The sequence below is a fragment of the Rhinatrema bivittatum genome, chromosome 1 (genome assembly GCF_901001135.1).
Source record: "Rhinatrema bivittatum chromosome 1, aRhiBiv1.1, whole genome shotgun sequence".
NCBI classification, from domain to species: domain Eukaryota; kingdom Metazoa; phylum Chordata; class Amphibia; order Gymnophiona; family Rhinatrematidae; genus Rhinatrema; species Rhinatrema bivittatum.
In genome coordinates this window covers 379,014,542-379,158,720 of record NC_042615.1, presented here as the reverse complement: position 1 = coordinate 379,158,720, position 144,179 = coordinate 379,014,542, and positions in this window count along the sequence as shown.

Sequence of the window (144,179 nt, the reverse complement as noted above, 5' to 3'; positions counted from 1 at the left end):
CTCCCCTCCCCATGTCCCAGCCAGTGAATGGTGTGTGGGTGAGGGGGGGGGGAGGATGGTGAAGGGTGAGACAGCTCCTTCCCTGCATTACTAGTGAGAGGCTGGCTTCACAGACAGGGGGGAGCTTCCTGACCCTCACTCCTCCCCTCCCCATGTCCCAGCCAGTGAATGGTGTGTGGGTGAGGGGGGGGGGAGGATGGTGAAGAGTGAGACAGCTCCTTCCCTGCATTACTAGTGAGAGGCTGGCTTCACAGACAGGAGGGAGCTGCCTGACCCTCACTCCTCCCCTCCCCATGTCCCAGCCAGTGAATGGTGTGTGGGTGAGGGAGGGGGGAGCATGGTGAAGGGTGAGGCAGCTCCTTCCCTGCATTACTAGTGAGAGGCTGGCTTCACAGACAGGAGGGAGCTGCCTGACCCTCACTCCTCCCCTCCCCATGTCCCAGCCAGTGAATGGTGTGTGGGTGAGGGGGGGGAGGATGGTGAAGGGTGAGACAGCTCCTTCCCTGCATTACTAGTGAGAGGCTGGCTTCACAGACAGGGGGGAGCTTCCTGACAAAAATAACAAAAATAATAAACAAACAATTTCTAGTCACATGAGTGATGATCATCACGTTACTTTTTTTGTGAAGCTTCCAACTGTTTCCATTTCACATCCCCCCAACCATTACCTCAGTGGGAACCTTGGTAACATCAATAGATAAGAGCACAGCCAGCCAATAGGAATACATATTCATTCCTAAGTGACCTTTACTGACCTGGGAAGTGTCAACACTTTGTTTCATTTTCTGTTGGTGTTTGTGAGTTTCCAGTTCCATTTCCCATCCCCCCAACCATCACCTCAGTGGGAACCTTGGTAACATCAATAGATAAGAGGGCAGCCAGCCAATAGGAACACATATTCATTCCTAACTGACCGTTACTGACCTGGAAAGTGTCAATTTGTATCATTTTCTGTTAGTGCGCACTAACGGGAGTTAGTGCACTAACTCCCGTTAGTGCGCACTAACACGATTTAACGATTTTTAACGATAAATCATTATAATTTCTATTGTATTGTGTTCTATAACGATTTAAGACGATATTAACATTATCGGACGATAATTTTAATCGTTGAAAAACGATTCACATCCCTAATAACCATTATGTCCTGGTTTGGGACATTCCCACGTGGACCCCTACTGGCAGTGTTTTACGATCAAAGAAAATACCATGGAGTACCATACACTGAAGTTTAATACACCTCTGTGGTATTTTAGCCTCCAGAATAAAATGCCACAGCTTAGTAAATGACCCCTTTAGCTAGGCAGCTTTTTAGTCAGATAAAAAATTAGCCAGCTAATTGGCAGCTGCTGACCATGTCAGAATTTTAAAATCCTGCCATTTGTCCAGCTAAGTCTTAGCGAGACAAATGGCAATAAATACGGACCCCATTCAGCTGTTTTCATTCAGTCACAGAAATACACGCCTAGTGCAGTTTCAAATATGACTTTAGTGGATAGACCAATAAATATATAGAGTATGACAGTGCAAAGAAATGGACTTTCTCCATCCTGAAATCAGATATGACTACTCTGCAAACAAGTCAGCTTCCAGGTCCTCAACAAACACCTGAAGCTCAAATACAAGCAATCATTACCAGGCAAAACACCGAAAATGAAGCATCAAAATAGTCCTCAGATCATAATGAGAGCAGCTTACAAAAAATAAACATCAAGGTGGAAGCTAGATAATTTCTGGTTACATAGTCTTTTATAAAGATTTCACAAAGGACCACACTGCAAAATGTGCAAGGGAGCTGGAATTTGTGATCCAATCTCATACACAACAATTTCTTTTTCAATGGTAGTTTCTTTCTAGAGTTTATGGAAATTGCATTGGTCACATGATTGGCATCAGACCAACTTAAAAAAAGTAATTTTCAGTCTATGGCAGCATAAAACTCTGATATATCTCAAATACACAGATTATATATATTGTTCATTTTATGCTAATCATAAAAAGAAACTGAGAAATCAGTGTCCATAGCCTATATTCATACAGTACCAACTGAATGATTTTATAAGGGGTTGTAAAATGTGTTATGATGGGCCAATCTGGAGCTAAGGCTTCTCAGATTTACCACAGGAATAGTAACATTTTTTTATAGGCAAAAAGGCTTCAAAAATTATTTTTGAGCAGGTTAATGTATGCATTGCAGACCCAGAAGGGAAAACAATATGTGCAGCAAAAGAAAGCACAAACAAAAAACCTAGCTCTGTCTGAGCTTTGACAATTTACATCATTGCCTACGGCAAAGCTTACTAATGGCAGTTTAAGCCTTTTCTGAAGAATTCCATACTTTTGCTTTTTATGTTGCTCTATTCCAACAAAGAATGCAGGGCAGCTTTCAACATTATATCAGCTAAAGCATATACATCATATGAACCAAATATTTTTTTTGGTGGGGCTTGACTTCTTTATTAAAACAATGTAAACATGAAGTTATAATGTTTACCAGCAGAATTGTGACATGTTGTAATGGCCTGCTAAATCAGCATAAGGGCAGCACAATGTGCTGTCAGGCAAGCAAACACAAAAGAGGAATAAAGTCCTCTCAAGCAAGGAATAGCTTCATAGTATCAACATCAATAACTGTCAAAATCAAACAAGTTTATCCACATCTGAATATTTCCACAACTTCTTTTGAACTGAAAACACAAAACTATCTCTCACCCTACGCAAGTCGTAAGCCAAGACCTCATACTGGGACCTACAAACCTCAAAAGTAGGTCGTAGATTTTAAATCCATTATCTATCCCTCACATAAAAGGTGATGGGATCCATGGTACAGATCTTCCAGATTAGTTGGAACATTGTATCTGCCCTCTAGGTCTTGGCTGCACTGGTGCCAAAGAGCATGGCGTAGTGCTCCAGGACCCTTTCAATCACTATCCTGTTCTCCTGCACAATGAAATTCAAGGCTCGCTGACGAACGTGCCCTGCTGCCTGCCTGCCAGAATGGTGTGCCACTTCTACTTCAAGAGAGGTGTCCTCTCTTCCCTCACTCTCACTCTCCTATCCCCTCCCTTCCTCCCCCTTCCTGCCCTCCAAACTCCCTTCCTCTCTGCCCTCTCATTCTATCCCTAGCCTGCCATCTTCCTCTCTCCATCCTTGCCTGCCAATCTCCTTCCCCTCCTGCCTCCTCCTATCCCTTCCCTCTTGCCTGTCTCTACTCCTGTCCCTGTCACTACTCTGCTACTTCTTCTAGCACTCCTGCCCTCGTCCTCCCACCTCCTCTCCTCACGCCTCTCCTCTCCTCTCTCCCCATGCTTATCACACTCCATCCTCTCCAGGAGTAAAGAGGCAGATAAAAATGATGGTGGCTTCCAAGAGCAGACGCTTAGATGGAATATTGCATTGCTGCAGATCTCCCAGTCACAATGTGAAAGGCAAGCTAGGTTCCCAGGTCTCCTCCAATATACATATAAATAACAACAATTTTGGCTACTGATAGTAGATGTATTGGGATTACTCTATGATTGTAAATACAATTAAGAACTGAGTAACACCCCTAAATTGTTAAAGGTAACAATTTTACAACGTATTTTTAAGTTTTAATGCTAAATATTTTACAAATTGCATTGGCCACATCGCCTTACACTGCTTCACATCGCTATTCTACACCAAAAAAAAAATGTTTTTATCTAAAATACATAAGAATATTTCCCCCTTACTTCTTGCAACATCATATCCATTGATACCACAACAGCCACACCTCACACTATAAAACATTCATGAGTACTCCACAACTTATTGCAAATAAATCTTCTACCTAAGGGGGATATTTTCCAAGCCGTGATAGGCCCTTATCGCGACAGTAAGATTTAAATTAGGGGGAGGGGAGGAATCGGGGCTGAGTTAGGGAGGGGATTATGGTAATCGGCGGCGGCACTGCTGCCAGCGATAATGTTTCAAACATTATCACAGGCAGTAGCATGGGGAATAGCACAATCTTTTATGGTGGCGCTATGCCCGCAATAGCCTGCAGCCGGCCGCACCACGGCATGAGAAATCATATTGTCGTGGTGCGGCCGGCTGCAGGCTATCGCCCGACTGCCTCCTGCTTCGCCGCCCCACCCCCCTGTAGCGCAGGATTCATCATTCCTGGCCTAAATTTGTTAATTTATACATACTGGGGTAGATTTTTAAAGTTATGTGCGGGCGTAGATTTGTTCGCGCAACCCGGCGCGAACAAATCTACTGCCTGATTTTATAACATGCGCGCACTGCCACACGCATGTTATAAAATCCAGGGTCGGCGCGCTCAGGGGGGTGCACAATTGTGCAACCTGTGTGTACCAAGGAGCCGAGCAGCTTGCCTCCGTTCCCTCCGAGGCCGCTCAGAAATCAGAGCGGCCTCGGAGGGAACTTTTTCCAGCCCCCCCCCCCCCCACCTTCCCTTCCCCTACCTAACCCACTCCCCAGCCCTAACTAACCCCCCCCCTTTGTTCAGAAAGTTACGCCTGCCAGATGCAGGAATAACTTGCGCGTGCCGACTGGCTGCCGGTGCGCCATTCCCCGACCTGGGGGCTGGTTCGGATGCCTTGGCCTGCCCCGGAACACCCCGGGCTGGCACCATGCCCACAGCCCCGCCCCTGACCCCCCCCCCCCAGCACGCCTCCCAAGCAAAGCCCTGGGACTTACACGTGTCCTGTGGCATTGTGCGTGCCGGCGCGCCTATGCAACATAGGCGCGCTAGTGCGCAAGCCCCCTGCACGTGTAAATCCGGCTGGATTTATGCACACAGGGCTTTTAAAATCTGCCCAACTGTTTCCAAATTCCAAGTACAAATAGCTTGTTTCACACATACAGTCGAGTATCAGTTTTCACTCCCTACAAAGACCTCTGTTTCACTCGCTACTGGCTAGCGGCTTCCTCAGGGGAATGTATTAAACTGAGCAAATCAATCTGTTCTGTCTTCAATGTCCATTTCCAAAGGTTTCCCTGTGCTGGATACAGTTTAAAAATTATGTGCAGCATTGTTCTTCTCAGAATGACAAGTAGACCTTACACTCATTCACCACTGGACTTCCTGTCATGCAGATATTTTATCACACCTAAAGGCCCTCCAACAGAACACGTGTATTCCAGGAACCAAAATGTAAACAATGTATCAAAAATTATGGTATACCTGGTATCTCTTTTATATAACTTATTCAAGCTGTCACACTACAGAAAGGTATATAATTTTGTAGGACCACTACTCATAGGGTCAAGGTATTCTACCAGACTCTCTTTATGGTCTCAGGTCCATTTTACTTTATATATAGGGGCAGATTTTAAAAAGTTGCGCGAGCGCGTACTTTTGTTCGCGCAGCAGGCGTAGCCGCGCGTATCTTATAAAATCTGGGGTCGGCGCGCGCAAGGCTGTGCAAAATCGGCAGCCTGCGCGCACCGAGCCGCGCAGCCTGCCTCCGTTCCCTCCGAGGCCGCTCCGATTTCGAAGCAGCCTCAGAGGGAACTTTCCTTCGCCCTTCCCGCACCTTCCCCTCCCTTCCCCTACCTAACCCACCCCCCTGGCCCTATCTAAACCCCCCCTTAACTTTGCGCGCGTCGGCCGGGTGCCCCGCTCCGTGGTCCGGTCCCGGGGGCTGTTCCGGAGGCTACGGCCACGCCCCCGGAACGCCCCCAGGCCGAAACCACGCCCACATCTCCACCCCCGAAACGCCGTGCCCCGCCCCCTAAATGGTGCGTCATCTCGACACGCCCCCCCGACATGCCCCCAACAGGAAGCCCCGGGACTTACGCGCGTCCCGGGGCTTTACGCTCGCTGGCGGCCTATGCAAAATAGGCGCGCCGGTGTGCAAGGGCCCTGCGCGCGTAAATCCAGAAGGATTTACGCACGCGGGCCTTTGAAAATCCGCCCCATATTTTTTTGTGATTTTTTTCATTTTATCATAGATATTTTCTTTCCAGCAAACTGATGAAAGCTCCAAAGTTCAAATAGTATAAATACTGCGAATCAAAGTCAGATAGCGACAATGTCACTTTTTCAATCTAGATTCAAAACAATTCAGCAGTGATACTCATCTGCAAAGCCCAACACGATCGCATTTCAGACCCCCACCATCGGGGTCCTGCTTCAGGGGAAAAGTCCTTCGCGCTTATTCCGTGACACTCCCAGGGCATTCATCAGACAAACATTCATAATCGCCAGCAGCTGTTTTAATCCAATAATGTAGACGCGGTCCCGATTTGGACTCGCCTTTCTTTCAAACACAGCAACCAACTGGCTCACATGGCTTCCCTGGATGTGGAATGGAAAAACACTCTAAGTTTCTTGGACTCACAGATAGCAGCTATAGCAAAACAGACGTCATTGTTTGACTCAGGAGATCTGAATGAGACTGGTGACATTGTCGCTATCTGACTTTGATTCACAGTATTTATACTATTTGAACTTTGGAACTTTCATCAGTTTGCTGGAAAGAAAATATCTATGATAAAATGAAAAAAATCACAAAAAAATATATATAAAGTAAAATGGACCTGAGACCATAAAGGAAGTCTGGTAGAATACTTTGACCCTATGAGTAGTGGTCCTACAAAATTATATACCTTTCTGTAGTGTGACAGCTTGAATAAGTTATATAAAAGAGATACCAGGTATACCATCATTTTTGATGCAGATATTTTAAACATTTTGCAATTTGTAGCACAGGTTTATCCTCTTCTTCTATATCATATAACAGCAACAGCTGTCAAAAACCTAAGTGATTACTCATTTATATCATCACATCATGTAGTTTGTGCTCGCTCACTATAAAAACAAATGCTCACAGATAGACCACCATTTAAATTAAAGGCAGTAACCTTTGCTGCCTTTAATTCTCCAGAGTTCCGCATACAGTATCCATTTTGAGGTTCAAGCATCTTGTGATTTGAACATTAGACATTCCATTACCAACTAAATGTGAGGAATGATTCATATAAGAAGCTTGCATTAACATTTAACAGACTGAATATGAAGTAAAGAAAGGACTTCTGGTTTATATTTAAAAAAAAAACAATACTAAGGATACACAGTTACTTGCATAACGATTTTATTAATGTGCTCTGCAAACATATTGGGCTGGATTATTGATTCAAGATATTCATTTCATTACTATACAGACTTATTTTCTAACTGGTTTTGAGGAAAAGGATATTTTTTAGGCTTTTTCAATGATTGTATGCATGCTTTTGATAAATGTGTTGTTTTTTTGTATGATAAGAATAATAACAGATATTTTTTCTTCTAATTTATAAAAAAAATGTGCTATCATTGTGTTCAATTTTTTGTTTAGTTTAGGTTTATATATATATATATATAGATAGATAGATAGATAGATAGATATAAAGAGAGAGAGGGCGAGAGAAAAAGAATGAACATCAAAGCAAATGACAGTTACATCTAATTTCTATTCAGGTTTAGTAAAGTACTTGTAGACTACACAGCTAACCTTTGCAAAGTTAAAGGTTTCAGGAGGAAATGTGAACTAGAAGGCAGACAGAGAGAGAGAAATAATGAAATGTTTCCTCTGCAGAATATATAGTTACCTGACTTTACTCTTTATCTGTTATCATAGGTTGTATTTTCAAGGCCTTTCTTCTGCATGATAATGGGAAAAAGAGCAAAAGCTGTACAAATCACAACTTATCACATATATGTCAGAAAAAAAAGAGGCTAAACAATATTACCACAAACTATAATAAAGTTCAGACAACAAAAATATAATAATACATTAAAAAAAAACATAAAAAATAATTCAAAAATAAGCCATAGCATCAGACTTCAAGAGCATGAGATGTAATAACCCATCTCTTGCCTCGCAATGGGCTGCAGACGGTGTCAGAACTGCAGCAAGGATTCTATCATCTACTAATCGGCTACACCTATATTTATTCAATTAGAAAAAAATGTTTACTTATCCGAATATGGATAACTTTTCGGCAATATGGGAAAAATCCTTCACAACCAAGCATCACTCAAAAGTGTCCACGCTATGTGCTCTCTTTCGGGTCGATACAGTAAAGTCTGCCACTCGCCGGTGCGCGCGATGCAGTATTTAAATTAGGCCCAGTGGTAGATCCGAGCAAAAGGAGGCGCTCGGGACACTAGCGCGTCCCTAGCGCCTCCTTTTTGACAGGAGCAGCAGCTGTCAGCGGGTTTGACAGCCGACGCTCAATTTTGCCGGCGTCGGTTCTCGAGCCCGCTGACAGCCACGGGCTTGGAAACCGGACGCCGGCAAAATTGAGCGTCCAGTTTTCGGCCTGACAGCCGCAGGCCAAATTCAAATTTTATTTTATTTTTTACCTTTTTTTACTCTTCGGGACCTCCGACTTAATATCGCCATGATATTAAGTCAGAGGGTGCACAGAAAAGCAGTTTTTACTGCTTTTCAGTGCACTTTCCCGGTGCCGGAAGAAATTAGCGCCGACCTTTGGATCGGCACTAATTTCTGAAAGTAAAATGTGTGGCTTGGCTGCACATTTTAATTTCTGTATCCCGCGTGCATACCTTATAGGGCCATCAACATGCATTTGCATGTTGAGGGCGCTATTAGGTGCCACGGGTTGGACGCGCGTTTTCCTCCCCTTACTGAATAAGGGGTAAGGGAAAACGTGCATCCAAGACCAGGCTAACAGTGCACTCCGAGGGAGCGCACTGTACTGTATCGGCCTGTTTGTTATTTATGCAAATGAAAACCTGACACAGGCCAGTGTTTCAACAAGTACTGTTGCCTGGTTCAGTGACTCTCAACTTTCTACAAATTCTCAGGCCGATACAGAACAGTGTGCTCAGCTGAGCACACCGTTTAGCCCCCCTTTGGCCCCTTATACAGTAAGGGGTAATAGTGAGTGGAAAACGCACGGCCAACCCCCCCGAAACTAATAGCGCTCATCACATGCAAATGCATGTTGATGAGCCTATTAGTTACTCACCCAAAATACAGAAAGTAAAATATGCGGTCAAGCCGCACATTTTATTCTCAGAAATTAACGCCTGCCCAAAGTAGGCATAAATTTCACCAAAGGCACCAAGCAAGTGTATAGAAAAGCAGAAAAAACTGCTTTTCTGTAAACCCTCTCACTTAGTATCATAGCGAAAAACCTTCTTTAAAAAAAAAAAAAATCTGCCCATGGCCCGCAGGTTGGAAAACAGACGCTCAATTTTGCTGGCGTCCGTTTTACGAACCCGTGGCTGTCAGCGGGTTTGACAACCGACACTGGTAAAATTAAGTGTTGGTTGTCAGACCCGCTGACAACCGCCACTTTCACCAATAAGGAGGCCCTAGGGATGCGCTAGTGTCCCTAGCGCCTCCTTATTAGCACGGGCCCTAATTTAAATACTGAATCATGTGCCCAGGAGAGGGGCCTGGGCACACATCGGGAGAGCGGGTGCTTGCCTCGGAGTACCAGATCTCCCGCAGAGGTTATTGAATCGGCCTGAAAGTAAAAAAAAATTGTATGTATTTATAGAAAGATAAGAACATATAAGCAAAACATGCCTATCGAAAAAATAATCAAGCACATACCAATGTTAGCATCTCTGCCAGCTTCATAGCTCGCCAACCCCGACAGGAAATGGCTTTTAAAGGTCCTGTCATTATGTTATATCCCCTTTCCCGTAATATAACCGACAGCTGGTAAAATCACTGTAAATCCTAACAAGATCCCCAATCTATTTCTTTATTCAATCCAAAAGGTCAAAGTGGCTTGTGAGGCAGGGAGTTTCTACCTTGGGAAGTGTAGTCACTCTGGTTGAGCAGCATTTACAGGCAGAGACCACACTCAGTGCTGATGAAGGTGCCATCTATTAGGGTAATTGCGCCGGAGTTAATTAACTCCAGCATGACTCCAGCAGACAGCATCAGTTGAAGAAGAAAATGAGAAGAGGACGTTGTCGGAGCTGTTTCAAGGCCTGGGCCCCTGGCATTGGGCTAGGGTCCAGGACAAGGCCCTGGCCTCCAAGCCAGACCATGGTGTAGGACCCTGGTTTAGACTCTGGCCTAGGCCAAGCCATTCGACCTGAGCTTAGGCCTTGCCACTAGATCACCACCAGATCAAGTAAGTGGGAGTTGAGGGTGATCCTGACCCCAGAATTTTCCAGGAAGGTAGGAGGCTTTTGGGTTTTGTTTTTTAAATGTTTGATTAATTTCTTCTCAAGAATGACACAAATCAAACATTCCATGAACCAAAATTTATGGGGTAAAAAACTCCTGCACACCCCTAATTATGATCAACACAGAAAAGTGAAAACCTCTAGGAAATAGATGTGAGCTGTCTTTGTTTCATAGGCATGTATGAACCCTGATTAATATAGACAGAACCAGTTTTTCTCTTCTAGCAAAACAATGAATTGGGTGTAAACTGCTTATTGCATGAATTTCCCTAGAAATGAGATGTTTGAGACTGGTCGGTAGTTGTCAAACGTATCGGGGAGATACTTTGTGGATGCTTCTTAAAATACGCATGCCATGTGCCAGCCCAAGAGGTGCGCATATCTCCCTGATTTGGCATGCGTAGGGCTTTTAAAATATGCCTCACACTTTTCAATTGTAAAAAGCATGCACATCAATTTTCCCCCCCAAAAAAAACATCTGCCATACAAAGTCCCAGGTGTAACTTTGTGCAGGCAGTTTTCATAGGATAATTTTCAGGATAATTTCATGCCCATAAATTAGCTTTGAAAATTAGTGTATCTGGCAAACACCTGCCTTCATAGGCAGCAACATCAAAATTATGAACTCTTTTCCAGATGCTATAAACAGCACTAATTTTGGGCTGTGGTGTATCACTTACTGGAAAAGAGCATTATCAAGTGATACGCGCACAAAAGAAAAAGTCCAAGAAAGGGGTGGGGAATGGGCGTGGCCTGGGCAGGGCAAGGGAATTCCGGCAATATAAATGGAAACCAGCACCTAAATATTTACGCACACAAGCACATGCTGGGGTCCTCTACTGCATAATTTTACCTTTGCTCTAGATGGCTTGTAAGTTATAAAACAAAAATAAAATAGGCTAGTCAGCGGGGTTTTAAGGATTGGGGCAGCTAGGGTAAAAGAGAGGTTAGTTAGCTAGGGGGCTTAGAAAGTCTTATCTTGTAACTGGGCATATTGGGAATGAACTAGTTTAACTAGTAACTGTGTCTACCCATGTGGTAGAAGTGGCAAATGCATGCATCCATATAAAATGGCACGCTTATTACTCATGTCCAGCCGATTTTATAAGAAGCACACATATACGCCCGCATGTTATAAAATGGCCATGTCCATGGGCACGAGCTGGCATATGTCGTTCATGTATGATTGCGTGGAGGTTTTAAAGTTACTGTCCCTGTGCGTAAATGCAAACCCTATAAACTCCATACTCCACCCCACAGGAGTGCCTCTCCCTATTACACTTAAAATTACATGCATACAGGATTTATGAGCATAATTTTGTGTGCATATTGGCCAGGAAATTTTGAAAAAGACCTTTCCTGTGGGTAAATCACTGTTTTACCCATAAAAGCCCCTTTAAAAATTGCACTCCCTAACCTCACAGCAGGCAATTTCCTGTATCAACTCCTGATAAGCATTCTCAGAAAATTTCAGCCAAGAAACAGCCTTTTAATAGCTATTATTTGAGCAGATCTTCCCCTGCAGACCTTGCTCCTAATAAGAGAGCATGAAAAATGGCAGTAAAGGCCTCACTGATTTGCTTAGTCTAAGGTAAGTGAGCCAGTAGCATCTCTCACCCCCTCTAATTGATCTTTTCTTTCTAATTTTTTTGTAATTTAGAAGCTAATAACATTTCAGTCTTATTTCTTTTATTATAATAAACTTGCCTAGTGTGCCTTAGGCAACCTTCAATTTTCTGATCAATGAAGAGCTTTTTTTTTAAGTAGCTAGGAAGTAGACTTTTTTTTTAAAGGTAACTGAATTAAATGCTCATTCCAGTAGCTAGGACTGACACCTTTATGGTTTGCAGTACTACTCACACTTATGATAATTCAGCACTCTTGTGCATCTGCCACCATGTACCCATTACATACACTCACATTCTTCTCTGCATATGATAAAAGATAAGCTGACAGTATCTGCTTTTCTTTACGGGTTACAAACAAATTTGTACTGTAAAATTAGAAAAGCAGGCTATGAAGTTTTCAAGTGCATCTCAAACTTCCTGCATTTCTCATAAACAACAATGGAACTCAGCAGGACACCGTTCATTCTTCACGGTGCCATCTTTATTTATTGGGAGAAGGGGACTTTGAGGGCAATTTTTGAAGATATTTACCCAAGTAAATTGGCTGCTGAAAATGCCACTACTGTTTCATAGCTTGGGCACATTTAACTTCATTTAAGAGAGACATTTCTGGGACTGTTGTGGATCAGAGAATAATATGCGGACACTGTATTTTAAAGCACATGTACATTGTTTTTCTTGATAAATTTTACTTGCACAAGAAACTGATGCAAAAGTCTGTGGGTATTTCTCAACCATGCAAGTTTCTAAAGGAAAATATTGAATACATTTTCAAAGGGATTGCACACAGAAAAATAACATAATCATGTATAAAATTGCATACATGCTATTTTATAAACCTCAAATGTACCCACTTATGCTTGGTTTTATATGTACAATTATCAGTGTAAACAAAGGGCATTCTATGGTACGGTCAAATGCACGTGCAGAAGTTGATATTTTATTCAAGATTTACTCATTTATTTATTTATTTATTTATTTCGGATTTTTATATACCGGCATTCGAGATAGCAATCACATCATGCTGGTTCACATAGAACAGGGGTGCAAAGTAAAACATTAACTATAACAATGGTGCGGAAAAAGGCTGTTACATTTAACGGGGAGACTAGAACTTGGCGAAGAAGGAAGAGAAAGGGCAGATTATTAATTCAAAATAGGCTAACGATAGTGGATGGAGTTGAGGGATGACGTTGAGGTGTTAAATCAATTGGAGTCCAGGAATGCTTGTAAGAATATCCAGGTCTTTAGTCTTTTTTTGAAGGTTGATAAGCATGGTTCCAGTCTGAGATTAGGGGGGATGGAGTTCCATAATGTTGGACTGGCTGTAGAGAACGCCCGATCCCTTAGCGTGCTGTGTCTGGTAGATTTGGACCGCGGTACCTGTAGTGTTCCCTTGTAAGCGTCTCTTGTTGGTCTTGTCGATTTATGTAGTTGGAGAGGGATCTGTAGGTCAATGGGAGCCAGTAGATGGATGTTTTTGTATGTGGTAAGAATGGCCTTGTATATTATTCTAAAGTGGATAGGTAACCAGTGGAGGCTCTTTAGTATGGGGGTTATATGATCCCTTCTCCTGGTATTTGTCAGAATTCAAGCAGCTGCATTTTGCACCATCTGAAGCGGTTTGGTGTAAGAAGCAGGAAGGTCAAGTAGGATGGTGTTACAATAGTCTAATTTTGAGAATATGATTGCTTGCAGAATGGTTCTGAAGTCTTGGGCGTGGAAAAGAGGTCTAGTTCTTTTCAGCACTTGTAGTTGGTAGAAACAGTCTTTGGTGGTTTTGTTGATGGTGGCTTTGAAATTCAGGCAATTATCAATTAGGACTCCTAGGTCTCTCACTTGTGTGATTGTTGGCGTGGCTTGCTGAGTAGAGGCGATGGTGCTGTTCTCTGGGGCGATGAGCAGTAGTTCTGTTTTGCAAGAATTTAGTACCAGGTTTAGGCTGGTGAGAAGGAGTTTAATTTTTTGGAGGCATGTATCCCAGAAAGCCAGGGTTTTAGCGAAGGAATCCTTGATGGGGATCAGGACCTGGATATCATCCGCATAGAGGAAATGTTTGAGGTTGAGGTCGGTGAGAAGTTGGCATAATGGTAGAAGGTATAAGTTAAATAAAGTAGGCGACAGGGAAGACCCCTGTGGGACTCCAACTGATGAGAGGTGTTGTGAGGATTCTTTGTTCTGTATCTTGACCTTGTATCCTCTATTGCTGAGAAAGGATATGAACCAAGAGAGTGCTGTGCCTGATATCCCTATGGAGGCTAACTGGTTAATGAGAAGGGAATGATTAACGGTGTCAAAGGCTGACGAAAGGTCCAGTAGGATCAGAAGGAAGGCTTGTCCTTTATCAAGGCCCAGGATGAGGTAATCTGTCATGGAAATGAGGAGGGACTCCGTGCTTCGTGTTTTGCGGAATCTGTATTGTGATGGGAATAGGAGATTATTTTCTTCAATATAGTTTGAGAATCGGGTGTTCACCAGTTTCTCCATGATCTTGGCTATGAAGGGGAGGTTAGCGATCGGTCGGTAGTTGTTTGGGTCATTGGGATCCAGATTTGGTTTCTTGAGTAGTGGTTTGAGAGGGGCCAGTTTGAGGTCATCTGGGTAAGATCCTTGTGTTATTGAGCAATTTATGATGTCTGACAGGGATTTGGAGATGGAGTCAGGAATTGATAGAAGCAGTTTCGTGGGGATGTGATCCGATGGGTGAGAGGATGGTTTCATTTTCCGAAGAATGCCTTGGATCTCGATGGAGGAAGTGAGCCAGTTCTTCTAGGCGAGTATTGTTGAAGGAGGTCTGAGGTGGTGTTGATGGAGAGATGGTGTTAGGAGGGAGCTGAGTTAGTAGTTTGCTGATTTTGTTGCTAAAAAATAGTGCTAGTTCTTCCGCTTTAGATTCGGCTTGGTTGTGAGCAATTTCTGGAGGGTTTATTTGAGTAAGGTTGGAAACGTAGCTAAAGAGGGCTTTAGCGTCAAATACTAGGTCGTGGATCTTGGATGCGTAATAGTTCCTCTTGGATCTTAGAGTGTTGGATTTGTATTGATGAAGAGTTGATTTGTAGATAGATAGAGTGATGGTGCATGGGTTTTTACGCCATTTAGCCTTATTTTGTCTTAGCAGTAGTTTAAGTTTTCTTAGCTCTAGGGTAAACCATGGTTGTCTTTTGGAAGAATTTGGGTGAGGTTTTTTTGTTGTTAGAGGGCATAGCTTGTTGGCAATAGATTCCATGATGTTGTTCCAAGATTGAAGAGCTGAGTTCGGTGTGGTGAAGTCTACTTGGGGGAGATGTGTAGATAAGTGATTGCTAAGATCTTCTGTGGAGCATGTTTTCCTGTAAGTGAAGCAGGGAGAGGGTATGCGAGATGTACTGATATCTTTTATTGAGAATGAAGTTGTTATGAGGGAGTGATCTGACCAAGGGACCTTCGTGCAACTGGTGTGTTGAAAAGTTTTGATTGCAGTGTTGACGAAGATGAGGTCTAACGTGTGGCCGGCTTTGTGTGTGGGTTTGTTAACTAGTTGAGTGAAACCTAAAGCGGAGAATGCTGTGAGTAAGGCTTCGCAGTTGGGTGATAGTATGGAGTTGTCGACGTGCAAGTTGAAATCTCCTAAGACTATAGCTGGGGCGTCCAGCTTGATGAGGGAGGTGGTTAGTTCGACCAGAGGAGAAGGGTCTGTTTCCAGGACACCTGGAGGAGCGTAGACAAGTAAAATTTGGAGTTTGTCTGATGAGAAGAAGCCGATTTCGAGTTTAGAGTCAGAATTGTAGGAGTGCTGAGTAAATCTGAGGTCTTTTTTTGTAGCTAGGAGGATTCCTCCTCCTTTTTTTTTTTTCCCTTGGCGTGGGATGGAGAAGAAGTCGTATGTCACTGTGGGTAGTTGGTTAATTATTGCAGTGTCTGAAGGTTTGAGCCAGGTCTCAGTTATTGCGCATATATCCGGTTTTACATCGATGAGATAGTCGTTTAGTATTACTGATTTCTTGGTTAGGGATTGAGCATTGAATAAGGTTAATGAGAATAGTGTGAAGCCTAGCAGTTGGGTATTAGGAGAGATCATGATTGGGCAGAGTGATTTAAGGTTATGGAGATGGGACTGTCGAGTTGAGTTTCCTTTGGGAGGTAGACAATGAGGGAGGATTGGGATTGGGAAAGATGGAGACATTTTGAAGAGGGCTGTGGCAGGCTGTGGCAAGCGAGTGATGTCGGCTGGAGAGAGTAGGTAGTTGCTATCCTTAAGGGGGGCAGGGTTATTTAAGATGTAGATTGCTGTCCGGTCTAGTCAAATGCTTGGGAGAGTTCGTAGATGAGGAAGACGCATTGCAGAGGGATACAATCTGTTCAGTCCACGATACTCAGGGGCTGCACGAAGGGGCGCACAAAGGGGCAGGCCCCTTTGTCGCGCTCCTTCGGCGCGCGACGCTCGGCGTGCGATGCCTAGACGAATGGGGCTTAAAGGTCTGCCGGGCTGACCCTGATTGGGTCGAAGGGCTTCCCGTGGGCGGGCCTTGTCGCTGTGGGCTGCCTTTCTTTTTTGCAGGTTTTTTTCTTTTTTAGGAGGAATCGAGCGCGGCTGGCGCTGGGGCCTCCCCGGAGTGGAAGGCGGGCACTGACCTGACCTTCCCCCGGCGGGGCTTGGGCGCCAGTCGCACAGGTCTTCAGTCGTGGGCCGGGGACGGCGAAGAAAGGGAGATAGCGCCTCGGAGCGCGAAGATTTGAAGGTCCGCTGGGCTGACCCTGATTGGGTCGAAGGGCTTCCCGTGGGCGGGCCTTGTCGCTGTGGGCTGCCTTTCTTTTTTGCAGGTTTTTTTCTTTTTTAGGAGGAATCGAGCGCGGCTGGCGCTGGGGCCTCCCCGGAGTGGAAGGCGGGCACTGACCTCATAAATTATAGAACTTATTCATACAATTTTACACTGGCTGATTGACTAGCTCAAGTAAAATTTGACTTGTCTGTTGTCTGCAATTTTGAGGGTGGGAGGTTTAGGTGTACTGGTAGAGATTCTGGGAGAAGTGCTAGAGGGTCTAGTTGAAATGGAAATGGAACTGGATGAACTGGCAGAGGTATTGATGGACTGGTGATTTCAAGTAAATGCACAATTAAGTATTTGCAAAACTGTATACATGCACACTTTAAAGCAGGGGTCGGGAACCTTTTTGGCTGAGAGAGCCATGAACGCCACATATTTTAAAATGTAATTCCGTGAGAGTCTTACAAGACCTACCAAATTAATTTACTACAACCCCCTACTCTCCTGATGCCCCCCAAGACCTGCCAAATTAATTTACTACAACCCCCTACCCTCCTGACCCCCCCCCCCCCCCAAGAACTGCCAAAAGTCCCTGGTGGTCCAGCGGGGGTCCAGGGCTCGCAGACAAATCTTTAATAAAAAAGTAAAAATCTAACAAAACCCCCCATGCTGCTTCCTATGGCCTCCTAGGGCGTGCACGCCCCACGCTGCCTACACTTATCAATACATCGTGGTGGGAACCTCAGGGAAATCCCCACCACATGGCATCAGTACCTCCGGGTATTTAAGCCTCCGCTCCGCTCCTATTCAACGAGTTAGCAAGGACTTCGGTTTTGCTATTCTGACCGCTTCTAAGCTGCTTGTTTGGATTCCTTGCTCCAGCAGAAGCTCTGGGCACCCGCTCCTCAGGGGCTTCTCATTTCTATCTACCCTTCGGGGTTTCTCTACCTAACCAAGACAACCGCTCCTCGGGGGTCTTATCTACTTTCGTTACAGAATCCCTTAGTGCTCCTCGGTACTCGCTCCTCGAGGGCCTTTCCAGATCAGGGTATCCTCCACCTCGGACCTTGGGTCCTTTTCTTCATCTGCTACCAAGGAGGATTCCTGCACTGCTCCTCTGTGAGTACCTCTATGTTCCAGCTCTCCATTTCCACCCTTCAGGTTCAGCTTATCCCATTCTGCGGAACACTACCAACCTTGCTACATCTGGGTGAGATCTTCTACATCTGAGACTGTCTGAGCATATTGGAATTTCGCTGGACTACAGTGCTACCCATGCCTGTGCAAGTATCATCTATCTACAGCAGAACAATAAAGCTTTCTCCCTCAGTGTCTGCTTTCTGAGTCTAGCCTATCATGTGGTTCCCCACGGGGCCCCTCCCCGTGGGAGGAGTCATCACCACTGCGACCAAGAGCCCACACTATGCCACAAACCCAACAGCACCATGTATAAATGACATTTTAACAAGCCACAGGAAATAGTGTGGTATGCTCTCCATACCCATTATTTTCTGTAGGCTTGGTAAGGCCTTTAACTTTAATACTTACCTTGAACCAGATGTTGAAATTTTAATAGGCTCATGCCAACTGAAATCCCCCATGCAAAAAACCTAAAATGAAAGGGCTAGTAGCATAGACAATATTATTACCTAGTTGCACCTGACACTCTCAATACCCAGCAGGCAAAAACTCATAATAAAAACTTTTTAAAATATATCCGAAGCAAGAAACCTGTGAGGGAGTTGGTTGGACCGTTAGATGATGGAGGGGTTAAAGGGGCTCTTAGGGAAGATAAGGCCATTGCAGAAAGACTAAATAAATTCTTTGCTTCCATGTTTATTAATGAGGATGTTTGGGAGCTACCAGTTCCAGAAATGGTTCTCAAGGGTGATGAGTCAGACAAACTGAATCAAATTACTGTGAACCTGGAAGATGTAGTAGGCCAGATTGCCAAACTAAAGAGTGGCAAATCACCTGGTACAGAAGGTATGCACCCTAGGGTACTGAAGGAACTAAAAAATGAAATTTCTGATCTATTAGTTAAAATTTGTAACCTATCATTAAAATCATTCATTGTACCTGAAGACTGGAGAGTGGCCAATCTAACCCCAATATTTAAAAAGGTCTACATGGGCAATCCGGGAAACTATAGGCCCATGAGCCTGACTTCAATGCTGGGAAACATAGTGGAAACTATTCTAAAGATCAAAATCATAGAGCATATAGAAAGACATAGTTAATGGAACACAGTCAGCATGGATTTACCCAAGAGAAATCTTGCCTAACAAATCTGCTTCATTTTTTTGAAGGGGATAATAAACATGTGGATAAAGGTGAACTGGTAGATGTAGTGTATTTGGATTTTCAGAAGGCATTTGACAAAGTCCCTCATGAGAGGCTTCTACGTAAACTAAAACGTCATGGGACAGGAGGCGATGTCCTTTCATGGATTACAAACTGATTAAAAGACAGGAAACAGAGAGTAGGATTAAATGGTCAATTTTCTCAGTTGAAAAAGGTAAACAATGGAGTGCCTCAAGGATCTGTACTTGGACCGGAGCTTTTCAATATATTTATAAATGATCTGGAAAGGAATACAACAAGTGAAGTTATCAAATTTGCAGATGATACAAAATTATTCAGAGTACTTTAATCACAAGAGGATTGTGATACATTACAGGAGGACCTTGCAAGACTGGAAGATTGGGCATCCAAATGGCAGATGAAATTTAATGTTGACAAATGCTAGGTGTTGCATATAGGGTAAAATAACCCTTACGGTAGTTACACGATGTTAGGTTCCTTATTAGGAGCTACCACCCAGGAAAAAGATCTAGGCATCATAGTGGATAATACTTTGAAATCTTCGGTTCAGTGTGCTGCAGCAGTCAAGAAAGCAAACAGAATGTTAGGAATAATTAGGAAGGGAATGGTGAATAAAATGGAAAATGTCATAATGCCTCTGTATCGCTCCATGGTGAGACTGCACCTTGAATATTGTGTACAATTCTGGTCGCCGCATCTCAAAAAAAATATAGTTGCGATGGAGAAGATACAGAGAAGGGCAACCAAAATGATAAAGGGAATAGAACATCTCCCCTATGAGGAAAGGCCGAAGAGGTTCAGGCTGCCAGCTTGGAGAAGAGATGGCTGAGGGGGATATGATAGAGGTCTTTAAGATCATGAGAGGTCTTGAATGATTAGATGTGAATCGGTTATTTACACATTTTGATAATAGAAGGACTAGGGGGCATTCCATGAAGTTAGCAAGTAGCACATTTAAAACTAATCGTAGAAAATTATTTTTCACTCAAAGCACAATTAAGCTCTGGAATTTGTTGCCAGAGGATGTGGTTAGTGCAGTTAGTGTAGCTAGGTTCAAAAAAGGTTTGGATAAGTTCTTGGAGGAGAAGTCCATTAACTGCTATTAATCAAGTTTACTTAGGGTATAGCCACTGCTATTAATTGCATCAGGAGCATGGGATCTTCTTGGTGTTTGGGTATTTGCCAGGTTCTTGTGGCCTGGTTTGGCCTCTATTGGAAACAGGATGCTGGACTTGATGGACCCTTTGTCTGACCCAGCATGGCAATTTCTTATGTTCTTATGATTTAAATGTAAGATGCTGGGGAGGTAGAGCAAGGTGGCAGATGCATGCTGAATGTACCTGAGTGTTTCCTGTATCCCCCCCCCCCTTGCTGTCTGATTATATTTTGTTATGGTGAAATGAAAATAGAAGGCACACATTTTTCCAGCTGATGAGCCTTCCAATACTCTATGGTGGAGGCCATAGAGTATTTTATTATCTGATCACAGGATGCTTCAGTGCTCAATTGACAGCTTTTGAAGGCTTCAACTGGGAAAGGAGAACCATCTGCCCTTCCTCTGTTTGAAGCATCCATTAGCCCTGAGATGATGACTCCCCAGATAAACCCAGCAAAAGGATGCATTGAAATAGACAGTTGGGTGTCGGAGAGAGAATTCTTCTCATTCTGAATGATATGCCAACCAAAGGCCAGTGGCAAAGCTAGTTCCAGCATGGAGCTTGCTTGAAACCTCTTCAGAGACTTGGAAATGCTGCCTGGGCAAGCAATGCAGGCAATTGTAGCAGCAGCTGATGAGCCAAATCTCAAGGTAATAAAGAAAGGGCAGCATTTGGATGGGGGTCTCCAAATCAACTTTTCTGACTGTATTCTTTACACAGATGATTCTGGCCAAGACTTAAGTGGTTAGTTTAGTTAATTTATGAGATGTCATTGCTTAACTTGAGAAGACTTCAGAGAGAGAGAATTTGTCTTATCATACTCAAAGCTCAATGGAAAATGTGGCACTACTGGAAATTAATATAACTTCTGTGATACTTGAACCTGGATTATATTTTATGAGGCCATATCTCACATTCCTATTTAGATGGAAACTGTCATTATGCATAAGGTTCATGTTGCAGGTTTTTCTGAATCGTGAAGGGGGGGGGGGATTATTTTCAAGGCCCTCATAATGCTTTTTACTTTTCCCATAGTTAAATCTCTTGCATACAGCACTGATAATCTCATCATAGACGATAGCAAAGTCACTACTCAATAAGATACAAGGAAAGTTGTTTAGGGGTTTCCAACATTTCCCTTTTACTGATAAGGTACAATGGTGATTTAAAGTCTTTGTTTTGCATCCAGCCCAGGCGGAATGTGGGGAGCAACACCTCCGCAGTTGTACATGATGACAGGGCAAGGCTGGAGCAATGCTTGGGCAGTCTGGTGAGGCTGAAGCAAGACTTGGACAGTCTTGCATAGTTGGAACAAGGTTTGAACAACTTGGCAAAGCTATAGCAAGGCCTGGACAGTCTGGTGCAGTGGAAGCAAAGCTCGGACATGTTAATAATCTAGAACCAAGGTTTGGACTGGAAAGGAGAGCAGGTAAGGATAGGAAATCAGGAATAGCATTCAGGCAAGACTGGAACTCAGGAGCAGTATACAGGCAGGACTGGAGCTTAGTAGCAGCGTGCAGATAAGACTGGAACTCAAGAACAGAGTGCAGGTAAGACTGGAACTCAGGAACAGCATGTAGAAAAGATTGGAACTCAGGAACTGATTACATGTAAGACTGGAACTCAGGCTGGAACAGGAATTGACTGAGACAGTGCAATACAAGGACAATACAGAACATGAAATATAAAGCCTGAAGGCAGCAATACAGGAAGGCCTCAAGGGGCAGGACAGAGAGAGGCCCAAAAAGGCCACAGAGGTAGGCAAGGCCTGGATAGGCCAGAGATCAAGAGTAGGCCAAGATAGGCCGCAACTCAAGGAAGAGAGCCAGAAGTCCCAAAGACCGCAAGGCAAGGCTAGGAGCTGAAGGCCAGATGGCCACAAGGCAAGACAAGGCTGGGACAGAAGGCCAAATGGCCAACAGGCAAAGCAAGGCTGAGGTTAGAAGGCTGGAAGCTATGAGACAAAGAATGGATAGGCCTGAGAAGGCCACAAGGCAAGAGTAGCTAAGACAAGGATCTAATAGAGACTCGATGCATAAGCATCGAAACAAGGAACAGACAGGGTTAAGTAGGGCTGGAGTATGGGTGTAGTTCAGGCATGAAGGAGGGACCTAGCCAGCCTAGAGAGTATGCTCGTGGAGGTCCCAAGGTGGAGCAGAAACTACAAGACAGATTGAGACATGATACCAGGGATGAGAGTAGTTCTCATCGGAGGCCTTTGCTGATAAGGAGGTGTCTTTACAGCTGTGTACTACATTTTTAAGATAATAACGTATATATAGTAAGTCTTTTAATTCTTACAGTCTTTTTAAGTTCAGATATTATTTATTTATTTATTTAACATTTTTATATACCGAGGTTCTGGTAACAATGTTACTAATCACGTCGGTTTACATATAACATTGAAATGACTTAACACGTGTGTCTTACAGAGAACAAGGAAATGAAGAACTGGGAAATAATTAAATTACATAACATATTATGAAATACATCATTTTAAATTATTCCATTAGTTCTTTTAGTTACTTGATCTCATCCCTCTCATTGGAATCTGGGTAGACCTTTTGTGCTTTCCTCCCACTATACTTTGAAGTATCAAAGATGTACTTTATAGTGGTTATGGATGAGCATTAGTTTCAAACAAATTGAAAAAAAATGCAATGAATAAGGGCAATTTTCTTCATTGGGGGGAGGGCCCGAAATGTTGTTTAAATCTTGTGACTGCACTCATCAGCATATATTACCTCTACTATCAATCACTACAGTTAACAAGTAACAGATGAAAATATTAAATATGTGTATCTTTTTTTTTTTTTGTTTATGGTTAGGTTCGGGTCCCCCCCCCACCCCCCCCTCCCACAGGTAATTTCATTTTTTCCACAGTTCAGGATTTTATTTTTTTTTCGTGGTTCCCAAATCGCGTGTTAGTGCACACTAACACAAAATGCAAATTTTTCAAAATTTTGGAAAATTTTCCTTTGTTTCAGAGCCCTCCCGAACCATGATGAATTAGACAATTTCATTGAAATTGTCTAATTTGTTTAAAATGAATGCACATCTCTAGAAAACATAACTGATTTAATAAGCCCTTCACAGATTCATTCTACTGGTTGTACATGCATAACACATGCATGGCTTGATCTTTACAGTCTGATAGAAGCATATGCTAATCTACTAGTAAGATCAACTATTTTTCTTCTACCAAGGAAGGCATCCCCCACTCCAGCTGTCTTTGAAATTATGTCCAAAACCATTTCCCTTATGGTCATTGCTGACTCTTGGTCTTCTTCTACACATCCATTGCTTTCATAGCTGCTGCAGCACTCTTTAGTTTTATAATGCCACTCCAGGTACCACTTGAGCTTTTCAGTTTAACTGTGGCATGCTACTGGTAGAATCAAATGCATTCCTCCTACTGAGACAGGCATCCTCTACTCCAACTATCTGAACTTCTGTCCAAATCCTCTTTCCTTATACTACTTGCTGACTCTTGCACTTGTCCTTGCCATCTCTTGCTTTCCATATGTGCTGCACCACTCTTTGGGCTTCTAATGCCATTCTTCCTCCATCTCAGCCCTTGAGGTATACAATGGGAGATTTTCAGCTACTCTTCTTGCTTCATTGCTCTATTCTTTCCACTTCAGTTTTTAATAATCACCAGCATGACTGCTGCCAGTACTACTCCAAGACAGTCTTGGTTCCTTAGAGTATTTCCTCCACTGCTTCAGCTGTGTATGAATTTGCTTCCAAATCCCATTCCCTGGTGGTATTTGCTGACTCTTTCTCTTGTTCTAGCTATCCGATGCTTTACACAGGCCTTACTCACCAGATATCTTTAATGATTTCATGCTCTCTTGGATTTTTTCTTCAAACTGTTTCCTTACAGCTCTTCTGATTATTGGTCTCATACAATATTTAGCCTTCAATGGATTATACCACATCAAAAGGCAAGGGTTGCAGAAGTGCAGGACACAGAAACACCAGGACCATAATTCTCCATGAATACTGCTTCTAATTTAATGGAGCTAGCATTTGCAAAAACTAATTCAGAATTGTGTCCTGGATTCCCTGAATCACAGGATATTAAATAGGTAGTTGCTAAAGAGCATTTGTGTCTCTAGTCAATAGCATTTTAGCCTCCAGCAAAGACCAGCTCCAAGCCCAAACATCTAGCTTTTTCAGAAATGACATAAGGATTTTCCCTGCCTAGGGCTTTCTACCAATTTGGTTGATGCCCTTTGCCACCCATTTAGAGACTTGGGATTTTCTTGCCTATCTGGGTGGCTGTTTTTTACCTTTCATTATGCTTTGGCATCTTCATGCCATTCTGTGTTGCTTTCACACTCTTTCACTGCCTTGGGGGAGGGTTTCTGCCTCTTTTGGTGATTTGTTCCCACTTCATGATGCCTTGAGCTATTCATGTCACACTTGGTGCCACTTTGCATCTCTTATACAGCCTTGGGGGGTTCATGCCTTGGGTTGATTTCCTTTGCCATATTTCTGCAGGCTTGGTGTTATCTGGCCAGTGTTGCTGCCGTTTTGCTCTTCTGATGGTGCCTTGAAAAACTCCTACCACCGCTAATATTGGTTTGCCTTATTGTAGGCCTTTGAGCTCTTCATTCCACTTTTGAAGTCACACTGACATAGCCTTTATGATGTCTACCCACAAGTTTCTTTAGAAATGATTAGAACAACCCAATTTGGAAGTTCAAAATATGCTGCATTGCTTCCCCCTTTGACTATAATAGTAAACAAATTAACAGTTTAAGAAATTTAAGAATTAACAATTTAAGAAAAGGGATTTAAGGAAGCTGGAAGAGTGGTCAAAGATATGGCAGCTGAGATTCAATGCCAAGAAGTGCAGAGTCATGCATATGGGGAGTGGAAATCCGAATGAACTGTATTCGATGTGGGGAGAAAGGCTGATGTGCACGGAGCAGGAGAGAGACCTTGGGGTGATAGTGTCTAATGATCTGAAGTCGGCGAAACAATGTGACAAGGCGATAGCTAAAGCCAGAAGAATGCTGAGCTGCATAGAGAGAGGAATATCAAGTAAGAAAAGGGAAGTGATTATCTCCTTGTACAGGTCCTTGGTGAGGCCTCACCTGGAGTACTGTGTTCAGTTCTGGAGACCGTATCTCCAAAAAGAGACAGAGACAAGATGGAGGTGGTCCAGAGAAGGGCGACCAAAAAGGTGGAATGTCTTCATCGAATGACTTATGAGGAAAGATTGAAGAATCTAAATATGTACACCCTGGAGGAAAGGATGAGCAGAAAAAAATCAGCAGAATCAGGGGTCACGATTTGAAGCTCCAGGGAGGAAGACTCAGAACCAATGTCAGGAAGTATTTATTCACGGAGAGGGTGATGGATGCCTGGAATGACCTTCTGGAGGAAGTGGTGAAGACCAGAACTGTGAAGGACTTCAAAGGGGTGTGGGATAAACACTGTGGATCCATAAAGTCTAGAGGACGTGAATGAATGTGGAAAAAAGGATTTGCATTCACAAAAACGTGGGGAGTAGCTTGCTTGTTACGGCGGTTACTACCCCAAACCAAATAAGCCTGATACTTCACTTTCAATGCATATCCAGCATAGCTCTCTGCTTCAATGGCAGGGGAGAAAGATTGATACTTCACGCAAATCCAGTAAAGCTCTCTGCTTCAACAGCAGGGGAGAAAGTATGATACTTCACTTTCAATGTATATTCAGCATAGCTCTCTGCTTCAATGGCAGGGGGGAATGAAGAAAAGTGGATCTATATACAGACAACAACCAACAAGGACTGAATTACATAGCCTGGGTAAACAAATAAGCATGGGTGTAGCTTGCTTATTGTGGCAGTTACTACCCCTAACTAATTAAGGGGGTCAGTTTTCAAAATGTGGTAAGGTGTTTTTGCATGCGATAGGCCTTTAACGCATGTGAAAACGTGTTTACCACATGCGATTGCACCATATCGTATGGTGTGATGCAAATTCAAAAAAATGGGCTGGGTTAGGCTCTCTGTGAAGAGTATTGCAGATTTTTAACTACACCTGTTTCAAATGTGTTAGTGGCTGTGACAAGGGTTTATCACCATTTGTGATGTGTCTTGTAAGGCTTATTGAGAGAGAGAGAGAGAGAGAGAGAGAGAGACTGGCCATAATAGCATGGCCCATAGATAACATCAAGGGTCTCTCAACCTAGCTTGATGTTACCCAGGTAGAGAGTCCATCAAGCTAGGTTGAGAGAACATTGCCCAAATCTCATCTTTGAGTGAGTTTCCTCACTCCGAAGGCCAGCAAATCTTCAAAAGAGACCACTGTTCTGTTCGTACGTCTCATGTAGAATGTGAAAGCGGCCCCTAACCCCCTACACTCTTACCTAATCCCCACCTCGAGTTACTAGGTGGGCCTATCCTAGGGATACAAATACCTATCTATGGGACATGGTATCGCAATGTGCACTAACTTAGCTCTTCGCACAGGTAATTATCGCAAAATGCAATAAATACTATATTAGCATAAAACACACCCCTTTTGCTATCGCATGCGGTACTTACAGCATTTTGATAAATCCAGGCCTAAGCTAGATATTTCACTTAGATGCAGCTCCAACACTGCTCTCTGCATTAATGGTGGGGGTGGAAGGGAAATAGAGCCAAAAGGTTACTAAGAGCCAAGAGTAACATAAGTATGAGAAAAAAAGTGTGAAGCTTGCTGGGCAGACTGGATGGGCCGTTTGGTCTTCTTCTGCCGTCATTTCTATGTTTCTATGTAACAAATAAAACAATCAATTTGGGTTTTTTTAAACTAATGAAATGAATGGAAATGCAATATAATGCAAATGAATAAACCAAAACAAAATATTTTCCTCTGCACATTGCTAGAATACTTCCTACTTTCCCCTCCCCTATTTTTCACAAACAGGTGGATCTGTTCAGACTCAGAACTCATAGCTCTCATTTGATTTTGTTTTTAATAACTCTGGTCCTGGATGAGGAAGATGAGAAATTGACTTTAGCTTTATTAATTGTTAAAATTTTATTCTAGATTTAAATAGGGACTGAGTCCTCTGCCTGCTTTTAAGCATCAATGGTCCATGTTCTTAATAGCAAAATACAAGCATTTCCAAATATAGCAAAAATCATGCAGAAAAATGACTCTGTAAAGACAAATTGGGATCTTTGTTGGCTTAATTTCTCTTGTAAATGTGTTTTGAAGCATCATTCCATAAGGTATATATTTTATGACCCCCCTCATGTCTGACTGACAGTCTCAGCACCAAGGTGACATTTTTATTTTTTATAATTTATTCTTTTTTGTCTTTTTAACAAAAAAACCATGTTATTTGCCATACAGGATAAGATTATTAAGAAGGAAAATTAAAAGGGGCCACTTTTACATCCAGAGTGAGACGTACGAACAAAACAGTACACTCCTGTGAAGATTTTATGTCCTTCAGAGTGAGGAAACTCACAGAAAAGATGAGATTTGTACAATGTTCTCTCAACCTAGCTTGATATTGTCCAGGTAGAGCGTCCATCAAGCTAGGTTAAGAGAACATTGTGCAAATCTCATCTTTGTGTGAGTTTCCTCACGCCGAAGGACATCAAATCTTCACAAGAGAGCACTGTTCTGTTCGTACGTCTCACTCTGCATGTAAAAGTGGCCCCTAACCCTTACACTACTACCTAAACCTCACCTTGAGTTACTAGGTGGGCCTCCTACAGTAGCATAAATAGCTAACTACAAGAAGGGTCTTGTAGATAGGTGTTCTCTATCTCCATCTAAGGAAGGTTTTGAGCATGATATATTTGTTTACTTCTCCTGGTTCAGCCATTGATTCAATGTTCCCATTCATACCTATGGGGACCAGAACAGGAACTGGTACTAGTCTCTCCTCCTCTATAGGTGGGGAACTAACCCTGTCCACTCCAAATTCAGTGGAGGATTCCAAACAAGCTGGGGATGGGGTAGAGTTTGGAATTACCCAAAAATCTAATCCTCTGGTTGCTAACATTTCAGGGAACAACTCCACCGGTGCCAAGGCTGAAAGTGGCAAACAAATTGCTCCCAGCAATGCATTCCCACAGACATTTGGTAAAGCAGTAGGAGGAGGTGGAGGGGAAGAGGCTAAGCAACTCACCTGCTGAGCCAATAAAAGTTGTTTCTCCTTTGCTAGCAGAATAGATCAAATGATCATTCGTTCTTAGGCCCTCTCATACTTAATTGGACAGCTGTAGAAGCCAGAATCTTCCCTTTTCTTTTCTTCCCCATGTCATTGGCCAAATTTCTTCCTAAGGGGCATGCCCGTTAGGCATATGGCTTTGGTGCACGAGCAGTGGTGCACCGCAGGGTGCCCACTGATGTAGTTTGTTGGAAGGACCCCGAGCCTTGGCTATCCTCTTCCCACCTTATAGAATGCAGGTACCAGCAAAAATTCAGAGAGGGAAGCTTGCTCACACCTCAGGATACCTGATGATGTTGTTTGCAGAAAGGACCCCGGGTCTTGGCTGTCCACTCCCCATCTGATAGAATGCAGGTACCGGCAACAGTTCACAGAGGGAGGCTCCACAAAGGTGATTTTTGAGCCTGCTGCAACATCCTTATTGGTCGCAATTTCATGTTAGATTTATAACGCTAGAGCTCATGCATCCTTCTAATTTTCTATTGGTTACCCTAAAATAAGATTCTATTTTCCTTGTATTTTTCTGTTTTCCTTGATCCCCCTTCCCCCTCCACACATACTCACAATGTAGTAGACTGAATTACCTGGAGTAATATTTATTATTTCTTAATGGCCATAGCTATGTTGCAATATTGCTATGATTTAAAAGTTTGAGGTTTTTGAATCTATACTATTATACACAAGATTTATTTACTGGTTTTTATTTGGTATAAATTTAAATAAATACTTCTTAATAAATAAATACATAAATGTAAAATGCTGAAGCTAACTATAATATTATTTTTGAAAAACAGAAACTCTTAGTCTAGTGCAATCTATGTTTATAGAGTCTTAACCTTCCAGACTTCCTGGCTCCAACTAAATCAAATAGATAATCTATAAACTCAATTTCTTTTATGTAATATCAGTAAATCTGTGACAGTAGTAAGTTCTTGACATGCTATTTATTGCTGTTTCTTAAGAAGAAAAATAACTTCAGAATCAATTCCAGTTCAAATCACTGACTGCTGATTGTAAATGTTGGTTTGTAAACCACCTTATTTTTTTTCTCAACAGAATCAAACTAATAGAAAAAGGTAAGATATGGGGAAAAAACAAGATATTGATAGAGGAATTCTTATTAACTTAATTCCAGAGGGCTCAATTTACTCATTCATTTTTAATTTGATAGGGATGAGCATTTGTTTTCAATGAATGTGCAATCCGCAACAAATAAGTTCCTGTTTGTTTGATTTGTGGGTTTGCGAAATGCATGGCAATCCCCCACGAATAAAACATACCATATTAGTTTCATTCTTTTGGTTGGCAGTGCTTTCTGCTTTCTTAGCAGCTATTTGAAATAGGAGAAGACCATGTGGGAGTATCCATAGCAGCAACCAGCCCTTTCATGTGAGTCATAATTGACCTCACTGCCCTGTCATAGAGTAGGTCAGACAGATTGGCAAGGAGACCAGAATGTCAACATATCAGAGCAAAGCATTTTTCTAATTCAGCCAATCGCTGCTCTCAGTGCTCTGTGATGATGTTCCTGCTGTACTATTTCTACTTTAAGCACACGGCGTGCCATGCACTTTCTTCTTGGCTTTTGTCTGGGGAGGCACCTTTACTCAGAACTAGTTTCTAAGTGTCTCAAATCTGTATTCAATTGCTATTGCTTGCTACTTTGATAGAATTTTCCATTGAAAAATATATTTGTTCATTTTTACTGCTGTGTCAGCCAGGCTTTTTTTTACTGCACTTTTTTTTTATTGAACTCAGACTGTCTCTCTGTCTCTCCCACTGAGACAAACTGCAGCAGTGGCATTTTTCTGCTGATCTTACCCTCCTGGGGTAGGTTGCAGCAGGGTATGGGTGGTGTGGTTGGGAGATAGTGTGAGAGTTGCAGTGGCTGTCTGGGAGTTGATATTTTCAAACAACAAGCAGCATCACTAGGAATTGTGTTTGCTCAGGCTTCCAGTCTTTTCTCTGGAGTTTCATTTTATTGTGCACTCAGAGCAGTCTCAGTTGTAGTGTACAGCAAGGTACTGCACTATGTGTGTGTGTGTGTGTGTGTGTGTGTAGTTTTCCACTCTCACATATATTGGTACAGCAGTGTTCTTTTAATCCAAATCCCCAGTAGGCCTCTGGAGTTTAAACTTTTTTTGTGCACATACAGCAGTCTCAGTTGTAGTGTACAGCAAGGTACTGTACTGTGTGTGTGTGTGTGTAGTTTTCCACACTCACATATATTGGTACTTGCTATGTTCCTCCTTCATTGTGCTGTAGGATGTTGATGCCACTTGTGTTGCCACTTTTCCTGTCGTGCTGCCTTTGAGGATTCATGCAACTGTTATTGGTGCTCTCTTTTGAAGCTGTGGTGTGTTTTTTAAACTCTCGCTGCTGCTTTGCAACTCTGTTAAAGCACTCTTGCCACTCCTGGTACCCCTTTGCCCCTTTATAGTGCCTTAGGCTATTCATGCACTTTGGTGCCACTTTGCCACAGTCTAAGTACCTTGGAGCTATTTTCTCATTCTGATGATTGCTCCCCTGAAGTTTCATCACAATTAATAAGAAAACCCCAATTCTGCAGCCAAAAATAGGCTGCAAATACTTCCCCCATTGACTTTAATGGCAAATGAAAATGAATGAAACTAATGAACAAATTGTTTTTTCCCCTAATTAAACTAATGAAACAAATTGTGGCCCCCATGAAATGAAAATATGAAATGAAACAAATTTTTTCCATCTGCACATCCCTAGAATTTGATTTGCTCAATTTCAAATGAGAAAAAAAAGGTCATGCTGAATAGTTATTTAGAAAGGTAGAACATTTTAATAACATTTCTATTCCAGGTTTCACCATGTGCTGTGCAGGATGATGAATAGCAGTGAATGTACATGAGTAAAAAAAAATCCTGTCTCTTGGTGCTGTTATTATTTCTTGTTTCTGTTATGTCTTGAAGGTGTGTGGGCCCTTGGGCCGTGGTGAGTCTCACCATCGGTAGACGTGGTCACAGGAGATGTCAGACACAGCTGTGGAACAGATTCTTTATTATGGAGGTAGAAAGGCACAGCCCGTGGAGCAGGGAGTGCAGGATAAAGTGAGTAGATCAGAGCAGAGGAGTATACCCAGGGGGAATACCTCAGATGTGGAGATCAGGTTGTGGCCCACAAAGCGGGGTACGCCGATGAAGTCTCTCTGTAGTGGTGATGCAGTAGTGGCCTGCAGTGGAGGGGTACACTGGAGCTGTTCCTCACTTAGAAGTTGGTAGTAGAAGTAGTCCGTGGAGTCGAGGTACTCACAGGGTGGTAGTTCCAGCAGAAGTCCTGGGGAACAGGAACAGACAGCAGTCCAAGGCAGAAGGCCCTCCGAGGAGCGGATAGCCAGAGACGAGGAAGGGCCCCCGAGGAGTGGATACCCAGAGTATCTCACGCCAAAGAGCAGTGACAGGAACAGGAAGTCTGAAGGATGAAGCGGATTCAGCAATGAGGGAACTCCTTGCTAACTCGTCAGTAGGCAGGGCCAGTCAGCTTAAGTACAGCAGGGTGAACACGTCATCCGGAGGGGATGCCCCCGAGGTTCCTGCCATGACATGTTTAAGACTGACCTGTGCGCATACGCCTATGTGATCCTGAAGGCAAGATGGCAGTCGCCAGTGTCCACGCTGTCCCAGGAACACCAGGAAACATAGAAACATAGAAATGACGGCAGAAGAAGACCAAACGGCCCATCCAGACTGCCCAGCAAGCTATGCACTTTTTTTTTTCCCTCTTACTTGTTACGCTTGGCTCTTAATACCTTTTAGTTCTATTTCCCTTCCACCCCACCATTAATGTAGAGAGCAGTGTTGGAACTGCATCTAATTGAATATGTAGCTTAGTTAGGGGTAGTAACCGCCTCAATAAGTAAGCTACACCCATGCTTTTGTTTACTCGACTATGTAATTCAGTCCTTGTTAGTTGTTGTCTATATTTAGATCCTCTTTTCTACATTGCCCCTGAAGTTGAAGCAGAGAGCTATGCTGGCTATGCTTTGAAAGTGAAGTAACAGACTTTCTCCCCTGCCGTTGAAGCAGAGAGCTATGCTGGCTATGCATTGAAAGTGAAGTAACAGACTTTCTCCCCTGCCATTGAAGCAGAGAGCTATGCTGGCTATGCATTGAAAGTGAAGTAACAGACTTTCTCCCCTGCCATTGAAGCAGAGAGCTATGCTGGATATGTGTTGAAGTGAAGATTCAGACTTTCTCCCCTGCCGTTGAAGCAGAGAGCTATGCTAGATATGCATTGAAAGTAAAGTATCCGGCTTATTTGGTTTAGGGGTAGTAACCACCGTAACAAGCAAGCTACACCCCGCTTTTTTGTGAATGCAAATCCTTTTTTTTTTTCCACATTTCCTCTTACCATTGAAGCTTAGAGCAATGTTGGAGTCGCATTAACCGTGTGTATGTATATTGAATAAGGGTATTATCTCCAGGTAGTAGCCGTCATTCCTGCGAGCCACCCCCTCTTCATTCATGTCCTCTAGACTTGATGGATCCACAGTGTTTATCCCACGCCCTTTTGAAGTCCTTCACAGTTCTGGTCTTCACCACTTCCTCCGGAAGGGCATTCCAGGCATCCACCACCCTCTCCGTGAAGAAATACTTTCTGACATTGGTTTTGAGTCTTCCTCCCTGGAGCTTCAGCTCCAGGGAGGAAGGTCGACTGTAGCTGGCGGATGCCACCATTCTCCCCATAGGTGTTAATGCAGCAAAAAAAGAGGTGAGCATCAATGTTTGCAGCTGTCTTTGACCGACGGACGTAAAAGTACCCCTGTTTTTAGGGCCCCTCCCTGGGGGTTTTGGTTTCCTAGGATGAGAAATGTGGAACTGTTTAATCAGTTCCTTGTTGAGGATGTTGGTTGTGGGCTCCCAAATATTCTCCTCAGGACCAAATCCTTCCCATGAGATGAGGTACTTCCAATGCCTTCCACGCTTCCTTACATCTAAGATGTCTTCAATCTGATAGGTGATATCCTCTTCAGCTGTCAGAGGTTGAGGTTAAGATGGTTTCTTTGAAAACTCAGACAAGATGAGTGGCTTCAAGAGAGATAAATGGAAGGTGTTGTGAATTTTAGTGAAGGTAATTGAAGGCTGTAGGTATCTGGACCCAGGCGGCGAAGTACAGTGAAGGGCCCAATGTATCTGGGAGCAAAGCGAGCTGAAGGCACTTTTAGCTGGATGAAGCGGGTACTGAGTCACACTTTATCTCTGGGGTGTAACTGAGGGGCAGCTCAGTGATGGTCATCGTAGAATTTTTTTGCCTTTTGGCCAGCTTGCTGGAGAAGTTGTTTGGTGTGCTCCCAGAGTTGGTGTAGTTCTTGCGCCGAGATATGTGCAGTGGGAGATGACACAGACAGAGGCACTGGAAGAGGAGGCAGAGGTTGGCGGCCATAGATGATTTGGAAAGCTGAGGATCCAGTAGAAGCAGACTGGTGAGAGTTTAAAGAAAACTCTGCCCATGGGAGTAGATCGGACCAATCACTCTGCCTGGAGTTTACATATGCTCGGACAAACTGTTTTAACGTACAATTCATCCTCTCCATCTGTCCATTGGCCTGCTGATGGAAGGCTTATGTGAGGTCCAGGGATATGTCAAATTTTTTGCATAATGATCTCCAGAATTTCACTGTTAATTGCACCCCTCGATCAGAGAGGATGTGTTTTGAGAGACCATAGAGACAAAAACATGGTAGATAATAGTTTCACCAATTCTGGAGCCAAAGGTAGACCAGGTAGTGCCATAAAATGAGCCATCTTTGAAAAACGGTCTACTGTAACCCAGATGGTGTTGTTGCCCCTGGATAGAGGTAAATTGACAATTAAATCCGTGGCTATATGTATCCATGGCTCACTAGATGCCAGAAGTGGTTGAAGAAGTCTGAAGGGCAACCTACCGGTGGCTTTTGATGAGTGCAGGTAGGGCACAAGTCTACATACGTCCTTCTTCATGGTTGGCGACCAATAGAACCTTTGTAGAGAAGAAAGTGTTCTAGCTTGTCCGGGATGGCCTGCGAGCAGAGAGTCATATGCCCATCTGAGAATCTTCCTTCTGAGTGGTTGAGGGACCACTATCTTCCCAGCTGGAACCGTGTGGGTTGCGGAGAGGAGCACCTTGTAGGGTCGATGATGTGTCATGGAGTATCAGGAATGTCTTCCATGGTGAATGAATGGGAGAGTGCATCGGCTCGGGTATTTTTATCAGCTGGCTGGTATCGCAAAAAGAAATTGAACAAGTAAAAAATAAAGACCAATGGGCCTGGCTGTGATTCAGGCATTGAGCATGATGTAAGTACTCAAGGTTTTTGTGGTCTGTGTAAAGTGTGATTTGGTGTTGTGTTCCCTCGAGCCATGGATGCCATTCCTCAAAGGCTAATTTAATCACCTGCAATTCCTTGTCCCCAATTCCATAATTTCTGTCAGCAGGAGAATCGGGAAAGAAACGAGCATGGGTGCAAGGTGTAATTGGCTGAGTGTTGGCTGAGAACTGCATCAACAATGACATCAGAGGCATCCTCCTCAGCGATGATGGGTCATCGAGGATCCAGGCGCAATAAGCATGTTTCTTGAAGGAATGCCTCCTTGAGTTCTTGAAAGGCAGTCACAGCTTCAGGAGACCACTGAGAGGGATTGGCTCCCTTTCGAGTCATAGCTGGAGCAGTCAGGGTTCAATAATGATGGGTGAATGACCTGTAGTAGTTAGTGAACCCCAAGAATCTTCTCAGTGCTTTAAGACCAGTGGGTTGTGGCCAATCCCGAAAACTCTTGGTTTTATGAGGGTCCATCTGAAATCCCTGGCTAGAGATCACATAGCCCAGAAAGGGCACAGACTATTATGGTTTTGATGTGTTTGAGTGGATTCTTGGGTACTGTGGAAGATGACCACACCCACGGGGATGAGCCCCGTGGGGAACCACAGTACTGGGCTAGACTCAGGACGCACAAACACAGAGTTTTGTCTTTTATTGTATAGCTGATGTATACCACCAGAAGTGGCAGTAGTGAGATGATCCAGAGGTAGTAGTCTAGGGACCCTCGGCAGAGGCAACCCGTCTTACCAAGATGGTATAGGGAGATCCAGCTGTGGGTTTCCCAGCATGGCAGAGCTGTAGATGAGACAGACTAAGAATTAGATAACTCACTAGATGGTAGCTGTAAGGTTGACGATTCTACCAGGCAGAAGTCGATGGTTACAGGCACCGAGGCAGGGAGAACAGGCCCTCGAGGAGCGAGTACCTGATCCCAGTAAGGTACCTGAAAGAAAGCAAAGGGCCCCCAAGGAGCGGGTACCCAGGTTAGAGAATACTAGAGATGTGAATTGTAACCGGAATTGGTTCGGATTCCGGTTCAGATTCACATGTGGGGTTTTTCCCATCGGGCCCGATCACGTTTTGTTTATCGGCTGCCCACCCCGACTCTTTAAAAGTAACCCCTTAGCTTCCCCCACCCTCTCGACCCCTCCAAAACCTTTTTACAGGTACCTGGTGGTCCAGTGGAGGTCCCGGGAGCGATCTCCCGCTCCGGGCCATCCTCCGGCTACCGGGCCGTCCTTTGCCCTTACCTTGTGACAGGGTATCCATGCCATTGGCCGGATCCTGTCACATAGTAGGAGCACTGGATGGCCAGCACCATCTTGTGCTCCTACCATGTGACAGGGGCTGACCAATGGCACCGGTAGCCCCTGTGACATAGTAAGGGTAAGGCTATTGGCGCCATTTTGGTTCCTGGCACCCAACGGCACGCGTGCAGGAGATCGCTCCCGGACCCCCGCTGGACCCCCAGGGACTTTTGGCCAGCTTGGGGGGGCCTCCTAACCCCCACAAGACTTGCCAAAAGTCCAGTGGGGGTCCGGTAGTGACCTCCTGCACTCGGGCCATATTGCCAGTATTCAAAATGGTGCCGGCACTAGCCTTTGCCCTCAAATGTCACATAGTGAGGGCAAAGGTAGTGCTTAGACTGGACGAGTCCAATCCTTGCTAACTCAATGAGCTAGCAAACAAGTGAAGGCTAAATACCCGGATGGCATGACATCACTTGAGGGGGATGCCCCTGAGGTTTCCACCATGACGTGGATAAAGATGTGGGTGGCGTGCGTGCGTGCACACTTGGAGGCCCTTAGGAGAAACATGGTGTGAAGCTTTGCCATAGCCGTTCCGGGGACGCCGGAGAATGCGGCTTGCAGATGTGTCAGTAGCCATCTTCCCAAGGCTAGTGGGGAGAGCAGAGAAAAAGGTGAGGCATAAGGGTCAAAGCCGACGGACACAACACAGACTCCTGGTGAAAGGAGCATTTTTCCAGTTTGGCATATAACTGGTTATCCCTCAGTCTTTGTAAGACGTTGGTGACGTCTGAATGATGACTCTGAAGGTCTTGCAAGAAAACCAAAATGTCTTCCAGGTATATCATTACGCAGCTGTAAAGCATGGCCCTGAAGATTTCGTTCATCATATTTTGAAATACGGCCAGGGTGTTGCAGAAGCCAAACGGTATTACTAAATATTCAAAATGGCCGTCACGAGTATTAAATTCTGTTTTCTATTCTTTACCCCGGTGTATCCTGACCAAGTTATATGCACCCCTGAGGTCCAATTCAGTGAATATTTTGGCCCCTTGGAGCCTATCAAAAAGTTCAGAGATTAATGGCAATGGATGGCAATCCTTCAGGGTAATCTCATTTAAAGCATGGTAATCTATACATGGCCAAAGGGAACTGTCCTTCTTTCCCACAAAAAAGAACCCGGCTCCGGCCGGAGACTTTGAAGGCCGGATGAAGCCTTTTGCCAAATTCTTTTGAATATATTCGGTCATGGCCTTGGTTTCCATCAGAGAAAGTGGGTACACCCTTCCTCTGGGAGGTTCAGTGTTGGGTAGCAAGTTTATGGCACATTCAAATGAGCTGTGAGGCAGTAGAGTGTCTGCAGTTTTCTTGGAGAATACGTCCTGAAAAGAGGAGCACTGCAGGGGAAGGCCTGGAAGAGATGTGGTGGTGGTCAAACAAGGCATAGGAGTCACGAACTCTAAACACTTCTTATGGCAAAACTTGCCCCATTGGGACAGTTGTAAAGTGCTCCAGTCGAATTGAGATGTGTGCATTTGTAACCATGGCATACCAAGTACCACAGGATGTATAGCCTTATCTAAAACCAAGAAGGAAATATAATCTGTATACAGTGACTCGGTGCGAAGTTGGATAGGTGTGGTAGAGTAGGTAATTTCACCTGGTAATGGCTCACCGTGAATTGATGACAAAAGCAAAGGTGTAAGTGTCCGGACAGTGGGGATTCGTAGGTGCTCCACGAGTTGTCTGAGTATAAAGTTCCCACCAGCCTCGGAGTCCACCAGAGCTAGAGTGTGGAATTCCAAGGCATCCGAGTTAATTGAAACAGGGAGTGTTAGCAGAGGAGCTGGTATGGTCAGTCCTAGGAGGCATCCTCCAGCAGATCCTAGGCCTGGGAGTTTCCCGGACAGAGTGGACAGGAGGGTACCACATGGCCTGGCTGCCCACAGTTCATGCAAAGACCCGATCTTTGCCGATATCTTTCTTTAGCAGCTAGATGGCTTTGACCCATTTGCGTAGGTTCTTCTTCTTCGATACTGGGTGCAGGAGCAGTCTGGATGGTTGTGGTTAGCCGGGTGCGAGAAACCCCTGACGACATCCTCTTGGATCCCCTAGCCTCGTGTGACCGCTCACGTAGATGTCGGTCAGTTATGACCGGCTAGGTCGATAAGGTAATCCAAGGGTTCGGGAAGTTCACGTGCTGCTAGTTCATCTTTAATACATGAACTTAATCCTTCTAGGAATATGGCATGTAGGCAGCCCATGTCCCAGTGTAATTCTGAGGATAAAGTTCTGAATTCAATGACATATTCAGCCAGTGATCTGGAACCTTGTTGTAGATGCAGATGTGTGGATCCAGCGATGATCTTTGACCGGGGTTGTCAAATACAGTGCGAAATAGGGCGAGGAAGCCTGTTAAGTCATTGAGAATTGGGTCCATTCGCTCCCAAAGGGCTGACGCCCAGGCTAAAGCTTTCCCATCCAGTAGGTCTAGGATGTACGTAGTTTTGGACACTATGTCTGGAAAATATGCAGGTTGCAAAGAAAAGTGCATGCTGCACTGGTTCAAAAAGCCCCTACATATCAAGGGGTCACCTGTGAAGCGAAGGGGTGCTGGCAAGGGCACTGGAGGCCGGCATGGCAACATCTGGGAAGCATAACTTGGCTTGACAGGTGTCGAGGCAGAGTCCAGCTGAGAGTTTACCTGATTGATGGCATTAGCCAGAGTCTCTAATAACTTTTGTTGCTTTGAGATTCACTGGGCCAGGCCAGGGATGGCCTTAATCATTGAGACCTGTGCCAGGTCCATGGAGTTAGTAACCTGTTATGACTTGAAGGTGTGTGGGCCCTTGAGCCGTGGTGAGAGGTGCTACCACCCACAGGGAGGAGCCCCGTGAGTCTCACCGTCAGTAGGCATAGTCTCAGGAGTCGTCAGACACAGCTATGGAACAGTCGTTATTATAGAGTTAGAAAGGCACAGCCCACAAAGTGGGGAGTGCAGGAGAAAGTGAGTAGATCAGAGCAGATAGGTATACCTAGGGGAATACCTCAGATGTAGAGATCCGGTAGTGGCCCACAAAGCAGAGTATGCCGATGAAATCTCTCTGTAGTGGTGATGTGGTAGTGGCTGGAAGTGCAGGATACACTGGGGGATCCCTCATTTCAGGATGGTATGGTAGTGACCTGAGGTACGGGGCAACAACGAGGTTCCTGTAGTGATGATGTGGTAGTGGCCTGCAGCACAGGGTACACCGGAGCAGTTCCTCACTTAGAGGTTGGTAGTAGAAGTAGTCCATGGAATCGAGGTACTCACAGAGAAGTAGTTCCAGCAGAGGTCCTGGGGAACAGGAACAGACAGTAGTCCAAGGCAGAAGGCCCTCCGAGAAGTAGATAGCCGGAGATGAGGAAGGGCCCCTGAGGATCGGGTACCCAGAGCATCTCATGCCAAAGAGCAGCGACAGGAACAGGAAGTCCGAAGGATGAAGCGGATTCAGCAACGAGGGAACTCCTTGCTAACTCGTCAGTAGGCAGGGCCAGTCAGCTTAAGTACAGCAGGGTGAACATCCGCAGGGGATGCCCCCGAGGTTCCCGCCATGACGTGTTTAAGACTGACCTGTGCGCGCGCACGTGTGCCTATGTGATCCCAAAGGCAAGATGGTGGTAGGCAGTGTCCACACTGTCCCAGGAACAACAGGAAGGTTGGCTGTAGCTGGCAGAGGCCGCCATTCTCCCCATAGGTGATAATGCAGCAAAAAAAGAGATGAGCATCAGTGGTCACAGGCGTCTGCGACTGAAAGGGCATAACAGTTTCCTTCTTTATTTGATGGTTTTGTATCTGTTAACTCTTGAATAAAGATATATAACTGGTTGTGATGGAGTTGCTGAAGTACCTGGCGAACATCCTGGTGGTGAAAAGTGAGATCCTTGGAAAAGATGAGTATGTCATCGAGGTACACCACAACATAATCATAAAAGAGATCCCTGAAGATTTTGTTCATTATCTTTTAGAACACTGCTGGAGTGTTACACAACCCAAAGGTTATTTCTAAGTGCTCGTAATGCCCATATCACATGTTGACTGCCATCATTCATTCATCATCAGCTCGAATTAGGATTCAATTTTAGGTCCCTCTGAGGTCTAGCATGGAAAACATCTTTGCCCTTGGAGGCAGTTGTATAGCTCTTAAATCAAAGGACGTGAGTAGCAGTTCTTTTTGGTGATCAAATTTAAACCCTGACAATCGATGCAGGGGCGGAGGGACTCGTCCTTCTCTGAAAGGAAGAAAAAGTCAGCACTGGCTGAAGAAGTGGAGCAGCGGATAAATCCCCTCTCAAGGTTCTCTCTGATATACTTGGACATTGCCTTCATCTCTGGGAGTGACAATGGGTATACCCTGCCTCAGGGTGGTTTGGAAAATAGTAGCAGCTTGATTTCTGAATCATATGCTCTGTGAGGGGGTAGACCTTCATTCTTTTTCTTAGAGAAGACATCAGAGAATTCAATGTATTGCGGAGGAATGCCTGATGAGGTGAGAGCCACAGAATGGCAGTGAGAAACCTCCATTTTCTTCAAGCATGAGTTGTGACAATTGGGCCCCCACTTGAAGAGCTTCATGGAGGCCCAGTCCAACTGACTGGGCCTCCATGAAGCTCCATGAAGCTCCATAGCTCCATAGCTCCAGTGCTATGAGGTGGATAGCTATGTCGGTAACATGGAATGTGATGTGCTCGACATGGAGATTGCCGATACTTAAGGTTACAAGAGCTGTGGTGATGTAGTGGGCTGAAGGCTTCACCCTGACAAGGGACAATCTGAAACTCCTGCCAAACAAGACTTCATGTACCAGAATTCCCTGCTTCATGACGGGTTTACTTACAGTCTGCAATACAGCTGTAGTTAGGACATTGAGAAACTCTCTGTCAGCACGTTTTCATTTTTGGCTTCGCTGTTCTTATTCTCTGATAAGCTTTCACTGCCTGTCAAGTCTGCTAGATTAGAACAATGAATGTATTATGTGCAGGACAGTATTACTACAGACTCATGAATTCCTTTCCAGAACTGCAAGTCCCGGCAGCCTCTCCTGCAGAACATGGGAGAAGTTTCACGAAAGTTCCAGGGTGTCTAGGGAGGGGGGTCAGTAGCCCCTCAGTCGGGATATGCTTGCTCAGCAATGCGTAGAACGCATGTGGAAAAGATAAGAAATGTGGAATGTATAAAAGCCAGCTCCTGAAGGGGAGGGGCACGCAGATTTCTGAGCCATTGTTCTCAGCTGTGTCTTGCATGCAATAAAGGTCTTTCTTTTCGGACCAGTTGTCTGGGGCCTCTTTTCTGACGGTAACATTTGGCACCCCAGATGGGACAGGGGCCCTGGGGTCGCCACATTTGGCCCCCCAATCGGTCCGGGAGATTTTGTGGTGGAGTGATCCCCCAGACTTGCCTGGTGAGTGGCCACCGCTGAGTTCAGTGATCAGGTTTCTGAGGGGGTCATTCCACAGAGATCCTCTGAGACCTTTGGGATCGGTGGTCCGGGAAGACGACTTTCTTGACGACCCGGGACTTGGAACCCTGCAGGCGAGTATTGGGAATCTAGTCCGATCCCGTAATGGATTGAAGGGGGCCCTGATCAAGCCCTGCCAAGTGGCCGGGTAGGAATCAGAAGATTCTAGGTTCTGAAACCGCACAGCGGCTTGGGAGGTATTGGTTTCTTGTTGTGTGAAGGAGAGTGTCTGTCTGTAATCAGACACAGAATCTCTGCCGGGTTCAGAGAGCCGCCTGAAATAGGGGGGCAACTGGGCAGATGTGTCCGCAAGGAGCGGGAATCAGACAAAGAATCACTGCATTTTCAGCTGAAGGTACCTTTAGAAAAATTATGGCAGTTAAACAGAATTTCTGCTGTGGTAGATCGGTTAGAGAAATTTCTTTTTGTGGTCAAATGCATTATTTCTTTTGATCTACTCTGGTGATGCCCATTGCAGACTATTTTTACTTAAGGAAAACTTATTAAAAGGGATTGTGAATTATTTATCTGTATATATGTTAATAAATGTGTACTGATACAAGGAAAATTAAACAACAGTGCCAGTTAGCCTATGGTTTAAAAGCCTGCGAGGCTGAACGTGTAGCTTGCAATCTGTTTTTTTTTATTTATGTCCGGTTTCTGCTGTAGTATAATGCATTACAATTGTTATGCACAAAGAGCATTGGGAGTTGAAGAGTTAACTAGTTTGGCAGGGTAATTGATTTATGGGTCTGAAGAATGAAGAGTCTGCTTCTCAGTGGGACAATTTAACCCCTAAAACATTTCTCTGGTAAGTTTGTTTGGGTTTTCAAATTATTAATTAAGGATTGTGATGTATGTAGCTGCTATCTGTGAATTGCAAGCACATGTACCAGGGATTTTTTAAATTGTTTTTAATTGTTTTAAACCCTAATAGGAAGAGATTTTTGGTTTACAGATGCCGCACAAGATCCTTCATTACTTATTCCAGAGAGTTAAGATATTTTAGTTTGTTATTAAAGTAGAGATGTGTTTCCTGCATTCATTGTATTAAAAGGTAAACTTCGAATGTGTCAATTATATTGCGTTTTGCATTTCCTTGATTACTCACAAGATGATCTGCAAATATGTTCTGCTTAGTTCTATTACCCTCCCTATTAAACCCTCCACCTTTCTAGACCCCCTGGTTGTCCCTCTCCTTCTTCAATCCCAGTGTCCTCCCTATGCTTATCCTTCCCTTGCTCCCTTGCCTATACATCCACAGGTTAGTCAATTATTTATTGTTTTTTTCATCAGCCTATTTCAAGGCACCTGTACAATAGGAATATTCTCTAATACCATGTTAATTATTGTTCTTACTTGTTTCCTATATATTATCTGTTTAAAAGTTCTGCATTATATGTAATGCTATTCAAGCAAGTTTAATTGTTCTCTATATAAGAAGATCGGTATATATATATAAAAAAAAAACAATAATAATGATAATAATGCACTCAGGCAGTTACATTGGAATGCATGATAAAGTATGAACTCTCTTTTGCTGACGCAGTGAATTTGGAAGCTGTATCTGGGAAAATGAGAGGAGAAATGATTAAGAATGGGTCCTTTGTTAAAACTTTTCTTGTTGCTTCTCTGGCTAGCAGTAGTTAAATATGCAGGGCCTAGCAAGGAACTGGCAAGATAAGACAGCCAAGCATGCAGTTCTGACTGTGGGAATTACAGGATGCCGTTTGTAAAAACATAGAGAAAACAAAGACTTAATATTAAAAATTTTGATTCAGTGGCAGGCGCAAGATAAGGATTATTGGAAGTTGTGGGCAAGAGGAGGGGCCCACTATGCAAGATCAGGAACAAGATCAAATATGATTCGGCCCAAATGACAAAGTAGTGGTCCCCTCACACATATATATATACTGCAATTATGTTCTTTTACCACTGGTGGGGGCTGGTTACAGCAGTCAGGGCTCAAAGCGCCCCTGGATCCTTTCCTGCGACTTTATTGAAATTCTACATACAAGTATGTAGGAAGCAATGTTCTGCAGCTTCTCAGCATCGTCAGAACTGATTTGCCTCCAGGCGCAGGTCACCTATTCAATTTCCAGATGGACTGTGATCTTTTCATTGTATTTTGAGGTGTATGGGAACAGGGATCAGGAAGAGAAGAAAAGGGCCCGTCTCCCTGCAAACAGGAACTTAATAGTAGTATCGGACGGGACCTGCTGTTTAAACTACAGACCACACTGAGATTTCAACCAACAGGGGAAGTTAAAGCCTCCTTCGGACCATCCAGTGATACTCATCTGCCCCCTCAGGGAGGAATGGAGATTACATGCCCCTCTGATATTTCCTCAACCAGTCAATACCCAGAGGACACTCCCCATCATCGACAGAGACGGGATTTGTCCTGGAGGATTAGCCGTGAATGCCCCCGGTCTGGATCGATCTAAAGCACGGCGTCCAAATAGTTAACCAACCCCAATACCCCATGCCATATGCCGCCAGATGCAGTAATCAGATCTGAATCAGAAACACTCCTGAAACAGGGAGTCCTGGAAGCAATCTGAGTGGAACACGCCTCTGTTGCCAGAAAAGAAACCAGATTCCACAGAATACAGACCAGTTCAGGACCTGCGGAAGGTCAATAGCCAGATCATGGACCTGGTGGCCCTGGTCCCAACTCGTATTCCATCATGGCCCAAATTCCAGCAAGAACTGTGCAGGACTTGAGGAAAATGAACAATCAAGTGGCAGATTAGTGGCATTCGTGCCAAATCCGTACTCAATCCTGGCTCAAGTTTCTTCCAGCTCCAAGTGGTACAGTGTCATCGATCACAAGGATGCTTTCTTCTCCGTTCCAATAGCAGAGGAATGTCAGAAAATTTTTGCCTTCACATGGGAAAATGCCCAAACTGGAGAAAAGCAGCAGTATACTTGGATTCGCCTACCCCAAAGATTTAAAAACTCACCCACTTTGTTTGGAGAACAATTGGCCAAGGACCTGAAGATGTACCAGGTCATACATGGGCCCATTGTGCAATATGTGGATGATCTCTTGATATTTAGGGAAGCATACCATGAATGTGCGGTATCAACCCTACACTTGTTGAAGACTTTGTACTCGAAGGGGTATCGTGCGAGCAAAAAGAAAGCGCAGATTTGTGGAGTGGAAGTAGAATATTTGGGCTTCCGTATCAGAGAAGGCACTCGTCGTCTTGGAATCTCTTGTGCAAGTTCTATAAGAGATCAACCTGTACCCACTTGTAAGAAAGAACTTCGTGCTTTCCTCGGAGTTGCAGGAGACTGGATTGCTAACTATGCTCTTATTGCTCAACCACTATATGATAAACTAAGAGGCAAGGAAGCAGAATCCCAGCCCTTCAAGTGGGAAAAACAAGAACTAATGAATTTACATCAACTGAAAGAAGCCTTGATCTCACCCCCTGCTCTAGGGTTACCTGATATAGCAAAACCATTTCATCTGTTTATAGATGAGAAGAAAGGCATAGCCATTGGGGTATTGACTCAAACTTTTGGATCGTGGGAATGACCTGTTGCATATTTGTCAAAAGGAATGGACAATGTTGCTAAAGGATGGCCTGGTTGCCTTCGAAGCATTGCTGCCGCATGCTTATTGATACCTGAAGCTGTTAAATTAACATTTGGTCAGACTTTACAGATAACAACTCCCCATACTGTACGGGGACTGCTCGAGACTCATGGACCAAAATGGATGACTAATTCACGTCTCGTCAAGTATCAAGGCTTACTGTGTGAAACACCTGAAATTCAAATATTAGACAGCAAAAACTTGAACCCGGCCACTCTTATGCCGGCACCTGAACCAGTTGCCCATGACTGTGAAGAAGTCATGACTACAATACATTCCAGTAGGCCAGACCTGAGGGATCAACCCTGGCAAGGAGCTTGGACTTTATTCACTGATGGGAGCAGCCAAATCATTCATGGGATACGTTCTGCTGGATATGCTGTAGTATCCGAAGATGAAATCAATGAGGCTCAACCTCTTCCCCCAGGAACCACGTCTGCACAAAAAGCTGAACTAATTGCCCTTACTCGAGCTCTGCAGTTGGCAGAAGGAAAAACTGTAAATATCTATACAGACTCTAAATATGCCTTCCTTACAATTCAAGTGCATGGAGCATTATATAAGGAACGAGGTTTCTTGACTGCAGAGGGAAAACAATTGAACAATGCATCAGAAGTACGTGAATTACTAGACGCAGTTTGGCTACCTCGCAAAGTGGCTGTAATGCATTGCAAAGCACACACCAGGAAATCAAATCCTATTGCTCAAGGAAATCAGAGAGCAGATGAAGCAGTAAAAAAGGGAACCCTTCCAAGCAGCATTAATTGCATCGAATCATCAGGCTTCAGGCAGTCCTGGAGCTCATCACCAACGATACTGCTTTCACTCTTAAACTCTGGGCAAAACAAAATACCAAGATTATGACTGCAGTGTACCAGAATAGACTGGTTTTAGATTACCCTCTGGCCCAGGAAGGAGGGTTTGCGGAACATTTAGCCTCTCCAATTGTTGTTTACAGGTAGATGACCAAAGCAAGGTTATCCAAGACATCACTGATCGCATGGTCAAGATGGCTCCTGTCCTTGTCCAGTAGTAGAATAGTGCTTGGGACTGGGCCAACAGATTCCGTGGTTGGTTTTCCATGATCGGTAGATTTAAGAGCTTGTTTGTTATCCTAGCCAGTTTAATTCTGTTTTGTCTTTTAGGACCCTGCATTATTCCTTTCTTCCTCAACCGCCTTCGTCGGATGATGGAGGACATTGCTGAACGCAAAAAAGCCACGCAGCTCCTGTCACTGTACATGTATTCCTCTGAGCCTATAGAACCTGTTTAACCATCCTCATGTTTTATCCTGGGCCATCTTCCCATACATGACAAGTCGGGCTACAAAGGGGGAGTGGAACCAATAGGGCCCATCCGTCTCAAACCCGTGAAGAAACCATCGGACTGTTTGGGAAATTAGGGCCCTCTGAGAACTCAAATTGCTAATTTTTCTTGTTTCTGTTTCTTTCAGCTCCACAGCTGCTTTGTGATGGTGTGATACTTATCAATCTCTATGAAAAGTATCAAAGGGGGGAATGTAGTGGGCTGAAGGCTTCACCCTGACAGAGGACAATCTGAAACTCCTGCCAAACAGGACTTCATGTACCAGAATTCCCTGCTTCATGACGGGTTTACTTACAGTCTGCAATACAGCTGTAGTTAGGACATTGAGAAACTCTCTGTCAGCACGTTTTCATTTTTGGCTTCGCTGTTCTTATTCTCTGATAAACTTTCACTGCCTGTCAAGTCTGCTAGATTAGAACAATGAATGTATTATGCAGGACAGTATTACTACAGACTCGTGAATTCCTTTCCAGAACTGCAAGTCCCGGCAGCCTCTCCTGCAGAACATGGGAGAAGTTTCACGAAAGTTCCAGGGTGTCTAGGGAGGGGGGTCAGTAGCCCCTCAGCCGGGATATGCTTGCTCAGCAATGCGTAGAACGCATGTGTAAAAGATAAGAAATGTGGAATGTATAAAAGCCAGCTCCTGAAGGGGAGGGGCACGCAGATTTCTGAGCCATTGTTCTCAGCTGTGTCTTGTATGCAATAAAGGTCTTTCTTTTCGGACCAGTTGTCTGGGGCATCTTTTCTGATGGTAACAGTGAGGGTAATCCTCTCAGTTAATGGGTCACCATGGATGGAGAAAATGATTAGTGGGACCTCCTGGGAGAAGGTTGGTATGTGAAGATGATCCACCAAATTCATCCATAAGAAGTTCCCTCCAGCTCCAGAATCCACCAGAGCCACGTGGTAAAGTTTTAATCACCTGTGGAGATTGTGGCAGGAAGGGTCAGTAGGAAAGCCAGAGTTGTGAAGCCTAAGGTCAGCCCTCACTAGACCCCTGGCTCATGAGTTTCCTGGACTGATTGGACACTAGACTATAGGATGCCCAGAGTTGCCACAGTAGAGGCATAATCCAGACTGGCAATACCTATGGCGCTTATCTGGAGTAAGGTGGCCTTGCTCCAGTTGCATAGGTTCTTCAGTGCAGGCTGCTGAATGAGAGCATGACGTGGGTGGAGATGGTGGCCACTGGGAAATGGGGGCCATGGGAAGACCCCTTCGAGACAGTCAGAGCTCTCTGGTATGTTCCTGGAGATAGCAGTTGATGCTGCCTGCCAAGTTGATGAGAGCCTTCAAGGACTCCAGGAGTTTGTGAACCACCAGCTTGTCTTTTATTTGGGATGGCAGCCCCTCTAAGAAAAGGGTGCATAAATAGTCCTTTCCCCAATTGAGTTCAGTGGTCAGGGTCTGGAACCCTATTGTGTAGTCCAAGAGGGGCTGGGTCACTTGACAGAGGTGGAGAACATCCATTTCTGATGTTGCCAGATGACCAGGTTTGTTAAAGATGGTTTTAAAAGCTGAGATGAATTGTTGGAGGTCACAGAGGATCAGGTCAGACTGTTCCCAAAGTGGTGAAGCCCATGCTAGGGCCTTGCAATCGAGGAGGGAATGATAAATATCATCTTGACCGAGTCTTTGGGAAACAATGCTGATTGGAGTTAGAAGTGCATAGAGCAGTGATTGTTACAGTTCTAACACTTCCTCGGGTCCCCAACGTATTGAGGAGGAGCAGGGAAGGGAATCGTGGGATGTCTCATTGCTGCAGGAGCAGGAGGAACATCCATAGGTAGTGATGGGGTAACCCGAGGTTGCATTGGAATCCAGGCAAATGTTGAGAAGTTCTATGGAGGCTGCCAAAATCTTGAGACAGCACTGTTGTTCCTGGATTTTGTGGGCCAAACCCGGAATGTCCTGAAGAGCAGCTGCCTTCACCAGGTCCTTGGCCTCGGCAGTCTATTGGAGATGTGGACCTTTGGGCCAAGGTGGAGTTGTTGCAACCTGCAGGGAGGAGCCCTATGTGTCCCCACCATTAGCAGGAGAAGGGTGCTGAAGCAGAGGCCCAACTGGAGCTTCACCAATACCAGCCCACATTCCTCTTACCATTGAGCCCTTGGGTGCTGGGGCTGGCTGGTCTTAGGTATGGGCCCCTGTGAAAGAGAAGATTCATAGTGATGAAAACATTGCAGGCCAGCAGAGGGAAGGAAGCAGAGTCAGGTCAAGCAGGAAACAGGGCAAGTGGCAGGCAACAGGGATGGGAACAGGCTATGGTGAGAGCCAGATGGAATTCAATCAGTGATGTGGTCCAGGTGTGGTCAAGGCAGGCAGAGTTTAATCAGCATCTATGTCTAGTCCAAGGGTCAAGCCAGAAGTCCAGTCAAAGAAGCAAGGAACAAAGAGGAGAACGAAGGACCGCAGGAGCAAAGGACAGTGATGACAGATGAAAACAAGAACTCAAGAAAAACGAAAAGCCACGGAACCAAGGAGGAGACACAGAAATGCAGGAACACACAGCAGGAACATGAATCAGGAGCAGAAGTAAGAACCAGGAACACCATGGCAAAGCACACTCAGAAAGAGTCTACCTATTGCCGAGGTGTACGAATGTAGAATGAGCTGGCCTTTATATTCAAGGAGTCTGATGCAATCAGAGGGTGCTGTGGGTATTTTCCCACCATGGGTCCTTTAAATCACTGGCATTCAGGCATGTGTGCACCTTCAGGCAGGTCTGGAGTGTGACGGTATGTCCCTGCGCATCCTGTCTTCATGGCACAGCAGCCTATTTCGGACTGCGTCGTGGGTTCTGCCTTGATGATGGGGATATCTGGCAGCCAGTTGGGGTTGGAGGTAAGAGTGACAGTCCATGGGGCAGACCCGTGGACTGATCACAACAGATACCCATACAAAACACCTTTTCTGCACTTGAAAATAAGGATACTCCAGAAATAGAAACTGAAGTGGCAGAAATCTCTAAATACTTTCAAACATAACAAGAAGCCCCTTCAACTGAGAGGCAATGTAGCACTGTCCCACAGAAACTTCAAAATACTACCAAACAGCATAACAGAAATCTCCTTCTTCTAGAAGACTATCATTAGAGGCACCAACTTGAGGACTCATTTTGTGGGACACAATATAGTTAAATGCCTGCCAGGATTCTCTGCTGGCAGAAATGCAAATCAGATTGTCAATTACATTAAACATGAAAGCAACAACTATAACATTGTTGGTATTATCAATTTGGGGACCAATTACATCACTAGAAACTGCATCAAAGCAGTACAGAGAGACTTCCAGAATCTGGGGAAGCCACTTGGGCACATTAAAAAGACAATTGCCTTTTCAGAAGTGTTACCTGTTCATGGAAAAGGAAGGGAAATGCTCAGCTACATAGACAACTTCAATACATGGCTCAAGATCTGGTGTAATGACAAAGGATTTAGATATATTGGGGGGCTAGAACCATGTTTGTAATATTAAAGACTATACAGTAAAGATGGCCTATACTTGTCTTTGACAGGGAAGAGGATCCTAAGTGAGAAATTTAGAACCAATGTCATCAGGCATTTAAATTATTGGATGGGGATGGCAGAAGAAAGTCAATGAAATGGAAATGTCACCCTCAACACATCCAACACATACAGGAAGCAGGTAGAGAAAAGAGAGAACGTAGTCCATTCTTAAGCAGAAAGGAAGAAACCGTACCCAGGAAAATCAGCAAGCTGAGGAAAAAATCTGGAAAGCTATGTAGTTCCAGATTTGCAAGCCCTAATGATGGAGGCAGACTTGGATGTTGTTGGTATCAGAGACATGGTTCAATGAGTCTTACAAATAGGACACAGCCATTCTACGCTTCCCTCCTTGAGGAAGGAGAGAAGATAGAAAAGGGGGAGGAATAGCTCTTTATGTCAAGAACAAAATCCTGGTAACAGAAATGCATCAGATGTGAGGAAAGCAGAAAGCACTGCAGGCCATCTTCAAAAAAAAAAATGATGTCACTTCTATTTACTATGGTGTGGTTTACAGACCCTTGAATCATACAGAAGAACTGGTCAGAAATCTGACTGAAGACATACAAAATGTGGGAATGAAGGATGAAGTTTTGCTCATTGGAGATTTTACTCTCTCAGATATTGCAGAATCTATAAGAAATAGAGAGATTGTGAATGCCCTTCAAAGTGTTCTGCATAGACAAATGGTGATAAAGCCCATGAGAAGAGAAGCAGTACTGGACTAGGTGTTTACAAATGGAGATAGTATCTCTAATGTCTGGGTAGGTGCCCACCTGAGTGCCAGTGATCAACAAACGGTATGCTTTGATATAGCAGCCAAGATGGAAAGAAGTCACATGAAGATCAAAGTCCTTGATTTCAAAAATACAGACTTGATATGGGGATTTTCTTTGAGGAGGAGCTAGAAGACTGCATGAAAAATGGGTAAAAATGGGTGAAGTGGAACAACAGTCGTCCAAATTAAAAGAAGCAAAAATAAATGCAACACATATTTATGTAAGTAGTCAATAAAAATAGGAAGAAAAGGAAACATATGATTCTGCAAAGAGATGGCTGAAAAAAATAAAAGCATTAAAAATACAAAAGAACTCAAAATGAGTAACACAGGTGAGAATATCTGGTAAAGCTGAAAGAGATTAAGAAAGAAATCAGGATGACAAAAGATCAAGTGGAAGAAAGAATTACGAGAGAAGTAAAGAGATGTGGCAAAACATTTTTCAGATTTATCAGAGAATGGAGGAAGACCATAGCTGGTAATTGTAAGACTGAAAGGAGAACAAGGGTCATGGTGTGGAGAAAGATGAAGAAAAAGTAGAAATATTAAACAAATATTTCAGTTTGGTGTTCACTAAAAAAGACCGTTGGTGATGGACAAGAGAATGGAAGGGAATGGAGTAGAAACAACTCCACTTACAGAAGAGAATGATTGTGTGGAACTAGAAAAACTGAAAGTGTAAAAGTCCATGGAGCCTGATGAGATACATCTCAGAATACTAAGGAAGCTCAGATAGGTTCTGGTGGGTCCACTGAAAGACTTGTTCAATAAAATCCTTAGAAATGGGAATGGTGCCATAAGACTGAAGGAGAACGGTAGTGGCCCCACTTCACAAAAGTGGGAATAGAGAGGGGGCTATAAACTACAGGCCAGTAAGCTTTACGTTGGTGGTGGGAAAATTAAAGGAAACATTTCTGAAGGAAAGGGTAGTCATCTATCTACAATCCAATGGGTTGCAGGATTTGAGGCAACATGCTTTTACCAGAGGAGGCCATCTCAAATGAATCTGATTGATTTTTTTGATTTGGCAACTAGAGAATTAGAGGAAGGAAAAATGCATAATGTAATTTACCTGGATTTCAGCAAAGCTTTCAATACTGTTCCACATAAAAGACACATGAACAAAATGAGAAGCCTAGGACTGGGTCCCAAGGTGGTAGAAAGGATTATAACTGGTTGACTGACAGATGACAGCAAGTAGTGTTAAACGGAACCTATTTAGAGGAAAGAAGAGTGATTAATGAAGTGTCTCACTATAAGTTCTGGAGCTGTTTCTATTCAATATCCTTGTGAATGACTTAGCAGAAGGAAAAGTTTATCTTTTTGTGGATGTCACCAAAATCTGCAACAGAGCAGATATGCCTGAAGGGGTAGAAAGAATGAAAAGTGGATCTAAGAAAGCTTGAATCATGGTCAAAGGTTTGGCAGATGAGATTTGATGCCAAGAAGTGCAGTCATGCATCTGGGGAGCAGAAATCCAGAGGAGCTCTATGTGTTGGAGGGCAAGAGACTTAAGACCATGGATCGAGAAAGAGATTTCAAGGTGATGGTGCCTGATGATCTGAAAGCAGCAAAGCAATGTGAAAACATGGTGGCTAAGGCCAGAAGGATGCTGGGCTACATCAAGAGAGAGGCATAGCCAACAGGAAAAAAGGAGGTTGTAATAGCCCATGTACAGGTGTTTGGTGGGGCCTCATCTGGAGTACTATATTCAGTTCTGGAGACTGAATTTCAAAATGAAAAAAGACAGGATCAAACAAGTCCAGACAAAAGCAATCAAAATGGTGTGGGGTCTGCATCAAAAGTTGATATGATATGAGACTGAAGGACCTAAATATGTATACCCTGGAAGAGAGGGGGGATATAATACAAACTTTTAAATACTTGGAAGGTATGAATGATGCACAGGAAACTATCCTTTTCCAATGGAAAAAGATCTGTAGAACTAGGAGTCACAATATGAAGCTTCAAGAAGGTAGACTCAGGAACAGTATCAGGAAATATTTCTTCCCAGAAAGGGTGGTAGATAAGTTAGTGAAGACAAGAACTGTAATGGAATTTAAAAGAGCTTGGAATAAACACAGAGGATTCTTAATTTTTAAAGGATCGAAATAAAGATAAGAGGTAATCTGCATTGGAGGTAACCTGCATAGAGTAGCACTACCTTTAATAGAATAAAAAATAATTACATTTATTTAAAAAACAAACAAACAAAAAAAAAAGCTTGCTGGGTAGACTGGATGGACCACTTGGGTCTTTTTCTGTCATCATTTATTATATTACTATGTTAGTAATGTCAAATATTAGTTTTGAATTTTATGTTTGATTGATTGTTCCCCACTTTGAACATTGGATATATGCAGGATCTATTTTTTTAAATAAATAAATAAATGAATAGGTAGATCTTAAAGTATAAATGCATAAGGCAGGGTTGGCCAACTTCAATCCTTGAGAGCCACAAACAGGCCAGGTTTTCAGGATGTCTACAATGAATATGCATGATATAAATTTACATACATTACCTCCATTGTATGCAAATCTCTCTCATGTATATTTATTTTCGATATCCTGAATACCTGTTTGTGGCTCACAAGGACCAGAGTTGGCCACCCTAGCGTAAGGAATATGATCAATAAAACAGAATCAGAACTGGAGAATGAAAAATACAGGGTACTAGAAGCAAGGTGGAGAGATGACTTGTTAAAAAGATTTGAGCTTGACCAAATTATTGTGGAAAAGAGTTTTGAAGGAAGTGAGTGTGAAAGAACCTTACTAATATGATATGGCCTACAGAGAACAAACCTACACAGTGGCAGAATATACTGGTGGATTTGGCACAGGGGAGAAAACTTAAAGGATGCTGGAGGCAGAAGAGTCTTGGAGGAGTACCACTAACAATGAAAGAAAATAAGTAAAAAGGAGGTGAGTTATTTAGAGCTTGAGGAGGTACAAAGCAAAAGCTGAAGGGTGAGCAGAGGCAAAAGGCAAGTCATCAAAAAAAAAACAAAACAGAAGGGAAACAGCACATTAAAATTAAGAGATTAGAAAAACAAACTATACCAATGACAACATTTGTCAGTATTTAATATTTATAGCCATATCTTGTTTATTTGTACTTAGCAGATTCATTATGGACCATTTTAACTTGTTGCCCTGATCATTTTTTTCTATGTAATCTTGTTGCAACATTGAAAAATGTTATGTTTATTACGCTATGTACATTTTTTTTTATTGTTTTTAAAGAGCATATTTATGTTGCTGTTGTCATGTACAATCAAAAGTTCATTGCAGTCCCCCTTTTAGTTATTTGCTTGTCAATGTATATATAAGGGGAATGGTCAGTTTTAAAATACCCAATTGAAATGGATAACAATGCCTACAAACTTGGAAGCAAATATCTTCAAGAAAAAAAAATAGTATAGATCATGGTCTGTAATTTTTTTTTACCATGTTGTGTTGTAGGCTATTCAAAAAATGACTTATGTTCCTTATGATATGTGCTTTACTAAAACTGGAACAGCATGCAGCAAGTGCATATAGAGTCGTGTAGCTATATGCACATGGGAGTATAAGCATAAGTCTCAAATCTGCAAGCAATACTTCTGTGTCATAAAGCTGATCAAATTCTTTATGATATTCAGCCCACAGCATTTTTTTCATTCTTCAAGAAAAGCTATTCAAGCTTGTGCTTCTCTATGCCCTGGAGAATTTCTTCTGTATAGAAAATTTTCCTCACTTTCAACTGTTGCAGAATTGAAGCTGTAGTTTCACTATGTAGCATGTTAGAAAAGTTTGCCAATTTATTTCTTTCCTAATTGCAAAGGCTTATTTATTTATTATCCTACTTTCCAAAGGAAGAAAAATAGGCTTGTGAGATCACTATGGATGTGAGTATGTGTGTGTGTGTGTGTGTGGGGGGGGGGGTCGGGTCAATATATGAGAATGTGTCCCGGTGATATTCCCAATAACTTTGCAATATCCTACACCAAATTATGAGGACCCTCAACGTTTTGATAATAATTTAATTCAAAAGTCTAAACAAATAACCCACCAAATACAGACATCCAATTCGTTAGGTACCTGATTGACCTTAAGCCCAGATCCTGTGACTTTTTCATCTTGGAATACATTTGAAAGTATTGGATTGACTGAGATTGAAAATTGTATGGGGTGTTTAAAAAATTCTCATTGTTTTCTGGACCCCTGCCCCTTTTCCTTGATTTATTTATACTGAGAAGAATTTGTAAAGGTTGTACAATCATTAACCTTTCTTTAGAAGAAGGAAATGTTCCCCTTATGCTAAAGAGAGCAGTTATTCAACCAGTTCTTAAAAAATGGAAAACTTTCTAAGGATGGGCCTTTATGCTACCTCCCAATCTGCACTTTGACTATAGTGGTTAAACTGTTAGAAAAAGTAGTGTACACTCAATTTTCAGAATTTATTAAAGAGAACAATATATTACATCCTTAACTGTGTGGTTTTCATGAAAATCATAGTACCAAGACCCTCTTGCTTGCGGTGTTCAATTTCTTGTTACAAGAATGCGGTCATGTCACTCAGTAATGTTAGATCGGTTGAAATCCTTGGGAAATGGAGGAACAGTATTTCAATGGTATAAGACTTATTTGGAAATGAGAGAATAACAAGTTTTCTCTATTGATTCTTCTTCTGATTGGTTTATTATCATATCAGGGATTTATTTATTTTATATACCATCATTTAATCTGAGCTATCACATTGGTTTACATTCAGGTACTGTAGGTATTTCTCTATCCCCAGAAAGCTTACAATTTAAGTTTTGTATCTGAAGCAATGGAGGGTAAAGTGACTTGCCCAAGGTCACAAGGAGCAACCACAGGACTTGACCCCCTGGTCTCCTGGTTCATAGCCCACTGCTCTAACCACTAGGCTATTCCTCCTCCCACACAGGATTTTGTATTAACGTCAGCTGTATTTAATATACTTCCTTGTTAGATAGTTTTTCAATTGTGTTCAATTCTGGAAACCGTATCGCAAAAGGGACAGAGACAAGGATGGAAGTGTGTTCAGAGAAGGGCGACAATAATGGTGGGGGTCTCTATCAAATGTCTTATGAGGAGAGGTTGAAGGACCTAAATATGTATAAATGGAGGAGAGGAGGTACAGGGGAGATATGATACAGACTTCAGATTTCTGAAAGGGGTTTTTTTGGGTTTTTTTTATTATTTATTTATTGAATTTTTCAAAAATATACAGAACACAATGTTCATGATTTAGACAACAGGTTTCAGAATATGATTCTATATAGCAAAAATCAATAACAAAAACATACTGGGGTAGATTTTCAGACGAGCGCGAACAGCCTACTTTTGTTTGCGCTCCAGGCGCAAACAAAAGTACGCTGGATTTTAGTAGATACGCGCGTAGTCGCGCGTATCGGCTAAAATCCTGGATCGGCGCGCGCAAGGCTATCGATTTCGTATAGCCTGCGCGCGCCGAGCCGCGCAGCCTACCCCCGTTCCCTCCTAGGCCGCTCCGAAATCGGAGCGGCCTAGAAGGGAACTTTCCTTTGCCCTCCCCTCACCTTCCCCTACCTAACCCACCCGCCCGGCCCTGTCTAAACCCCCATCCTACCTTTGTCGGGGGATTTACGCCTCCCAGAGGGAGGCGTAAATCCCCACGCGCCAGCGGGCCTCCTGCGCGCCGGGCCGCGACCTGGGGGCGGGTACGGAGGGCGCGGCCACGCCCCCGGGCCGTAGCCACGCCCCCGTACCCGCCCCCAAAACGCTGCCGACACGCCCCCGCAACGCCGCACGCTCCGGCCCCGCCCCCGACACGCCTCCCGACACGCCCACTCCGAAAACCCCGGGACTTACGCGAGTCCCGGGGCTCTGCGCGCGCTGGGAGGCCTATGTAAAATAGGCTTCCCGGCGCGCAGGGCCCTGCTCGCGTAAATCCGCCCGGTTTTGGGCGGATTTAGGCGAGCAGGGCTCTGAAAATCCGCCCCACAATTTCCCCCATTTGTCATATTTATAGGAAATTGATGGATCCAAGATATAAATCAAGCAGTGATACTAGGAAATACAAACACATGTAATATACAATTGCTTCAAAATTAACCGGTGCTTTACTTTTATGCCTTCCTATCCCTTTGGAAGTTATTCAGAGCGGGAGTCGAGGTATACTCGCAGTTGTTCTGGCTCTCTGAATATATACTGTGAGTTGTGATAAGTGATCAAACAATAGCACAGATATCTAAGCATATACTCCTCTTGCAAGGACTTCTTCCCTCATGGCAATACATTTTAACCTGAGTGTGCTTGGTTATATCCGGGAATATCTTTAATCGATATCCGTAGAATTTTAAATGCTGGTTGCGAAAAAAAGTTCTCAGAATTAAATCTCTGTCTTTCTTCCACAATTAACTCATGTGATTTTTCTAATATAGATGTTAAATCAAACGAAAGATTTTCCTTCTCATTTTGTTCTGAATTTTTCCCTTTATCAATCTGAGGCAGATAATATATTCTGACAATCGTTAGAATAGCTTGCTCAGGAATTTTGAGCAGATTCTGTAAATAACTCTTGAATAGTTCACGATGAGATAACAACCTGAGCTTAGGACCTTGCATTGGCAATCGGGTCGACACCTTGGTGTGTTAGTTTGCCTACTCCGTGTTCCAGCATTTCCTTGTTCCAGTGTCTTCCTGTTCCAGTATCTCCTTGTTCCAGTGTCTCCTGTTCCAGCGTCTCCTTGTTCCAGCCTCTCTGTGTGTTCCTTCCTATGTCCTTACTCAGGTAGTACCTTTCGGACTGATCTCTGGTACTGACCTCTGCCTGCCAGACTACTCTCTTCATCTGCTGCCTGGAACTGACCTTTGCTTGCCTTGACTATGCTCGGACTGACCCTGGTATTGACCACTGCTTTGGCTGACCACTTCTGGACTGATATACTGGCTTTGACCCTTGCGCTTCACTCGGATACTCTCTTCTGGCCTTCCGTGACTTCCAGACCATCCTGCTTGGAATCCATCCGTGGCATTCAACCGACCAGACCCACAGGCGCTGCCTGTCTCGCCCGGAAGGGCTTCCTGAGCTGTTACCTCCCTGAGGTCTCCAGAGCTTCCAGTTCGGGTCTGGTCTATCCTCTCTGCATCAGCGGCGCACCCTTGCTCATGGTGGGCACAACCCTCTGCCACCTCTCCAGGAGATCACCTGAGGCCCAGCTAAGTCCAGGTGGTCCGGGTACCCAAGGGCTCAACCTGCGGAAACCCTTTGTATGCAGTCCAACAATGGAAATGCAAAACCATTACCATTCCTCAAAACAATAAATCAAGAAATATAAATCAATCAGAATTGTAAAACTATATTCCTAAATATATATATATTTCAAAACAGCAAACAAATAGAATAAGGTCAAATAATTAAAAACTCCTGCTCAAATGTTTTAAAAGTTCCTAAACATCAATACAATTTTTCAAAACAACAGGCACATCAAATAACACATGTTTAATTAAATCATTAAAAAAATTGCTCACTTTCCTTACCTTTGAACTTTTGACTTCCAGTCATCGAAAGAGTGTTGTGGATTCATGGGAGGGGAAGGGAGGGGCACAAACTTTGTCTTCTCTCATATGCACACAAACGCTCTCTCTCTCTCTCTCTCAAACTCATATATACTCTCCTTCTCTCACTTTCACACATGCTCCCACAAACACATGCTCTTTTTCTCTGAGACACATATGCTTACAGACACGCATAAACATGTTTCTTCTCTCTCAGGCACACATGCTTACATACACACATGGACAATCATACACGTTTCCTTTCTCTCAGGCACACATGCTTACACACACACAATAACAGTTCATTTCTGGCAGGCAGGCAAGACATGATCCCTGACAGCCATGGGACCACCTCCAGCTGGGCCACTGTGCAGGATAGGATCCCCTGGGAGCCTTTTCTTGGCCAGACGTGACAGGATCTATGAAACACTCCCTGCTGCACCCTCCTGCCAGTTTTCACCTGGGGCAGACTGCCTCCTCCCCTTAGTACATAATCTATATTAGTCTATATTGTCTGTTACTGAATAGTACTGGCACCACCTATGTAAATTATGATCCATATTCTCTTTAATATTGGTGCACTATTGTAAACCGTTATGATGGTAAATAACTTAATGACGGTATATAAAAACTATTAAACTATTAAATAAATAAATAAATAAATAAATAAATAAATAAATACTTACATGGGTAATGTGCATTTACATGTGTAAAACCCAATTTTAAGCCTGGAAATGCTTTTTAAAATCAGGTCCTAAATCTATACTTGTGGCAATAGAGGGCAAAGTGACTTAGCCAAGTTCACAAGTAGCAGCTGTAGGATTTGAATTCTGATTTTCCTGGTTTATAGTTTGCTGATCTAACCATTAGATTGCTCCTCTATTCAGAAAAAAAGGAAAGCATTTTTTTATTCACATGGTACTCAATCTAAGGAGAAGCAAGCCATGGGGACTGTCCTACAGTGCAGCAGAGCAGAGCCTTTGGAAGTCAGGTACTATGGGATGCTCTAGCAAGTAAAATAATCCCAAAAATAGACACGTTAGGGGATTCTGCAAGTGAAAAGCATGGTGATATTGAAAGTGTGTGGTTGGGGACTATAAAAGGAGGAACACATTTATTTATGTATTTATTTATACATTTTATATACCGTCGTTCCAAATGAAGATCACAACGGTTTACAATAGTAACATAATTATTAAAGGTTAACACAGCAAGATTGATATAAATCTTCATCTAGTTAGATTTCCTCATATATAATAACTAACAGACTAGGACAGCAGAATGTAATAGTTATGTTCTATTTCAAATTCAATCTTAACTAAATATACTTTGTGTCAGATTAGCTGTACTGAAAAAAATGAATTTAAAGTAAAAAACTATTACTTGGAACATCACTCAAGTGTGTGGAAAGCGAAGTATCCCTAAGTTCAGCTGTCTAAATCAAAGGGCCTAGAGGTTTATCTTCCCCCCTCTTCTGGCTTAAAAGTGGACCTGCACCCTCCCTAGCATAGCCCTACTGCAGCAAGGACCCAGAATGGGGAGTTATATTTGGGACAATCTTTCTACAATATTAAAATAAAATGAACTATGTGATCTATCATCATCCATGTAAAGAACACAGGTTCTGTGACAATCTGCTGAAGCTCCAGTGAAGCAATTGAAGCTAATTGTGGATTGCAAGTGCACCTCAGATATTATGAAATGTTGCAGATTGTTGTCAAGATTTGACTGACTGCATTATCTCTGTGACTAATGGATCATCTTTCTTCAGTGGTGTTGGTATGAGGTCATTTCTGTCTAAAAATGATTATTTATGTGTGTGCATACATAAATGCATGCCTACATGAGTAAACACTTGTCTGCATGGATATTTGCTTCTGTGTGTGTATGTGTGTGTGTGTGTGTACATGTGAAAAAGATACTGTCCGAGTGATATATATGAGTGTGAGCAATCATGATGGTGTATGACAGTGTTAGACTGTAAAATGCGAAGTACAATGAAAGACATTTGCAGTAGGACAAGAATAAATTAAGCAGGGAATATCGGAGGAGAAAAAAGAGTGAATGAGGTAGGAAGAATAAGAAATGAGACAGATAAGAATAAGACAACAGAAAGAAAAAGTCTAAACTAAAGCAGACACAGAAATATAACTTTAGCTAGACATCATTTTTTCATGTTTACCAGGTAAGTCAGATTAAGACAAATGCTTTGATATCAACCAGTTCCCTGAAGTACAAAGAGATAAAGTGACTTGCCCAAGGCTACACGAGATTCAGTGGTAGAAAGGAGTCTTTAATTCACATCCTAAGACTTATAATTTATATTCTAGCACTCTAACCACTGGCCCACACTTCCTACCAGCATGTAGCTAGGACTGCAATAAGCTCCATGAAGTAAGTCTTAAAATTTTTAACTCAGTTTTCAGATCCACTGAGCTAAATTGAGTTTGGAAATTAATTTACTGTATGCTAATTTAAGATTATTCTTATAATCATGACCATGCTCTAAATGCGGTAATGAACTGAGGTGGAAATGTAGCATAACGTAGCTTTCCAAAGCAAAGTCATTAGGATTCAATTTGATTTCCCCATAGAAATACTGTCCATCATTTCGACCCCCAAAGAAATCTTTGTCAAAGTTTTAGAACATGATTCCATATGCTCCTTATATACAAACATTTGTGCCTGTCAAAAATCCCAGTAATACACCTTCTCATTTTCAACCAAAAATATAAATATACATCATTTCATTTAAGTTGCCATAATCAACTTTCAATAATGACATTTTTCCTTTTCATTACAGCACATACCACTTGCCCATGTGCTTTCAGTCCATTCTTGTCCCCCTTAGTAAATAATGAACCCAATCAGAAATCTATTACAGAAGGAAATAGGGATGTGCAGAGGGACCGCATATGTTACATTCGGTATTCGTATTCGTGGGGGGGGGCAGATACGTTGCATTCGGCAAGGGGGGGCCCCGATCCGTTCATGGTCTCCATTCTTATTCGTTACCCAGCTAAAATTTAATTAACTACAACCCCCCACCCACCTGACCCCCCCAAGACTTGCCAAAAGTCCCTGGTGGTCCAGCGGGGGTCCTGGAGCCATCTCCTGCACGTGGGCCATCGTTTGCCAGTATTCAAAATGGTGCTGATAGCCTTTGCCCTTACTATGTCACGGGGGCTACCAGTGCCATTGGTCGGCCCCTGTGACATAGTAAGGGCAAAGGCTATTGGCGCCATTTTGAATACTGACAGCTGACGGCCCGAGTGCAGGAGATCGCTCCCGGACCCCCACTGGACCACCAGGGAGTTTTGGTAAGTCTTGGGGGGGAGGGTCAGGATGGTTGGGGTTTTGTTTAAATTTGCTCCTTTAGATGGCCGAATAATTCGGTGAGGATTCATTGTATTTGTGGGAATCGCGATACGTTTTGCTTCCCCATGAATACAACAAATATGGCCCTATACATTGCGGATTGCCAATGTTGCAAACATGTATTCAGTGAGTGACAATCCAACTGCAATTAATTAATATCATATTGGTATATTAGGAAAAATTTTGACAATTTTCTATAACCTTAATTAAGATTTGTTTGGAAATAAAACATTGGACATAAAATATAATTATGACTCTCTGTTGGTGTATGATGATCATCGTCCCTTTTCAAGATAATACTAGACACCAAGGAGAAGTCAGGTCTCAGAGATTCTCTGTTTCATTATGTTAATCATCTGAAAAATAATTGTTTCTCAACAACAGTAATCTATTCTACAAGTACAGTGTAGCTGCCAGAGCAGAGAGCAATGACTATGGTGTGCTTGATTATATTGTCCTTTCTACGTGTGCTCATATATTGGACTCATGGTACCAAACAGAAAGGAATTGAATTAGCACACAATTTTGAAAATTGTGAGCAATAGCACAAAAGATGTGCAAATGGAAAGAAGCCAGGTCTGAAGCCTTGGCAGTGGGTACTACTGCTCACAATTTTCAGACCTTTGCTATTTCAACTTTTTTCTGCATCTCATATGTGTGCATGCATTTTCCTGGTGTAATTTACAAATGGTGGAATTTTCATATGTACCAAGGTTACTCTCTTTACAGGTCCAAGGAAATAGTTCCTCTGTGTGTCAGAGACTAACTTGGCTGAGAATGTACAAGGAGTACTTTTAATTTAAATTGGATAGTCTAAAAACTAATTCTGAAATTTTTATAGTAAGAGTGTGAGGATGGTGGTAGGATCAGCGGCAGTATATGAATCTTGCTAGATTTCTTTTTTATTTTGATCCATACCCTAGGACAGCATTCTAACTACTTTGCAACTGTGAAAAGAAAATCATGCTTCTTTCCCAGCCCATTTCCATCCCATTCTCAGGGACAATCATTTCCACCTACAAAATGTTCACCAGTTGATAAGAGTTGAAGCCTGAATGCTGTTCAGCCATTTTTGATCCAAGCATAAGGTAAGTAAATCTGAGAATTGCTCTCCCCTTTAGATAGATATTATTTTAAGATGCTTGAATTATAAATGTATATGAAAGGTACATGAATGGACATTAGCTAGGGTTGAAGGTTTGGCAAACAGTGCTACAGCTCACAAGTTTCAAACTTGTACTAATTCAACCCCCTTTTTGATTTCTTTCTATAACTCATGTTTTAACCTTAATCCAATCACTTAGCCTACGTACAATCTTAGACTACACATTTTTAGGAATGATGTCATCCAAATTGTCTTCTGTAAAGATGCGTATACTACTACTACTACTACTACTACTACTAATTATTATTATTATTATTATTATGGCAGATATTAACTAGGTTTATAGTATTTATGCAACATCCAAATCCTCCCCAGACTAAAATTAAGATTAAATCAAAATCAGAATGGAACTGGAAATGCAAACCTATTTCATCCTGGATTTCCTGTGTCCTCCTTCCCAACAACACATCCGGTGGCAATGACCACAGGCAGCCGCCATCATATAGCAGCTGAAGGAATGCCCTTTGAATAGTTAAAGGAGTTGTGCTTTCAGTACTTTGTGTAGCGCCTTGCCTCGCCTTGCTTCCTTTCACAATCCACACTTGGGCTTATTTAATTGCCTTTAGCAATAGTTAAAGCATTCATGTTCATGGAACTGAAGCAGCAAATAATGATTATTTTTGTTTGAAATACAATAAGCTTGATGGCTTTCAGTACAGCTTGCTACTTTATTTATAAAGAACAGTTAGTCACTGCACAGATCAAAACATTGCCTCTCATGAGTATTAAGAAGATTGTGCAAGTGTTTCAGATCTGTGTCTTCTTTATTAGACACCATATAGATTCCTCAACTTTGCTAGTTTATAGTAAATTTTCTTTTCGTTTTACAGTGAATGTTTTCCTTACTATATGACTGATCTTTTGCCAGCTTGGGTTGCTAGCTGCTGGTTCACCGTTTATGTCTGTGTTCAAACAATTGCACTACAATCTGGAAACTTTATTGCAGCAAGTCTGAGAAAGTATTTGATACATCTCAAATGAAAAATAAAAATGTCTCTCATTGCAGAGTTATAGTTCTATACTGAGATGTAACTGTGAAACTGTAACATCTGAAGCAGAGTTTTCATATCTGTTTCAGGAGCTTTTAAGCTTACTTTAATTTCTAGCCAGAATTGCTGGGACAGAGGCCACAAGAAAATCCCTGATTTGGAAAAGAATAGTTTGTGACATCGGCCTTGGATCTACATGCCATTGTTGTCCTCTCAGACGTATGTGTACAGTATCGGCAATACACCGGGGTAAGCTCATAAGTTACCTGCATTACCACATTATAAATGAGGAACACGAAGCAAGAGCATTAAAAGTGTTTGCAGGGCTGTCTTACATGGCCAGATGTGTCAATTGAGCTGATAGGAGGTTACAGGCCTAGAGGACAGAGGCACTTTGGGCTGGAGTGATGGCCACATTGAGTGTGGGACTATTTGAGAGGGAGGGTGGGTGGGGGTAAATTCAAGCCTAGAGCTTTTAGAAAGATTTGCTAAGGCACTAACATATTTCAGGACAGGGGAACTGTAAGGTAGGGGACATTGCTGGGATGAGCCCAATTTTATTCTGATGGATGAAAAGTAATGTACTAGATATGCTTTAACAATACAACTTACTCATACTTGTTCATTTTCTCTGGTTCAGTAGGTTCACAGAGTCCACCCCTTAAAAAAACAAATATGAACATTGCTTTTATAGTTTTATTTTGAACATTTTTGTCAGTCAATATAAGCTTGACAATGGAAATGACCAAGGTGAAAATAGAAAAATAGTAAATTATAAATATAAGAACAATAAGAGGGTAATTTCAGAACACTTACATAGGATTTGTGCAGGAACACAAAAGTTTTTTTAATATATATATCAAGTATGTTTATTCCATCAAAATTCAAAACAATATCTGTCCCTTCAACTATGCATATGAAAATTATACAAAAACTATGTGAAGTACAGAATCCATTATAACAATACAGCAACTCGCAGTCTTTCTGCTTTGTTGGAAAAATAAACAGATATATATTCTGGTTCTTCTTCAGTGGCAGAAGGAATTTCCATATACATCTATATTATTATAAAGTGAAAAAGTTCGGTAAAGTTCCACAAACTTGATTACCAGAATAACCATCAAAAATTTTGTATCCTCCAGTTTCAATTTCCAATTTCAAACTGCTTTTAAAATGACAATGAACCTTCAAAATAATCTTCTATCCCCAACTTTAGAATGATAAAGAGCCTTCAAGTTGATCTTTTATCCCCGACATGAAGGTCTTGATGTTTCGCTGCACAGCGGCTTCATCATGGGGAGAGTAATAACGGTTTAGAAGCTACCAAAAAACATATACATATATATTATCAATTTAACAATCCTTTTTTCTTAACTATACAAATTTTTATTATTAATTTTTGCCTCTACGGCCAACTTCATTTCAAATTCTCTCTTCGCTTGTCTTATAAATGTTTTACACTTAACTTGACAATGCTTATGCTTATTTCTTCAGTTGGATCCTTCTTTCAGTTTTTGAAGGATGTTCTTTTGACTAAAATAGCCTCTTTCACCTAACCTTTTAACCATGCTGATAATCATTTTGCCTTCCTTCCACCTTTCTTAATGCGTGGAATACATCTGGACTGAGCATCTAGGATTGTATTTTTAAATAATGTCCATGCCTGTTGAACACTTTTAAACTTTGCAGCTGCACCTTTCAGAGTTTTTCTAACTATTTTCCTCATTTTATCAAAGTTTAGAGCTGTAGATTTACTTATTGTCCCCCTTCCAGTTATTAGTTTAAATATGATCATGTTATGATCACTATTGCCAAGTGGCCCCACCACCATTACCTCTCTCACCAAATCCTGCATTTCACTAAAATAGCTCCCTCTCTCGTTGGTTCCTGAACCAATTGCTCCATGAAGCAGTCATTTATTACATCCAGGAACTTTATGTCTCTAGCAGATCCTGATGTTACATTTACCCAGTTGATCTTCCCTATCCTCCCTATCATTGTGATATAATTGGTACCCTGATATAGCACTGTCCCATTGGTTATCCTCCTTCCACCAGGTCTCTGTGATGCCAATAATGCCAATCTCATCATTTGCTGCTATACACTCTAACTCTCCCATCTTATTTCTTAGACTTCAAGCATTGGCATACAGACATTTCAAATTATGTTTTTTATTTGTATTAACAACCTGCTTTTCAGTTGTTAGGGATAATTTGGAAATCTTTAGCTCTGGTGATTTTGTTCATATAGGCACATGGACTAGGGATGTGAATCGTGTCCTCGATCGTCTTAACGATCGATTTCGGCTGGGAGGGGGAGGGAATCGTATTGTTGCCGTTTGACGGGGTAAAATAACGTGAAAAATCGTGAAAAATAAAAAAAACGTAAAATCGCAAAACCGGCACATTAAAACCCCCTAAAACCCACCCCCGACCCTTTAAATTAAATCCCCCACCCTCCCGAACCCCCCCCCAAATGACTTAAATAACCTGCGGGTCCAGCGGCGGTCCGGAACGGCAGCGGTCCGGAATGGGCTCCTGCTACTGAATCTTGTAAAAATGGCGGCGGCCATAGACGAACACGATTGGACGGCAGGAGGTCCTTCCGGACCCCCGCTGGACTTTTGGCAAGTCTTGTGGGGGTCAGGAGGCCCCCCCCAAGCTGGCCAAAAGTTCCTGGAGGTCCAGCGGGGGTCAGGGAGCGATTTCCCGCCGCGAATCGTTTTCGTACGGAAAATGGCGCCGGCAGGAGATCGACTGCAGGAAGTCGTTCAGCGAGGCGCCGGAACCCTCGCTGAACGACCTCCTGCAGTCGATCTCCTGCCGGCGCCATTTTCCGTATGAAAACGATTCGCGGCGGGAAATCGCTCCCTGACCCCCGCTGGACCTCCAGGAACTTTTGGCCAGCTTGGGGGGGGGCCTCCTGACCCCCACAAGACTTGCCAAAAGTCCAGCGGGGGTCCGGAAGGACCTCCTGCTGTCCAATCGTGTTCGTCTATGGCCGCCGCCATTTTTCGGCGCCATTTTGGAAAATGGCGCCGGCTGAAGACAACAAGATTCAGTAGCAGGAGCCCGTTCCGGACCGCTGCCGTTCCGGACCGCCGCTGGACCCGCAGGTTATTTAAGTCATTGGGGGGGGGGGGTTCGGGAGGGTGGGGGATTTAATTTAAAGGGTCGGGGGTGGGTTTTAGGGGGTTTTAGTGTGCCGGCTCACGATTCTAACGATTTATAATGATAAATCGTTAGAATCTCTATTGTATTGTGTTCCATAACGGTTTAAGACGATATTAAAATTATCGGACGATAATTTTAATCGTCCTAAAACGATTCACATCCCTAACATGGACCTCATTTGCTTTTATTGGAATATCTCCTGTTTGAATAGTATCCTTCAAGGATACATTCCTCTGAACCATGCACTGCTGAGTGACTGTCAGCTTTTCACCTTGTTCTAGTTTAAAAGCTGCTCTATCTCCTTTTTAAAAGTTAGTGCCAGCAGCTTGGTTCCACCCTGGTTAAGGTGGAACCCATCCTTTTCAAAAAGTCTCCCCCTTCCCCAAAAGTTTCCTCAGTTCCTTACAAAACTGAATCCCTCTTCCATGCATCATCGTCTCATTCACGCATTGAAACTCTGGAGCTCTGCCTGCATCTGGGGACCTGCACGTGGAACAGGAAGCATTTCAGAGAATGCCACCCTAGAGGTTCTGGATTTCAGCTTTCTACCTAAAATCCTAAATTTGGCTTCCAGAACCTCTCTCTTACATTTTCCTATGTTGTTGGTGCCCACATGTACCATAACAGCCGGCTCCTCTCCAGCACTGTCTATAATCCTATCTAGGTGATGGCAGGCAGGCAAGTTACCAGGTGGTCCTCACATCCACCAGCCACCCTGCTATCTATCTACATGTCTAATAATTGAATCACCAACTATGATGGCTGGCCTAACCCTTCATTACTTCTGGAGCAGTAGCCATGGGATACTTGTTCTCAGTGCGAGAACATCACCTGGAGAGCAGGTTCCTGCTACAGGATCAATTCCTGCTGTACCAGGTTGATGTTCTCATACTGGGAGATCTTTCTGACGCAAGGCAGCACTGGGGTTGCCAGATTGGATTTGGGACTTGGCTACTATGTCCCTGAAGCTCTTATCAATGTAACTCTCTGCCTCAGCTCTTCCAAGACTGCCACTCTAGCCTTCAGAGATCAGACTCGTTTCCTGAGAGCCAGGAGCTCTTTGCATCGAGTGCAGACATACAATCTCTCACTGGCGGGTAAAAAATCATACATGTGACACTCAGTGCAAAGGACTGGAAAGCCCCCTCTTGCTGCTGCATTGCTGCCTTCATATTTATTTTATTGTGTTCCTAGTTAAGTTTAGGATACTAAGGGAGTTAGAATGAGAGTACTTTAAATTTACAGGTGAATCTACTAATTAATCAGCTAATATCCTACAAGGGGATGATTAAACATTCAATAAGGGCTGGTACAATAGTATGATTTAGTTAAGAGCCTGATTGATCTTTAATGAGAAAGTGTCTCTTGCCTAAAAGTCAAGGATTGAATGGGTGGGAAAGACAGACACTAGAATTAACTATCTCTGGCTTGCTTATTACCTCAGAAACACACAAACTCTGAAGAATATATCCCACTATTTCACCTTTCTCCAAACTTTTGTAAGTCCAAACATTTCCCAAAGCTATACTTACCAATCCTCTTTAATCACCATTAAATTGATCTATACTCAAATAATTGAAGGGTTTGAGATTCTGCTGGGAGCAGTATGAGGATGAGCCTTCTGGTCCTCTTCTACTGCAAAGGTTGTGGGGCCTCTGAAAGCTGGGGCTGTGGAATTCAATCCCTGGAGCATTTGCAGTGACCTCTGGATTCTTCTCCCAGGAGATGCTGGGAGCAGTATGTAGACAAGCCTTCTGGTCCTCTTCTACTGCAAAGGGTGCAGGGCCACTGGAAGCTGGGGCTGTAAAATTCAATCCCTGGATCACTTGCAGTGACATCTGGACTCTTCTCCCTGGGGATGCTGGGAGCAGTATGCAGATGAGCCTTCCAGACATGGTAGGGGAGTAAAATTTCTAGATGAACTCAATGACAGCTTCATGGAATGGATGGTCCAAGAACCAAAGAGAAGGGGAGCTATTTTAGACCTAATTCATAGTGGAAAGCAGAAATTGATATGAGAGGTAATGGTAGTGAAGCCACTCGGCAACAGTGATCAGAGGGTGCTGAACCAAATGCAAATTATGACACCTCAAGCAAAGAAGGTAAACAGGCAGAGGAGCAGATAATGTCGACATGTGAAAGAGTCATATGGACAAAACAAAAGTTAGGGAAACACTCAAAGTTCCACCAGTCAATCTTCTCTCCCAACCATCTCATCCCCTCCAATCCCCTCCAATCTCCTTCTATCCCCCTTCTCCACCTGCAGCCTATCCACATCACAGCTTTGCACTCCACTCCCACCTGTCCACACCACTTCTTTCTCAAACTCTTCTTTTCTCTCACATTGTCCTACTCTCTTCTCCCTCCTTTCAACTTCCTCCTATTCAACCTTCTTTCTTTTCTCCCTCTGCACACTTTTTTTATTCCTGTCTTTCATACATGGACATACTTTATCTTTTATATTTGGGTGCAAAAAATTGACTGCCTCTCCACCTGCTTCTCTCCATGCACCCTCTTTATTCTGTTCTTCTCCCATTTCCCATACACCCAGTTTTTACTGTTCCTCTCCCAGTTTCTCTTTGTACCTTCTCAGCCATCTTCCTACCTCTGCAAGTTTGATTCACTCATTCCCTTCACTGCTCTGATCCCTTACCCTTCCTCAGTACATTAGGCGTCTGTTCATTAGTAGGCTTAGCCACAGCTGGTTCTTCCATTAGGTGAACTAGGCAGTTGCCTACAAATTTTTTATTTGTAAAAACCCAGGAAGCCTCCTGATGCTGCTTATCCACATTTAAGGCATAGCATCTAAAGAGAAAAGGGAATGGATGTTGGGTACAAGTGGAAACAGAAGAACATAGGTGGGCAGTAGGTGGGTGGAGAGGAGAGGGGGGATTCTGGGCATGTAAGGTTGCAGAGGGAGGATTTTGGAAACTGCAAATAAGGGACAAACACCTTGATGCATTAAGCCACAATGTTTTTTTGCAAGAGGGGTCTGGGTGTCACCGAAATAGTGAAAAAAGCATTGCGGCTCTAAGGCCCTTGTTTTGTCTCGTGACCAAATACCGTGGGACAAAACAACATGGCTTAAGGTCCTTTAGGTGCTACAGCAGCTCTAACCGCAAGGGACTGCCATCACTTTAATGAGCTGGCCACCGATACTGGCAAAAATAGGTTGAGCAGGGGTCAGGGCTGATCCTTGGCTCAACCTGGGGCTACCATTGGAGGTGATCCTGACACCTCAAAGAAAAAAAAAAGAATACATTTGATGTATGGAGATGGCTCCCTCCCAGACCTGTCCTCTCAAAATAACTAGGGCTCCTCCCACCTCCAAAATATTTTAAAAAAATCATTGAGGTTCAGGGTAACTCCTCACTCAATAGTAAAGAAAACTCATGGTGTCCCCCTAGGTGGCCTAGGCTCAATCCCAGGATCTTGCTCCTATCATGTGATGGGGCAAGGTCATGTTAGCACAGTTTTGAAAAATGTTGTAGACCAGGCTGGGTGCAAGGGGGTGCCCTGGGACCCATGAAGGGTGCTTATTCCTCTTTTAATGATTTGGAGGTTATTGGAAGGGGCTAGAGAGTAGGGAGTGTGAGAGGAGAGTTCATTGAGCCTTAATGATGTTACATAGTGCCTTAGTGGAGGAATTAGCACTATTCACCCAATGAGTTTTCCATATTATTGGGATGGTGGAGACAACCTGTACCCAAATGACTTTTTTTTTAATCTTTAGGAGGTGGGAACCCTATTTAAGAGGGCCATCACCATACATCAAATTTATTCTTTCTTTTTTAATTTGAGGTGTTGGGGCCATCATCAGTGGTGATCCCAGGATCAGCCCTGACCCCACTCAGCAGTTAGTTTTTGCTGTGGCACTTTTTTCAACCTTTGCATTGCCCTTTAAATGTAATATGGAAGCCTTAGAACCCACATTAGGGTCCCAAGGCTCCCATGTTATATTTACCGATTCCCCGGGAGGTGTTATTTTATCAAAGTTGACTACTTTCTAGGTTGACCGTTATTAAATATTAACATAAAATTGCCGATTAATGAACTTGTGCATGTATTTGCATTATTTATGCATGTAAATCACATGTAAAACAGTTTATTATAATAGGGGAGGTAACCTGGGAAGGGCCATGCAAATTAGTATGTATAACATGTAATTTTGCCATGATAGTGCTCTAGCACACAATATGCAACATTTATTGCATGATATTATATTGTTTAATGAGCATTAGAGAAATATAATGGCTTAATGCATCACCCAGAAAAATTGTGTTGATGCTTATGTTCTGAACAGGGAGTGAAGGAAAGATATTGGACAGAGGGATAGAGAAAAGGGATGTTGAGCACTAGAGATGTGATTCGGCCGAACATTTCAGTTTGGCCTTTGTTATTGTCCCGCTGCGGGAAATTTCGTTTTCCCGCGGTTTGGGACGATTTTATTTTGTCTGACCTCAAACCTAACCCTTACAACAGGGGGTTGTAAAAAAAACCAAAAAACAAACCCACCCCAACCATTCAAATTTAATTAATTGCAACTCCCCACCCTCCTGACCCCCCAAGAATTGCCCACCCCCCAAGTCTTACTGAAAGTTCCTGGTGGTCCAGCGGGGTCCCGGGAGCAATCTCCCCCTCTTGTGCCATAGGCTGCCACTAATCAAAATGGCGCCGATGGCCTTTGCCCTTACCGTGTGACAGGGGCTATTGGTGCCATTGGCTGGCCTCTGTCACATGGTAGGAACAATGTGGCAGCCACGATCTTAAAAAATGGCATGGTCCATCCATGTTACAGGGGCTGACCAATGGCACCGATAGCCCCTGTCACATGGTAAGGGCAAGGGGCCATCAGCACCATTTTGATTGGTGGCAGCCAATGGCCCGAGAAGGGGAGATCGCTCCTGAGAACATGCTGGACTACCAGGGACTTTTGGTAAGTCTTTGGGGGAGGGGGGAGGGAATGGGCAAGTCTTGGGGGGGGGGGGGCAGGAGTGTGGGGGGTTACAATTAATTAAATTTGAAAGGTTGGGTGGGTTTAGGGTTTTTTTTATTAATGTTCCCTTTATCCCCCCCAAAATATGATAAGAAAGCACACAAAATTTGTGGGTTTTCTTATCGTTTCGTCACCCCTCCCGAAACGCAATGAAATAGGAAACATCATCTCTATTTCCTATTTCATTGGAAATGAATGCACATCCCTATTGAGCACTGTAGATAGGAGGCAAAAGTAAATGAAAGCAGTACTTGGAGAGAGGAGAGTGAGGCGGATACTAAGCAGGTCAAAAGAAGAAATGATCTGCCAGATCTGTTGCTGATAGTCAAATGTGTAAGGGGAGGGTGGAAGATTGGAAGGGCAGGGCTACTCAAACATTTAGCCAATTTAATCCCATCTTAACACTTGAAAATTCACGTGACCTCAGAGTATGACCAAAACAAATAAGCAGGTATATGGTCCTCCTCCAAACAATTTCTTCTCATTGTTCCTAGCACTTCATTTGATCCTGTCTCCACCTCTACCCTTCCAGCAAGCCTCCTCTCTCAGCCTTCAAATCTTTCCCACCCTATGCCCTCCAGCCATATTAACATTCCCCAATTGATCCTCTCTTACTCCATGCACTTATAACCTCCAACTCATCTTGTCATCTCCCTCTCACATCATCCTCCCATCAACTATCACCTCCCAGTCTCACTTCCTCCCCTCCAAACTTTTTCTCACATTCCCCCAGATGATTCCTTCTCACCCCAAATGTTATGATTCCTGCCCGTGGAGTTTCCTCCGGGAGCAGGCCGCTCACCTTCTTGTGGTCCAGCCTGCTGCTCTCCATGCGGCTGGGAGGCCGCCGATATCACCAGCATCTTGCCGCTTTGCGCGGCCCGAAGGCACGCTGCCAACCACCCATGCGGCCACGAGGCCACCATTACCGCCGCACCCGTGGTCTGGAGACCGCCGCTGGAGCTTGCCTCTTGTCTCTCGCGGCAGGGAGCCGCAAGTCTTCCTGCTGCCATCTACAGCGGCAGTGAGCCACTAGTGCCTGTCCAAGGCCTGTCCTGTGGCCTGGAGCCACCCAGGATCATCTTCATGCTACAGGGAAGCCGCCTCCTCCTGTCGAGGCCTACAGAGAGGTCTGCTTCGTCGTGCAGCTGGGCGCTGCTGTCCAAGGTCCTGCATTCTCCCTGGGCCTTCCTAAGCGCTGGCGTGCACCTCTTCTAAGATATTTAAAAGGCCAGTGGCGGGAAATGCCACGGCCCCTCCGGAAGTCTCTTCAGTTCTACTTCCTGTCTCTGCCCTATAAAAGGGTTTCTCCAACAGTCCTGCTTGGCCTTGCATTCTGTTCTTTTTGTTCTGGGAACACTAGGAGAGCAGTCCCATCTTGAGGGGATAGTGTGCCCTTGGGCCTCGGCATGACCCCAGAAGACTCCAGAGCAGCACCGAGGTAGACGAGGCGTGTCCAAGCATGGGTGAAGACAAAGTCTAACCCTCTGCCGGACACGCCTCGTCTACCTCGGTGCTGTTCTGGAGTCTTCTGAGGTCGTGCCGAGGTCCAAGGCCACACTATCCCCTCAAGATGGGACCTCTCTCCTGGTGTTCCCAGAACAAACAGAACAGAATGCAAGGCCTTCTAATGCCTCCCTAACAGAACACCAAACCTCCTCTTTCATCCCTCAGCTGATTTTCTATTCATTCCCTTCTTCCTACTCCCTCACCCTCCACAGCTAGTCCTGCTCCACTTTATCGATCCCTTAAACCCGTTCCTATATCTTCCCTCTCCCTTCAAGCAGACCTTCCTCCAAAATTCCCAATGGCCATATTCAGCAGAATATTTTCTTTGGGTTCTGGGCCAAGGATGGATGACAACTGTTGGGAAGAAAGGGGCAATATTTTTCTCTTGCTTTGGTGAGAAGAAAGGAGCAGTGACATTATCTACTGACCCATGTACACTCTGCCCTTTCCACCTGTCATGTGTGGTCCCAAGCTCAACAGTGATCTGCAAGCAGTAGCATCATTACTAATGAAAGTCAGCATGGATCCTGTGGGCTAGTGCAAGCTCATGAGCTTTGTGCAGCAGCCCTGATCCCTCCTCCTGCAGTGCTGCTTTTTACCACAGAAACTCATGCAAGGGCAGTTCCACTGCAGGACCTGTGACTACGTGCTTTCTCACACGCCCCACTACTAATGCTGCTGCTCTTGCTGGTGCCTGAAAAGTGCTCCCATTTGAGGCACTTGTGACCCCAGCTGAAGGTTTTGTGTCACCATTTGGGGTCCTGACCCACAGTTTGGAAAGCCCTGTTCTAGGGTGCCTAATACACTTTCCCTGACCCTGGGTTCAGTTCAAATCTTAATTTGTGATTCCCCCTCCTCCAAAGGCTTGTATAACTTCCTTGTGTTATCTTCCCTGAGCCCAGACACATCTTTTTTTTCTAAATCTTCCCCTGTCTCCCAACCTCTGCTGTTCCTGTATGGCCTGAGCTCTGACAGCTCAACAATCAGCATCTCCCCAGATTCAGGTCCACAGATGCATGTGATGCTTCCCACCTTCATCTTAGAAACCCCAGATAAAACTGAGGTCTCCTGCAGGATATTACAGGGGAATGATTATGTTATTACCGGTATTATTTTTGTGAAGAAGGGGAATGGTATTCACCACCAGCCACTCTCAATTTTGGTGCTGCTAAGGGGGAACAATTGTAAAAAGAAAGCTTTTTATTTTATGATATCACACATCACCACTGCTTCCTCTTCCTTCCCCATCCATCCAGTAAAATATCTTATTAATCCTGGTGACTGCAGGGTTAGAAGAACAGAGTAGATCCTAGCTTGCTCCTACACTTGACCCAACCTAGCTACCATACACATTTTCACCAAACTTAAAATGGACAATTTTCCAACCAGTGTGTTTGTATTTTAATATATCCAAGGTCTCTGTCTCCCCATACATTTTCTTGTAAACTTATTTTTTGGTCATCTTCTTATTTCTTTTTCATTTCTGCTATTTTTCCTTCATGTGGATATCTTCTTACCAGCCATCTGTATTTTCACTGCTCATTATCTTTTCTCACCTCATCCTTGTCTCAAACCTGCCTGCTACTCCACTCTCCTTTATGCCTCTTCCTTTCACCATGATTCTTTGTCTTCTTACAACCCTTCTCTTGTTTTATCTCCCTCATCAATTCCCCTCCATTTCTTGATAAAGATGAAGAGGACTAGAAAATGATCTGTATAGGACAGAAATGGGGAATATCCCCGCATTCCAGCAAGGGTCTGCAGCCACCCTAGGCAGCGATGATGTAACAGCATCTCTCTCTCTCTCAATCTCTTCTCCAAATTGAACCCCTGCAGATTGCACACTACAAACCTCCAAAGCTCCGTACACATGCCACAACCTTTCCCAACTCCATACCTCTTCACCCTCATTCACAGCTTTCAAAAATTCTGCCCATGGCCCCCGTCCACTTCCAGTGTCCTAGGCAGCCTCCTATTCTGCCTAATGCTCCCACTAGCCCTGTTTCCAAGGGCAGCAGAACATCCTTTTGGTTCAAGGGCCATTCAAGTTTCATCCTCAAGATGTGCCTGTATTCTCATTCTCTTATTCATGTCTCATCAGAACAGAGCAAGGCAGGCAGAAAGCCATGCAGTACTTCCAGCAGTGGTAACTACAGCTCTAGGACAACAGCCCATAATTTGGGCAGGCCAGACTATCACACACATGCACACTCACTCAATTCTCCACTTCTTCCATACACACACTCATCTCAGTAACTGCAAACCTTTCAGTGTCAAACACTTTGAGAGTAACACAAATCCCTCAGGGCTCAAACAGCAGCAGCCTTATCTATGATATAGCAGCAATGAAAATATTATATCATACCCTAGAACACTAATTCACCACCTATTAGGGTTAGCAGAACATAGACCAATAGAAAAACTACATGCCAGCAGAAATACTGCACCTCAGTTATGCATGCAGAACACAGATTGACCCTTACCTAATACAGAATAAGGGACTACATATTAGAAAGAAAAACATACAGACAAAATAAAATGTAAAGCCCAAAAAAACAGACTTTGAACTGTGAAATACTGAAGAAAGAACAAAATATAAAATATGTAATGCACACGCCCAAATATAACATATGCCAGTCACTAGAAATGCAAAATACATTTTTTTACCTTTATTTGAGCTTATTTTTCTAATTGGTAGGTCCCAGGCTTTTTGTTTTTTGCCACATTCCATTTCTCAGTCTTTTCCCAATTCCTTTTACAAGGTCTCTTATTTTGTTTCTGTTTTTTTCTTTTTCCACCTGTCTTCTTCCCTTCCTTCCTCCATCCATAGCCACATATTGGCAATCATACACACACAGACTCTCAACCAGCCACACACATAAACATACACCCACGCACACACACAGGCTCTTCCCTCCCCCCACATATACAGGCAGATATCCACACACAGGCAGTCACACATACAACCCCACCCACAGGAACTCACCCAGCAACACACACACACACTCAAAGAGCCTCTTACTCACCCACCCCCATACTCACACAGATTTTTAACCCCCACAAATATACAGCCTCTCTAACACACACACCCACAGTCTCTCACCCACACGTAAACAGGATCTCACCCACCCAAGTAGTCATCCAAACCCCCACATATGAATCACCCTCTTCCCCTCAACACACACATGGCCTGGGTCTCACCCCCATACCCAGGTAATTTTACACATACCACACACACACACACATACACACAGGCAGTCACCAGCCCACCACCCAGGCTCTCACCCAGCCACACACACACATAAAGGCAGTCACCACCCATCACCCAGGCTCTCACCCAGCCACACACACACACACACAGACACACACAGGGCCTGGACCTTGTCTTCAGCTGCCAGTGGGAGGTAACTATCACGATCTCTTCCTCTCTTTGCCCAATAGCGAATAGGCTCCATAGCAGCCTGATGAGTTGAGGGATAGTTAGCAGCAGGAGTTGTATTTATCTGAATGTCATCGCCTGCTGAGGTCATAGCTGTGAGTCTGGCCCTATGGCAGCAGAAGATGATGTTTGGATAAATGCAATTCCTGCTGCCTGGGATAGGGTCTAGGGAGGTGTGATTCCACAGATCGGATCGAGCAGGAATTTGGTTTATCCCTGCCCAATCCATTCCCAACGCGGGGGCAAAAATGTTATGCGTGGCCATGCATGCATGCAACTTAGAGGGAAAAATGACGAGTTCTTACCAAGCAGTGCATTAATGTTAAACTATATTGTGAAGTCTTGTTCTCAATTGTGTCATTACAGAAAGAATCTACTGTGAAAATGACCTGGACTGTAATTTTGGATTGATAATAAGCTTTATCCCTTTTCTGCTCAATTGTGAACTTTCTGTTCTATTACCTGCAATGCACAAGTCAGGAGCTGTGTGCTGTTTATCATAATTTCTAAATAAAACCTCTATCAAGTCAATAATACTGTGTCCGTGTGCTGCAGTCTTCAGTCTGATAAACTGAAACAAATTATAGTGAACCTGGATGATGTAATAGAGCAGATTGATAGAGTGGCAATTCACCTGCACCAGATTATTTACTCCCAGAGTTCTGAAAGAACTCAAAAATTAAATTGCACTTCTATTATCAGTAATTTGTAACCTAACATTAAAATTGTCTCTTGTACCTGAAGATTAAGTATGGCCAATGTGACACTGATCTTTAAAAAAGACTCCAGTAGTGATCCAGGAAACCATGGACTGGTGAGCCTGGCATCAGTGCTAGGAAAATTCATAGAAACAATTTTAAAGAATACAATCACAGAATTTATAGAAAGACATGGTTTAATGGGACACAGCCAGTATGGATTTTCACAAGAGAAGTCTGCTACAATTTTCTGACAGGATAAAAATTGTGGATAATGGTGAGCTGGTGGATATAGTGCATCTGGATTTTCAGAAGGCATTTGACAAAATCCCCCATCAGAGAATCCTGAAAAATTAAAAAGTCACAGGAAAGGAGGCATTGCCTATAATGGATTGCAAACTGGTTAAAACATAGGAAACAAAGTAGTAGTAAATGATCAGTTTTCTCAGTGGAGCAGGGTAAACCCTGCAGTGCCTCAGGGATCTGTACTGGGACTGGCGCTTTTTAATATATATTTGAAATGATCTAGAAAAGGGAATAATGAATAAGATGATTAAATTTGTAGACTACACAAAATTATTACAAGTTGATAAATCACAAGCAAATTGTGAGAAATTGCAGGAGGACCATGGTTGAATGGGTGACTAGGCATCCAAATAGCCAATGAACTTTAATGTGCACACGTGCAAAGTGATGCACATAGGGAAAAGTAATCCATATTGTAGTTATACAATGTTAGAATCCATAACATTGGCAGCTTGCACTCCCGTGTCCCCCCCCTCCCTTATCCGATGACCATAAAATAACCACACATATACCATTATTGGTGAAAACAGGCCGCAGCTTTTATTAATAATTAATATAAACCAAACATTTCGGTACCCGAGTATTAGTGCGTCTATCAAATATATCTGAACCGGGCTTTGTACCGGCGTCCGCCATTTTAGCCAGTCCGCCATACGATCTTCCCGGCCCCCCGCCATGTCCAAGCCAAGGGGCCACCCCCCGGGCAGCCCACACCCACCTCTACGCACTTCCTTTCCTCTCGGACCCGGTTTGTCCACCGTGCCCCCAGGCCCCTCCTGGCCCCTAACTCGGGTACCCCCGCCACCCCACTTGCTGCGACAAATTTACAAACTGTAACGTTTCTTGCTAACATTGTTTCCTGACTATCTGGCACTATTGTGCCCCTTCCTACGCCTCCCCTCCCCCTTTCGTTGTGACTCCTGTTGGGTGGGTGGGTGGAAACGCGAGCGCTGGCCAGCCGAAAAGGCCTGGCCCAGCGCTCGCTCGGTATTTGAGGCCCGAGGTCTCGCGAGACCTCGGGCCGAGATTCCCGCACTGCTGTGCACTGGCGTGATGACGTCACCGCGCGCCTGCGCGGCGACGTCATCACGCCCCGATGCCTGCCCCGGCCCTCCCGACGCGTCCGGCCCGCCGTGGCACTCCTCCCACCGCCACCTGGACACCGAGCCCCAGGACGCGCACGGTAAGCTGCTCCCGGGGCGGGGAACAGGGGGGGGGGAAGGTGGGAGGGGTCGACCGGCCGGCAAGCGCCATGTTAAGGGGTCCCTCCCCGCAGGCGCTTGTCGGTCCGTCATAACATTGGCAGCTGGCACTCCCGTGTCCCCCCCCTCCCTTATCCGATGACCATAAAATAACCACACATATACCATTATTGGTGAAAACAGGCCGCAGCTTTTATTAATAATTAATATAAACCAAACATTTCGGTACCCGAGTATTAGTGCGTCTATCAAATATATCTGAACCGGGCTTTGTACCGGCGTCCGCCATTTTAGCCAGTCCGCCATACGATCTTCCCGGCCCTCCGCCATGTCCAAGCCAAGGGGCCACCCCCCGGGCAGCCCACGCCCACCTCTACGCACTTCCTTTCCTCTCGGACCCGGTTTGTCCACCGTGTCCCCCAGGCCCCTCCTGGCCCCTAACTCGGGTACCCCCGCCACCAGGCCGGGACAGTGGTACACTTGTCCCGGACCCCCCAACACCCCTACTGCGGCCCCACTAGGTCAGCGCACGCTCCAGCGCCTCCTGCATTGCATTATTAAATATATCGTACCCCACGTCCGATAGGTGAATCAGGTCCTTTCTATACAGGCCCGAGCACGGCTCGTCTGCCCACTCGTGCCTTATGGTAACTATCGCCGTTGTTTTAGCCCATATCTTGATCTGCCTGTTCACCTTCTTCCTCCCTCTGACCCATAATCTGTCACCCTGCCATTTGAGCCTGGGTATGATTTCGGACCATATTATGATTGTATCCTGTGTCAGCTCCCGTATCTCCTGCAGATCCCTTTTTATGCTGTCTATGAGCTGTTTAGCCGTCGTCCCCCCCAGGTCATTCCCCCCTAGGTGTATGACTATGGCGTCTGGCTTCTGGCGGGTACGCAGGCCGCTCCGCACCTCCGGGATCAGTTGTTCCCATCTCATCCCACGGATTCCCATCCATGTCAGGAGGATTCCCCTTGGTGCCATCCCCAGGTGCGCTCCATACGTTCGCTCCCGGGCCCTCTTGGCCGCCCAATGCACGAAGGAGTGTCCCATGACCCACACTATCTTCCTCCATAGGCCGCGACCTGCGGGCAAGAGGAATTGTATGATTAGTGACCCAAGTGTACAGCCCCCGGCCTAACGTATCTGTTGGCCGCCGCCGACCGCCACCTCCCGATTTTTTGTATGACCTCCATGGGTAAACCCGCCTGGGCTGCGCTTGTCGCCGCCCCGATTCGGAACGAGCGGGTACCGTATTCGCCCGGGTTTAGCCCGATGGAGGCCAATCCCTTACGTAGTACTGCCGCAAATTGAAATTTAGTGAGTGGTACCCCGTCCCCGTGAATTAATAAATGGCGACCCCCCTCCGGTCTGATCCGCAGAAAATTTAACACGTTCTTCACAGGGCATGTTACCTGTGACGTCACCTGTGACAGCCTTACCTCTGCCCCCTTTGCCCTCTGATCGGTTTTTGATTTGTGTACCCTTAGCCTGATTACCTGTCCCTCGACTACTACATTGTGCAGTAATATGCCGTCGTGTCCTGTGTCCTGTTTGGACGCAGCCACCAATTCGCTAACCCGTAAGGCCGCGAAGAATGCCGTACAAAAGGCGGCCCTGAACAATATCACCTCGACCCGTCGGCACATACCTGCGCGGCTGCGTGCCATAAGCGCACTAAAATCTCGTGTGTTATTGGCCGCCGCCTATCTCCCTCCCATACAACTGTCCTGGCCCATCCTGCCAGCATCTTTTTGACCATGAAGTCATCGAGGGGGTCCCCCCAGCCTTGTGCCTTCGTGAAGAAGGCGAAACCCGCCAGCTGGTTGACCGTCGCCCCCCTGGATAAACCCTCCTCCTTCGCCCAAGCCACGAATCGCTGCAGGTGCCGGCCCTCTACCCTGCCCCCTTGCCAACCCTGCCCCTTCAAGAATGCCTGTACTCTGGCAAACCCTTTACAGTAGGCCTTCCATGTGGCTGGAGCAACGGATGCCTTCAGCAGTCCCCATTCGGTTACATTCCAATCAGCCATAACCGGCTCGGTATGGGGGCTCCTTCGGCGTCTGCCTCTGGCACCTGTCGATGAAAGAGATCCCACTTAGCTCGGGATAGCGCATCGGCCACCTGATTGTGAACCCCAGGCACGTGCTTGGCCCGGATTGTCGTGTTCATTCGCAGACCTTGTAGTACCACCTCCCTCAGTAGTTCTGCCACCTTGGAGCAGTGTGCCGCTTGCCTGTTAATAACTGTCACGACTGCCAGATTGTCCGACCAAAATATTATCTTTTTGTTACCCAATCTCTGAGCCCAGACCGTGATAGCCACGAGAATCGGGAAGAGCTCCAGGAATGTGATGTTCCTCACCAATCCGCTCTGTATCCATTCGGGCGGCCATGATGCGGCGCACCATGCACCCTGGCAGTAAGCCCCAAAACCCCATCCTCCCGATGCGTCAGTGTATATGTCTAGATCGTGATTCGACACTGCCTCGTCCTGCCATATGGATACCCCATTAAAGTTATCCAGGAATTCCAACCACACCGCCATATCCTTCCTTATTGGTCGCGTGATCCTGATGTGGTGCCGCGGGTTTTTAACTCCCTTTGTTACGTCGGCCAAACGCCTCAGGAATGCCCTCCCCATCGGAATCACGCGGCAAGCGAAATTTAAACTCCCGATTATGGATTGAATGGCCCCCAACGTAAGTTTACTGGATGCCCCTGCCCCCCGTAGCATGGTCCGTAACTTGTGCAACTTGTCTGGCGGGAGCCGCGACGTCATGGCCTGTGTGTCCAGCTCGATCCCCAAGAATGATAATGTGGTCACTGGTCCCTCCGTTTTTTCCCCGGCTAACGGGACCCCGAAATCGTGGGCCATACTTTGGAATGCAGACAAGGTTTTAGCACAAGTGTCTGCGTGAGCTGGCCCCACAAATAAGAAATCGTCAAGGTAGTGCGCCACATTGACATTCCCCACCTTCTGCTGTAACACCCAATGCAAAAACGTACTAAACATTTCAAAGTATGCACAAGAAACTGAGCACCCCATCGGCATGCACTTGTCGAAATAATATGACCCCTGGAAGTGAAAACCTAGGATGGGAAAATTATCGGGGTGTACCGGGAGCAGTCTGAATGCCGACTTAATGTCCGCTTTTGCCATCAACGCGCCCGCACCGCAGCGCCGTACCAACGCCACGGCCTGGTCGAAGGAGGCGTATTGCACTGTGCACGCCTCCTCTGGCAAACCATCGTTTACGGAACGCCCCGGCGGGTACGACAGGTTCTGTATAAGCCTGAACTCGCCCTGTTCCTTTTTTGGTACTACCGCCAAGGGTGACAACATCATGTTAGTAAATGGCGGGTCCGCAAAGGGACCCGCCATCCTCCCTAACTCGATTTCCTTCTCTACCTTTCTTTGTACTATGTCTGCTTGCCTAACTGCTGAAGCTGAATTCGTGTAACCCGTGCCCGTGATCCTACCCTGAAATGGAATCCTGAAACCATATGCAAAACCCTCCCACAACTGCTGAGCCTCCCTTCGCTTCGGGTATTTCTCCAGCCATTCCCCCATGGCGGATAGCCGCACCGGGGACGGCGCCTTACCCTCTGCACTACTGCTTCCCTTTACCATTACTCCCGGCTGAAAACCCCTGCCCCTTCCTTGGGCATCTCGCTGCCGAGTGTGGTGCCGCACATACTGCGCATACGTGTTTAAACCGACAATCCTGGAAGGTGCACCCCGCCTTGTTAAAGTGCCAGCACACCTTACTGTTACCACTGTTGCCCCGATGGGAACTACCCGCACCGGCCTGTCCGCCGGATGGCCTCGACGGTTTGCGTGCCGCCCCTGACTCCATCACCTTGCTAGTCATCTGACGTAGCCACAACCCCACGTCTTGGGCTGCCCATGACAAGTTCTTGTTGTCCTCCATCCTGTCCCTGAACTTCTCATCGTAGTTCAGCCAACACCACCCTTGATACTCCTTATATGCTTCCAAAATTGAGTCCGCATAACTCAACATCGGGGCGTACTGTGAAGGGTCCTCCCTCCCGATTACACTAACCATCCTCAAGAATGCCCTTGTCCAATTAGTTATATTCCTAGCTACCTTCACCTCATCCCCTTTCTGCTCCTCCTTCTTCTTTCCCTTCCTTTTCTCCGCTGCACCCTTTCTTCCCTCTAGTATTGTGAATATATCGATGTATTCACGTTTGCGGATTTTGCTCCGCAATGCCCTCGGCACGCTCTCCCGCAACTCGTCCATGTTTGGCAGAGCTGTTGCGGTCGCATTGGCGGCCCCCAGGTCTCGAGCAGGGGAGGCCGCCGAGCCCCCCGACGCCTCACTCTCCTCCGACTCCTCCCCTGAGGATCGCCCCGAGGAGCCACTTTCGTGTCTCTTTCTCTTTGCACTCTTGCCTTTTGTGCCGCCAGCCGATGCCGTCCTTCCATCACTGGTTCCGGTCCCCTCGTCACCCGCCTCTTGTGCTGCCTCGGCTGTGCCTGGTGTCCTCCCTGTCTGTTCGATGGCATTAGGGGCCTCGCCCCGAGGTGTCCCTTGCACCGTGGTAATGTTTGCGGTATTCCCCGCCGCTGAGTCTCTCGCCGTCTCTCCCCTCGCTCCGCCGGCCGATGTCTGCTCGCCTGCGCTGGTTACTGGTGCAGTGTACCATGGCGGCGGGACCTGCCACCATGGTGGGTACATCTGCGCTTGCCATGCGTTGTAGCTGTAAGGGCCGCCGTCCTGTGCCCGCTGTGCCGGTGCTGCCACCCCCGCTCCGCCTGGCCCCATTGGAGGCCACGAGGGCCAACCCCATGGGGGCGCACTGTATCGGCCGGCCCCGTGCTGCGTCTCGATCGCGCCTGCAGCCTCTCCCGGCGCGGTGTTGCCTTCGGCTGCCGGTGCCGGTCCCTTTGCAGCTTTTCCGGTCCGTCTGTTGTTTTCTTTATCCGCTTGAGTTTGTTCCCACTCTCGAGCCTTGACTGTGGCCGTCCGAAGGCATTTTCCTCGACGTCCGCCCGCCTCGACCGCGGGATCGGGTCCTGTCTCGGGCCCCTTCCTTGGTTCGACCGCCTTCTGCTGACGACTCCGCCCCCTTGCCTGTCTTGGGGCAGGGACTGCGTTCTTTCCTCTTCCTGCCATCGCTGCTTCGCCGCAACTCCAACTCTTGCTTGCGAAAGTCCCTCTTGCGAAAGTGTCCCTCGCAACAGTCCCACTCGCCAATTTCGCTTGCAAAAGTCTCGCTTGCAGAATTCCCACTTGGAAAAGTCTCACTTGCAAATTCACGCTTGCAACAGTCTCTCTTGTAAAAGTCTCACTTGCAACAGTCTCACTTGCAACGGTCTCACTTGGAAAAGTCTCACTTGCAAAAGCTCGCGTGCAACAGTCTCATTTGCAATAGCCTCACTTGAGTATCCCCTGCAAAATCTCCTCGGCTGCCACGTTTTTTCCCGGCCTTAAAGTTCCGGTCCGCTTGGAAAAGGAGCACTCCCACGCTTTAAATGCTCCTCCACTTAAAGGGGGTCCCTCCCCGGGCACTCTCCGCTCTACAGTCTCACGCACCCCGGTTCGGCGAATTAACAAGGTTACTCACAGTTCAGCTGCTGTGTCCAGGACGCTTGTGTCCTCGGCGTCCTCCTGGCCTGTTCCTAAGCCTGGTCCGCACTTTGATTTGCTGCTCCTCGGCCAGCGCTGGGATGTGCCTGTGCTGAGGACGCACCGAGCTGCCTACGGACCTCCCACGGGCCTGCCAACCGCTGGGAGCCGGGATCAGCGCTGTGGGAAGGCTAGCCGCGCTTCCCTGTCGCTTCCCCTTTTTTTTTTTTTTTTTTTAAGTTTATTCAGGGTCCTCTGTACTGCTTGGCTCGCCCACTATAAATGTTCCCTGGGCCCCGCGATCCTCCGGTCCTCCCTCCACGTGGTCTCCAATGGACGCGGTTGCCCTCCGAAAACCCAAGCGCCAGGCCCCTCGATCGCTTTCACTGATTTACCGCGTGGCCGCCGGGTGCTGGGGCGGCAATGGAAGCTCGCCGCACTCCCTCTTCGAAATTCAACGCAGTCGGCGCCGGCCCGACTTCCGTCGCTGCTGCCCGGTTGTTTGCGCTGCCGCTCTCCCGCAGGCCTCCCTGTTCGTGCCGCTTGCTCGCCGCCGAACTGCCGCGTCCAAACGCGAGCGCTGGCCAGCCGAAAAGGCCTGGCCCAGCGCTCGCTCGGTATTTGAGGCCCGAGGTCTCGCGAGACCTCGGGCCGAGATTCCCGCACTGCTGTGCACTGGCGTGATGACGTCACCGCGCGCCTGCGCGGCGACGTCATCACGCCCCGATGCCTGCCCCGGCCCTCCCGACGCGTCCGGCCCGCCGTGGCACTCCTCCCACCGCCGCCTGGACACCGAGCCCCGGGACGCGCACGGTAAGCCGCTCCCGGGGCGGGGAACAGGGGGGGGGGGGAAGGTGGGAGGGGTCGACCGGCCGGCAAGCGCCATGTTAAGGGGTCCCTCCCCGCAGGCGCTTGTCGGTCCGTCATACTAGAAGATACCACCCAGGAAAGAGATCTGAACATCATTGTTGACAATACTTTGATATCCTCAACTCAGTATGCAGCAGTGGTCAAAAAAAGCAAACAGAATGATTGAAATTATAAATAAAGGAATGGAGAATAAAATGGTGATATTAGAATACCTTTGCATCACTCTATGGTGAGACCGCATGTAGAGTACTGTGGGCAATTCCGGTTGCCCCATCTCAAAAAATATGTAGTTGAAGTAGAAAGGGTACAGAGAAGGGAAACCAAAATAAGCGCATATCTGGGTTAGTTGTCCATGCATATTTTCCTCGCTTAGTAAGTACGGGGATCTTCATAATAGATTGTGTAGGCTGATCCATTATAACTGGTGATAAGAATACTGTAATTCAAACTCGGAGCTGCACGAAGGGACTCACAAAGGGGCAGGCCCCTTTGTCGCGCTCCTTCAGCTTGAAGTGCCATAGGTTCCCTGCGCTGCCTTAGGTTCCCACCGTCGCAAATATGGAGATGATGTAATGAGTAAGGAACAGGTTATTCCCTGGGACAGGGAGGGCACTATCATGACAGAGAGATAAGTGGACACAAGACAGGGCAAGACTAGAACAAGGTGCAGGGTAAGGACACACAGGAGAGCTAGGCCACTGAATGGCCTGGACAAGATGCAGGCACGAAGAGACTCAGAAGAAACAGGAGGCCACTGGAGCCCAAAAGGAACAGAAGGGTTACTAGGAGACCCACAAGGAAACAGAAGGGTCACTGAAAGGCCCACAGGAAACAGAATTGGAACATAGCAAGGTAAAACAAAGGAAGCAACTAGAGTTCTTGGTCTGGACAAGATTGGACATGGAATATACATTGACAGGAAAGGCCCCCAACAAGAAAGGAGAAGACAAGGAACACAGACAAGAGGCCAGACAAGGCAGCCAGGCAGGCAAAAAGCCAAGACAGGGCAAAAGCAATACACAGAACAAGGCAAGGATCCAGGAACAATTAACAAGGTCAAGGTATACAAGCAAGGGTTCAAGATCAAGGAACAAGGGCATAAACATACAGGGACAAGACAGGACAATCCAAGAAGGCCCAATCAGGCCACTCTAGGAAAAATCAATATATAGAATGATATATCAAACAATATAAAGACAATAGTAATTTTTATTTTTCACAAAACTTAAAAATATACAGAGGGCTTGCTCTACCATGGACGACTATAAAAAACATGCAGCTTTTTGGAAAGGGGTGATCCTCAACGTACGCCAAGTGTACAAAAGGGCCTGTTTTATTATTTGGGAGCTTTTACTGACTAAAAAATGCACATGCATTGTCATCTTTAGTTTGTGTATTGCCTTTTTCTAATCGAGTGAGTGATGTTATTGGTGTGATTAAGAAACATTGATATTTGGTGCAGGAATTCACTGGGCTTGAGTGGTCTATGATGTTTTCTTTTAAGAGATATCAGAGTTTATGTGATATTTTAGTTCATTCTGACATGCATCCTCCTCTTGAACACGATGTGTTATCTGTTGAATATGTCCTATGTAATAGTGTGGTTTGCAAATTGTCATTGTCTCTTCATTCTTTTATACATTCTGTTTCAGAAAAGACCTTTTTTTTTGAGGACACTAATGACATGGGATACTACTGCGGTTTTGTACATTATCCTTTGTCCTTGTAATTTATTAAATCTAGGCAAAATGACTAAGAAGGTCAAAACAAGCATAATGGAGCACTGCAGCAGCATTCATAATTGTGTTGCTAGTGTTCCACATGTGGAACATTGGCAACAATATCAACATTCTGTCGATGATCTTCATTTTCTTCTACTTCAACATATGACCAATAGTCTTGGTGCAGATATTAATAAGATGCTATTAAGGGCTGAAGAGCATTGGATCTTTAACTGACTAGTTCTCTGTTTGTATATATATCCCAACTGGGCAATATGAATCATCTGACACACTAACCCCCTCATTTATCAAAATGCACTAAGGCATTTTTGCTTGTGAAAATGCCTTTAATGCATGTGATAGCACCATATTGTACAGTGCAATGCAAATTTGAAGAAGATGAGGTGTGGGCTGGGTTTACTGTTTTGTGAATCCTTATCACATGGCTTTAACACTGATTTTAGCTACAACATTTTCAGTATTTCCTACATGCAACCACTGAGAGAGAGAGAGAGAGAGAGCGTCCATCAAGCTAGGTTGAGAGAACATTGCACAAATTTCATCTTTAGGTGAGTTTCCTCACTCCGAGGGTCATCAAATGTTCACAAGAGAACACTGTTCTGTTTGTAAGTCTCACATTGAATGTCAAAGTGGCCCCTAACCCCTACACTGATACCTAAACCTCACCTCAAGTTACTAGGTGGGCCTCCCATAGAGATAAATACGTATCTAGGGTCAGGGCATTATGGCTTCTCTCTCTCTCTCTCCCTCTCTCTCTCTCTCTCTCTCCCCCCCTCTCCCCCTCTCCCTCTCTCTCTCTCCCTCCCACATGGTCCCCCCCCCAGTGGTTGTATGTAGGAAATACCACATTCTGGCACTTATCAAAAAGGTGATTGCAATTTGTGGTAACTTAGCTCTTCACATAAGTATTTAGTGCAAATTGCAATAAACTCCCTATTACCATAAAACATGCTCATTTTCCCATCACATGAAATATTTACGCATTTTGATAAATCCACGCCTAAAATGGTGATCCTGTAGTGGTGATCTTTTCCACGCTGGGGTTTGTGCTTTGGTAGGTTTCAATCTTTTTTGTGGATTATTTTTGCAGTGTATATATATTTCTTTTTGGTTATTCTTTTTGGCTATTTATAGGATTCTTTATATACCTGATATATTTCGGACATACTGTGGAGTCATTGTGTTAGCTTCACTTGAATATGTATAGATGAGAAGAACAAGTTTGTATAGAACAAGGAGTTTTGTTTTTTCTTTATTGATTTTGTTTTTAATTTAATGTTTTTAATTTATGGTTTTAAATATTAATGGAAATGATATATTATTTATGTGAATCATGTTTTTTAGAGAAATTGAGATGACATGAGATGTGATATGAATGAGAGCAATGAGGAATTGTTTCTTCTCTTAAAGTTATAAAGTGTGTCTCCTTTCAAGTTTAGATATGTTCCATGATCAAGATTTGAAATATAGAATTGTATCCACTATTTCTACATTGGGCTATGTTTTGTGGACTTTCCCCTGAAGAAGGTTTGTGAGGCGAAACATATTGGAAGGCACTCCCTTTATGAATTATACTTTTTATGTGTTGTGTATGTGTGAGTGTGTATGGTGGTGATGGTGAATGCAAGTGAATTATTCTAGACTATAGTGAGTGGATACACTATTAATATTAATACATTTTTTGTATATTTTGATATTTGTGATAAATAAAAATTTAGTTGTCATTATATTGTTTGATATATCATTCTATGTATTTGTTTGCCTTTGTTGTGAAAGTACATACAAGGAACATGGCAAGTGAAGGGAGAAGGGAACTAAGGTCACACAAGGAACAAGCAAGGTAAGAAGGCCACAATGTAATAAGAATAAACACAAGGATGGCCAAAGCAAGGAGCTGAGGTGACTCCATGAAAATGCCCTAAGGGATCTGAGAGGGAGGTTCTTATATGGCATGCCTTGCTGAGCCAGGACAGCTGCTGGAAGGCGTGACAGACTAGCAGCCATGTTTGATATAGTATGTTACATTTACATGTGTAACTCCTTTTAAAAGTACCTCCTTTTATGTCTAGGTCTCTTATTTTTCAAGTGTTGAACCAAAACACTACCAGATTTATTTTCCTTAGCATAAAATCTTAACTTCTGGAAAAACATAAAGGCTCCAGCTTAATATAGCATTATATTTGAATTTTAATTTCTGAAGCTGTAGTAATAAATCATAATTTTTATTGTGGATATATTGGGATTCTTTAGTTCTAATTCTTGGTATTGAGACTGTAAAAGGATAACTTTGAAAGACTGCATGTACTCCAATATATGTGCATGTATATGGCCATTGCAGATCTATCCCAGTATTTTCTAACCTGTGCATATCTTCACAATAAAGACATTTTATATCACTTACAACAAATCTACACATTTAAATGTCCCTAGCCCACACCAGTGTGCCCCTAGACCACCCTTTCTTTACATGAGTATATATACATGTGTATATTTGAGGTTTATTAAATAGCAAATACGTGAGTACATGCTATTTATACATATATATATATATATATATATATATATATATATATATATATGCTAATTTTTACCATACAGGTGATAATTTTAAAAAGGATTTACACTCATAAAACTGGGTTTTGCACATGTAAATGCATTTTACCCATGTAAGTGGTCTTTTGAAAATTGCTAACATATATGCCATTGAACTGTCCATAGGATATTTATGTGCAAGTGCACTTTGCGAGTGCAATTTAATTTCAAACATTTTTATTGAATTTGAAACAACAAAATAACAAACTGCAAAAAATATAAACAATTAAACATGAAAGGAGTCACAAACATCCGTTAAAGAAAAAGAAATACATCAGCCACATACAAATAAGTATCAAGCATGTCTTTGAGAAATCATAAGATAAAATAAGTGTTAATGGATTTACATAGCCAGCTAGTGATTCTGCAATATCATACTGCAGCTGTCTTTTCGTATTTATAATATAGACATACTGTATTCCATAAAAAAAAATGCATTCAAAGCAGTTGCAGACTTTCAATTAGACAGTACCACTCTAAGTACTATAGTCATTAAGAAATCAAGAGCCCTGTTTTATGAGGAGGTAAGGATATTGCTAGAGCAATGGATCATACAATTATCAATGAATATGTAGGAGGCACTGTAAAATCTAACATGCCCTGCATCTTACACCAACCTTATAGACAATGTGCATTAGTTGGAGAATGATAAACAACATATGAGAAAGTGTTACTTGTGAGGAGTTACAGGACCAGCAATTGTGAATTTTCATCAATCCAGTTTTTTGTAATTGCCAAGGCATCCAGTATGCATGGTATGGCAGGAAATAAAGTGATCGAGTCACATGAGAGGCCAGGAAAATTTGAATTGAAGATCTACTGGTATCCCATAGAATAGTGGAATCGGGTATTAGGTCATCTTCCCAGAGTTATTCTAAACCTAAACAGTGGAGGAATTTAGTGTGTTTTGTCAGCTTACAAAGATTGATGACAACATGCAAATGAGAAATCATAGATTGTAACAAAGGGATAACCTGAGCCTGTTGTGAAAAGCAGCTTAAATCAGGAAATTAATTAAAAAGACAATGGCACAATTGGAGCCATCAATAATTATGAGAACTAGGAAGGGCAACCCCAGAGACTAGAGACTGAAAGAACAATAATTTGTTACCTTCTATAAGTTGGCCTGACTCCGACCATTTGCTGTACCTGCCAATTTGTTGTTTGGCTTTCAGGGATGTAGAAATTGATAGTTTCAGAGGCATAGATAGAGATACCAAACATCTCCCAAGTTCAAGGAAGGCCCTATAGATGTATTTGTATATGGGCAGAGATTTTAAGAGGGTAAAGGTATAGTTAGGAGCTGGGTAAGAGGAAGAGGTAGAGATTGTTCTCATTCTAACTGAAGCCAAACCAGAGTATAGGGCAGTTCCAAATCATTGTAAATGGCTTTCTAAACTTGCTACATTTACAGGTATACATCCCTTTAAAATTACTCTTACAATGTTTATTTCTCTCTTTATCCTCTTCTCAGTATATTTAATAGTTACAGTTTTTAAAATGACCTTGAAGGCAGCTGCCTCTTAGCAGCACTGCAGCGAACAGAATTGGCTCTTCCACATTCTCTATGCAGTACAGTTGCCAACTGTCCAGATTTTCTCAGGAAACAAAGAATTTAAAGACAGTTTCCAGAAGCCAGACTGAGGACAAAAATGTCTGGAAATTGTCTGTATTTTAACTCATGAGTCCAGCATTAAAGGTCCACGTCCTCTGACCTAGCCTTGAGGCGCTAAACTGGAAGTTTTAGGGCCATACTGATGCTTGTTATCAAGGCACTTTACCTGTATGCATCCACCCACAGGATATGGAGAATTGATCCCCCCACCACTTTAGTTGGCTGCCATAGCACATCTACCTCTAGCTGCTAATGAAGGTCCTCTGGGGGTGCTTCTCTGCTGGTGGTTGCACTTTTGGTACACTCAGTGCCTGTTAGTAGGGGTGTGTATTTGTTTGCAACATATTGGCAATCCAAAATGAATAGGGCCATATTCGTTGTATTCGTGGGGAAGCAAACGTATCTCGATTCCCATGAATACAATGAATCTTCACCAAATTATTCGGCCATCTAAAGGAGCAAATTTAAACAAAACCCCCACCCTCCTGACCCCCCCAAGACTTGCCAAAACTCCCTGATGGTCCAGCGGGGGTTTGGGAGCCATCTACTGCACTCACGCCATCGGCTGCCGGTATTCAAAATGGTGCCGATAGCCCCTGTGACATAGTAAGGGCAAAGGCTATCAGCGCCATTTTGATTACTGGCAGCTGATGGCCCAAGTGCAGGAGATCGCTCCTGGACCCCCGCTGCCGGTATTCAAAATGGTGCCGATAGCCCCTGTGACATAGTAAGGGCAAAGCCCCCCCAAGACTTGCCAAAAGTCCCTGGTGGTCCAGCAGGGGTCCTGGAGCCATCTCCTACACTTGGACCGTCGGCTGCCAGTATTCAAAATGGCACCGATAGACTTTACCCTTACTATGTCACAGGGGCTACCATGCCATTGGTCGGCCCCGTCACATGGTAGGAGCAAAAGATGGTGCCGGCCATCCATTGCTCCTACCATGTGACAGGGGCCGACCAATGTCACCGGTTTGATGATCTCTGGTGCTGAGGTGGGCGCCCACCTGGACATCAGAGACATTGTCTCCATTAGTGAGCACTAAATCGAGTTTAGCTCCCTCCTTCATGGATTCCATTACCATTTGTTTGAACAGAGACCCTTGCAGAGCATCCACTATTTCTCTACTATTGTTAGATTCTGCAGAAGGGATTTTCCAGTCTACATCTGGCAGATTAAAGTCTCCAATGATCACTGCTTCTCCCTTCTTTCCCAGCTTTTGGATGTCTTGAATCAGATCTCTCTCATGCTCTTCCTTTTGATTTGGAGGCCTATAAACCACTCCAATAAAAATGGATGCCCCATCATCTCTTACCTCCGCAGCCAATCGCCAAGGCCCTGTGGCACTTGAAATCGTCCTGCAGCTCCGGGGCTCCCTCCCTCTTTCCAAGAGACTGCAGCGATCCTCCTCCAACGTGGCACCGGCTCGAGGGAAGGCCTGCGCGATCGGTGCCACAGACCCACCGGGGTAAGGCCTCAGATCCCTCTTTCCCTCGCTGGGTCTGAGCCCGACCGCGCCGCCATTCGTGCCGTCTTGCCGCCGCCTCCGACCGACCAGAAGGCCCGCCCTCTTACCTCCGCAGCCAATCGCCAAGGCCCTGTGGCGCTTTAAATCGTCCTGCAGCTCCGGCGCCGCGCGCCTTGCGTCGCGCGCCGAAGATGCACAACAAAGGGGCCCGCCCCTTTGTGCGCCCCTTCGGGAAGCCCCTTCGGACTGCTCTGAGGGACCGCCCTGACTCAACTCTTTTATCCTCCTACTCTACTTCGGACCGTCTCTCCCACAGCCTGATAAGAGTGCGATCAGAAGAATAAGAACTCCAGCCAAGCCTCTCTGGGGTCCCAGCATTGAAATCCAGCACCTAAGACCTTTAAGAGCCGCGACAGATCACCAGCTACCAGCCCAAGCTATGCCCCGCCTCTGAGGCCTAGCCGGTCGAGACCCGGTGAACCGCCTCCTGCCCAACGCACTCCCTAAATGAGCTTATCTATACCCCCACAGGACCTCCTTCTGACTACTCCTCCCTGCACTCACCCAAACCTTATCTACCTCTGGCTTCCCTCCCCCCTGGAATAGGTTGCCTTCTTCTTCCCACCTCCACCTCCTCTGCCAAACATCTGCTTCACCCCTTGCACCCAACTTTAAGTAGCATAAATATACTGTGTTCTATCTAAATTAACTACACTGAAACTGCTTATTGTTCTACATTGCTTATGCTGCACTGTACTCCTACTATCAGTTTGGACACACTGAAATTTACTTTGTATAACCTGCATTGTATAACCAGCGATATAATCTGCATTGTATATCCTGCATTACAATATCCTTATTGTTCACTTGCTCTATCTCCTAACTAGTCCTATTGTAATTATACTGTATTACTTAACTCTGCATGTGCCTCGCCCACCAGCAACCTCAACTCTCGGACTCACACTTATCCAGACCTATCCAGTCCAATTCTCCTCCTCTCACTCACTCCCCCGCTCACCATGACCACCACCATGACCACCCACCAGATCCACCGCATTCACCTTCCTCATAACAGACGCCCCCGCCTCCCCTCCCTCATACCATCCCCCACATACAAGTCCCTCCTTGCCATCCTCACCACCCCCTTTAACCAAATTCTAGGACTTACAACCCTCTCAATTATCCTTTTCAATGCCCAGTCCCTCTCTAAGAAAACCCCCATCCTAAATGATCTCCTCAACGACTGCATACCAGATATCTGTGCTATCACAGAAACCTGGCTCAAAGAAACTGACATAGTCCTCCTTAATCAGCTACCAACACACACCTACGAAATCCTATCTATCCCAAGCCCAAAAAAAAGAGGAGGTGGTATCCTCCTAGCCTTCAAGAAGCACATAAACCTCAAGCTCACACACATTTCCTCACCCCCCAAACTAGAAATTGGCCTTTTCAAATCCCCCACGCTACAGATCTGCCTCATATACGCACCTCCCGGCTCCATCGACCGAGATCCTTCCCCCTTAATTGAATTCATATCCACCAACATCAACACTGAAATTCCATCTATCATACTAGGAGATTTCAATCTCCATGTCGATGTCACCCCTCTCTCCCCCTCCTGTGATGCATTCCTCACCGCCCTCCAAGCACTGGGCCTCAGACAAATTGTATCCTCCCCAACTCATCAAGCTGGACACTCCCTCGACCTCATCTTCATCAACCACTGCTTTCTGCCTCCCCACCCCCCCACCTGCTCCCCAGTACCTTGGTCTGACCACTTCCTCATAGAAGCCTCCCTATCACTCTCTACCGCTACTAACCCCGCCCCCACAAGCAACATTACCATTACCTTCAGGAAACCCTGCCCAGGAGAAGAACTTGCAGTTGCAATCTCCAACGCTGTTACAAACCTTGACTGCTCCAACCCTGAAGCTGCCATCACCTCCTGGTTCAACATAACTCTTGAAATTGCCGACAAGCTATGCCCCATGTCCAGACGAGAAATACGACAATCCACAAAAAACCACCAACCATGGTACTCAGCAGAGCTAAGAGCCTTAAAAAACAATCTTAGGCATCATGAGAGAATCTGGCACAAAGCTCCCTCACCCCAACTTGCTTCAAGCTATAAAACCGCCCTTCACCACTACAGAACAACTACACTCAAAATCAAGCGAGACTTCTATTCTACCAAGATCCACCAATACATGTACAACCCAAAAGCCCTCTTCACCTATGTATCTGACCTCACCAAGCCCTCCCAACCCCCTATCCCTGACAACGAAGCCCCTGCTAGGAGTGAAGAAATCGCCCAATACTTCCTCACTAAAATCTCTAACATCCTCCTCAGATTCCAACACCCTTCCCCATTAACCCCCCTCCCCTCCCCCCCGCAGCCTACCCCTGCCAACTGTACCCCTCACACTCTTGACCTGACCTCTACCAAAGAAGTGGAGTCCATCCTCAGGAAGCTTAGACCGGCAACCCATCCCTCAGACACCATACCCACAAAAACCCTCCTCTCCATCCCAAACTCCATTGCCAAACCCATTGTCGACATTATCAACGCCTCTCTCTCCTCAGGCTCCGTCCCAGATGCCCTTAAACAAGCGATAGTAAAACCCCTCCTTAAGAAACCCTCACTAAACCCCAAAGATCCTTCCAATTTCCACCCGATCTCAAATTTGCCCTTCATTTCCAAGATTATGGAAAATATTGTAAATATCCAACTTACTGATTACCTTGATAATAACAATGTACTGCATCCGGCCCAATTCGGTTTCCGCAAATCCCTTAATACTGAAACACTCCTACTCTCACTCACAGACCACATACTCAGAGGCATGGATCAGGGCAACTGCTACCTGCTTGCTCTTCTTGACATCTCAGCTGCCTTTGACACCATCAATCACAACTACCTCATCAACCGTTTGACCGAAATTGGTATCTCAGGCCTAGCCCTGCTTTGGTTCCAATCCTACTTATCCAACAGAAAGTTTGCCGTCAAAATAGGAAATGCCAAATCTGCTCTCTACCCCTTATCCCAAGGTGTCCCCCAAGGCTCTTCGCTCTCTTCCACTTTATTCAATATTTACCTCACACCCCTCTGTCAGTTTCTCACAGACCTTGGCCTCAAATTCTACCTCTACGCAGACGATGTGCAAATCCTTATCCCCATCCACAACTCGCTTTCTGATGCCCTTGCATTTTGGAACACTACCCTCGCCTCTATAAACAACTTTTTCTCTAACATCCACCTTGCCTTAAACTCTTCCAAAACGGAGCTGCTACTACTTTCTCAACACCAACCCCCCAAACCCCTGATTTCCAATGATCCAGCATTCAACCCTATATCATCCCAACCCTCTGTTAAAGACCTTGGAGTAATTTTAGACCAACAACTCAATCTAAAAAAACAGATCAACTCCATCCTCAAAGAAGGTTTCTTCAAGCTCAATGTTGTAAAGAAACTTAAACCCCTCCTCCACTATCATGACTTCCGCACTGTCATCCAAGCTACCCTCTCTTCTAAGCTAGACTACTGCAATGCCCTTCTCCTCGGACTACCCGCTTCCACCACGAAACCCCTACAAATGTTCCAAAAATGCCATCGCCAGGATTATTGCTAACTCACGGAAATCAGACCACATCACTCCCATACTCAAAGACCTCCACTGGCTCCCCATAACATCCCGCATCCTCTTTAAAACCTTAACCATAATACACAAATCCATCTACTCCTACAACTCTAACTGGCTAGATGAACCCTTTTGCCCCATACGCTCTGACTGACCCATGCGTTCTGTCAACAAAGGTACCCTAACAGTACCTCCTATCAAAAAAGCCCACCTCTCCACCACAAGGGAGCGTGCTCTCTCCATTGCAGGCCCTAAACAATGGAACTCCCTCCCGACCACCCTCAGACTTGAGCCATGCTACTCCAAATTCAGAAAAAAATTAAAGACATGGCTCTTCCGACAGGCCTTCCCAGAATAAATTGTCTCCATTTACCTACTCCTCTCAACCCTCTCGAACAATCCTCACATAAGCGACTCTCAAATTGTACTCTGTTAATAGCCTTCCTGTAAATACTGTATATAGCCCTTTGTAATTAATTTTCCTGTTTACCTCTCAAAGTTGATGTTCCCTTTCCTTCATCTTACTGCACTATGTATTTACTCCCTCCTTTCCCCCCTCCCTGTTAATTGTATTTTCAATCTTTCAGTTACAATGTAAACCGGTATGATGTTTGCATACTAATACCGGTATATAAAAGTTTTAAATAAATAAATAAATAAATAAATAAATATGTGGTGCAGTCCCATTCAACCCATTCTTAAACACACTGTACTAGTACGCCCGCTTCAACAGACATGGAGGAGGTTGGCTACCATCTTGAAGATCCCTGCCTCATGCACTTACTTTCTCCCTGTATCGGGAATGCAAAGTTCACACTGGGATCCCAGTCCTTTAGTTTCAGGGTTTGGGATTCTAGGGGTATTACTCTCTTGTGACACCTGTTAACGGCAGATGGGACGCTCCTTCCTTTCAAAGAATTCCTGACACTTTATGGTTTTGGGGCTGCCCACACCTTTCCTTATTTACAGATTGGGCATTATATACAGGCCTTACCTGCGGAACATAGGAGTCCCTCAGTATTTCACAATTTGGATCAGATGTTTCATTTTGTGAGGACTGGGGCTCCGTCCCTGTCGGCTTATTACAAGAACCTAAGACAATGTTCCGAAATGGACATGTGTTCAATATTAGAGTCCTGCTGGAATAAAGATGGAGACTTTGTTGTTACTCATTCTATTATCAGGGTTTGCTTTCAGCAGATTGCCAGGATCTCGAGCAATATGTATTTTTGCGAACTCCAATTTAAATTCTTAAGTCAGGCATACATGTCACCACAGGTGGCTTTTCAATTGACTATAGCCTCCTCGGCGGGATGTGCCTACTGTGGACATGCCACGGGTACCCTGGACCATGCTTTTTGGACCTGCGCTCCGATACAGCGCTTTTGGCATTGAGTGGCGAAGTATGTGGCTACTCTGATCGATGTTGCATTCCCAGTCACTCTGCTATGGATGTTATTTGGGTGTATATCCCCAATTCGAGTCTGAGATCCTGGGTCCCGCCTATTTCTCCGTAAAACTTGCCTTGTGGAGAAAAAGGTGAACCTTTCAATTTGGCGATCTTCTGATGCTCTATCCTTTTGGGCCTGGAGAAACTACCTGCATGCCATGATGACCATGGAAGGTCTAGCTTCGCACGCCTCCCCACAGAGTAGGCGCCAATTTCTCACTGTATGGCAGGCTTACCTTCAATCACTCCCACACTTTGATCGTAGCCTTGTAGTAAATGATTAACCTTTGTACCATATGTCGTGCAGTATCTGATGATCATCGTATGATAGAGTATAATGTAATTCACCAATTCCCTCTGTGGGGTTGGGGTGGGGGGGAGGGAGGTTGGGTGTGTGGGGGGGGGGTAATCTTGGTGTTTGAACTTTTTTGGTGGCTAATCCTGGGGAGGGCTCATGACCATGCCCTTCTCAGTATTGTATATTTTTTACTGTTATTCAAAAACCAATAAAAACCGTTTAAATATAAAAGGCACAACAAAACGTGAAGAAAAGAGTTCTTGGTGGCATTAGACGGCATGGTGCCGAGGTGCCAGCCTTGGGGCTACCAGCTGCAGAATGGATGTTAGCTTTATGTATGAGGGTAAAAATAACAAAATAAAGTTTTTTCCTGATGCTAGTGGGGCCTTTTGTGAAACCATTGAGGCAGTGACCTTGATGGGTGCTCTGGTAGGCTGTCATGGCCCTGATTTCTTGCATAGATCTTGGTGCTTGGGGGCTGGAGAAGAGGAGCTGGTTGATGTGGAGCTTCTGCCACACAGTTTATAAAATACTAGTATAAAATTCTGAATGCTTACTTAAACGTGCAAATGGTTGACAAAGGACGGTTTTGAAAGTTGGGCAGTCTGAGCTTATGAGAAAAAATGATTAGTACCTAAGGTCCCAAGTTCCTAATGTGACCATTTTCTTCATGCTGCAGTGCTTTTATATTCATATGTTTGATGCATACTTAATTGCAGGACATAGAATTGTTTTAATTTGATGATCTGTAAACAACATATTTAATATAGATGTTATTTGTCTCAAGATTTCAGCAATGCTTCTACCTACTGAATAATTCATTTCCAACCAACTGCATAGTTTATCAGGAAGCAGCTATAAAGGCATACAACTCCTTAGATTGTGCAGGTATTTGGAGTATTGCCAATAAAGAAATATGAGTTCTGACAAGTTCTAAGCTTAGAAATATGTCGGAAATATTTAATTTAGAAATTATTTTCTCTGTTTGAGGGTTTATTGCTTTATATGCCCTTAGGGAGATTTTTCAACCTGCTGATTTTTGAACTAGTTAGGTTGAAGTGCCTCTTTAACGATGAACATACATTTTTATTGATTTTTGTAATACAATTTATTTACATGAATGTACTCTTTTTCTCATTGAGCAGACTTACTGAAGGTAATACTCTATTAATTTCCCTGCAAAGTCAATAGTTCTTAAGGAAAGGTGCTTAATACATGAAGCAACCACTTTCATTTTGCAGTACAGACTGAATCCTCAGTAATTCAAACCTGCAAAAATTACATAGATCAGAAGACTTCAACAAGGTATCTTCCAGACAGTTTTCACTATAGATAGACACTAATTGCTAGTCCTTCTAAATTACATAGAATTACATAGAATGATAAAATATGATGTTTAACACAGTTATCATTTTCTAGTGCAAAAACCTTACCAAGGCACTGATTACATTCTAAACATGTTCAGAGTTTAAACATTTGTTTTGCTTTGTTCATTCATTTCATAGGTCAAGGTCATCCATTAGGTTCATTTCAAACAAAAAATACATTTTATTTGTTCATTTGTTTACCATTACAGTCAAAGGGGGAAATAATGCAGGCTATTTTGGGCTTCTAAACTGGGATTTTCTATTAATTTCTAATGAAACTGAAGGGTAGACTTCATCATAAGGGTGAAGGCATTCCAACACATAAAGCCTATGTCAAACGGGCACCAAATGTGACATGAAGAGCCCAAGGATCCACAATGGGACAAACTGGTTCCAGCAGTGCAGGAGTTCTCTAATGCACACTCAGAGGTGGAAAACAGCAGCAAGACTGGGCAGATCACCCCATGGCTTCAAAAGTGGGGTAAAGGGCAACAACAGCAATGCTATGGCCACGTTTGAAGCACGAGTGAAGTAACTGGAGTTAAGACACAAGTTGGTTAATATATGCTTGAGGCCCCTGAGGTAGGTTGCGAAACACGAGCCGTGTCGGGCCGTGTGCTTTGAAACCAACCTTATGAGTGTCCATTGTTTCCAACTTGAGTGGATAAAGCACCATGGCTTTTTAAGATAAGAGCGCATTTTTGTTTAAGAACATAAGAACATAAGAAATTGCCATGCTGGGTCAGACCAAGGGTCCATCAAGCCCAGCATCCTGTTTCCAACAGAGGCCAAACCAGGCCACAAGAACCTGGCAACTACCCAAACACCAAGAAGATCCCAAGCTACTGATGCAATTAATAGCAGTGGCTATTCCCAAAGTAAACTTGATTAATAGCCGTTAATGGACTTCTCCTCGAAGAACTTTCTTTTTAGAGTGCATTAAGTTGTGGCATTATGGTATATAATGTAAGAATGTCATTGAGTTTAAAAAAAAATGTGGAACCCAATGATTATATCTAAAGGTTGCATAATCACCAGTGACATATGGCTATATGTTTTCACCTTAAATAAGTGAACGCTGTTCTGTTGAAGAGCAAAATAAAAAATAGCACCTTCATATATGAGGTTTTTCCCACTTTTATATATTAATTCCTAGAAGTTTCCAAATTTGTGCAGTTTTTTTCACTCGTTTGCATATGGAGATTAGTCAACATACAAGCAGTGTAATTTTGTGCAAATTCTAGTGCCTGAAGGGTGGATACTGGCAATGTCAAATAAAAGGCATTGCAATATTCAAAAACATAAATGCAAGACCATTTCCTTTGAGGACTCTTTGGATGATTCTGTGAATAGTGGAGAAGGATGTATAAAGGTTCAGCAGGGTCATTTAATTTTTAGTGAGAGGTGAAAAACTCATCTGGCCACGGAGATAATTCGGAGGAAAACAGTGTCCATGAGTGATGGAGAGAGGAGTTTTATTAGGTCCAACCAATCAATTGCAAAGTCAACATTTTCAGTTTTCATTAATCTGCCTGGTGGTTATTATCAACTCAAAAAGCAGTGTTGAACAAAGAGTTAGCATTTGTTCCTAGCCAAATATATGATCTTTTCAAATGTATAGATTTTTTAGATTCTTGAGTGCTTTGAAAGATAAGCTTTGCTTTGCTGACTGTTAGGAAATATCTATATGTGGGCCCTTCGGCCGAGGTGAGAGGTGGTACTGCCCAGAGGAGGAGCCCCATTGGGCCTCACCATCAGGAAGCAGAGCCTCGGCTGTGGGATGATACACAGCAGGAGTTATGTATGGAGAGGAGAGAGTGACCCCAGGAGGTGGGCCACTGAACTCCAGCAGAGGCTGACGTCAGACTCAGCTGATGACTAGAGTCATGCAAAGGCTGTGGCACTACCTGAGGAGTGGGGGGGCCAGGAAGTAGTTAGTCTCTGAAGTACACTGGTCAGTAGAGATGGTACACAAGAGGGTTCCTCGGTGGTAGATCATGGTAGTGGTCCGCTGAGCGGGGTACACCGGCGAGGGCTTCTCTTAATGGTGTCATGGCACGGGTCCATAGAGCAGGGTAAACCCGGAGGTAGCTCCTCATGGCAATGGTCCGCAGAGTGGGGTACACCGGAGAGGGATTACACGTAGATAACACACACAGTGTGGTACTCACAGCGACTGGAGAAAAGTAGAATTTCTGTAGGAAGCCTCGGGGAGTGATGCAGGCAGGTCACTCACAGTTGAAAGGCCCTCCGAGGAGCGGATAGCCAAGAAACAAGGAAGGGCCCCCGAGGAGCGGGTACCCAATAGTTTCACACCATGGAAGCAGAAATAAAATGATGCTGAAGAGAGTAGGAAGGAACAGCAAGTGAACTTGTTGCCAAGTCGCTAGCTTCTGGGATGGCGAGCTTAAATATCGGAGTTGAATGACGTCATCTGATGGAGACGCCCCTGAGGTTCCTGCCATGACGTGGTTAAAGCAGGTTGGAGAGCGTGCACGCACGCCTAGGGAATCCCAAGGTCAAGATGGCAGTCGGCAGCTCCATCCTGCCCAGGTAGGCCTGGGAACGGAGGCCGGAAGGCCTGGGAACGGAGGCCAGAAGGCCTGTGGTAGCTGGCAGAAGCTGTGAGTATGCCCAATGGAGCCAAAGTAGTAGAAAGAGAGGTGAGCAGTAGCAGTCACAGCCGTCTTCGACTGCGGAGCGTTTCACTGACCAAGTGAGTTTGGATAGTATGATAGTATACGATATTTCCCACGGCAGGATGAAACAAAGCCTGATGTATCAGTGTGAGGCCAAAGTCTGGATGGATCCTCACATAATTACTTTCTGGGATTTGATGTTGAACGAAACAGAGAGATTGGAACAGCAAAATCAATGTGTGTTTTTCAATTTTATGAGGAAAGAGAAGGAAGCCATGATGAACTTAGCACAGAATTCTCAGTTGGTTGTCAAGCCAGCTGATAAGGGAGCACAGTGGTAGTATTATTACATTGCAATCAATATAAGGCAGAAGGTAATAGAGACGAAGAACTCCATGGAGAAGACGAAGAAGACCTGATGGAGCTCTGGCAGGCAGGAGCCTCCAGAGTGAAGTAACTCCGATGCAAGGCCAAGACTGACTGACGGAGCAGCCCTTTTATAGGGATGGGCAGGAAGGTCATCCCTAGGTGGGGTCAGCCACACTTCCTGTAGCTGGCCCTTTAAATCTTGAAGAGAGGCGCACGCCGGCGCCTTAGAGGAAGCAGGAAGCTGTGCAGGACTGCGGACAGCAGCCTGCACCGACGTACAGAGCCAGAGACGCAGGGCTGGGCCTGAGGAGCAGGCCCGATGATGGCAGTGGCTCCAGCCGCTGCAGGAGGCCCCGGGGGCGGTTCCAGCCACCACTCGAGCCCAGGGATACGGCCCTTGCGGCACGGAGATCACATGACATCGGTGGCGATCCCAGGCCACGAAGAAGGCAGGAAAGTCCGCGGCTCGGGCCGCGGAGAAAAGGAGAGATATGGGCGGCCTCAGGGCCGAACAGGAGACACGACAGCGGCATCCTGCCGCGTCGGGAACGGAAGAAGCAGCATGGGGTGAGTGAGCCTGCTCGCGGGAGGACCCACGGGCAGCGGATTCATAACAGGTAGATAGTCTCTCTCTCTCTCTCTCCCTCTCTTCACTAGATGCAAAAAATAGGGATTATTGCAGGGTGTGTAAAGTTTACTGCACCCTGTGATGCAAAGTGGTAAGTTACTGCATGGTGTGGTAATTCTAAAATTTCCCTAAACACACACTTTTTTCTTAACACGGTCATTATCAATGTGTTAATAACACATTTTGATGAATCTGGTGGTTGGTTTCTTGCTGTTAAGGTGTAGCGAAATTGAACTAATCTTATTCAGGCTTCTGTTCTTTCCCAGCAGTAAGTCCTAAGAATGCCTAGTTTATAGGTGCTGTTTATGTCACAACCCAGTGATTCTCTAACATTGCTACTCCCCTGATGCCATCCTGCATTGATAGTAGGGATGTGCAAAGCTCAAATCTTTTGGTTCAGGCTTTGTTTCATCCTGCCGTAGGAAATATTGTATTTCCGTGGTTCGGGCCTTTGAAATTTGGGGGGACCCGAATTTCAGGTTAGTGCGCACTAACGAGGTTACAACTGTGTCACTCATTGAAACTGGAAGTGTTCAGTGAAGTGAAATATGGGGGACTGGAGATTGCAACTCCCATTAGAGCAAATTAACCATGCTGTCCAAGCTGGGGGACACCATAGGACAAGCAGGGAGGAGAAGAATGGATGAGAACATTTTGGACATTCCATCTTCAATGCCTGATATGCAATCAGAATTTGTGAGAATTGGGATAAGCTATTTGGTTTCTCCCCCTAGACCCAGACATCAATGCTAGTTTCGTTATTATTCCTCTAGGGATTGGTTTGCCACCATCATGTTGTACTGTATCTGGACTGCTTTCACATCCCTCTACCAACTTATTTACCCATTGGTGATTTTGCCTTCTCAAGTAGTTTTGGGTCTTCTACTCGGGAGTCCATTTTGTCTGATCAGTCTCAGAACATGGAAGAGCAGCACAGACTGGGCAACTAACAAGTTCTCCAACTTCCTTAGTCTAGGATAAGATTATGATTAGGAATATGGAAAATCTAGAGAACTTTGGCTGCAATTTTCCATTCTCGCAGAGAATTGTGAAACCCGGCGGTAACAGAGGGTGGGGGGCGAAGGGGTGGGGGGCAGGCCTGTGAAAGTTGGCAGCGATCGCACTACCGCGGTGTTATCGCTGCCGGATTTTTCACCCAATAGCGCCACCAAGAAAGGCAAAAAGGAAAACAGAAAGATGGGAATTTGTCTCTGGATAGTTTGAATTTAAAAAGGAGAAGGACTCCATTATGCATCTTTATTTCAACAATTGTACTGCTTTATTTCCTTGCAGTAATGTCTGGATATTCCCAGACCTGTGCAAAATGACTCCAAAACGTACAAAAACATTTCTGGGAAAGCATCATAAGGACTGTTGCCATGAACACTCAATTCCTGATTTCTTATCCTTGCAAATGTTTGCAGAGGTTGGAAAATGTTTCCTATATTTTGTATGAACCCATATAGCTTTTTTTTTTTTCTTTTTGTACCAGAAGAAAGCGAAAGGACTAAGTGTTTGAAGGCATGTTTGAGTAGCATACATGTAATAGCTAACAGAGCAAAGATCGCCAATTCTAGTCCTCCAGAAACACAAAGAGACCAGATTTTCAGGATATCCACAATGAACATGCATGAGATAGATGTGCATACACTGCTGCCATGTATGCACATCTATCTCATGTATATTCAGTGTGGATATGCTGAAAACAAGGTCTGTTTGTAGCTCTTGAGTACCGGAGTCAGCCAACCCTGTATTAAAGGGTTAGTTCTTTTAATGTATATTTTCTTTTTTCTTTTTCCTTGATTACATAATATTCTTAAGGTTTAATCTTTTGGGATCTCTCCTTTATTTATGGGCTAATAAGAAGGTAGGTAAATTTTCTTGACTGAGCTTTGTAAGAACTTTCTTTATTTGATTCAAGATATGTCTTGATATTTAATTTCTAAATTAATACATATATTTGTTTAAAGAAACCTAACAAACCAAAATCTTTTGGCTACACACCTCTACTCTACATGAAAGATTGACTGGGATGTTACTGTTGCTATTTTACATTCAATGAATATTATAGACAAAAGACAGATGGGAAGATCATCACTGCATATGTTGGCCTGCCTTAATAGAAAACCATTGATTAGCTAAAATCACAGAGCATAATAATAATTCCTTAAAGGTGAGGTTTGCCTCTGACATTAATGGAGATTGATTGGAAAACATCAAGCTTAAAAGTCGTTTAAACTGTTGTCAATGAACTAAGACTTCATTGTAAACAGACATTCATGGTAATGAGAAGTAGACAGGAATGATGCAAGTATTCCTTTATTTAATATATAAAAAAGCATAATTTACCAAATTTCTAGAAAATCAATAATTATTTCACCTACTACAACTAACTACTACTACTTAACAATTCTATAATGCTTTAAGACATACGCAATGCTGTACAAATATACAAAAAGACAGTCCCTTCTCAGTAGAGCTTAGAATCTAATGAGACAAAAATACAGGACAAGAGACTTGGGGTATTTCATAAACAAGACAGTAGTTTAAAAGAAAAGAAAGTTAGTTAACAAGATTAAAAGCAGGCAATCAGGCATAAGATTTAAAAGCAATTTTAGAAAGATGAGTCTCTGGATGGGATTTAAACATGGCAAGAGAGGGATTATGACTACCAATTCAGGAAGACTATTCCAAACACATGGCACAACCAGGTGGAAAGTATGGAGTCTGGAATTGGCAGTAGAGGAGAAGGGCACAGATAGGAGTGACTTATCCGATGAACAGAATGCACGAGGAGGGCCGTAGATTTTCTTCAAGTTTCTTCTCCTGTTTCTATTAGACTCTTGAGCCAGCTTTCAGTTCCAGGCTCCTTTCTTATGGAATGCCCTCCCTTTGGACATATGTACAGAATTAAATTATCTGAAATTTAGAAAGGCCAATACAACTTGTTTGTTTTCTCAAGTTTTCATTGTATAATTAGATGCCACCTGCTGCAGGTTTGTCCAATGATATGGGCTATTTTACTATGTTTAACTTTTCCACCTTTTTCTGGTGGCTATCTGTCTAATCTTTATATTGTTGGATAATATTTTGTTTTAACTCTATTATGTTTTATTTGATGTTTTAGTTTTAATGTGTCTGTTCTATGTTTGATTTTCTTATGCATGTTTACTTTTGCTAATCGCTTGAATAACCCTTTACAGGTGGCATAAAAAACTGAAATAAATTGAAAATTGAAATATATATGTTTAATTCTTTTAGCCTGTCCCTAAATGCTTTAGAGTGAAGACTACTGACCACTTTAGTAGCCACCCACTGGACTGACTCTAACTGGTGTATATCTTTTTGAAGGTGAAATTTTTTTCACATTATTCTAAATGAGGTCTTACTAGGGACCCATATTTTTCTCTTTCTAAATTTTATTCTAATCACTTTGGATGTCAACTCTTTTTATATAAGTATGCCATTTTGAGGACACATGGGTCTCAAACTCACCAGAGCACCATCAATCAGCCAGTCCCCACTCACCAGCTCCCGGGGACTCATCCAGTGCTGCCAGGCTCATCTCACATCTCGCTGTCACCAAGATCCGCAGAGGCCTCCCCAAACGCCTCCACCAGCAACAAGGGAGCCTAATGAGCTGACCCCCCTCGAAATCGTCTGCCACCAGCAGCACAGGCCTCTGAAAGGCCTCCTCTCTGCAGCACCGCCCATCTCGAAGCGAAGCCAGCCCCTGACAAGTGAAGCAAGCCCCCTGACATCAGAGGAGGGCCGGGTGAGTGGTGTTTAAATTTAAACTCAACCCAGGCACCACACACCATGCGCCGTGTGCCGAAGGAGTGCGTCCAAAGTAGCAGGCCCCTTTGCGCAGCCCATTCAGCGCAGCCCTCAAAGACACCCTCTTCCTAAACCTTGGCTTCTCAACCCGCTCCTCCCAAACAATAAAAAAAAAAACCCCAAAAAAACCTGCATCACTAACAACTGCCTTCCAAAAACAAGCTATACTCTCATATTGCTATCTCAATCAACTTTCAATCCAAAAACTCAAAAAGATATGAGGATGAAAAACAAGATCTCATCTCCAAATAATCAACCTACATCCTCTAAGAAACATTCATCCTCGAAACCTCCACACAAACTAAATCAACCAATAAACTACAAAAACAACACACATATCCAACTCTCAAACTATATGCTTCTCTCATTCATACTCATCAATTCTCGTTCTATAATAAAAAAAAAATCCCTGTATTCAATGACCTTCTCAGTGACCACAAACCAGATTTCATTGCAATTACAGAAACCTGGCTCAAAAACACGGATTCCATTCTAATAAACCAACTATCCAACCAAGATTACAACACCTCTTCAATCCCCAGAAAAAATAAAAAAGGAGGTGGCTTAATGCTTATATTTAAAAAAAAGCCTGCAGCTAACAATTCGCCCATCTAACAATCCTCCACCATTGGAAATTGCTTTATATGACTCACCAAAACTGCAAATATGCCTCATTTACTGTCCTCCATGAGCACTCGATAAAAACTGCTCACCTCTAATTGAATATATTATGAACAATATCTCCCTCAACAAACCCATAATCATACTTGGTGACTTCAACATACCTTTCAACTTACCAACTCACTCAAAAACCTGCCAAACTATCATTGATGCACTATCAACTCTATATCTACAACAAATAATCCAATCCCCAACTCATAAAGCAGGCCACACAATTGACCTCATTTTTGTCAACACTGAATTCTGGAAATCATTCTCTTCCCACACCACAGAGATACCCTGGTCTGACCACCATCTAATCCAAGCTAAGTTACATACCAACATCAACCTGAAACTTCCTTAAATCACCCAAACAAAATATCCTACCATCCACCATTCAACATAGAACTTTTACAAAAAACTCTTCAATCCAAATTAAACAACATCAATCCATCTAACTCCGAGAACACTACCTCATCATGGCTAAACATCACAAAACAAGTTGCATACAACATCAATCCCATTATTACAAAGACTAAACAACAACCCAAATACAACAACCAATGGTATAATGAAAATATCAGAACTGCCAAACGCATACTCTGAAAAAAAGAAAGAGAATGGAGAAAAAACAAAAATACTACCACACTAAATAATTATCGGAACAACTTAGCTCAATATAAAAATATCATCAATGCGAAAAAGGAATTCTTCTCCATCAAACTCTCCAAATTTCATCATAACCCCAGAATGTTATTCATAATAGTTCAGAAACTTACCAAAACCACCCAAGAGTCTTCATGCACCAAACATGGAAGCGATGACTTTGCTGATTTCTTCAACAACAAAATATCTCATCTAATCCAATCCAATATAACCAACAACAACCAGAACACCAAACTTAACAACAAGATAACCTCATCATGGTCAAACTTTGACACTGCCTCCACCATTGAAATTCAATCTATAATAAATAAAATGAACCCCACCAGTAATCCATTAGACAACATCCCAATAACAACCCTCAAATCAATTGAACCTACCATATCAAAAACCATCACCAAAATTGTCAATTTATCACTGACCGAAGGCAACTACCCCAAATGCCTCAAATCTGCTGTCATCAAACCAATCCTTAAAAAGAACAACCTAGATCCGGAAATCCTTACCAACTACCGTCCCATATCAAACCTTTCGTTCATAGCCAAAACCATTGAAAAGGTCGTACACACTCAACTAGATGACTACCTGAAGACAAACAGCATCCTACCTCCATCCCAATATGGTTTCAGAAAAAACCTAAACACGGAATCTCTCCTCATCTCCCTAAATGACATTATTATAAGAGGCTTTGACAAAGGTGAAAAATACTTGCTCATTCTTCTTGACCTTTCAGCCGCCTTCGACACAGTGAACCACAATATACTATTGGAGCGACTATCCCAAATTGGTTTAACTGGCAATACCTTACGTTGGTTTTCTTCCTATTTATCTGATCGAACATACCAAGTATTAATCAACAACAACCTATCAAAAATCATCGACCTCAACACCGGAGTCCCCCAAGGATCAGCTTTATCAGCCACCCTTTTCAACATATACCTTCTCCCCATCTGCCAACTACTAAAAGAATATGAAATCACACACTTCCTCTATGCTGATGACATTCAGCTCCTCATTCCCATACAAAATTCGATTGAAGACACCTACAAGAAAACCTCAGAACTACTTATCTCAATCAAACATCTCCTAAATTCCCTGAAACTCATAATCAACTTTTTACAAAACTGAAATAATACTCATGGATAAAAAACCCAATCCAACTCCGCCACCCCTGACAATACTTGACAAACAAATGATAACTATACTCCCTACTACCCACACCAAGAACCTCGGAGTTATCATTGATAAAGAACTTTCTTTCAAGAACCACATAGCAAATAAAACTAAAGGATACCACAGACTCCTAACCCTAAGACACCGGAAACCATTTCTCAACCCCTACGATTTCAGAACTGTACTACAACTTCTTATCTTCTCCACCTTCGACTATTGCAACTCCTTACTAATTGGAATACCTTTTTCATTCCTCAAACCACTCCAAATACTGCAGAACTCAGCTGCCAGAGTCCTAACTAGAACAAAAAGACGTGAACACATAACACCAATATTGATCTCACTTCACTGGCTCCCTATTACTGCACGTATTGCTTACAAATCAATGACCATAATCCACAAAATCCTAAACAATGATCATCAAGGTCTTAATACCCTAAACATAATCCCTCAAAATCCTCCAAGAAACCTATGCTCTAATAACTCAGGTTACCTAAACATTCCCCCTATCAAAGATGTGCATCTGGTAACCACAAGAGAAAGAGCCTTTTCAATTGCCTCACCTAAACTTTGGAACACCCTGCCTAAATTCCTGAGAACCCAACACGACCTAAAAACATTCAAAAAAAGACCTAAAAACACTAATGTTCCACAAATTCTACATTGACCTTCAGACGTCTGATCATCCCAACTCTCAACTGAACTCTCAGTTGTAAACCTCTTAATACATTCTCTTCACCCTGAACCTGCATACACTCCTCATCCAACCTAATAATGCTCTCTGGACTTGATATGCTTATTTCTGATATTGTTCAAATTGTTTTTACTATTGCACAACTGCTAAGAAAATGCATAACGTTCACATTGCTTTTCTGTTACACAACTGCTAAGAAAAATGTATACTTTGTAAACCGTTGTGATGGCTCTACCGAATGACGGTATATAAAACTCAACAAACAAACAAACAAACAAACAAATAAATAAATAAATAAATATATTCTGGAAACAGTTTAAAGATGATATATTTCTTTTATAGTCTGCTACTATTGTTGATCTTTTCCTTTTCCACAAATGGTTTAATTCCTGCAATTAAACAATTATGTTCAGTATGTCAAATGACTTATCATCCATCTCTTTTTTAGATCTCGTGATAACAAAATTTTCTGGTTCCATAATCCTGCTACTTTTCATAAGCCGACAGATAGAAATTATTATTTATTTTTTTTTGCGTTACTTGATTGCACATACTGGGCTGGATTTTCAAAAGGTTAAGCGCTCCGGGACTATTTTAAAAAGGCCCAGCGGTGCACATAAAGCCCCGGGACACGTGTATGTCCGGGGGCTTGCTAAAAGGGGTGGGGTGGGGTGGGGCATGGGCAGGGTGTGGGCGGGGCGGGGTCAGGCTCTGGGTGCAGTGGCCATATTTGCTGCTGTGCTGGGGATTGTGTGGCAGCAGTCGGCCGGCAGGCGCAAAAGGTAAAACAAAAATTTTGGGGATGGTTAGAGTAGAGCTGGGGGGGAAAGATTAGGGAAAGGGGTGGGAAGGTCAGGTTAGTGGGAAGGGAACGGGGGAAGGCTGTGCGGCTTAGCTCGCACAATGTGCACAATTGTGCACCCCCTTGCGCTCGCCAACCCTTGATTTTATAACTTGCGCTACCCGGCGCACACACATGTATGCCTGTGTGCAACCTTTTAAAATCTACCCCACTGTGTGCCTCTATAAGAAAATGTACCTTATTCTTTTTTGTTGTTATGTTTTTTGTGTTAATCTTTTTATTGAAACATATAACAGAGCAATGTAGTAATCAAGGACAAAAGTGCTTTTTAAATAAAGGTTTGGCTATAGCAAAGAAATGCATTTTGAAGAACTGGCTTTCAAACCTAGCACCTACAGAAGCCTTATGGCATGTTGAGATGGTTAGCTTGCTCACTTTAGATTACAAATCTTGGCTGCTCAGTCTGAAGAGAGTAGCAATATTTTTCCTGGGAGTTTGGGGGGCTTTCCTACAGAGTTTATCTAAACATATCCAGAGTACTTAACTATCTACAGAAGAAATAACTTTTTTTTTTTTATCTCTGTTACCTCTGTGATTGGGAACAGGGGATGAATTTATTTTTCCTGATAGTATTGTTTTACTCTTTTTCCCTATGCAATCAATGGGAGGGGAGTAGGAGAGGGATGGGGAAGGGGAAGGGGAATATATTAGGCTTTCTTGTTTATTTTATGATCAGTATTACAGCATACAATTGTGCTTTTGTTTGTTTTGATAGGGATGACTCTTATACTGTACTGACCATAGTCCCCTTTATTATATATTATGGGGCAGATTTTAAAATACCTACGCAAGTAAATGCAGCTGGATTTATGCATAGGGGGGTTACACACGCCGAGCCTATTTTGCATAGGCACGGCGATGCATGCAAGCCCCGGGACACGCGTATGTACCAGGGCTTTGTGAAAGGGGCAGGGCGGGACCGAGGCCTCCGGCACAGCGGCGCAACTTATGGAATAAAGGTTAGGGGGAGTTTAGATAGGGCTGGGGGGCTGGTTATGTAGGGGATGGGAGGGGAAGGTGGGGGGGTGGAAGAAAAGTTCCCTCTGAGGCCACTCTCGATTTCGAAGTGGCCTTGGAGGGAACAGGGAAAGCCATCGAGGCTCCCCTAGGGCTCGGCACACGCAAGGTGCACAAATGTGCACCCCCTTGTGTGCGCCGACCCAGATTTTATAATGTTATAAAATCGGGCGTAGATTTGTGCGTGCCAGGTTGCACGTACAAATCTACGCCCGCGCGTAGGTATTATAATCTGGCCCTATATGTTTCAAAGAAAATTACCTTACTCTTAGTTTTCATGGGTTTATTGTATTGTTCTATTATTCATGATTTCAAACAAGAAGCTAAAGATTTTAGCTTTAGTCTTCTGAAGAGAGGCTATCCTTTCAGGTGAAATTTAAAAACATTTACAGGCATAAAATTAGAACATATAGGAGTAATTTTCAAATGGATTTAAATGCTTAAAACTGGGTTTTATGTTGTATCGGAGTTGGACCCTTGGGCTGAGGTGAGGTTGACGCAACCCGCAGGCAAGGGCCTCCGGGTTCCCACCGTCAACAGGTATAGGTGAAGCTCCAGTAGCTAGAGGCTACTGGAGCTTCACCTATACCAGCCCTCATTCCCCTCGGGTTGAGCCTTTGGGTGCCGGGGCCGGCCAGACTTAGGTGGGCCTTGAGGTTAGCTTGAGATGAAAGGCAATTCAGCCCAAAGACAGCAGCCAGTAGATGGTGGAGTCCTATCCTGGACTGGATTCAGTACTGGAACTCAGGTGCCAAAGGAACGATGAGGAACTGGAGGCATTTGAGCAAAGGAAGGCTTAAGCTTGGTAAGTCCACGTCCAGAGGATAGGTGAGAGGAGGTGTCACTGACAGGCTAGGTTCAGAGCCGGCGGTGAGTGGAAGTTGTAGCAAGCAACGTGGAACTTTAGACTCAGGAAAGTCTGTAGCGTAGTCATGCAAAGCAAGGGTCAGGGCACGAAGAAGGCAGGTGAAGACAATCAAGGCAGTGGTCAGGGCACAGAGATCAGGGACTGGAGAGAAGCTGAAGAGTAATCAGGCATGGCGGAGGGCCGGGGCTGGAGAGTGGCTGAAGAGTAGTCAGGCGTAGCGGAGGTCCCAGGCTAGAGAGGAGCTAAAGAGTAGTCAGGCATAGCAGAGAACCGGGGATGGATAGTGGCTGAAGAATAGTCAGGCTTAGCGGTAGTCAAATCCAAAGAGTCAGTCCAACACATAGACAAATCCATGAGGAATGAAAATGAGGAGATGCCGAAAGTCCTCAAAAATATTTATTAAGAAACAATTAATCCATGAATGCCTGACTCTAGGCCTGAGTTTTGCCCAGTGAAGGGCTGCTTCAGGGGCTATAATAAAATAATCATAAGAACATAAGAACATGCCATACTGGGTCAGACCAAGGGTCCATCAAGCCCAGCATCCTGTTTCCAACAGTGGCCAATCCAGGCCATAAGAATCTGGCAAGTACCCAAAAACTAAGTCTATTCCATGTTACCGTTGCTAGTAATAGCAGTGGCTATTTTCTAAGTCAACTTAATTAATAGCAGGTAATGGACTTCTCCAAGAACTTATCCAATCCTTTTTTAAACACAGCTATACTAACTACACTAACCACATCCTCTGGCAACAAATTCCAAGTTTAATTGTGCGTTGAGTAAAAAAGAACTTTCTCTGATTCGTTTTAAATGTGCCACATGCTAACTTCATAGAGTGCCCCCTAGTCTTTCTATTATCTGAAAAAGAGTAAATAACCGATTCACATCTACCCGTTCTAGACCTCTCATAATTTTAAACACCTCTATCATATCCCTCCTCAGCCGTCTCTTCCCCAAGCTTAAAAGCCCTAACCTCTTTAGTCTTTCCTCATAGGGGAGCTGTTCCATTCCCCTTATCGGTTTGGTAGCCCTTCTCTGTACCTTCTCCATTGCAATTATATCTTTTTTGAGATGCGGCGACCAGAATTGTACACAGTATTCAAGGTGCGGTCTCACCATGGAGCAATACAGAGGCATTATGATATTTTCTGTTTTATTCACCATTCCCTTTCTAATAATTCCCAACATTATGTTTGCTTTTTTGACTGCCGCAACACACTGAACTGACGATTTCAATGTGTTATCCACTATGACGCCTAGATCTCTTTCTTGGGTTGTAGCACCTAATATGGAAGCCAACATTGTGTAATTATAGCATGGGTTATTTTTCCCTATATGCATCACCTTGCACTTATCCACATTAAATTTCATCTGCCATTTTAATGCCCAATGTTCCAGCCTCACTAGGTCTTCCTGCAATTTATCACAATCTGCTTGTGATTTAACTACTCTGAACAATTTTGTATCATCTGCAAATTTGATTATCTCACTCGTCGTATTTCTTTCCAGATCATTTATAAATATATTGAAAAGTAAGGGTCCCAATACAGATCCCTGAGGCACTCCACTGCTCACTCCCTTCCACTGAGAAAATTGTCCATTTAATCCTACTCACAGTTTCCTGTCTTTTAGCCAGTATGCAATCCATGAAAGGACCTTCCCATGACTTTTTACTTTTCCTAAAAGCCTCTCATGAGGAACTTTGTCAAACGCCTTCTGAAAATCCAAGTATTAGAGATGTGCAGGCAAAAAGTTTTCGTTGCGTACGCGATACGTATTCGTGGGGGGTCAATTCCGTTCAATGCGAACGTATGGCGAATTCAATAAGTTGTCGATCTGTAAATACGTTACTACTAAATTAACTACAACCCCCCACCCTCCTGACCCTCCCCCCCAAGTCTTACCAAAACACCCTGGTGGTCCAGCGGGGAGTCAGGAAGCCATCCCTGCACTCGTTTGTGGTTTCCTCACAGCGCCAATAGCCTGTGTCACAGGGGCTGCCGGTGCCATTGGTCAGCCCCTGTCACATGGTCACCGGCGCCATCTTGTGCTCCTACCACGTGACAGGTCATGTGGCAGGAGGTCATTCCGGGACCCACGTTGGACCCAACCTAAACTTTTGGCCAGCTTGGGGGGGCCTCCTGACCCCCACAAGACATGCCAAAAGTCCAGCGGGGGTCTGGGAGCGACCTCCTTTCACACTGTCCGTCCGATCCCAATACTCAAAATGGCGCCGATCGCCGCCATTTTGAGACTCTAAATCGTGTATTGCAAACTGGCTAAAAGACAGGAAACAGAGAGTAGGATTAAATGGACAATTTTCTCAGTGGAAGGGAGTGGACAGTGGAGTGCCTCAGGGATCTGTATTGGGACCCTTACTTTTCAATATATTTATAAATGATCTGGAAAGAAATATGACAAGTGAGATAATTAGATTTGCAGATGACACAAAATTGTTCAGAGTAGTTAAATCACAAGCAGATTGTGATAAATTGCAGGAAGACCTTGTGAGACTGAAAAATTGGGCATCCAAATGGCAGATGAAATTTAATGTGGATAAGTGCAAGGTGATGCATATAGGGAAAAATAACCCATGCTATAATTACACAATGTTGGGTTCCATATTAGGTGCTACAACCCAAGAAAGAGATCTATGCGTCATAGTGGATAACACATTGAAATCGTCGGTTCAGTGTGCTGCGGCAGTCAAAACAGCAAACAGAATGTTGGGAATTATTAGAAAGGGAATGGTGAATAAAACAGAAAATATCATAATGCCTCTGTATCGCTCCATGGTGAGACCGCACCTTGAATACTGTGTACAATTCTGGTCGCCGCATCTCAAAAAAGATATAATTGCGATGAAGAAGGTACAGAGAAGGGCTACCAAAATGATAAGGGGAATGGAACAGCTCCCCTATGAGGAAAGACTAAAGAGGTTAGGACTTTCAGCTTGGAGAAGAGACGGCTGAGGTGGGATATGATAGAAATGTTTAAAATTATGAGAGGTCTAGAACTGGTAGATGTGAATCGGTTATTTACTCTTTCGGATAATAGAAAGACTAGGGGGCACTCCATGAAGTTAGCATGGCGCACATTTAAAACTAATCGGAGAAAGTTCTGTTTTACTCAACGCACAATTTAACTCTGGAATTTGTTGCCAGAGGATGTGGTTAGTGTAGTTAGTATAGCTGTGTTTAAAAAAGGATTGGATAAGTTCTTGGAGGAGAAGTCCATTACCTGCTATTAAGTTCACTTAGAGAATAGCCACTGCCATTAGCAATGGTAAAATGGAATAGACTTAGTTTTTGGGTACTTGCCAGGTTCTTATGGCCTGGATTGGCCACTGTTGGAAACAGGATGCTGGGCTTGATAGACCCTTGGTCTGACCCAGTATGGCATTTTCTTATGTTCTTATGTTCTTAACCTCAACCACTCATGCTCCATCCTCCTCTTTCTCTGAAAAAAGAGGATTCCCACTTTTTGTTATTAGGTAGATCTTTTTCTGAATTCTTCCCCCACATTTTCCTAACTGAGATATATGAGAGTCACCTTTATCATGTCTGACTTAATCTGTATCTGTGCTAAAGAGGGGTGCCGATGGATCTATTTCATCATCTGTTGTACTGCGTATATGCTTAGCGTTCTTATTTAAATTAGGGCTTAGGTCACTTCTCTTAGCTTGTCTTTCCTCAAAGTGTCTTTTTTTAGTAGTGTGTGGAAATTCCTTGTCATTTATAACAAAAGGTTTATTAAAACCATGCCATTGATAAATCTTATTGTTTTTGTAATCTGTTTCATCTCTTTTTAATTTATCATTTTTCAGAGATTTAAGTTATTTTGTGAAACTTTCTAAATTTTTCTTATAGCCACTATAAATGATATTGAAGCAGAGATCATTCTTTTTGAGGAAGTCAAGCTGCTCATCCAATTCACTTTTGAGCCTTTCTTCTCTGGATCTTGATGTTTTAATAATTAAAATCATAAGGTCTAAGGAGCATTTGTTAAGTATAGCCTCCCATGAGTTCATAAATGCAGTATCCTCTAGGAACATGCTAGGAGGTTTGTTGATACTTAGGCCTCTTGGTATCCATTTGTAACGAAAATAATCCAGAAGTGTTGATGCATGTAAGTTGCTCCTCACCAGACTTTTACTTAAGTTAATCGAGTCTTTCCACTTCTTCAAGAAGTCTACAAAAACCTTATTTTTGAAAAAAGGTTCCGATGGTAGATCATTGAGTTGTCCATCACCTAAGCTTAGGATGTCCTTCCATGGTGAGAAGGACATCTTCCTTAAAAGGGACAGGTCCACAAAACAAGAAGGAAGATGGTCTAACAAAGCCATGAGGAATGAAAATGAGAAGATGCCGAAAGTCCTCAAAAATATTTATTAAGAAACAATTAATCCATGAATGCCCAACTCTAGGCCTGCATTTCGCCCAGTGAAGGGTTGCTTCAGGGGCTATAATAAAATAATTATCACATAAATAATGTTAATATCATTAGAAATCACAGAAAATGCTCAGATATACAAATTAAAATGAATACAGACTAAAAAACATGCAGGAAAGTACAATCATATAAGTCAATTTGTGAAAAAATGGACAGTAGCAAGATGAAGAACGTATTTAACAGCAAGACCATGGCACAGTTTATAATTGGTTTTTACCTGTGAAAAACAAATTCTCTCATTCAAGATACACTTTCAATCTCTCAAGCCTATCAGGAGAAAATAAATTAATAATCAACTAATGTATAAAATGGATTTGTATCTTAAAAACCTATGGGGGTCATTTATCAAAATGCAGTAAGTACCGCTTGCGATAGCAAAAGGGGTGTTTTTAATGCTAATATAGGATTTATTGCAATTTGAGCGAAGAGCTAAGTTAGTGCAAATTGCGATACCAGACCTGTTGTATTTCTGTCATTCAACCACCAGGGGACCATTGTTAATGGTCCTAGACACACAAGGGAGAGAGAGAGAGAGAGAGAGAGAGAGAGAGAGAGAGAGACTGGCCATAATGGCATGGCCCATAGGCAGGTATTTGTATCCCTAGGGTAGGCCCACCTAGTAACTCGAGGTGGGGATTAGGTAAGTGTGTAGGGGGTTAGGGGCCACTTTGACATGCTATGTGACACCTACGAACAGAACAGTGGTCTCTTGTGAAGATTTGCTGGTCTTCGGAGTGAGGAAACTCACTCATCTTGGAGTGAGTTTCCTCACTCCGAAGGCCAGCAAATCTTCACAAGAGACCACTGTTCTGTTCGTTGGTGTCACGTAGCATGTCAAAGTGGCCCCTAACCCCCTACACACTTACCTAATCCCCACCTCGAGTTACTAGGTGGGCCTACCCTAGGGATACAAATACCTGCCTATGGGCCATGCCATTATGGCCAGTCTCTCTCTCTCTCTCTCTCTCTCTCTCTCTCTCTCTCTCTCTCTCTCTCTCTCTCTCTCTATCCTTCAAATTGTCTGAAATAAGCCTTATGGGACACATCGCAAATGGCAATGAAACATCACAGCAGCTATCACAATCTAAAGAGGTGTTGTTAAAATCAGCATTATGGCTGTGCGTTAGCTCTTCGCAGGCAGGCTAACTCTGCCCCTAACTCCACCTATTTTTGGAATTTGCATCGCACCATACGATATGGTGCGATCGCATGTGGTAAACACGTTTTTGCATGCTTTAAGGGCCTATCGCATGCGAAAATGCCTTACCGCATTTTGATAAATGACCCCCTATGTAATGTATATGTGTCGGCAGAATTGTACCTCATTTAAAATGACATCAATAACGAGATCCAAAACATTGGTAGCAGGTTTTTCACTATCTTGTTGATGTACTCATTCCATAGAGGTTCATAAACGAGCTTAAAAATAAGAAATTAAAATTGGTGTGGGGAGTGGGGTAAAAAATAAAAATTTTTGGGCCCAACACATAGACAAAACAGGAACAAGGAGAACAGGAACTGGGAACCACTGGATAACACATATGAAGAGACGATTCTAGGATCAGCAACGAGTACTCAGAGTACGAGGAGACCTGTTGCAAAGGCAACGCTATGGAGTGAGGCCTGAGCTTTTATACGCTGAAGAGTCTGACTTCAGCATCCAGGTCTGCGGCCAGGTTCCCGCCGCGGACCCTTTAAAGGAATCAATGATGCATGTGCACACGCCTAGGAAGAGCTGCGGCGCTGATGGTGGCATCTCTCTGTGGGCCACGCAGAGAGGTTCGACGAACAGGGACATCTTGGCTGGCAACACTGGGTAGTGTGGCTGGGCCGGAGGCACTGGAGGGAACCCGAGGTCGGAGCTGGCGGCCCACTGCCACCAGTGAGGAGGAGCCAGGAGCTGGAGTCCGTCTGAAAATGTGAGAGGGCCACGCCATAGGGCTGTTGCGGGCGGCACGCATGTATAAATGAATGTTTCATGTGTAAGTAGGCTTTTGAAAAATGCTACAAAATGTGCTATTGAATTATCATTAGGATATTCCTATGTAAGTAAAGTTTTAAAACATAAATGGGCTTTTGAAAATTGTTAAAATAGTATATTATCTTTTCATGCTTAACTCCTTTGAAAATTATTTCCTTAAGGCCTGATTTTCTAAAGATTTCACATGCAGATGCTGGAATCCTCTGCAAATGTGCCCCTTTTTAGGTGCACACGCTCTGCAGTGGTTAAGGACCACTGGTGAGATGTACCCAAGGGACGGTCTCAAATGATGTCACAGTGACTTGATATTTATATGGCAGCCTGAGCCTTACTCACTACCTCAGCAACAGGTTTATTTATTTATTTATTTATTTATTTATTTATTTATTTTATTTATTTATTTAAGGTTTTTCTATACCGACATTCGTTGTTGGACATCATATCGGTTTACAGACAACATGGAGTCAGCAACAGAGCTTTACAGTGTAACCAATATAACAACTTTTACAGAATAACTATAAGGTTGTCCTGCTCCTGCAGTGCTAGTTGCCTCAGATCCTCCTTTTGCCTTGCCTTGCTCCAGTCTCTGCCTTTGCCTTGCCTTGGTCCTATTCTTGCTCCTTTTTTCCTTGCCTTGCATTCCGTTGGCTTGATCTTCTATTGTCTGACCTCTTGCCTAATTACCAACCCTGCCTGATTTCCACCTGCCCTGACCTATTTGCCTGATAACCGACTCTGGCTGTTTGCTGCCTGCCTCAATCCTCACATGCCTTCCAACACTGTCTAACTGTGCCTGCCCTGTCACTTGCACTGCCCCCCCTAGCTGTGGACCCTTGCCCAAGTCCAGCCAGGCTCAGAAACCAAAGGTTCAACCTGCAGGAGGAGAGACTGGTATTGGTGAAGCCTTCGTCCTGGCCCCAGCCCAGATTGTGTTCACCTGCTGTTGGTGAGGGCCCAGCCATTCCTGCATCTTGGGCAGAATCAACAATGCCACAGCCCAAAGGAATTACACCCCATGACAAAAGCGCATAAGTGAGCTTTTGAAAATTGCTATGATAGTATGTTGAAAATTAATTCCATGTTTTGGGATCCACATATTAGAGAAGTGATTTAGCCGAACCCTTCGTTATCAGCCCGCCACAGGCCATCCATTGCTCCTACCATGTGACAGGGGCCGATCAATGGCACCGATAGCCCCTGTCACATGGTAAGGGCAAAGGGCCATCTGCGCCATTTTTTTTTTAGTTGAAATATTTTTATTGAGTTATAACATACAAAACAAAAGAATACAGTCCACAGTACAATGATATGTAACATAACCGAGCACTCATAGAACATAACCACAAAGCATAAATAACAGGAAAAAAAAACAAAAAAAAAAAAAACACACCGCATTAGGAACTGCAAAAGGAGAAAAGGGAGTAGCACAACCTGAGCCTACAGATTAAAGCAAGGCAACATAATCATCCAATGGGTTCCACACTTGTGCCCACTTACCCAAACGACCAAATTTCATCTGCGCCATTTTGATTAGTGGCAGCCGACGGCCTGAGAGGGGGAGATTGCTCCTGGGACCCCGCTGGACCACTAGGGACATTCAATAAGTCTTGGGGGGGGGGAGTCGGGAGGGGGGGGTTGCAATTAATTAAATTTGAAGGGTTGGGGTGGGTTTGGGGTTTGTTTGTTTTTTTAATGTGCCCTTTCTCCCCCCCAAAAAAACAATAAGAAAACCACAGGACATTTCATGGGGTTTTCTTATTGTTTCGTCGCCCCCTCGAAACGCGACAAAATAGGAAATATTGTCTCTGTTTCCTATTTCATCGCAAACGAATGCACATCCCTACCACATATGCACATTTAATAATCTCTGTGTATTTGATACATGCAAATTAGAAAATACTGTAGTAGATTTCCGTGCGCTCTGCACATGCGTAAATGAGGCCATGGAGTTATTTGAAAGTTTCCCTCTTGGAGGATAACTTTAAAACATGTGCGCACACGCCTCTATATGCATGTGTAGGGGTGTGTACGTTTCTTGCTCACGTATTTTATATTGTGTGCGTAAATGTGCACACACTATGTAAAAAATTCTTAAATCTATCCACAACATGCTAGTGTATCTAAAAGATATGCAGCATGTATTTTCAATATAGCTGAATAAGAAACATTTTAACATTTATCCGGCTATATTATTTAGCCTGATATGTAGCAGTTTTTGAGACATCCAGTTAAGTGGCAGCAGAGCTGTCACTTTCCCAGGGAGTTCAAAATGTATCTGAGTAAGTGGCTCAAATCTCTTATACACCCATATTTGTACTCCTAATTTAGTAATTTACATTGGAGATTTATCTTGTATATTTTCCTTACATTTTACACATCAATTTTTGTAACATGCACCCGTGAAGGAAATTACCAGTTTTAAAACTAGTCCACCAGTTTACCCAGTCTATCTCTAGGTTATCAAGAGCCTCCTGGTTTTTCAGCCTGAACCTCCCCCCAAGTTTACCCAGACCTCTCACCCAGTCAGTATTTGGCTATAAAGAATTTTATTCTCACTTACACCAAATAATTAGCAGATGTAAATATAAGCAGGTAACATATGCGCGTGTCACGTAGGCAGACTATACAATAGTAACTTACATGCATATATATTGGTCCTGCCCTAGAAGACCCCTGTCTCACCCCTTTTTTATATGAGAAAATGTATTCACACACCATTACTTGCACGTGCATGTTTGAGGTTTATAAAATAGCATTTACGCGAATATGTGCTCTATGCACACCCATCTGCCAATTTTTACATGTGCAACTCTTTAAAAATTCACCTTTAAGTGTTGTTTGTGTCACACCTCTGAAAAAGCTCTCTTCACTATTCATGAATAATTTCATCACCATTCAGACACATCTACTGAAGATATTGTGACAAGTGTATTATGTCATTCTCCATTATCCACTGGGATTGTGAAGATCATCTGGACCCATTGGCAGGTTGTTTCATAACAACTTGTTTCAACATAAAGCCTAGCCTATTATGAAGGTTTAAACTTGGGACACAAATATCTGTGACCATATCTCTCCCTCAGTGTAACCTAGGAATGATTCTCGGTCTGAACAGAATTTGACAGGTCAAAGATCTTTGGGACACTTCAAGTGTGGCCATTGATCTATTTGTCCAGTGTCTTTACAAATACGATTTTTTTTTTCATCTTCTGACTGGTTTCATTTAGTACTCATATCATTTCACTACCATTACAATAAATACTTTAATATGCTCTTGCTCTAAAGTTTATACTGGTAAGACCAAGAGGCCCTTGCTTACATAGGGGGGTCATTTTCTATCTGTATCACATGCAAAAAGGGACTTTTCGCACGCGATACCTTGATAGGAGCGGAGTCAGGGCAGAGTCGGGACTGGAAGAGGAGGAGTGGGGGCGGCGTCGGGGTGGATGTGGCGGTAACTTCGCTGGCGGCGATAAGGTAAGACCCGTTATCACCGCCAGTAGCGCGCCCAATAGCGCCACCTTTCATGGTGGCGCTATTGGGCGCGATAGCCAGCAGCGATAACACCACGGTGGTGCGATTGCTGCCGGCTTTCGCAGGCCCACCCCCACTTCGCCCCCTCCCGCCCCCGGTTACTGCAGGATTCACAAAGCTGTGCGTCAATAGAAAATCCAGGCCATAGTTGGCAGAACTTTATTCATGTTTCCAATTAAGAAAACTGAATGCTCAATTGTTTGTTTGTTTGTTGATCCCTCATTGCATTAATCATGGCCATGTTTTTGATTTCTTGTCCTCTTTTGTTATTGATCATGTTGATTTCAGTTCCTGTTGAGAGGATCAAGAGGACAACTAATGCAATTGAAACAATAATGGAATTTTTAGCTTCAGTTGCTGAGCCCCAGAAGTTGAAATGCTAGCATTGCCAATCTGTGAATGGGCTGTATTTGAGATTAACAGGATTCGCTCTTGGGTTTACAAGCTTCCCCTCCCCTTGCCTTTATTTTGAAGTTTGACTATGCTCATTTGGATTTTATTTTTTCAGAATTCTCTTGTTTGATTGAAATAATTTGCCATGTATGGTGCCAAAAATATGGGACAAATCAGTGATTTTTTTCTCTGTCTTTAAATTTCTTTTACAAATGGAGTGTTACATTTATTGAACTTTGTAGGCTGGGAGGTCACTTTGAAACTCATGTTTGTGTAAGAGAAGAAAATGCATTTTTCCTTAAATGCTGTTTGCTCACCACATTCTTTTTGTGTATTTTGTTTCAATTTTACAATAGCCCTGAAAGTGCCTTTACAGTGAAACATTGGCCACATCAGCATTGTTTTGCAGACACCAGAATAATGTGCTGGTTTTCCCTGCATTTCATTTTCAAACAAGATTTATCAAGATAAGTCACAAAATGTGTTTTGAGACTTTTCATTAAATGCTGTTCACATCTGGTATACAGCTAACAGCTGAGATTTTCCTTTTTTTTTTTTAGATACATTTAAAATAAGAAACTTATAGTTGCACATTACACTGAAAATTCAATGGTATAATATTGTGCATTTTCTTTTCTATTTTTTATTTATCTGACTCATTTTCTGATTTACTTTGAAAACTAGTGACATGCAAAAGAGGATTTCATTACTAACTTGGCAAATAATAAAAATGATGCAGAAAATACATATAACATATAGTAAATTAATATAGTCCTTGATATTAGCCCCTGTTTTAGTAAGGGTTGTGATAGGAGCAATAAGGGTAGAGTAATGGTGGATGAGCTGCCTGTAATAATTAATGAATCCTAGAAAGGGCTGGATCACCTTGAGGCACACTGGCTGGTGTCAATCCACAAATGCCATTAGCTTGGAGGGATCCATTTGAACACCCTGCACAGAGATAGCATAACCCAGGAATGGAAGTTCTAACTGTTCAAAAACATACTTTTCCAATTTGCACATAGAGAATGATGTCTTAACCACTGGAGCATGGCCTTAACATGAGAACAGTGTGATTGAATGTTGGATGAGAAGATCAGAATATCTGGATATACTATGACACAAGTATGTAAAAGTCTCTCAATATGCTATTGAAAAAATTCTGGAAGACCACCAAGGCATAGCACAGGCTGAAAGGCATCACCAAATACTCATTGTGGTCATCTTCAGTATTAAAGATGGTTTCCTATTTATCGTCTTCTTTTATGCGTATGAAATGGTATGATCCCAAAGATCCAACTTGGTGAAGATTGATGCTTCTTGAAGCTGGTCAAATAATTCATATATCAACAGAAAGGGGGCATTAGTATTTTTATGGTAATCATTCAAACACCAGTAATCAATACATGGACACAAGAAGCCATCTTTCTTGTCAATAAAGAAGAATCCTGCTCCAGCAGGAGAAAAGGAAGGTCTGATGAAACCTTTTTCAAGATTCTATCGGATGTATTTAGACATTGTTTCAGTCTTGCAGATAGATAGTGGGTACACTCTACCCTGAGGCAATATTTTGCCTGACATTTAAACTATGTCACAAAAATATGGATAATTTGCAAAGGCAAAGATTGGAAAACTGTAAGATCTGATCTGCAAAGTTGCATAGTAGGATATACAAAAGGCCTACAATTCTGAAATCAATGGGTTCTCCAGAACAGCATATCTACATTTCACCAGTTCATGACTAGATAGTAGAGATGTGAATTGTGTGCCCGATCGTCTTAACGATCGGGTTCAGCTGGAGGGAGAAAAAAATCTGATCGCTGGAGATGTGAATCGGAATCGGATCCGATTCACATCGTTATGTTTTTTTTAGTGAGGCCCGACCTTTAAAATTGACCCCTTACCTTCCCCCACCCCCCCGACCCCCCAAAAACTTTTTACGAGTACCTGGTGGTCCAGTGGGAGCACGGGGACTGATCTCCCATTCTCGGGCCATCGGCGCCATTTTGACTGCCACTCAAAAATGGCGCTGATGGCCCGATTAAAAAAAAACCCACCCGACCCTTTAAAGATGACCCCTTAACTTCTCCCACCCTCCCGATCCCCCCAAAACATTTTTAAATTACCTGGTGCTCTAGTGGTGGTCCCGGGAGCGATCTCCCGTTCTCGGGCCATCGGCTGCCACTCATAAAGATGGCGCCGATGGCCCTTTGCCCTTACCATGTGACAGGGTATCTGTGCCACTGGCCGGCCCCTGTCACATGGTAGGAGCACTGGATGGCTGGCGCCATCTTTAGTGGACACTAACGGGAGTAACGATTTTTTCACAATAAATTGTGAAAATTTCTATTGTATCGTGCACTGTACCGATTTTTGACGATTTAAAAAATATCAGACGATTTTTTTAAATCGTCAAAAAACGATTCACATCCCTACTATATAGTATCATTGTAACCAGGGTAGACCAAGCAGAATAGGGTTGACCATCTTTCAAAGCATGAGAAAGGAGATGCTTTCTTTATGCAGTAGTCCCACTCATAATGTTATAGGCCCTGTGCTATATTGAAAGGTTCCTGGCAATAGTTCCTGGCAATAGTTCTCCATAGACTAAAGACATGCAGACAGAGTTTTTCAATGGTACTAGAGATATATTAAATATTTCCATCAGGGCTTCATTGATAAAGTTGTTGGTGGAACTGGAGTCCAAAAAGGCTTCTGAGAATTTTTTATGTCTGAAGTCCAACTGAGCAGTCAATACAATTTGTAATAGTGGAGGAGTGCCTAGGATTGCCTCTCCCATTGACCTTAGATATAAGTTTCCTAACTTATCTGGTCAGGAGAAGCATAATGACACTTGCCTGTGTATTATAAACAGAGGTCTAGATCCAAAGTAGCTGCACCTCTTGTTAGTTCTAGGACCAATTGCTCCATGAAGAAGTCAGGTATGGCATCTAGATGTTGTGACCGTCGCTGCTCGATGTCCTCACTCCACCCTCTTTACCTCTGTGGCAACTCCCTCAGGGTCTGATGGATGGCTGGCTGCTGCGGCGTCTCCATGTCGTCTCCCTCCAGCGTCCCTGGACCGGCTCGACACTGCAGATCCGCCATGTTGCCTGAAGACCTAGGGCGCACACGCTCTGATTGAAGTACCAGCAAGAGCGCGAACCTCAGGGGTGTCCCCCTGAGATGACGTCATCCACTTCCAATATTTAAAGGTCTCTTAATTGCTAACAAACTGAGTTAGCAAGGACTCGCTTTGGCTGTCCAAACTACTCTGCCTCCTCAGACTTACCAGGGGTACCTGCTCCTCGGGGGCCTTGCTCTCTTTTCTTTACTTTCAGATTACAGATAGGAACCGGTACTCGCTCCTCGAGGGCCCATTTTCCTGGACACTCTGAAGATTCTCTACTGCCTGGAAGCTATCGCTGCTACAAACATTTGTGAGTTACCATCGCTCTCTCAGAGCTTTCCCTGGAACCAGGTACTTGCTCCTCGAGGGCCTAAACCTTTCCAGCTCCTGAGCTCCCTTGAGACCTTACGTGAGTTTTGTCATCTAGTTCTGTTTATGAGCTCTGCATACTCTGCCTACTCACTTTCTACATTCTCAACAGCTCAGCCATCCTGGATCGCTGTTCCAGTACCTGAGGGACTACAGCCCTGCTGGGCATATCGGCTCACTACTGCCACCTCTGGTGGTTTCAAAAACCGTTTAATAAAAGAACTAATGTGTGTCTGTCTCCATACTCAAGCCTAGCCAGTGGTCCCTCTCGGGATATCCTCCCGGGGGCGTGTTCATCTGCCACCGGCCCAGGGATCCACCCATAACTATATCAGATTCATTACAGATTGCTACTCCTTAGCAAGACGATATCTGAGACATTACAAGATTGCTGACTCCACCTCCTTTAGGATCCTGCAGCACCAGATCCTGTACAGATTGCTACTCCCAGCTCTACACAGAGCTTTACTAACAGATTTCCAGCTCCGCCTGGAGTTCATAACAGATTGCTAACTCCTAGCATCAGATTTCAACAAGATTGCTAACTCCGCCCGGGGTTTCCAACACTAGAAACTTAACCTCTCTAGCATATCCAGATGAGACATTGACCCAATCAATATCAAAGTAATTGAAATTGCCCATTACACTGGTAAACAAGTTTTTGTTTCCTTCAGGCTTTTTGGTTTTCCAAATAGATTTTTTGATGCTGATCACAGATATTACTTTCGAAATTTGTACATCACGTAAGGTTTTTGAGAAACGGCCAATTTTGTGTTACAATAATTGTGAACTTTTAAAACATAATCTCGAATGCATATATTTTCTTGCTGGACAGTAGTTTTTATGATTTTTAAAATTAATGTTATATTTTTGACAGCCATAAGCAACGTAACATGTAACAGAGACTACATTGTTTTTTAACTACACCAAGAAACTCTGCCTGATTATGCCAGAACTTGCTCGGGCAAGCCCCAGTTTGGCTGCAAGATTCCAACTTGTTTCCATGACAATGCAGCCTTATATAAGCAGCAGCAATGACTAGTCTCCTATGCAACGTCTGGGTGACTGAGCAAATCATATCACTAAAACTGTTGAGTTTAAAGCTTGTGGATTTAATTTCATATACTTTCTAGGCAACTACAAGGCAGCAGACTATGTCAAACAGGTTGAAAATCTGCTTCAGGCATACAAATTGATGAAGTGCAACATGTCATTGAAGATACATTTTCTTCATTCCCACTTGGACGTCTTCCCAGACAATCTTGGCACTGTGAGTGATGAACATGGTGAAAGGTTTCATCAAGACATTGTGAAAATGGAGAAACTGTATCAAGGCAAGTGGAACCCCTCCATGCTGGGTGACTATTGTTGGACTCTCATCCGTGAAGCATTGGACAGTGATTACAAATGAAAATCTGCGGCAAAACATGTTTAGTTTTGTTTCCTGGTGCCAACATTGCCATTATAGCTTATGCCGCTACAGGCACGTAACAATGCTTAATGTATATCACACTTTTCTGGCAAATGGTACGTGATCCAGACAAAATAAATGCATATTTGTGTTCAGCATGTTAAATTCTACTTGCTTTACCAAAGGTTGTGGAGGAAAGAAAATGTTCCCAGAAATTTGTTTACCAGTGTTATTATTGTGTTGCCAAATTGCCACGTTGCTGAATATCCCTGGTAACAGAGAAACCTAGAAACATAGAAATGATGGCAGAAAAAGACCAAATGGTCCATCCAGTCTGCCCAGCAAGCCCATGTTAGCACCCATTGCACCATACAGGTCACCCCCATACTTATCAGTTCCTCAGACTGTAAAAGTCAGGGCCCTTGTTTATTGCTGTATGAGTCCATTTTCTCTTGCTGTTGAAGCAGAAAGCAATATTGGAGTTGCATTAAAAATATTAGGCTTATTGGTTAAGTGTAGTAACAGCTTAACAGTTAAGCAGACAGCATCCTTGTTGGATGCTGTCTGAATCCAATTCCCCTTTTTCTCTTTTCCCTCTATCATTAAAGCAGAGAGCAATGATGGGGTTGCATCAACAGTATGAAGGTTTATTAGTTAAGGGTAGTGTTAGGCTCGTCGGTCGCAGACAGCTGCAACCACTCATGCTCACCTCCTTTTTCCCTGCACCATCAATCCTAGGAAGAATGACGGCCTCCGCCAACCACCGCCGACCTCCCTGGTGTCCCTGGGATGGCATGGGCGCTGTCAACCACCATCTTGTTTCCGGAATCACCTAAGGTACACGCACATACAAGGGCCTCCTTTGATACTTCATGGTGGGAACCTCGGGGGCGTCCTCTCTGGATGACGTCAACTCACTGCTGTACTTAAGCTGACCAGTCCTTTGTTTCAATGAGTTAACAAGGAGTTCCCTCATTGCTGAATCTGCTCCATTCTTGGACTTCCAGTTCCAGATTCTTCTCTTGGCATTTGGACGCTCTGGGTACCCGCTCATCAGGGGTACCTGCGTTCCTGGCTATACGCTCCTCGGAGGGCCTTCCTGCCTTGGACTACTACCTGACCCGCTTCTCGGTCCACTCTCCTGGAACTTCCACTTGTCAGTACTTTACTACAGACTTCAACGATACTAGCTTTACTGAAACTTCTCTGCTGTGTACCCTGTGCCTCAGGCCACTATGTTCCTCTTCAGTAGAAGTTGTTCCAGTATACCCTATGCTGTCAGTCGGCAGCACCCACGCCGTCCCGGGGACACCAGGGAGGTCGGCGGTGGTTGGTGGAGGCCGTCATTCTTCCTAGGATTGATGGTGCAGGGAAAAAGGAGGTGAGCATGAGTGGTCTCAGCTGTCTGCGACCGACGGGCCTAACACTACCCTTAACCAATAAACCTTCATACTGTTGATGCAACCCCATCATTGCTCTCTGCTTTAATGGCAGAGGGAAAAGAGAAAAAGCTAAAAGATCCACTTCCAGGTTCCTGCACCTCAGACTATCTCATCATCATCATCTTTTGTACAGACATCCTCGGCGTACCCCGCTCTGCGGGCCACTACCGCATCTACACTTCTGAGGTAATCTCTACTTGTCTGAAGGGACTTCCTGGTGTATCCTGCTCTGCAGGCCACTACCGGATCTTCACATCAGTGGTATCATCCTGGGTATACCCCACTGCTCAGAACTGTACTTATTTGAATCTCCCGCTCTGCAGGCTATGCTTTTCCTTCCTTCATAATAAAGTCTCTATCATACAGCTATGTCGAAGACGCTGAGACCGTGCCCACCGATGGTGAGACTCATAGGACTTCTCCCTGTGGACATAGACACCTCTCATCTCCACCCAGGGTCCACATTCTTACAAAAACATAACAGATTGCTAACTCCATGGACCCAGTTCAAGTCTCAGCCATTCAAGCCATCCCTGGCCTGGCCCAACGTCTGGCCAAACAACAAAGGACATTAGAGACTTCGGCTAATGCCTTCAATCAGCTAAACTCTTGACTGAATTCTACATCGATGCCTGTCAAGGCCACTTCCTCTCCACAGGTGTTGCCTGTATGACTGTCTGTGACCTTGCCAGCACCCACTTGTTTTACAGGTTATCCCTTGTTATGTGGGGGCTTTCTGAATCAGTGCTGTATACATTTTTCACTACAATCTACTTACTTCCCAGTATGTAAGTGTCCAAAACTACGTACATACTGTCTCTTTTAGAAGGGAAAGCCCTGGCCTGGGCTTCACCTCTCTGGGAACGTAATGATCCAATTCTCAATGATTTGACAGGCTTCTTTTCTCTCTTTCATTCTGTATTTGACAACCCCACTCGCAAGACTGTCACTGGATCTGCACTCCTGCATCTACAACAAGGTACCAAAATTTTGACTGATTATGTTATTGAGTTTAAAACCTTGTCCTCAGAGCTACATTGGACCTGGGTTGCCTGCGGGCTATTTTCCTGGAAGGTCTTAACTCTCGCATCAAAGACGAATTAGCAGCACGTGACTCCCTGATTCTCTGGACTCTCTCATTGACCTTGCAGGATGAATTGATCGTCAGCTGCATGAGCAGTCACAAGAGGTAAAGGGTCCTAAAAAGATTCCACCAGGAGTTCCATGCTCTCGTCCAGTGCCTGTTACTCAGACTACTCCCGCACCCAGTATTGAGGAGGAAGAACCCATGCAACTAGGCCGCAGCCACCTATCAGCTAAGGAGAGGCATCACCGAAAGAGATTAGGCCTCTACATGTATTGGGGACAACCTGGCCATGCTGTGCCCTCCTGTCCTATCTGTCAGGGAAACTCACAGACCTAGGATCTGTCAGAGGACTCCTCCATCTCCTCTACTGACACTTCCAGTCTCCATTAACTCGGATGCCCTTGAATTCCACACACTAACCCTAGTGGACTCCAGTGCCGGTGGGAACTTGATATTCAGACAACTCATAGAGCACCTACGAATCCCCAATGTTCAGATACCTACCCCGCTGCTATTGTCATCTATACATGGTGAGCCATTACCTGGTGAGGTCTCTTATTCCACTCAACCTCTTCATCTCCACATAGGGTCTCTACACTCGGAGACCATTTCTTTCCTAGTCCTGGATAAGGAAGTACATCTGGTGGTACTTGGACTGCCATGGTTACAAATGCACTCACCCTAATTTGATTGGAGTACCCTAGAACTGTCCCAATGGGGGAAAAGCTTGCCATGGAAAATGCTTAGAGGTGGTAACTCGTATGCCTTGCCTGACCACTACCACCTCCCTTCCGGGTCTACCTCAGCAGTATTCTTCTTATCAAGATGTATTTTCTAAGAAAGTGGCAGACACTTTACCACCTCACTGATCCTTTGACTACACCATAAACTTATTACCCAATTCCAAGCCCCCCAGAGGAAGGGTGTACCCACTTTCTCTGTCAGAGACCAAGGCTATGTCTGCCTATATTCAAGAGAGCTTGGCGAAGGGCTTCATTCTGCCTTCTACGTCTCCTGCCGGTGTCGGATTCTTTTTTGTGGGTAAGAAGGACGGATCCCTTCGCCCATGCATGGACTACCTCAGCTTAAATGAGATCACCATGAAGGACTGCTATCCATTGCCATTGATCTCTGAACTCTTTGATAGGCTCCAAGGAGCCAAAATATTCACGAAGCTGGACCTCAATGGGGCATATAATTTGGTCCGAATATGCCAGGGCGATGAATGGAAGACAGCATTTAATACCCGCGACAGCCATTTTGAATATTTAGTCATGCCCTTTGGCCTTTGCAATGCCCTGGACATATTTCAAAACATGATGAATGAAATCTTCAGGGACATGCTGTTCAGCTGTGTAGTAGTATATCTAGATGACATACTGTTTTTTTCTCAAAACCTCCAGAGCCATCAACTGGACATCACTAATGTTCTGCAGAGACTAAGAGATAACCACCTGTATGCCAAATTAGAGAAATGCTCCTTCCACCAGGAATCCATTCCCTTTTTAGGCTATGTGGTATCCAACCAGGGGTTCCAGATGGATCCACAAAAAACCAAGAGTATTCAGGTCTAGCCCCAACCTACTGGTCTTAAAGCTCTGCGAAGATTCTTCGGATTCACTAACTACTACAGATCATTCATTCATCACTTGACTGTGCCTCTTACAGCCATGACATGAAATGGAGCCAATCCCTCTCAGTGGTCTCCAGAAGCCGTGATCACCTTCCAGAACTCAAAAAGATGTTTCTTCAAGAGCCATGTCTATGTCACCCAGATCTCCGACAACCTTTCATTGTCGAAGTGGATTCTTCGGACGTCAGAGAAGGTGCTGTCCTTAGTCAGCATAGTGACACCCACACCTTACATCCCTGTTCCTTTTTCTCTAGGCACTTCTCACCTGCCTAGCGAAACTACGGGTTAGGAGACAAGGAGTTACTAGCAATCAAATTGGCATTTGAGGAATGGTGCCCATGGCTCAAAGGGGCACAACACCAGATAACAGTTTACACAGACCACAAAAACCTCAAATACTTACGTCATGCGCAATGCTTGAACCACAGAAAAGCCCGTTGGTCCTTATTTTTTAACCAATTTGATTTCCTCTTGAAGTATCGCCCAGCGGACAAGAACACCCGTGCAGATGCTCTCTCCCATTCCTTTTCACCAGATGATGTCCCTGATACTCCGTGTCATATCATTGACCCTACTAGGGTACTTCTCTCAGCTACCCACATGATTCCAGCCAGGAAGACAGTGGTTCCTCGGACACTCAGGAAGAAGATCCTCAGATGGGTCCATGACTCGCTGCTTGCAGGTCATCCTGGACAATCAAGAACATTGACCACCCTGCAAAGACATTACTTGTGGCTCTCCATGAAAGATGTATGGGCTTACGTTGACTCATGTCCTACCGGCGCAAGAGAGAAGCCACCAGCCAGTCATCCCTGGGGACTTCTCCAACCTCTGCCCACTCCTAGCGAACTGTGGACACATATAGCCATGGACTTTATTGTTGATCTACCCATGTCCAATGGCAACAACACCATCTGGGTCACTGTAGATCAATTTTCTAAAATGGCTCATTTTGTGGCATTACCCGGGTTACCATCAGCTCCAGAATTAGAGATCATTCATCCGTCACATCTTCCGTCTGCATGGCATGCCAAAGCACATCCTCTCTGACTGAGGGGGTTCAATTTACAGCAAAATTCTGGAAATCCCTCTGCAAAAAGTATGACACATCTCTGGATCTTACATCAGCTTACCATCCACAAGCCAATGGACAGACAGAGAGGATGAACTGTACGCTAAAACAGTTTTTCCGGGCCTATGTCAATTCTAGACAAAGTGACTGTTCCAAGTTGCTCCCCTGGGCAGAATTTGCGCTGAATTCCCATCAGTTTGCTTCCACAGGATCGTCGCCTTTTCAACTCGTCTATGGACTTCAACCGCTACCTCCTCTACCATTTATCAGTATCATCTCCTGCAGCCCAGGCTTCGGCACAAGAAATGCATCCGCTTTGGGAACATACTAAAGAACTTCTCCAGAAAGCTGGGCAACAGGCTAAGAAGTTCTACAATGTCCATCACAGAGCAGCTCCGCAGTTACAACCCGAAGACAAGGTATGGCTCAGTACCCGCTTCATCCGCCTTAAACTGCCTTCTCAATTTGCGCCCAGGTACAAAGGGCCTTTTGCAATACTCCTCTGCCTGGGTCCAGTCACTTACAGCCTGCAGCTACCACCCTCTCTTAGAATTCACAACGCCTTCCACATCTCCCTTCTAAAACTGCTCATCTTGTCGGAATTCTCGAGGAAGACACCTGAACCTCAACCTCTCACTGCAGAAGAGGACATTACTTATCAGGTGGAAGATATTCTTGATGTGAGGAAACATGGAAGATGTTGGGAGTACCTCATATCCTGGGAAGTATTTGGTCCCGAGGAGAATAGTTGGGAGCCTGCAAGCAACATACTCGACAAGGAGTTGATCAGACAATTTCACATGTCACATCCTAGGAAACCAAAACCCCTGGGGAGGGGCCCTAAGAAGGGGGGTACTGTTATCCCTGTCGGTCGTAGATGGCTGAGACCACTCATGCTCACTTCCTTTTTCCCTGCACCATCAATGCTTGGAAGAATGGCGGCCTTCGCCAACTACCTGGCCTCCCCGGTGTCCCCAGGACAACATGGGCGCTGCAGACCGCCATCTTGTTTCCGAAATCATCTAAGGCATGTGCGCGCAAGGCCTCCTTTGTACACGTCATGGCGGGAACCTCGGGGGCGTCCCCTCCGGATGATGTCAACTCGCTGCTGTACTTAAGTTGACCGGCCCTTTGCTTCAACGATTAGCAAGGAGTTCCCTCGTTGCTGAATCCACTCCATTCTTGGATTTCCAGTTCCAGATTCCTCTGACGTTTGGACGCTCTGGGTACCCGCTCCTTGGGGGTCTTTCCGCGTTCTGGGTACCGGCTCCTCGGAGGGCCTTCTTGCCTTGGACTATTTATTTATTTATTCATTTTTATATACCGACATTAGATCAAAGATATAACATCGGTTTACAGGAAACAGAAGGTGAAATAAGCGTAAGGATTTGTATTTCTTACAAAGAACATGTAGTAACAATATAGAACTTAATTCTAACATGGAAAACATAGTAACAATATAATGTTATTGTGAGGGCTGAATTTTGAAACATGACTAGGGGATTAACAGGATAACTAGGGGATAAAAGAAAAGGTGGGAGGAGTATTATAGTGGGAAATATTGCATTTCAGGGGAGAATTAGTTGTATTATAGGAGAGCTTGTATTAGGGGGAGGGGGATCTGGCTCTGGGGGGAGGTGGTAGAGGGTATTAGGTCACAGGAGGGAGGTGGTAGGGGGCCACTTTCCTGGAACTTCCATTTGTGAGTACTTTACTACAGACTTCAATGATACTAGCTTTACTGAAGCTTTTCTGCGGTGTATCCCATGCCTCAGGCCACTACCATTCCTCTTCAGTAGAAGTTGTTCCAGTATACCCTGGGCTGCAGTGTATTGTTGCACCAGCTACAAGATCCACTTCCGGGTTCCTGCACCTCAGACTATCTCATCATCATCATCTTCTGCACTACTCAGAACTGTACTTATTTGTATCTCCTGCTCTAATGGCTATGCTTTTCCTTCCTTCATAATAAGTCTCTATCATACAGCTGTGTCCTATGCCACTGAGACTGTGCCCACCAATGGTGAGGCTCACAGGGATCCTCCCTGTGGGCTGAGACACCTCTCATCTCAGCCCAGGGTTCACATCCTTGCAAAAACATAACAGGTAGTAACTGCCGCACCAGCAAGTTACCCCCATGCACGTTTTTATTCATTTCCATCCTCTAGCCTTTAGGGATCCACAGTGTTTAACCCATTCCCCTTGTTGCAGATCTTTGTATCCTCCACAAGTAGACAAACTTTATCTTCTATCCCTTCCACAATGTCACTCACAAAGATATAGAACAGAACCAGACCCAACACCAATCCTTGTGGCACTCCGCTTAACACTGTTGAAACTTCAGAGTAGGTTCCATTTACCATTACACACTGTCTTCTACCATCAACCAGTTTGTAATGCACACCACCACCTTGGTGCTCACTCCCAAGCTTCTCATTTTATTCACAAGCCTCATATGCAGGAACGTATCAAAAACTTTGCTGAAGTCCAAGTAGATCACATCAAGTGCTCTTCCTCGATCCAATTCTTTAGTCACCCAATCAAAAAAATCAATCAGAATTGTCTGACAGGACCTTCCCCTGGTGAATCCATGCTTCTTCGGGTCCAGCAATCCTCATGACTGTAGATAGTTCACAATCCTTTTCTTCAGCAGAGTCTCCATTAATTTTTCCTCTACCAAGATGAGGCTAACCAACCTCTAGTTTCCAGCCTCTTCTTTTCTACCACTCTTGTGAAGTGGGACCACCACTTCTCTTCTCCAATCACTCAGTACCACTCCCATTTCCAGGGATCAAGAGCAGGTCATGCAGCGGACCCACCATTACATCTCTGAGCTCCCTCAGTATCCTGGGATGAACCTCATCCAGCTCCCTGGCATTGTCCACTTTCAGTTTTCCTAGCTCTTCCCATACATTCTCTTCTATAAATGGAGTTTGATCTACCCCCATCTCCATCTATGGTTTTAACAACCAGCAACAGTCCTTCTCCAGGGCCTTCTTTAATGGACATTGAACTGAAGTATGTGTTTAATATTTCTGCCATTTCTTCACCTTTCTCCACACATTGCTCCTCATCACTTTTCAATTTCACTATATCACTTTGGGCCTCCCTTCTTTCTCTGATATATCTGAAAAATGTTTTATCTCCTCTCTTTACCTCTTTGGCAATCCTTTCTTCCACTTGACGTTTTGCTTTCCTGATTTCCTTCTTTGTCTCCCTTTAACAGATATTCTTCCTTGTGATCCTTTTTTTGGGATCCTTTATACTTCTTGAATGCAATTCTTTTTCCCTTAATTTTTTCAGCCACCAACTTAGAGAGCCTTCCTGTCATGAAACACATGTCATGGAGTTACAGAACAGGTCATGGAGTTACACAACATGTCATGGAGAAACACAACATGTCATGGAGTTACAGAACCATATTTGAAGCTAGTAGTTTCTTGTAATTTTCTCATTTAACCCTTACTAGGGTACAGAAATGGACCCCTTCCTACAAGGACACATTGCCTTTTGCCTGCATCATGGCTGTTGATTGCTCAGAATCCTAGGCACACTTCTATACATACATCTTAGCCACAGGGGCAACCTCTGAACTTTTATTTGTGCTTTTAGTATTTTTATCTATTTAATACCTGTTTTACTATACTTTACTTTTAATCTTTATTTTAACAGCTAATGTGTTTTTGTAATTTCTATTCTTTTAATTATTTTAGCTGTTAATTCTTTTATGACTGATTGTAATTTCATTGCTTTTAAGTATTTAATGAAATGTTAACCGCTGTGAAGGCTATGCTGAGACAACGGTATATAAATGATAAATAAACCTTAATAAACCTTAAACCTTTCCTGCATACAGAAAAAGATGTTGCTAAAAAGCCCACATATTTCAAGGAACAATTATATGGCCTAGCTACCCCTTAGAGCAAATGGGTATTCAACTAATAGGGTAATTACTCTATGCCTCTATCTCTTCTTTTATTGCTATGCTCTCTAATTCTGCAACTAACCCTACCGCTGACCCCACCAGGAGATGGAATGCATATACATTTTTATTTCTGTTCACAGTTAACACCATCTCTGAGGAAGAGGAAGAGGTAGAAGATAAGGTAGAACCCCAGGCTCCTCCAGGTGAAGAGCAGTAGTGCCCACTGCAGGGGAATGTGAGTCACTACCACCACCTCTGTACCATGTAATCGCATGGCATGACATCTTCAGACCACCCGGGCCACACCCAGCAGTGACTGCTACCCTTCTCCCCTTCCCCATAGAACCTCCTCACAATTTGACCTTGGAACATTAGGACATAGATCCTAATATTGTTCAACTATTGCTGGATGAATTAAGTGGGAAGGGCCATGGAGATCTTCACCCTGATTCATTTCAGTACTCCTTGGCTGCAGGCATAATCTGTGGCAGGAGACAATTCTCTGGCAGCCATAGGGATGGCTGGAGAAAAGATGTTTGTGTGTGTGTGTGGGGGGGGGGAGAATTCTGCAGTCTGAGTGATGACTTCAGGAGCCCTATGGAGGTGGTAGAGCACCTTGCCCAGGTTCAAGAGGGCTACACAGTTACTCTTGAGTTAATGAGCATTAGGCAACCACCACAGCCACCAATCTTTTATATCTATTAGGAGCTTGATTCCTGTGGTTCCTGAGCCGGGCAGTACTCCGCACTCACACTAAGGCTGCCGACCTGCACAGACTTATTGAGGCCAACCACGCAACGTTGGCCTCTGAGTAGTCCTCTGATCACTCCAAGCCCTTTTGGACCTGCCACTGGGTAATGGCAAAGGTGGCAGGCCAGACAGGAGGCAAGGGTGGACTGGAACCGAAGTTGAAACTCTGGTGCTGATGAAGACAGGAGTCAGATGATGTTGAAGACGGACTCAGATGAAGATCAGACTCAGACGAAGATCAGACTGGACTCAGATGAAGTGAGGATGAGACAAGTTAAAATCAGGATAAAATAAAGAAAAATAGATTGGCAGGTTTTAAAGGTACAGGCTAGCAGGTGAAATGGGAGGCTATTAAACTAAGGGACTTTTGAAGTCTTATTCCTTACCTGGGTGAACTGAGAATGAAATGGGAAAACTGGAAATGGTGTTGGTGCGCTTATTTTTGAAAATCCCCCTATCTACACGGTAGAAGCAGCATTTTCATGCATAGGTGCATGTCCATTAAAATTTGATGCATGTGAATGCAGTCAGTCAATTTGATAACATGCATGCGTATGTTATAAAATGGCCACATCCTTGGATGTGGGCCAACGAATGGATGCACATGCACACCCATGCGCCTGTTTAAAAGTTACCGTCACTGGTGCTCCTGTCACTCTGGGGGGCTGCTTTGCACCTCTCATGTGTCTTGATGCCACTCTTTGTGTTGTTTGTCCCTTGATTGCTGCCTTGGTGGTTTTTGCTTCCTCCTTCTTGATACCTTAGTGGGCTGATACCACTTTGGATAGCACTTTGCCTCACAAGCTGCTGTCAAGGGTTCATGCCACTGTTGTTGGTGCCTTATTTTGGAGTCTTGGGGTGTTCTCACACTAGCTTTCTTCTTTGCACTTATGATGATGCTATGGAGAACTCTTACCAGTTCTAGTATCCCTTTTCACCTTTATGATCCCGAGGCTATTCATGCCACATTTGGTGCCACCTTGCCACACTATAGGAAGCTTGCAGGTCTTTACCCCTTTCTGATGATTAATTTCCACAATTTGAATGAGAATTGATTAGAAAACCCCAGTTCTTGAGCCGAGTATAGGTATAGGCTGCAATACTTCACCATTTAGTTTAATGGCAAATAAAGAAATAAATCCAATGAATACATTTTTTTTTCATTTTGAAACTTAAGAAACATATTGGGGTCCCCATGAAACAAATGGATGTAAAAAAGCAAATGCCTTCTGCACTTCCCTGCATTGAATTCATTTGACTAGAAATTGAGGAAACAGACTGGGATAAGGGAAGGTAAACACAATGAAGAACTTCAGTACTGTGGTCTTCTTTTCATTTTGTTAGCTATACTATCATTTCTGAGAAAAATAAAACTACTGTTTAAGCAACCAAATTAAATATAGTTTGAGTTATACAGAAACAAATATTCTAACTTCCTGAAATGATGTGTTGATTTACTTTCACTCTGATTTAGATCTATATCAGACTTCTTTTGTTCTGGGTAATGAAAATGTCCAGGAGTTTATAATCTTTGAAATGAAGCCTATGCTATCAAAATTTCAATCTTGTTTCCCTTCAGTGGCATGAAGACCCAAATCCATTCTTGCATGTCATTTATAATTCAGTCTACTCTATCTTCCCTTACCACCCTCTGTTTGAACTTTAAATTCCCATGAGATACATCATTTTATGCAAAAGCACACATCTTTCATATATGCTTCTTTTTTCATCTTCGTTCATGAATTATTTATTCCATCTACAAAGTATGTGATAGAACACATATTTTTCTTTCTCTCCACTTTGATATTTTTATTCATTCTTTTCTTATTGAAATTCTGATTTTCTTAAAGGTGAACAATTAACTAATACTAAAGACTTTTTTTCAGTTATTTTGTGGCTATTTGTGAAACAGTTAAATTGGATACAATTATTAACCAATTTACATTGTACAAATATATATGTTATTCTTAACAGTGGGTTCCAGATCAGAAGGTTGACATCAACAACATAGTGATCAAACATGAACCTTTTTCTTTACATCATACAACTCTTGCTCACAAACACAGGTGTCAAAGTGGAAAACAGTTGTCTCATGCAGACGTGAACGGGTGCATGTGAGTGACCGGATTTAGGAACCAATACTTACAGACAAGCTTGGGAAGTGGAAAGGCAATAATACTCAGGTTGCATGTGCTCAACACTTTGCATATTCAGCTTGTGCTGGTTTGTTGATGATGAGTTATTTATTACAGTGGCTGTAGAGAGAAAAAGTCAGGTGATTTAACATCTGATATGTGAATGCAGTGGTAAAGAGCAGTGTCGAGTAAGGTTATTTTTATTCCTATATTCTTACAGTATGCTCTAATCTCTCTGCTTTTCCTATGTTTATTTTTTACCTGCTGCCTCTGGATTTATTTATGTTTTGCTATTTCATGTGGGTATGTCATGATCTGTGGGTATGCAATTTCTTGTTACATAGAGGGTCATTTTCAAAACCATTTGTTTGAGTTAACAGCAATTTTCTCCTTTAAAGTGGCCATCTAAAAATAGTCCTGCCTCTATAAGGCTGCAAGTATGCACATTGTTCCATAACAAATGTATCTGCATGCATTCAGAGGAAGAATTCCTGTGGCTCTATGTACTGTAGAAAAAGCAGGTGAAAATGTACATGAATATTGTATGGCAACTTTCAAAGAGAAAGCATGTGCATACTTTTGCTTTGAAAACATGTGCAAAGTCTATGTTTTAAAACTACTTAGTAGTTACTACAAGAAGAACATAAGAAGTACCATGACAGGCCAGAAAACAGGTCCACTGAGCCCAGCATCTTGTCTCTGACATTATAGACCAGATCACAAGTACCTTAGCAGATCCCCAATGGTTGATCTATTTCTTGTAGCTCACTCCCAGGGATAAGCGCTGGCTTTCCCAAATTTACTTGGCTAATAAATTGATGTGGACTTTTCCTTCAGGAACACGGCCAATCCTCTTTTGAATCCTACTATGTTAGTTGCCTTGATCACATCCTCTGGCAGCAGATCTCATAGCCTGATTGTACACAGGGCCGGTGATTTTAAAATGAGCACATATACAAGCATTTCGGCACGCAAGCAAGGATATGCTGGAATGTTTAATCATGTGCACACTTGAGGGTATATGTTTTAAAATGCAACAATCTTGCACAAATATGCTCCTAATTTTAAGAGGTTACTTGAGCACAGCTAGCGCATGTGTATTTTCTAAAGGACCTTGTTGGCTTTTACGTGCATATGCCAGCAAATTTTGAAACATACTCCCATGACGCACATTCCCAGTTTTCCAATTAGTCCAATTAATATCTAGGTCTTTCAGACCCATCTGATTCTTCATAGTGTTTGCCCCTCAGTTGACAGGGACCCCTCACCCTGTCCTCTAAGCCATACAACTCAAGATCTACAGACTCACTCCTCATCAGGAGCAGCAGTACATTTATGTGGATATTTTGCGTACACGCACTGTAGTTCTAAGTTTTAAAATCTGGAATTACATGCCTAGGTGTTGATGCTGCCACAGAATACCCTGGCCCATTCCTTTTCCGCTCCCTTATTCCTCATGCACGCACAGGTACATGCATGTGTATTTTGCAGCTTTTTAAAATCCTTGTTGCTTGCGCACAGCCCACGTATGTGCATATATGAGCATTTTTATACAAACACTTTTAAAATTGACCTTTTAGTGAAAAGTACTTCCTATGAATTATTTTAATTCTGACAGTTGCTAGTTTCATGGACTGTCCCCTAGTCCTTGTGTTGTTTCAAAGGGTAAATAACTGTTCTCTCTTTACCCATTCTACTTCACTCATGATTTTATAAATCACAAACATATCCCCTCTCATTCATCGCTTCTTCAAGTTAAAGAGCTTTAATCTGTTTAGCCTTTCTGCATAAGGGAACATTTTTATCCCCTTTATCATTTTTGTTGCACTTTTCTCTACCTTTTCTATGCCTGCTATGTCAAATTGCCTTTGGTAAAATTAGCACATTTTAGTAGGGATGTGAATCATTTTTTGACGATTTAAAAAAACCGTCCGATATTTTTTAAATTGTCAAAAATCATTAGAGTGCGCGATACAATAGAAATTCCCCTGATTTATCGTGAAAAATCATTAATGGGTTAGTGTCCACTAACGGGAGTTATTTGGGGGGAGGGCGGGAAAACCGGCACACCAAAACAACCCCTAAACCCATCCCGACCCTTTAAAACTAAACCCTTACCTTCCCCCACCCTCCCGAACCCCCCAAAAACTTTTTAAGAGTACCTGGTGGTCCAGTGGAAGCCCCGGGACCGATCTCCTGCTCTCGGGCCATCGGCGCCATTTTGGCTGCCACTAATAAAAATGGCGCCGATGGCCTGAAAAAAAAAAAACCACCGACCCTTTAAAAATGACCCCTTTGCTTCCCCCACCCTCCCAAACCCCCCAAAACCATTTTAAATGGCCATCCACCGGCCATCCAGTGCTCCTACCATGTGACAGGATCCAGCCAATGGCGCGGATACCCTGTCACATGGTAAGGGCAAAGGGCCATCAGCGCCATTTTGATTAGTGGCAGCTGACAGCCCGGGAGCGGGAGGACAGCCCGGAGCGGAGATCGCTCCCGGGACCCCCACTGGACCACCAGGTACCTGTAAAAAGTTTTTGGGGAGGGGGTCGGGAAAGTGGGAGAAGCTAAGGGGTTAGCTTTAAAGGGTCGGGGTGGGTTTTTTGTTTATCGGCTGGGGCGCAGCCGATAAACAAAACCGCGATCGGGCCCGATGGAAAAAACCCCACACGTGAATCGGAACCGGAATCCGAACCGATTCTGGTTCCGATTCACATCTCTACATTTTAGTATACCTACTCCTAAATGTAATCTGATAGATTTTAAAAGGCCTATGCATGCCAAAGCCATGAGATAAGCTTGTATCTCTGGCTAGCGCGCAACTCACGGATTTTATAAAGCAGCCGACTACACGCATATCTCCTGGTGCATGCACAAATCCAAAAGACATTAAATACATCATTCACCTTTTTTGGTATGACCATCCCTGTCGTGTCTGGTTCACATTTTCACGACAGATGGGGGTTCCCTTCTAAAACGGCGTCCTTGTTAAAGTCTAGTGTTAATAGTATCCCGGCGATGAAGATAGCCGCTCCAACATGTCATTTTCCATATTAGGCATATTGTTCATGCCACTATCCAACCATTGCATTTTTAGCGGGTTTTTTCCAAGATGGCCACCATTAAAATCATCATTCACCATATTTGGCATGACTATCCCCGTCACGTCCGGTTGTCATTCTCCCGGCTATGGGGTTCCCTTTGAAAATGGCACCTTTGTCAAAGTCCAGTGTCTATTATGGAAAACAATGCTAACAGGTAGCTTGTGGCACCAAAAAGTAAGTACATCTCCCGAGACAAAAAACTCTAAGGACTTTTATTTTAATTTTATCGGAAGTGTTTGAGTTTGGCTTGTGTTATATTCACAGCGCAATGAAAATTTACTCCCGATGGCAAATTGACCGCACTTTTCAAAACGTAAGTGTTCCAACTCCGCTCGCAACCATGTTATTTTAACAAGCTAACTAGCTGACATTAAAGGGCTATTATATTTACTTCCCATTGCACAGATTCACTCTTTTGCAGCTAACAACTTTGTGTTCCCTGAAGAAGAAGTACATATCACTTTGAAACATTGCAGTGTCGGTAGACACAAAGGAAGGATTTAATATCGCCACACTATAGATCTGTGATTCCAAAGGACAAGTGCAGGAGATTCAAGCTCAGCTGCAACTTTGACATCTTACTGCAAGATAAGTGCATTTCTATATAGCCTCTAATAACAAGAAAAAAGGGGGAATATATTAATTTCAAAGTCTCTTTCATGAGCACACAAGATGTGACCTATGATTATAAAGCCCCAGCGCTCATAAATGCTTACACACATAAGCCACCAGTTGCACGGGTGCTGTATGATGGTCACTCATGATATATAATAAGAGCCTTCATTCTACAGCGAAATATCTTTACTATTGTCTTGATTCAAGTTGTTCCCACTATTTTTGGGGATA